The following is a 102458-nucleotide window of genomic DNA, read 5'->3' on the forward strand; positions in this document are numbered from 1 at the left end:
CAAATTTCAAGTAAAATCATTGTCATTTAGACCATTTATTTGCAGAAAATGACAACTGCTCACAATAACAAAAAAGATGCCATGTTTTTAGAGCTCGAATAATGCAAAGAAAACAAATTTATATTAATTTTTAAACAACACGATACTAATGTTTTAACTTCAGAAGAGTTAACAAATCAATATTTGGTGGAATAACCCCGATTTCCAATCACACCTTTCATGCGTCTTGGCATGTTCTCTACCACATTGCTGTTGGGGGACTTTACGCCACTCCGGACGCAAAAATCAAGCAGCTTTGCTTGGTTTCATGGCTTGTGAGCTTCCATCTTCCTCTTGATCACATTCCAGAGGTTTTCAATGGAGTTCAGGTCTGGAGTTTGGGCTGGCTATGTCAGAGTCTTGATCAGGTAGTCCTCCATCCACACACCTTGATTGGCCTGGCTGTGTGGCATGGATCAGTGTCCTGCAGGAAAAAAAACAATCCTTGAGTTGGGGAACAGAGCAGAAGTGAGCAAGTTTTCTTCCAGGATAACCTTTTACATGGTTTGAGTCACGCGTCCTTTACAAAGACATATCTGCCTGATTCTGATCTTCACTGATCAGTCCAGTTTTCTGGGTTTGCCCAACACCTGATCCTCTAATGGTTAGACAGAGACATGGAGAGGCATACAACCCACAGTGTCTCACTCTCATTCTGCGAAATTTGGTGGAGGATTGTGTTGATGATCTTGGGGTTCTTCAGTAAAGAATCAGGCAGATCCATTTTGTGAGCCACGTACAAGGTTATCCTGGAAGAAAAATAGCTTCCTTCTGCTCTGACAATGTTCCCCAACTAGGTTTGTTTTTGCAAAATAGTTTCACTGGCAATTATGACAAACACTGGATTTCTCAACAGTCAACAACTGGATAACAAGTAGCATTTATTAACCTGTAGAGGGCCCTATTCTACAATTTGTTTCAAAAAGAAACTTTGCTTTGCCAAGTATGAGGAAAAGAGATTTTTGCAACTCTCCTATTAAAATTAGATTAATCAAAACAAGCATATATATCATTCTTAGGATCTGAATATTTAAATTTGGACCAATAAAGTGCTTAACGCTAATGTTATAAGTAATGAAGTGTTTGTCTCATCTTGACATATCCCCCCATTGTTTGGATAAATGTCAAGAATGTGTCACCACCACATCACTTCTGCCAAACAGATGAAAGACAGAAGAAAAAGGACACTAATTACCAACCAGGGTGGATTTACGGTGCATGATAACTAGAAATGTGTGTGTACAGCATGCTGGCATAAATTCATAAATAAGTATATAAATTATGTATTCCTTTAAGCCCCAAGCACCAGCTGCTTGGACACAAGCAAGCCAAACACCACTATCCTCTTTTGCTCTCAGGCACAAAGTTCACAGTTAACTTTATAGACCACAATTAACACTCAGCATGTTGTTTCAGGCAAGAATCAGTAGCTGTCTGTGCTATAATCCCACAATTCTGCAAATCCTTGTCTGTTTTGTTCTGTAATATCAATGACATCTTCACACATGGTCATTTGTATTAATTTAACAAGTTGTAGCCTGGCTCAAAATGCTCTCTTATACAGCAAGACTGTGGCCGGTCTTGCTGTAAACTGGTCTAAAACAGGTCTAAAACTGCGTTAAGCTTGAGTCTTTGTTTTGGTTACAGATAATAATCACAAAAGAGAGGAGGAACGAATAAAAGAGACAGAGAGGGGGGTCAGATCCTACTTGATATTTCTCTCCCCTCAAGACCACCAAGAGAAAACAAGAGGAAGTAATAAAGTCTGGAGCCTCTGCTTACAAAACACTCGCATGACATGTGGACTCTTAATATAATGTTACTTCAATTTAAAACCTGTTAAAAGCTTTTCTGCTTGTCAAAAGAATTGCATTGCTGTAGTATACATCACATGCTTGTTTTGTCTACAGCTCCCATCATTTATTCTCATTAGCAGATGCTCTTGGTATCTGCCTGGTGGTTTGGTGAGACTTGTTCGTCCGAGAGCAGACGAGTGCCAGACATATGGATTTGATCAACAGGCCCCGTGCTAATGTTTTCTTTGGGCTTGTTGACAGGCCGATAGACAAGCGTCTCTCTCTCTCCCTCTCCCTCTCCCTCACACACACACACTTATTCCCTCACAAAGGCATTGGCTGACGGACAGTCTAGAGTGCTCCAATGACACACAACCAAACCCAAGCACTCCAGGACAAGCAGAGGGAAAAAAGAAAGAGAGAAGGGGAGAACAAGTAAGGAACAAGAAAGAGAACGGGACGAGAAGAAAAAGAGAGAGACACTCACGCCTCTGACTGCCCATTTTTTCCTCCACCGCTGTTCTCTCCCTCTTCCCTCTCACTCCTTTTCTTAGTCTCACACCAGCACACACACACACCCTCTCTCGTGCTCTCCGAACGTTTTTTCACTGTCTCGCTCTTCACAAATGATTTTGAGAGAGAGGGGAGACACATTTGGAGGTTGTCTGAAATTCAAGAGCTCCACAGATGCTTGAGACCCACGGAGAATTAGGAGAGTTACTCAACTTGGAAAAGATAGAGAAAACAAAAGAAGAGAAACAACAGGAGGACTGCAACAAACTTGCACCACTTAACCACTACTGGGCACTGGTGTTTGTGGCATTATCATGGTGACACTAAAACTTACATGGACTTTAAGATTCACCTTACTGCTCCTGTTGTGCTTAGGCTGTAGCAGTTGGCCAAGCCAGGCTCAGCAGCCGTCCCTACAGGCTTTACGTCAGGTGGCCAATACCCGGCAAAATCTCTCTGAGAGTGCAGAGAGCAAAGTAGAACGTCTCGGACAGGTTTTCCGAAGGAACGTGCGCCTTCTTCGGGAGCGGGGAGGTTGTCTGGATCTGGTCTTCCTCGTGGACGAGTCGTCCAGCGTGGGAGCTTCCAACTTTGGGAGCGAGCTGCGATTTGTGCGGAAGCTGCTGTCAGATTTTCCGGTGGCACCTGAGGCAACACGTGTAGCGCTGGTGACATTTAGCTCTAAGAGCCATGTGGTTACAAGAGTGGACTATGTTTCTGCACCTAAAGCCCACCAGCACAAATGCTCGCTCTTCAGCAAAGAGATCCCCTCCATCACCTACAGAGGAGGTGGCACATACACCAGGGGGGCTTTCCAGCGTGCAGCGGTAAGAGCAGCTGTGTTATCACATTGTATGCGTCTATGAATGTGAGAAACTATTTAAGTACTAAATGAAACGCAATATATAAAAGAGGAAATAATTAAAGTAATTAAGTGTGTGTGTGTGTGTGTGTGTGTGTGTGTGTGTGTGTGTGGGGGGGGGGGGGGTAGCTGAAAGAATCATTAACAGTCAATGTACCATCTAGATTTGAGTTGAATGTTCAGGCTTTGATTTATGCTATATTCTATATACTTCCATTGCACTTTAATATTCTTCAACAAGTGGATGGATGATTATAGATAGCTATTGAATCTAAATCACTGAAGCACATTCAGCAGAAAAAGAACTGCAAAGTCTAAATGATGGATGAATGACACAAAAGTCTTCATTCCTGATAATGTACCACCAGATGTCATCTCTAAATTAACACCACATGGTTTCCTGTGCACTCTAATCTGGGAAAGATAACCACAGTGAGATACATCTATCTATGCAGGACTGTCTAGAACAGTAGGTCACACATTTTCATTCAGTTAAAAAAAACAAAAACAAAAAAACAATGAAAATGCCATGTAGGTTGATTTGTCCCCTGTAAACTTTCCCTAAAGACTTTGGGATATAGAGAAAGACAGGTTTAATGGTTTCAAGTTGGAACTATTTGAGAACTTCAGGATCCAACTGAAAGGAAAAGATAGTAGCAGTGGTGACTCATATCAAACAAATGATTTTTTTATTTTAACTCTCACTTAACTGCAATGCTGTAAATTGAAGCAAAATGATTTATTGCCTCAACTTGCAGCCTACTCCGGCTTCTACTCCCTTTTTCCGTTACAAATGATTATGACGTCCGTGTTTTCAGACATTTTTCTTGTCCTGAATGACATTTGTGGTTTGAAAAATTGTTTCGGTAACCCAGATCTGCAAATGTATTAAGTTGTTATGGAAGCACAGCAGGAAAGTCCTTTTGTTCATATGCAATTAATTTGCATTGCAGTCAAACTGGAATATTTCATGGGTTTTGGCTCCATCCGTTCAGTCTAAATGGCGTGGAGGTCTGGAAGCTTTTACCAGACACATTTTCAATCTTTCAGAGGTGAGGTTGAAGGCCTTATCCACAGTTCTACTGCCCAGCGGAAGTGCACGGAAAGGCCATCTCTCTCTGATCAGTTTTGCCTTTAAGCTATAGAACATCCTCAATTGCCAAGCCTCTAATTCATTTACTCTAGTTGATTTGGAGAATGAAAATTTCGGTTTGCTCTTAATGCATTTTATATGGTTGATGATGGATAAAGGCTGCATTATGTAGTCTAACAAACCCAACATGCTAATAAACAGCAAGGTGGGTAACCATTTAGCCTGATAAATTAAAATTTTAAGTTGAGGAAGCAAACAGGATGAAACTTAAAAAAAATGCAATTATTAACATTTAACAATGTTTACCTGAACTATAAAATTTGCCCAAACGCACTTTGAATATTGGTTTGAAAAAACATTTAGAGAGAGAGAGAGAGAGAGAGAGAGAGAGAGAGAGCGCAATAGAGATAGAACTAGCTATCTATCTAACTAACTAAATAGAGCCAACAATTCCACAACACAACATGGCAATCTCTCTGTCCTTATATAATTTATAAGAGATCCTTATAAGAGACAGCCTGTACTCCACGAACCCTGATAAAACCGCCAGGAATGCCTTTAAACCAGCCTGAGAGCCACAGATTGGTCTGCAGACAACCAGATAAGGGCCATTTGGTCTTTAACTGTCTGAAGAGGCAACATGTTTTACAATGGATCAGTCCTAGTTAGGGGCTGAACGGCAACTCTGAATTGTGTTGAAGGAACAGATTGCTTGTAATAGCTTTGCATTCTTTACAGTACCTTAAAGGGGATATATGTCGAATTTTGAAACCCTTGTTATTAGCATTACTGGTGGTGTTAAGTGAAGTAGAGCAAGGAACTTGATCGTGCTCACGCTCGTGCACATGAAACATACTGAATGTAATTCAATGCCCTGATTTACTCACAGCAAAGTTTTTTTTATTTTTTTTGCTTAGAAGTAAAAAGAAGTTGGAAATACCTTTGCAGCAATATACTGTTAAAGAACATCTAGATGCCGTCCACGCTGCTTAGAGTGAAGTTTAGATGAATATGTTAATATGTGCTGCGCACGTTCCTCTCGATAACAAAATAAACACACAACAAAAATATATAAAGTATAGCTGAGACTAAAGACTATATAGATCTGGCTATGTTGGACTATAGTTTGAATTGATCACTTTTCTTTGCATGTTTGGGGTTCATAATAACATTCCCGGTAATGTTAATGTTTAGAGAGAGAGTACCCCCCATATGTCTTCCATAGGTCTTTATTTTATGTTTATTGTTCATTTGGATAGGTCATATGTATTCTAAATTCATGATGGGGCTAATGCAAGAAACGTCTTTAAAGGGGTCATATAATGCCATTTTTGTACAAGTTAATATGAATCTTTAGGGTCTAAATGAAAACTTTGTAATATACTTTTATTAAAAATTATCATTAGTATTGTAAGAAAACACTAATTTTACATGGTCAAAAACAGCTCTGTTTTCAGCACGCCGTTTCAGTGCATATGCCTTTAAATGATAATGAGCTTTGCTCACTCCGCCCCTCTGTTCTTTGGGGAGTTTTGACACCACGCATGTGTTGCCTTGACAACAGTTGAGGGTATATTTTGCAACAAGAATGGCAGCGGGAGTCTCTGAGGACACATCTGTTCTACCCAAGGGGTAATCCATCAGCCGGAAACTGAAGCCTCGCGGGAGCCTCCATTGTAGCCAGGGTGCGAACTACGGGGGAGCTAGGGGGAGCTTAATAAGACATGGGCTCCCCTGAAAACGTGATTCGTGAAATTTTGGGGGGTCTCAAAAAATATTGACAATGTTTTATTTTGACATGCAATTTCAGTTTTGTGTAATGTGATCATCGTGGAGTATTATGTCTAAAATAGCAAAAATATCATTCATTCATTCATGCATGCATGACAGCGATTTAAACCTAATTCACTTCAATAAAGATAACTATACATGGTATTCTTGTCATGAGCATCAAGGTGTGGTGGCGCTGCGGTGCAAATTACAATCATGTTTAGTACGTTAACTCAAATATTCGTAGAATAAATATAAACGTTGGAGGCCATTTATCTGCGCGCAAAGTCCTTGAAATCTATTCTATGTTAAGGTAAGGCATGCTATTCCCAATTATATGTTGTGGCTGGGTTGTTATAGGTCTGCGTGACTCTCCATGTCTTAGGCCTAATTGAATGGATGAATTATGGTATTCTTCTGTAGCATGATGAGTAATTTAACCCTCAAGTCAAAGACAGCCTATGTAGCTTAAAGGCAGGAACACACCAAGCCGACGCCAATGAACTAGCGCTGACTGTGTTGTCGCCTCGTGTCGGGGTAAAAAGCTGTACTTGAACACAATGAGAGAACTACTGCCGGCTGTTAGCTAGAATGCTCGTTCTGCGCCTGCGTGTGAATGAGACAACTGTCTATTTCTGCAGATATATTCATCTATATTCGACATTCAAAAAGAGAAACCGACGCTGCAAGCTGCAGATAAGGTTACACAAACCATAAACAAACCAGTGCGTGCTTACCGTTTTGAATATCAATCCTGTTAAACACTTTCTTTATTCCACTCCACTCATGTTAATATTTAAATATTTGCCAACGAACACTCATGTAAGATGACGTAACATAACAGCAGCCTTCTATCTGTACCGTTTTGACTTCTTTGCTCTCTGTTTTGCTATTATTCTCGTGCACTGACTCGTTCACTAAGCTGATTAGCCAATCAGAGTTCTCTCTCTCACCGACGGCCCGACGCCGATTCAACATGTAGAATCGGCTGTTACAAAGCCGACGAGGAACAATTTCAGCCGACGGTGCGGAACACACTGAGAAAACTTAGTCGGCCGACGAACAAAAACTGCCTGACGGCCGACCATCGGCTTGGTGTGTTCCTGCCTTTAGACTATTTGTGGATAGCTGTTTGCTGTTTGACTAATCAATTTGTATCGGTAAAGTATAACAGGGTGAATCCTGTATATAGTGCTTGCATAGTGCATACACTTGTAGCTGTTATGTATCTTTGGAAGTCCTTGAAATGAATGGGTTTCAAAGCGCAGCGCCGCACATTCCGCGCCCTGTCTGAAAGGCGCTTCAATCCTCGGCACGCGCAAGTGCACGATCAACACTTATTTCTAAAGAAACACGACAATGTATAAAAGGCTCCATTACTTTGTATCTTACGTTATGGCCCTGTAGAAGCCGTTTTTGTAAAAATAGGCCAACGATTGCATCATAACCACGCGACTTTCTTTCGCACAATAGAGACATTACCGTATAGACAGGACGAGAAGCTCGCAGGCAATCTTTTACTGTCTATGAGGCAATCGGGGGGACATCCAGGCATAAAGTCAAGGGAGAAGCCCATAGATAGAGAGTCCATAAAAGCAACGGGACAAAATATTTCAACAACGTTTTTGAGGAACTAGGTGATTCATATTTGTCTTGGCACAGCTTCTAGAAGATTTACAACTGTCAGACTGTCGTCAAGCTCAGTTTGAGCCTGCGCAGTCGCTCAGCCATCAGGCAGGAAGTGCAATAATCGGGCTTCAGTCTTCTCCGTTGAAATCAATGGGGTTGCTGTATCAATTTCTTTAACTGTCTACGGTTCTACCATACCAATTTCAACCGGAGTCAGACCCGGAACAAGATGACGGCCCGAAAAAGTTTGACAATTAAGGCTCGGACAGGACGTTTCTGAATGGTTGGTTAACGTAATGTCACTTTGATCTATTTTTGTAACTTATGTACTGGGAGGGTAACTTAGAGTAGTGAGATACAGACGCTATGTGTTTACTGATGTATAGGTTAGTTCGTTGACAGACTGATGTTGAAATACTTTTTTTTTGGTAAATGTAGGTTTGTCAGTGATGCGTAACGTTATCTCAGTGTAAGGTACAACTGTCAGTGCTGAAATAATAACCATAACGCGTTGTTCATTATAAACGCGGGATTATGAATTATATTGAGAACGTCGTAACGTTACAGAGAAAACATTCCGTAATATACCCTGAGTGTAAACATTAGCCGCATTCATCGTGAAGCGTGCAAGCGATTTGCAAAGATTCATATTTAAAGGTTAATAAAACGTTACACTCACTCCTTCTGGAGGTGCAGCAGGAACACGAATAGTTGATACCGATTTTGTTTTCAGGACCAGCTTCTTAGCAAAACCAGATTTACTCTGACGCTCGTTTATAAAGCAGTCTGGTGAGAAATGATTAGCGCAAACATAAAAGCATTTACGTAGATCGTTGGGAATATTCCCTTCAAAAATAAAACTCAGCCACTGCGTCTTCAGCGGTTCGAATTTAGGAACATTAAAATGACTGCTGTGTTTATTATTACACCCAAGAACCGAACAACACAAGACGCCATTCTGCTCCAGTGTATCAACAATGGCGGACTATGATGACAGCTCGCTCAGGGCGGGTCTGTGTGGAACCATAGACAGTAAAAGAAATGGACACAGCGACCCCATTGATTTCAACGGAGAAAACTGAAGCCCGATTATAGCACTCACTTCCTGATGCCTGAGCGACTGCGTAGGCTCAAACTGAGCTTGACGACAGCCGAGAATGTCTAATAAGGGGAGGACTATCACTCTCAGTAAATTTCCGGCTTCTGAACTGGTTGCAGTTCCACTCTGGTTCCATATGAAGGCGCTCACAGGACGAGTGCAGAATGAATGGAGGTCTATGGAGCTATACCCCTCAAAATGCTCTTTTCTCAGGATATAATTTTTGTCTAGTAATTTGAATGTTGTATTCGAAAGGAGATGCAAAGAAATTACTCATTGCTGGGTGTTAGATTTTTTAGAGTCACTTCTTTGCTTTAAAAAGTCTTTTAAAATGTAAATGACGTCATACACATCGTGCGGCCAGAGATACTGCTTTACGGCAATCCTTCAGTCACTTTGGTGCTTTCGCAATCTGCCCTGTCTTTTCTCTTGAGGCATCGACAACACAGCTGACACAGGTAAATACACATGCTAGAAGAGTTTTTGTTTTGTTGTTTTAAAAGACCACGCTGAAAATACACACACATTCTGGTCCCGCTTCGGATGCCACGATGCAATCAAGCGGTATCTCTGGACGCTGGACGTAATCAGTCCTTCACTGACCAATCAGCGTTCATTAACAGAATGCTAGCGTGTAATTGGCAACAACAACTCAACCTGTAAGAAATCGAAAGGAGACAAGTACTCGTTCATTCAACTTTCGACCTATAACCCATGTTGAACTTGCAAAACCTACAATTATATCTGAGATTTCTCAACGGCAATTGGGTCAAAGAGACAAATTTAGCCGTCTAGCTCCATAGACTCCCATTCATTTTGCACTCAGGGAAATCGCCCCCCAGTAGAACTCTGGTGGAACTACAACCAAAGTTCGATACAATAGGACTTAACAGGGAGTGAACTGGCTCTCCGTAGACGGCTCTGACTACAGTCTGACAGTTGTAAATCTTCTAGTAGCTGTGCCAAGACAAAACTGAATCACCTAATTCCTCACACATGTTGTTGAAATATTTTGTCCTGTTACTTTTATGGACTCTCTATCTATGCGCTTCTCCCTTGACTTTATGCCTCTGTGTCGCTACGATTGCCTCATAGACCGTATAAGATTGCCTGTGAGCTTCTCCTCCTGTCTATACGGTAATTTCTCTAAAATGCGACACAGAGTCGCGTGGTTATGACGCAATCGTTAGCCTAATTTTACAAAAACGGCTTCTACGGGGCCATAACGTAAGATACAAAGTAACGGATCCTTTTATACATTGTCGTGTTTCTTTAGAAATAAATAATGGACAAATTAAGTCTTTGGACGCCTCAGATGTAAAGTTATTCGCTGTCAAAGCGACGGCAAAATGAGTGGGATTCAATGCAATGCTAACAGCAGGTGAAGTTCTGCTACAATGGCGGCCCCCGTGAAGTTTCAGTTTCCGGCTGATGGATTACCCCCTTGGTTGAAACGCTGCTGTCAATAATCAATCGTGGGAGGGGCGTCAGTTTTATTGATGTCACAAAATCGAACGGCTCAATTTGAGGCAGGGGAAAACATATAAGGAGATTAAAACAAAAACACTGGATGGATTTTTATCATTATATGATGGTTGTGTACAGGCACTGCCAATACACATTTCAGGAGAATCAACTTGTAAAAGTGCATGTACCATTATATGACCCCTTTAAATCAATGTTGGTGCAAATGCATAAGACCCTGCTTAATTTATAGTGAGTAATGCTCAAACAGGCCTGTTGGTTTAGCAATCCTCTCTCTCTCTCTCTCTCTCTCTCTTTGGTAGTCCATCGTATCCGATGATGACATTCCACCTCATTTGCGGTGTACTCTTTCATGACTGTAAAGTCCCATCCTTGATCCACAAATTTTATTACATATTGGGCATGTAAAGTCTGAGTTTGTAGGGGCAGGCATGGTTTTATGTCTCCGTAGTCTTTTTTGTTGTTTCCTTATATTTCTCTCAGATTCCAGCTGCACTATTCCTGTGTAGTAAAGCTGCTTCCAGGTTGTTCGGTTTGCTGCTAATTCTTCCAGGCACGATAGATTAATTTGACACTTTCCTAGTGATGTTTTTAGTTGGTCTTTGTACCGCTTTTTCTGACCCCCTGCAGAACGGCGGCCCTGATGGAGCTGACCATAAAAGATTTGTCGTGGTAGACGACCTTGAGGGAGCCTAATAACATGCCCAAGCCAGTGTAGTTGATGTTCAGTGACTGTTGCCTCCATACTCTTGCAGTTTGTTCTAGCAAGCACTTCAGAATGTGGTACATGGTCATAGCATGTGATCCCCAAGATTCGCTGTAAGCACCTGTTATTGGAAATGCTCCAGCAACCTTAGGTGATGGCTGTGTGTATGACCCAGGCTCCACAGCTGTAAAGAAGAGTGATGATGCAGACAGCTTTATAGATGGTAACTTTAGTGCACAATCGAAGATGCTTATTTTTAAAAAGGCCTTGCGTCGAAGTTTGCCAAAGGCTGCAGAGGGCTTGCCTTATCCGATTTTTTAAATTTCATAATCGAGATTGCAGTCCTCTGATACAATGCTGCCTAGATACTTAAAGGATGACACTATTGTAAGTGGTTGTTGTTCTATGGCAAAAACAGGCATAGTAGGTGGAGGGCTGAGCCTCCATTGGCATATCACTTCTGTTTGTGGCATTAACTGACAAGCCCAATCTGCTATAGGTCTTCACAGCAGCAGCAAGGATAATTCACAGGTCTTCTGGGGTATGTGCCACGAGCACGCAGTCGTCAGCATACTGCAACTCAATGACCTGCATTGCTGAGATCTTTTTTGGTGGGCTGGAACCTTGGAATATTAAAGAGGTTTCCATCCAACCTGAAGTCAATAGTGATCATTACTGCTTTCAAGCTTATCACACAGAAGCTTTGTGACACATAGGAGGTAGATGTTAAAAAGTACAGATGCCAGCACACATCCTCGTCTCAGCCCAGTGCGTACTCTAAAAGGCTCTGACTCCTGACCACCTGTGGTCACACGAGCTACCATCCCTTCATGGACCTGTGACAGGATGTTACAAAACTTTTTTGGACTGCCAAATTTTGTTAAGATGTCCCAGAGCAGCTCTCGATTCACATTGTGGAATGCTATGGATGCTATGGAGAGATCGACAAATGCCATGAAGAGGTCCTGATGTCCACTGCATTTTTCTTGAAGCTGTCTCACTGTGAAAATCATGTCCACAGTACTCCGATTCTTTCTGAAAACCACACTGTGACTCTGGCAACAAATTTTCGGTTAGGTTTTCCATCAGCCTACATAGCATAATTTTTGCTAGGACCTTACCTGCGACAGCTATATAAAAAATTATTATTTCTAGCATGTACAGCGCTTAGAGCAGGGGTTATCAAACTATTTCGTCACGCCCCCCCCCCCCCCCCCCCTTAAATCTTTTTTTACCACACACACACCCAAAATTTTATAAATAAAAACGGAAAGATTTTTTTATCTTTTACATTTTTTTAATGATTTAATAATACAGTATAATAATAATAATATTACAGTGATGCTTTGGATGAGCAATATATAAAAGCGCAAATATATGACTGCTTTTGACAGCGGCTCACATCACGAGCTCAGCTTCTATTTCGTCTTTTCACCAGAACACGCACAGCAGCGGAGTGGCGAGTTCACAATAGCAGCTTGAGTTTCAGTCCGCTGAAGAGGTGCTTTTCTACAGCGAGCAACTAGAACCAAATACATATTGTGCACAAGTTTTATTAACTAAGTCACAAACACATAACTAACATACAAACAATTACACATACATCGGTAGATGGTTAAAGTGACAGAATAAGACTGGAAGCAGGAAATGGAACTATGGAAAATATCCATTTAACTAGGAAAAGAACCATCAGCTTATCATTTTCAGAGCACCTCATTAAATTGATACTTGCATGGCCTGTGCAGTGGACCCAATTCTTGAAGTTGTTGAAAATTGAAGTTGTTGATGGTTCCGTGAGTGTCAAATTTTGAAGTTGCAATTGTTTTCTTCTCCGTTGGATGAAGAAGATATGATGAACTTGCATGGGTAGTTCAACTCTGTTCTCATGGCTGGAGTGCAGATTGTGGCCTGTCCGGCCCACACGCAGAGCAAATGGTGGGAGTTGTGAAGGACTTCTTCTGCATTGAATGAAGATGTTGTGCCAAACTCCTGAGGTTGTCCTTGATTCTGTTGTGGTTGATAGAGTCCTCTCTCTCCTGAATGAGTACATGGCTGGTTGTGAGTTAAGGCCTGCTGCCCTGGGGTCTGGGGCCTGGTGCGGCCCCGCAGGACAGCAACCGAATGTAGGAGAGAAAGCCAAGAGCGGGAAGGCCTTGTGTATTGGCCATTTAAAGCCTGAGAAAGGTCCCACCTTTCAGGGTTTGCTCAACCAATTCGAAAGGGGGAATTTCTAAGCGGAGTTTATGAGTTTTTGTTTTAAGCATGGTCATTTGGATGTGCAGCTGGATTGGTTGCTGATGAAGAAACTATGAAAGATTCTTGTAATACTAATATGTTGCGTAGCTATCGACATATCATGTACACAACCATTTTGAACTTCAAAGTACCAATTTATAGAGCCCAAACATGGTATGGGTGAGGTTACATTGACCATTGGTTCTACCATAAAATACACAGTATAAAAAAAAGAAAAAAAAGAATTAAAAGACACTGCACAAGACAGTAAATCATTCACACAATTTTCTGGGGTGCATGTTCATTTATAGATCAGTTCTTCTATAATTAATGTAGCAAAGTCTGTTTTAAAGTCAGTTTCTGTCTTCTGTCTTGAAGACGTGACCACATTTTTATAAAACCAACAGCAATAAAAACAACTTATCTGATTGTAGTCATGGTAACCAAAGACCCTTCTTGCCCTTGTCGGGGGGGTGGGACCACATATCCCAGAGTGAGTTTTAAATATTATTTGTAAACTATAACAAATGATTGTGTCTGATTTGTATCAGTAGTTACATATATTTGGTTTTCTGCTGAAAAAATGTGTAGGTAATAGTGAGGTCATGCTCTGCGCAGAGTGTTAGCAGCCACAGACCATTTGGATTCACCTGCCCAACACCGCGTCCACCCATTACTCCACTCCATTAATCGTTATTTCTTCCCACCCTAGCATTAAAATCACCCAAAAGGAATATCTGATGGTAATGTGGGCGCGTTTGCACTTAGCAGAGTAGCATATTGTGCCTTTGCTAGGGGGATACGGAGGGTCATCAAGCTCACACTTACTTCAATAGGTGTGTCAGTGAGACTGGGTAAGAGACTGTTCTTGATTGCCATTCCCACACCGTGGTAATGCTTGCTACCAGGGGGATAGCCTCTCCAGAAGAAAGTGTATCCTCCTCTCTCTTCTTTCAGCGAGCCTTCACCAAGGAGTCTTGTCTCACTAAGGGCAGCGATATCCACATTATAGCGCTTCAGAAGGACCTCGTGAGGACTTTGCCGCATTCGTAGAGTGGGTTCTGGTGAACAAAGAGTAGGCCTTCACCATCGGCCATGCGAAGGATGACACCAGCCCCACTCTATACTCAGAAATCAGTCTGCCTTCACTCGACCGGATGGAAAGGAGCCTCTGCCCACAACAGACAGAGTCTACCGCAGACAACGAGCCAGAGGGCCCATCTGTGCCGTACCCTGCCCCAGAGCCTAAGCCCAAAGACATTTCTGAGGTGAGCGAACCGACAACAATGCCCACCCCCGAAGGAGTTCTGGTGGAATTCAAGGGCATGGAATGGAGTCCCGTCCAGACTCTGCTGCCACTGGCCTCTGTTGTCTTTGCTCTAGGCTTGGTAGAAATTTTTCCCATGAATCTCCCTTCCCTGCTCGTTCCCCCCTGCCCTGTTTCTCCTATTTCCCCCGTTGGTCCCGCCCATCTCATAGTTTCCTATGTCTCTGCTGGTTCCACCCAGCTTGACTTCTACAGAGATACCACCGCTGGTTTCTGTCAGTCCCTCAGCTCATCCCTGCAGTGTTGCGGATCCGCCTCAGTTCTTTCAGTCCCCAGATCCACCTAGGTATGAGGATTCCCTGTCTCCTACGCTAGTCAAAGAGTCCCGGACTCCACCTTGGTCCTTTGACCCATCGGCTTCACCTTACCTCCATGCTCCCTCATCTCCACTGTGGCACTTCATCCTACCAGTTCCGCCGGACTCCCTCGTCTCCCGTTACCGCCTTGGTCAGGCCTTGGTCCCCCTGTTCCACTACGGGATTCCTGGCTACTGTTTACACCTCTACCCTTCATCCCTTCAGCTCCACCGGGTTCTGCCTTCCCTCCAGCTACACCATTGTCCTCTGTCGCAACGGCACCACAGCGGTATTCTGGATCCCTGCCTCCACCTTGGTCCCATGAGCAGTCAGATCCACCTTTGGCTTTCTAAACCTGCGGTGTCACCCTGGCTCAGTGTCTCCTCGACTCCATCTGGGTATTTACCGTGGCCAGTATTATCGCAGGAGAAGGGACATACCTGGTCCTTCCTCCCAGATCTCCACCATGGCTCCTACCTCCTGTGACTCCGCCATAGAATATCTCGCTGGCTGTGGTCTGGATCCCGGCCTGGCTACTCCTGCTCCTGGCTCCGCACATATTCCAGTCCCCCATGGACTGTTTTGCCTGCCCCTGACTGTTTTTGTCCCTCTTCTGTTCCTCGTCCTTTTCAGGAACCTCCGCCCTACCTCTTCAGTTGGACTTCCTGTTATTTGAATTAAAAACGGTTTCCTTTTGATTTGTGCGCTTTATTATATATTAAATATCATTACATTATATTATATACAGCCACCTGTGACGGTCCTTCACATAAAAATCAGTTGAATACAGGCTTATATAGACAACCTAGGAAGTCGGGGGAGGTCTTGTTTTAAATTGCGCTACAAGCTGTTTACATATTGTCAATTAAAAAAGTGATGAATACAGGAAAGTCTTCAAATACAGCCCCTTTAAGTCATAAATTCTATATGTTGTATATGTATATTGGTTTTTGACAGTAATTATATCAGACACATGATAAACAGAAATATTTAAGCAGAAAGAATTTTCCTTAAAAAAGGGATGGACCTACAAAGAGAGACAGCATGAGAAAAGAGAGAAAGAGTCTTGGACACATGTGTGATGGTAAAATGTAATGAATGCAACATGATGGCATGAGAAAACCTTCATCTGTTATCAATCCCTCAGTTGTCCAGCATTTTGGAGTGCTGCAGGGAAGCAGGAACACTTATAGCTGGGTAAAATCACATCTTGTGTTATTGTTTCTTTGTCCACAGTAGGCAAAAATAACCAAAAAATGTAATATAACCAACTAATAAATAGTTGTATAAATATATATAATAAATATAACCATTTATATGGATGGACCTTCTCTGGTTCTTGAGTTGTTCTCATCCAGGGGTCCAGGGCCCACAAATAACTTATGAGTGGGCCTTAAGATGACTTCAAATTATTTAACATAAGATAAAACAAGCATTAAAATAAGCTAAAAAAAATCTAAATATTATTTATTAATTTATACATATTTGGAATGACTGACTGGATATGCCATATAATTAGTCATTTGTTCGTTTAGTTTAATTTGTATGGACTTTTAGTTTGCTTTTCATTATTTCCTGTTGTCTTTGTTCCCACCCCAACAGTTACCATGGCATTTCATTTGATCATCACACCTTTTAGTCTTTTAGTTCATTATTATTGCATACTGAAGTTCCTGTGTTTCCTTGGTTCATTGTCGGCTTTTGTTTGTGTGTTGAACACACTGTTACGTTGTATTGGATATTCTTTTATTAAATACATTTGGATTGGAAACTGTGACCCATCTTCGTCTTTGGACTCTTTAAACTTTGACAATATATGAGGTAAAAAAAAGTGTCATTTCTGAACATGGAAATGTTTAAAGTATGCCAAGTTCTAAAATATTTATTCGGGCAGAAAATGTAAAAAATATTTTAAAAAATCTTTACCCTTAACATTTATCCAGTATATCACGAACAACTGGAAAAGTCATGGGACCTAATATTTTTGTGAACAATGGTGGGCCTTGGAGTCAAAAAGGTCAAGAACTACTGCTATAGAGAGCTGATAATGTCCCTGCTCATTTGGTAACCAAACACTCTGTAGCTACTGGTACATTAAGACAGAACATAAATTATTTCACAGTAATACAACTTTTGTGATTATAATTGTCTTGTCTGCAGTTTTCACCTTGCGGCAAACTTTTAGTCTGCCCTTAGATTCTTCCCGCTATTAACCACAACTTTCAACTCTAGAAGTGCCCTATTCCACACCCTGAGATCTACACACGCAAACACACTTTGGAACATTTATATACTGCGAAATGCTTCAACACAGTGATTAGTGGTAACTGGACGCTGGAGGAAGTCAAATATAGAGCAGTGGGGGTGTTCTCAGTCTGACTGCACCACCAGGAACACCAGCACAGTCTACAGCACTGCCAAGAAATGAATGAAATTATTGAGAGAAAAAGAAAAGAAAATAATAGACTAAAGACAGATTTGCTGTTTATTAGAGTTGCCTCAATGTCCCCATGAGGTAATTTCTGTCACAATGCAAGAGGTCACATTTCTGCTCTGCATGTAAAGATAAAAGCAGCTGCTTTTTTTCCACCAGCTGCATACATGCACCACCAAGTGAGCGTAACATATGTGGAGGCCCACTTCATCAACCAGAATCACCTGCAACTCCCAGATGTTATTTTTGTTTTAGAAGACCACTGTGGCTTTGGGAGTCATAAATGGCAACAGGTGATGTCTGACAATGTTTCAAATTGAGAATGTGGATCCAGGAATTTTGCTTTCATAACATACAACATAGGTTCATAGGGTAGGGCCAGTGGTACATTTGTTGGCACAGGCATAGTTTTATTTTGATTACTTTGGAAACTACTCCTGAAAATATTTAATGGAAAAATGTGTGTGATTACGAAAGCAAAACAAAGGCACTGATATTCTAAAGACTATAAAGTTCTAGTCACATTGTTATTCTGAAACACCCTAAAGCCCCTTTCACACGGAGATTCCGGAAAATACACGGATAAAGTGACCCGGGATTTGACCCGGGTTCGTTTGATTTTGGTTCATTCACGCTGCCAGTGATTTTTCGGAATCAGAGAGTGCGTTCACACACAACCCGTAAAAATCCCGTAAAGACAGGTGACATCGATATGACATGTAATGTCTCAGCAGCGTCTATAGTTTGCTTATGAGCTGTGATTTCTCTCTCGAGAAACCATGCTTGTGCATTTTCTTCTCTGATTCGATCATAAACTTGCGCATTACGTACCGTTTCACTAGCCTGCTTTCATTTCACTTCAGCGTCATCATTACGACACGGCATTGATTACGGCTTTTGTTCACACAGCGCGTGTTCGGGACTGATCCCGGCAATGTTACTAGGTCCCCAACCCGGGATCAATCCCGGCATCAATCCCAGGTCGTGTTTGCGTTCACACAGAAGGTGTTCTGGCAATTTCCCGGGATCAACGTGCTGTGTGAAAGGGGCTTAAGGCTGCATCCAAAAGCTTAAGCAGCTGACTTGTTGGCTTGCTGCCTTATCAGGCAATGACTTTGCAGGCATCGTTTGCGCATGAAGGTACGTCACAAAAATGATTTTGGACATACTTTGAGGCAGCATAACAGTTAAATGATCCACAACAAAACAGAGAGCTTTGATGATAGTGCTTATTTAATTACTATAATAGTAATTTCTTATTAGAAATTTCATCAAAAGTGGAAAAAGTTGGTCACAAATGTACATTAAACGCAAAATGTAAAACACAAGATGTTTTTTTTTGCTCAGCTGTCCCGGAATGGAACGCAACAGGATTGTGGGATAGCAAACACAGCGAATGATACTATGCTATATACTATATACTATAAGAGTATATACTATACTATACTCTTAAAAAAATCGATCAGATGAATTTATCTCAGGAGACAGGATGTGACATGATCATTAGATTCTGAGTTTCAGGATGTGCCTTGTTGCCTTCCTACCTCCATATGCTGCCTGCGGAGGCAGCATTTTTCAGCTTTCAGACGAAGCCTGAAATTGTAAAGGCAATATTACGCTTAAAGAATGCAAAGTTTCAGAAACACTTACCAAAAAGAACTGTAAAATTCCAGAGGCAGAACTTCTTAAAGGCACCTGTGGCCGGTTGCATAAAGTTAGTCATCTTTGTTTTTTCTTTACTACGGTTCATAACTTTTTTCAGTTAGTTACATTAAAATGTAGATTGGCCTAATTTGATATAAAAAGGTACGATTGACTGACTGCCCCTTGACTAACCACTAGTGGGTCATACTAGATCTTAAGACACTGTCTTAACATAATGGCTATGTTTATGCAACTGACCCCTGATCCATGTCTGTGACCAGTGACCACACTATGATATAAGGGACAATAATTGGCAACTCTGTACAGGGTTTCCAGGAGTCTCACTTAAAATACCTTACAGCTAAGGCCACAGTTATGCCCTTTAGAGTTCAAAGCAAAAAATAAAAAGATTAAAAAAAATGGGGTTTTACCCAAAACACTCTAGGTAGCACTTAGTGTGTATTGTGTGTCTGCGATTGTGAACATTCACGTATGTGATTGTGTACATGTGTGTTGAGGGGGAGGGGAAGGACATACCGCAGAGGAAAAGCCATGGAAGTGTTGAAATGGATAACAGTTCAGCCTGTCAACAGCAGCACACGGTCTGTGCTCTGAAAATAGATTCCTCCCTCTACCCACTGTGCAATTACTGCCTCACTCACATTAATGACCTATGTGCTTCCTAGTGTGGAAAACATCTTACCTAGGTTCTGGTGTGAATTTCACAATGCCTTCATTCATAATGCTTTTGAAGATGAGAACCAATGCGAATGGTTTTAGGATGCATTACAATGTGTTGTATTTGGCATTGGTTGTTGCTAAAATTATGTAAAATTAGTTTGGCTCAGAACTGTGAGTTTATGATTTGATTAATACTCTCATGTCTTTGTTTGACACTTTCTTTCTTTTTGATTTCAATAGCTAACATTCTTTTTTTTTTAAATCAAAGATTCAGCAACAACAAAAATTATGGTAGAATCCTCTTTGTAGCTTCAGGTCTTCCCCATGTGCAGTAATGATCGTGAAGGGAAGGCCATTTTTATGAAGAAAAACATTTCACAATTATGCACAGTGGAGTTACATAATATCAAAATATGCACTGTTGTTATGTTGTGCACTGTTGTTATTCACAGGCAACCATGTAGTTATGGGTGTTCTAAATTATAATTTTAGCATTTTCTTCAACCAACCTACTCCATGTAGGCAAGGCATTGGCAGCGTTTATTTGATGTGTGGATGGGTTCCACTACTGGATTACTTTCATCAAAAACCATGAAGAACATGCAGTACAAATTTTATGCGCATTTTATTTTAGATAAAATGTATAATTTAAATATTTTGTTTTCTGAAAAAGATTCTTATATCCTATTTATGTCAATGTACAGCATCTATTCAAAACTACATCAGTTCCACATCTTCTATAACTCAATCCACATATAAAAAGGAACCAGACTGTCAGTGATCAGTGATATCACTACTCCTCAACCAGGTGTTTTTAATCAGATCCAGCTGGGGTGGATTGAAGAACGCGGACACTATTCAGCTCTGGGCCTTCAAGGCTCTAAACAAACTAAACCAAAAATTTTGGGGAAGCCCAGAACAGATAAAGGGTCACTGTAATAGACAGAACAGATTAGAGTTTAACTGTCAGAGAACTCTCCTGCTCAGCGTCAGGGCAGAGAATGTCTGCAGCTCAAACCACAGCTCTAGTTTAGCGGAGAAAGGGAGGCAGGAATGATGGACAGTAGGTGAGGTAAACAGAAGACGGGGTTCAAAAGAATTTGAGGCAAGATGTAGTCTACACATGCACTTACATTTATACATTTGGTGGATGTTTTTGTTTAAAGCAACTTAAAATGTCTAACATTTTTTAATGATTATGTACATTCTCTGGGAATCAAGCGCATGACCTTGCTGTTCTTGCTCAACAAGTGCATTTTTACATCTTAAATAAATGTGGTGCATAACTTGGCATCTAGGATAAACACAAGGCAAAAACAAACAAACAAACAAACAAAAAAAAAAACTAATATCAACTGACAATGTCTGCTGTACTCCAAAATAAAGCCAAGGCTTGCTTATTGGCTATCTTGTTAATTTAGCTGTTATTTCACCCCCTTGTGTCAGTCTCAAAAATAAAATAAAAATAATCACACTGTGGCCTGAAGCAGATTACTCAAGTAAATAAGGCTAGATTAAATTGTTTTTCTTTAAACCACATTATTTAGACCACTCCAAAGTAAAAAAATCTACTAATATCCTGCATCTCCTGTCACCAATTTTTGTTTTAGAATTATTTTGTCCAAATTGTTTTTATTTCAGTTTTTCTCCATAGACATCTATTTGGTGGCTTGTGGATATTTTGTCATTTATTTCTTTGTCATCTGGCAGACTAAGAGTCTGGTTATATTGATGAGGCTTGTTTGGTTTCACAAGCATTTACTCCCATTATTCAAATTCGCTTTCTATTACAGGGAATGTCACAATACATTTCATAAAAAGCACTTCAAGATATTTTTTAGTCTCTGTTTAGGCACAAAGATCCAAAAGAACAGAAATCTAATTTAACAGACTAACTCCAGACTCTTTTTGCTCTTGACTAAGTTTTTTTCTTGCATGGACCAGAAAGACCAAATATGCCATTGCATTATATGAAATACTGTCAAGGCCATCTTTCTTTTAAAAAATGTTTTCCTCTCTGTCTCAATGTCTTCAGCTTAATAAATTGTGTTCTGACAGGAACCAACTAACCATACAACACAAACCCTGTGTCCCAGTGTTTTATCCAAACCAATTATGCCCCCTTCATTCAAACTCCATCCATCCACGCACACTTACACATTTTCTTCAATTCACTTCAGACAGAGAGAACTGTAATAAGGACCTAGGGACTTCCAGCAGTCAGTAGATGTATCGGCCAACCCCATCCATTAGTCTAACACTCTCTGTTCCTGTCCTTCTAAATGAGGTGTAGCTGGCCGAGTGTGTCTGACATGTTGAGGAAATGAAATCAATTGTAATCCCTCAAGGAGAACTAAAGGACAACATACTACTGCACAGTGGGAGGCATATAAATTTCAGGCATGCAACGAGAGTCTCCCATGTGCAAAATCAAACTGTGGTTTATATCTAGAGTTTCAACAGCTCAGATTTGTAGAGCAAAATGTTTACCCTTAAATGTTTTTTACAGGATTTATTGCAGACTTGTGGAAAAATATCTAGTAATTGTACAGTGAGCGGTTTCTTCTGCTCAGGACTATGGCTTGAAATGGTTGGGTCAATCTAGTAGGTTTGTTTTTACATTGTAGGTTCACGTGGTTGGTATTCTTTGCCACTGGAACCATAACATGTCAAAACAGCTCAGACCTCCAACCAAGCAATTGAATGCACTCAGATCACATGTTTACTCTATTCTGGAATGCTTCAAATGGAGATATATATCCTCAACGACCCTATTAAAAATAAAATATTTCTATTTCCATTTTCTGCAATATTACACTGATTTCAGCAACGTGCAATAACACTCACAGCTAAGTGAAACATCCCAGCATTTAGTTATGAACATGGTGGTGTTTTTAGAGATTACAGACCTAAGATCAGCTTTATAACATGGTAGGGTGTCTGCAAGGTTTTGAAATAGAATACCCTGTGTGATGATCATGGTCCACTAAGCATGCCCATTAACCCAATACAGGAACTGGACGGAGGATTATGTCTACATTTGCAGTTGTAAAAGACTCACTGATCAAAGAAAGTGAGATCCTGTGCAGACATGTCGACCCCAACATGGAAATTAATGACCAAGTGTACTATATACTATATTATATAAATTATATTTATATATATATAATGACCAAAAACAATAATATTGTGAAATTTTATTCCAATCTATTTCAATTTTAAAATTTATAATGTAGCTTATTCCTGCGATGGCAAAGCTAAATTTTCAGCAGCCATTACTTCAGTCTTCAGTGTCACATGGTAATCCTTTAGAAATTATCCTAATATGCTGATTTGGTGCTAAAGTAACATTTCTTCAGGATTCTTTGATGAATAGAATGTGTTAAAGAACAGTACTTATTTGAAATATACATTATTTGTAACAACTTAAAAGTCTTTACAGTCCCTTTTGATCATTTACTGTACGCATCCTTGCTGAATAAAGTATTAATTTCTTTCAAAACATATATATCAAAAGTAAAAAGTCTCACAGAAAGTCTCTGGACTTTCTCTTATCACTGACAGCAGAGACACATAGACTGCAGGGGCTCCTCTTCTAAAACACATGTTTGTTCTTAGATCACGCCAAGTAAGACTGCCAACATTATACAGTGTGGCATTTTTAAAGATACCCATATGACAAAGCATGATTAATGTTACTTATTAATCATACTTGCATAAACACACACACATATTCAGATATGCATACACACACACAGCTGAGGCTTGATCTTTGACTTTACAGCATACGGTCTGGTCTACACTGCAGCATTTTCTACCCGAGGACCGTTTGTCTAAGAAAAGCTGTCTGACTCACATGTTAAGTGACCAACCACAGTCAGTTTTATTTTCACATGCTATTTAAGGCAAGAAATAGAATATACTACATATTAGACCGGTATGAAAAAAAGGCCGTAATCGCTGCAAACAATTGTAGAGAACAACAAAAATAGCTGAATATGATTTTGCCTGTTCAAAGTGCTTGTTGTCTCAACCTGGTACCCTATAAACACAACTTTGTGTCCAGATGGTCTGATAAAAAACAAAACAAAAAAAAAACCTGTGTTCTTACTCCCAGAAGTTGTGTAAAGTCAACCTTAACATCAAAGCTTAACAGACTGAGCAAATACTTTCCAGCAACATGCGTGGGACAGTCAGCAACAGACTGTGTAATGTCTGAGGCTAAGACTACTTTACAGGTGACCCTCAGTTCTTAAGTGTCTTAGGATACAATTCGGCCTAAACTCAAATGACATTTGTAAACTATTAAAAAAAATTGAGCAGGGAAAATTTGTCACTAGGAGTGAAACAAACAGCTGTTTATATACTCAAAATGCTGTGATTACCTAAAGTACTTGTAAACATTGTTTTGTCACAAACTATTTTTTAACTGAGCTAATCAGATTAGCCACTAATTAAAGCGGTTAACAAATACTGCTTTGATGGGGGACAAGATGTGTCGGTGTTTGTATATAAAAATCAAGTGAGTTTATAAAGTAGGAGTGACAAAAGTAGTGTGTAATTCTGTGGGTGCAAACACAGTATATGTGGTTGCTAATAAGTTTGTCAAATTACACATCTCAGTGCGTCAGTAGCTGTTTTCTTTCTCCTATTTCTGTGATCTCCGACAGTTCTGTCTATCCTCCTCTAATGATGTTCAGACATGTTTGTAACCCCTTATGCCTTCAGCTTCTTTGAGCTGCCACCCCATAAACGGCCACAATCACACCCTGTTTTAGACCATGGACCTACACCCTTGGGGCCTGACCACAGTGACATCACTGTGGTGACAATCACAACATCTGTATATTTGTGTCTGGGTCTGTGTGTGTTAGAGAGAGAGAAAGACAGTGAAAAGCACTGATGCATAGGGGATTCCAGATTTGAGGTGTGTGCTCATATCCTTTCCCTATGTGTGTGTGATTGGATGCAGGTCAGGCTCCAGGCTTTGTAATTGTTGCTGTCTGAAATGCTTGAACTGCAGCCAATTAGACAATAAAGAGCAAAGCTGCTCCGTTTTCAAGCAGTCCTTGAATTGGCCTTGTCTATTGATTTTCACAAGCCCCTCTTCGCTCTCTGTCTGAAGGAACATGACAGTAAATTGTGCTCCACTTAGAGCACCCTTAGACAAAATGAAGATATTTTCTCTCTTGTTGTTCATGACAAATTTCGACTTGACAGAGATGCCGCTCTATGTACTTTATTAGACAGGTGAAAAAATGAACATAGAACTAATCAATGTTATTTTAGCTCAACATGATGAAATGTTAGAATATGATCAGCATGTTATTCTAATGTTGATCTAGCTTACTGCTAGTCTCATACAGCCAACAAACTGACACACAGAATAACATTATAACTTTCAACACACTCAAACATGCAGTTTAGTATGATAGTGTATACCAAGCGAAACAGCACTGCGTTACCTCACAATTTTAATTGGTTACATAAACTGACCAGTTTGAGTAGTAATTCTGCACTTGCGGGTAGTTCGGTAGAATGAAATGTCCTCATTCCTTTATATCCGCGGGACTCGCATGTGGCGCTGATATCGGTCTCTCATTCGCAATCGTGACCTGCTTCATACCACAGTCATGATAAAAAAATGAATGTATATATATTCACTCATCCATAAACATTATAGCCCATAAACATTATTAGATCCACCGGCATGACGAAAAGTTCCATTCCGCTTATTCACTGCGTCATAAATCTACGTCTTTGTTATTGTAAGAGGTTAGCGAAAATGACATATTGTAGCTTTAAGGAAAAGTTTAACAAGAAAAAAAAGAGTAACACATTATGATGCCTGCAATCATATCAGTCACATAAAAAGTCAGAATGACAAATGAAATGTATCAGAAAAGTATGCACCTTATGTAGCTATTATGTTCTTTTGAGGCAATACAACTCGCAGCTTTGTGAGGAACGCACTGCTAAAAATCTTTATATCCACACAAATTCTCTTTGGGCCGTTCATGGCGAGTATGCCATTCAACTCACTGAGAATATCGGTCTGTTCTTCACACAAGTCATATTCCTTCAATATTTTGACCATTTGTTACTCAATCATGAAATTAAAGTGTTGTTTGAATAAATGAAATGTCAATGTCATCTATAATTTATCAAAATAAAATGAAAATTATAAATCATATTAGCATGGAATAATTTGTTTTAATGCGTGTTTTAATATAATTGGGAATATGCTACACTGGGAACCACTTTGAGACATTTCAAAATGAATTTAGACTCAACTCAGTCAATTAATATTTCACTTTCTGTCTTTTAACTTACAGCAAATACTGAGGCAATCACGGAAGAACGCCACGAAGGTGATCTTCCTCATCACTGACGGTTACTCAAACGGCGGAGACCCGCGGCCTGTGGCGACAGCGTTGAGGGAGAGAGGCGTGGAGATTTTCACGCTGGGCATTTGGCAGGGAAACATCCGCGAGCTGCACGACATGGCCTCGCACCCCAAAGATCAGCACTGCTACTTAGTGCACAACTTTGCTGAATTTGAAGCGCTGGCTCGACGCGCACTTCATGAAGGTGAGTAACGTTAGAGTAACGTATTCAAATGGACCCTTTTCACAGACTGTGACGATGCGTTTTAACGTTCATCACGATATAACGTTACTGTGAGGGTTCTAGCAGATGTGGGAGTGACGGTAAAATTGACGTATTTCTCACTTCTGACTGCGTTATCAGTCTCTCTATTTTTTCCCGCTTTTTAAAAGTTGTGAAAACACTTAAGGAGTTTTTCTTTTGCTATTTGAGCTGAAAATGCACCATTAACCTTGGGTAAAGGTTGTCTTGTTTCACAATAAACCTTTTTCACATTTCCGTGTTTCTCAGAAGCGGAAGTAGTCATAGTTGGGTAAACATATCGGTGAATGAGATAATTGCATTATATTTCTTTGTGTTTCCATTTGTTCAAATATTTACACTAAACCGATTGTATCGGTTTCTGTGACTGTATTAGGGCTGTCACTTTTGTGGAAAAAATCTGTTCGGTTTTTGAGACATAAGTGTTCATTGAATCGATTGTAAAATCGATTTTCCATGTCTAAAGACGTTTCCATTTTAAACGCCAAATATGGGCAAATCAACAGACAACTAAAAGGCATTAGGACGAACGTAAAGACGGCGCTTGAGACACGCACAAGTCCACAATATTCCTGATGATTTATTGGCGTAAAGTTTCATCCACAATGACAAACAGGAGTGCAACATTCTCGAAAAACAATAAGCAGAGTGGACTTCCATAACATCAGTGAAAAACATTCTTCAACAGTCTTCAACATGGCTGTGTTTACGATTAGAAATGTCAAACAAATGCTGCCTACGTAGGCGATTGTAGACCGAATCTGTATATGTATGCATGAGACTGTCTGAATACCGGCAGAATTCACACTTTTGTAGTAAAAAGAGAAACATTATGCAGAAGTATAATTTGCTGTTATTTGTGTTTGTCAGAGCCTGCAGTTGCTGTGTGATGCACGTTCGCTGTGGGCGTATCGTGACGAGCTGGACGCGCTCCGAGAAAAGACCGTTAAAATCGATTCCCTATTTTCGTTTTCAAAACTTCATTTGGTTGGTCCGATCCATTGTGCAATCGATTTTCGAACGTAAAGTGACAGCCCTACTGTGTATTAATATTTAATGAGGTAAACATTTTATTTTATTAACGGTTTTGTTGCTACACAACATTTTATCACCTCTGGTAAGTAACATTACTGTACTTACTTTGGTAAAACTATCAAAAGTGGAGCTGAAACCCTGCCAAAATTAAAAAAGTAATGTTAAATCATTAAGCAGGGCTTTGTTAACCAACGGGTAAGTGTGCGAAGGCTATAAAGTAGCTTACTCTATAGTGCTATTTTATATAAAATCTTTATATACATATAATCTTTAATAATATTTACCATAGTTTTCATTAAATACCATAGTCATCATGGCATGACAAATTAGTATGGCGTCATAATCAGAACTTTATTTGGATGTCAGTGGTGACTAATACCAATCTATTGTAGTAGCTGCGATATTTAAATAGAAACTATGGTTACCGTGGCAAATTTTTGTAACTTTGTAAAGTCAAATTGAAGGCCAATTCATTTAATTTTTCCTGAGCCTGACAAATATGAGCCCTTGTTAATCCCAGTGTAAAAGAAAACTGGTGCAAAAATAATTCAGTGTTATTTCCTTTGGCTGTCTGGCTATAGTAGATTCTTCTTATCACAGAGCTCTGAGCTCAGTCAGCCACATGAACTCAAAAGACCCCTTTCTTCACAATGATATCACCACCTACACTGAACCCAGAGGAATATAAAACAAAGAGCCCTCTGGATCGCAAAAGATCACTCGTTAGTTTTGGGCAAAGGAAGGCCCGACTAAGCCGTGGCATCGTTTGTTCTCACCTCCTGTTGAGATATCATGTCTGTCGTATCCTTTGTCCAAGATTGTGCAGACTCCTCCAGCTGCGTAGCCTGTCTATGTATGCCAACATCTGGAGCAGTGCATTTGTTTGTATTTAGGGAGACAAAATGCTCCTGCCAAAGTGAAGGTTTTTATAGTTAGTAATGCAGAAGATGCTGAGACACAAGCTCACTTTTTTCAGAGCAGCTTGGACTTCAGTTAGACTTGTAGGACTGGATAAATTGTGTGGCCAAAATGATTTTTTTGAGCTAATAAATTATTATTTTTTGTATGGGGGTAGAATTGTTCCATTATTCCAAATAAATAGATTATGATCCACAAATAAATGTAAAGAGATTCACAAAAATATATCAAATTCACAAATAAATAGATTAAGATCCACAAATAAATGTAAAGAGTTTCACAAAAAAATATAAAACTCACAAATAAATAAAATTAGCTTTGCGAATAAAAATATATTTACAAATGTGTTTTATGCCACAAACACAACTTGGCCTGGCATTTATTTGTGAATCGGTTCCTGTGCATTTGTAAATCCCCTCACGCATTTGTGAATCGGTTCCTGTGCATTTGTAAATCCCCTCACGCATTTGTGAATCGGTTCCTGTGCATTTGTAAATCCCCTCACGCATTTGTGAATCGGTTCCTATGCATTTGTAAATCCCCTCACGCATTTGTGAATCGGTTCCTGTGCATTTGTAAATCCCCTCACGCATTTGTGAATCGGTTCCTGTGCATTTGTAAATCCCCTCAGGCATTTGTGGATTTTGAAACACTTCTAGCGTCGACGTGCAGACAAATCCACAAATAAGTGGACTCCACCCACCCTTTACCTAAGCCAATCAGATCACGGCCACATTGTGCTGACCAATCGTAGCACGTTCTCGCTACAACCAATCACGTTAGGCTTTACACTACCGGGGGGCGATATTTTTTTTCACAGGATGGTAGGGGAAGACTCATGAATATTCATTAGGGAACTCATGCCTGATTGGTCTTAACCCCAGTGACTGGTAGGTTTAGGGGCGGGGTTAGGGGTAGGTCATCAGACCCCCAGTGACGGGTAGGTTTAGGGGCGGGGTTAGGGGGTAGGTCATCAGACCAATCAGACATGAGTTCCCTAATGAATATTCATGAGTCTTCCCCTACCATCCTGTGAAAAAAAATATCGCTACCGGGGGAGAACTGGATCTGATTAATTTTGCAGATATTTGCACCCCTGAAAGCAGCTGTAATGGGAGCTTCATTCAAATTAGCTGTTTGTGTGGTTCAACACCCCGTTTCCAAAAGATTGTTGGAGTTTAAGGCTTCTTTATATTTATTATTCTTTATTATTAACTCAGGATTACACACAAATGATCATCACAGATCCCGAGCATCATAACTCCCTCTCTACCGGAGTCAAGCGGCGCGTCAAAAGCAAAGCCGATTATATTCCCTGCCGTAGCAGTTTCAAATCATGTAAAACTAACATGTTTGCAATGTTAACACATTTTGCCCATGACGTCTGTTTTTTCTTTATTGACTATGCTGGCTACATGAAAATTCATAATTTGCGATAGTATCTACTGGACGCGGCGCAGGGCGATACGATGATTCACTGATTGTAAACGGATGCACGTTATTCTTCTGAAGCGGCTACTACACGCAACTACACGGAGGACACATCATTTGCACATTTGCTCCTTTGTCCAATGTAGAAAGCCTCACACGGGGTAGACACGATGTAATAAATTACAAAACAGATGATTTTGTCTTTTAAAGCACTATTGTTGTGACAAATATCTAGCTATAGGACATAAATATTATGTAGAATACAAAATATCAGTCCAAATGACAATCATTGAAGATGTAACAGGCTACTGGGGTTTTGAGTGGATAATGCAATGCTGAAAAAATACATATTTGCATTTATATTGGATGCTTTAAATAACTTTTACAATACAATATTATTAAGTCTGATTCATATGAAATATTATTTGTGTGATCAAGCGTTTTAAATTAAATTTAAAATTTGATAAATTCAAATCGCTTGTCTGCTGGCCATTTCACTTTTAAATGCATGTTATAGCCTATATTTAATCATTAGATCCACGGACCTGCTATTTAAAACTTGACTGAAGAAGTGGGAAAAGCTGTTGTGACAGTAATTTCCCCAATATTACACAAACTCGCGTATGTATCACGCGGTTGGATCCAGTTATTCATTAGTCAGCAACGTATTGATGCTTTTCTTTTTTATCATGAACCATAACGCGTTGTTCCCATAACGCAAGCGCTGTTTCTCTGGCATTTTCAAAATCTCATAAAAATGTGTCTTGGCTTGATACACAGTCATGGTCTAACTCTAACGAAATCCAAATTTTAAACACATTTTACTGAAGCAATATTAGCAATATTAACAAATGCGTGAGGGGATTTACAAATGCACAAAAAACGGTTCACAAATAAATGCCAGGCAGAGTTGTGTTTGTGGTATAAACAACATTTGTAAATATATTTTTTATTTGCAAATCTCATTCTATTTATTTGTGAGTTTTGTAATTCTTTGTGAAACTCTTTACATTTATTTACTTAATCCATTTATTTGTGAATTTGATATATTTTTATGAATCTCTTTGCATTTATTTTTGGATCATAATCTATTTATTTGGAATAATGCAATAATTCTACCCCCATATTTTTGCATCAGAAAAGAGGCAAAAGTCTGATATTCAAAGCTATTTTCTCTTCCAGATCTACCAACTGGAAGTTATATTCAGGAAGATCCAGCCCAGTGTTCATCATTGTGTGAAGAGAAAAATAACTGTTGTGACATAATGGCCAGCTGTAAATGCGGTACACACACAGGACAGTACGACTGTGTGTGTGAGAGGGGATACTACGGAAAAGGACTTCAACATGAGTGCACAGGTAAGGGTTGTGAGTGTAACCTGTGTGCAAAGTTTGGGTGTTCCATTTCAGTTTAAAAGCTTTGAAGAAATGGAATGAGTTCCTAGAGACAAGTCCAGTTATTACTCAGTAAATTTACTTAGGGATGTATAAGGCTGAAATGTGAATTGAATGCCAGTTCTTCTCCTGAAATGAAGTAAAAGAAACACTTCCACCAAATATCCATAGTGACAGAGAAAACAGTATACAAATAGATGAGACAAAGAAGCGTGATGCCAAAGTGGTGCTTTAGCTCCCTTTTTGCTTTCATAACAAAACCATAAACATGATTTAAAACATTCACAATCACCTCTTTGTGCACTGCAGTATACCACATAATATGCTATGTCAACATTTTTTATCACTTTAGCTAACTTCATCTTAATCTGTCATCCCTACTTTTTGCCCACCTCATAAAAATCCTTGAAGAAAAAGCAATGCTTCATTTAAATTAAGATCTATTTTTGTTTACGCTCATGAAGTGCGGCCCTATTAAAGTTATCTTTCATGCTGTGGTAAAAATGAGCTCAGATTGAGACAGTTCTAAAATAATCAAACTGACTAATTAAACTGAGGAATGAGGTGGCAGGAAAGTGTTAGATGTACAAACACGGGATGAACTGCAGATTTTATGTGATGGAGGGCTAACCTTTCAACAGATGTTTTTATTGCTCGTTTGCTTTCCCACTTTGTCACTATGTAGCGGTATTTCTTTCTCTATCTCAGCAGAGACACTCAATCCCCATGAGATGTCATGTGTAAATGCATTGAAGTCTATAATAAATCTTATTTTTAAGTCTTTTAAACAGACATAACTCAGGAAATGAATCTGGTCTGTTGAGAAATATTTTTGGAATAGTGCGAACTTTGACTAAAAGTGTTCTTACTGTAATTGTTTAGATTTATCAAAGATATTAGCTTAATCAACCCATCTCACCACAAACTAGTTTTGCAATGCTGTAAATGATTAAAAAAAAGAAATTATTGTCTGCCTGATTGCACGGAATAATGCTGCCAACTCTTTAATCTGCGTTGCTGAGTATTGGGGCCGGATTCATGAAACATTCTTAAGAATAAAATTCTGTGTAACTGCTTTTTTCTTATAATTTTCTTAAATTAGAAAAAAATTAAGAATACTCGTATTTCCAAAAATTCTTAACAAATGTTCTTATTTTTTTTCTTTGATCCTTTTTTAAAATTCAACTTCTTGAAATAGATTTTCTGAAAAGATGAAACAGATGGAATGGAAATGAATGCAACGGACCGCTCCATCTCAAGACTTTTTAAAGAGATAGTCTCCAACAACACGCGTTCACGAGAGCACCACGTGTTGGTTGCGTGTTGTGCTGACGCGAGAGCAGACGTTGATGTGTGAATGCACATAAGTCCTTATTCTGCTAATATGTGCACTGGACTTTCTTCCATTTATAGTAATATGAGTGCACCGTCTTTGTATATCTAAAGTCTTTGGTACTGACCAAAGCAGATCTGAAGATCAGCTATACTTCTCCTTTGTCCTTTTTACTTTGGAAGTGATAACAATAGCCATAAACTCAATTGTGAATTGCGTTCACATGTTGACAGGGCAATAACATTTCTCACAATTAACTTCTGGCTTGGCTGTTGATTAGCAGCAGAATGCTTTAATTAATGACTGAATACAAACTCATAGCAGGCCAGAAGAGGTTGGCTTTCTCTATGGAACAACAATATGAACAATATGAAGGGCAGTTTTTTTTTTGTTGGATCTGGTTGCTGTTTTAATAATGAATGCAATTTATCATACCACTAAAAGCAGAAAGACAAAAAACTGACCCTGGAAAGGTCTTGTTTTTGAGTCACAGATATCAGCGGTATTTTCCCGGACGGTTTGTTTTGCTTCTGTGCAGAGAAAAGTTATTGCCTGGATCAAATTTGTTCCCACAGGTCAAGTTTTTAATCTTTAGTTGATGCGTAGGGATTTTAAGAAGAAAGATGCTCTGAGTATCATTAGAATTTACTGGAAAGCCTGCATTGTCTTGATAAACAGAGCTTCATAACAAGACTAAAGGCCATTTTATCTTAACTGACCTCTGACTGAGATGAATGACACAATTTGTAGAGATGTGTTGGGTTTTGTTTGACTCTAGCATTCCAGTAGTGCTATAATGACCTGACATTTTATCCAGTGTCACATTAAGAGTTAACCTAGCCCGTGTAATTCATCACCAGACACCATAATGCATCTCAGCTGGTGTGTGACAAGGACCGGTTGTCAGATGTCAAAGGTCAAGGCTAGTTGAAGAAGAGACACTTTTTTTATTTCCTTAAATCGGGGCTCGTAAATATTTACCTTCAGCAGAACACCCCAGATTCCACATGCAAGCCCCTAGATAAACATAAATCTATCCCAGAGGGAAAAAAAACTTCCAGAAAAGAGGAAAGTAGAAGGAATCTGGGAAATGTTGGCTAGGTACTGTGTAAGGAAATTTTGCAATCGTGTTTTTTGTGTTTGACCTCCTCCTGCTCCCTGTCTATTTCCTCCTCCTTTTTACCCCCATGCACCCTCTGACCAATAACACCCCCATATGGTCTCTAGAGTCAATAAATATGTACTCTCGCTAGATTTAGTTTCTGTAAAGCTGAACGTGTTGTTTTTTCTGTTCATATGTATACATATAATCGTGCATGCTTTTGTGCACACGTGACAGCCACAGTCTTGCTCGTAATAACATGCATTTGGTTTTAAATCAAGAGACGCGTCGGTAGTTATGATATATTACATGGGAACATTGGAGGGCCGCAGTGAGAGTGAAAACATTCATCAGACAAGGGGACAGGCAGACTTCCAGTAAACAACTCTACAGTCTAATACCTCTCCAAGTCTGAAATCGAATACGTCTCCAACTCTTGATTCTAGTATTTTCCAAGCACGAATCACGATCCTTCCAGCTCAACAGTCCTACACATCTCCAGTTGAAGACATCTTCGTATTTAGTCATAGGCTGAACATGGGCTCATGGGGGCTACTATATAGTTTTAAAAATATATGATATTTTCAACTTGAAAGTAATTATACATATAATGTTGGTATTTTAATACATTTTTAATTGTTATATTTGTAAATAAATTAATAAGCCCAATCAAACTTAACATCTCCCCAATCTTATTTGCGTAAGAAGTTGTCACATCATGATGAATCTGCATCTGCCTGTTTTAAAGCAGAGTAATTTATCAATCCTTTATTTATTTATTTATTTATCATATTTTTTTACATGGTTATTTGTGTAAATGAATATGTATATTTAACGTTATCTTTTGTCAACGTTAAGATTATGCCAATTAAAAATTACTGCAGAACTTTATAACTTTATTAACATTATGCCAAACAATATAACAAATATTTACTTTCATGAGCCGTCACGTATTTACGAGCTTTCAGCGAGAAACTCTTGAGTGAGAACAATCAAGGTTTAAGCTTATAGAATTCCGTACATCGTTTGCCCACGATGACTTCTGGGATTTCTAACGGTTTGATTCTCTCATGTCTGCACTCGATGCATTCTCGACATAAAGAAGAAGAACTGAATAGCACAGTTTCATCCCTTTGTTGTAAATGTTGTGGCCATTGAACTAGTCTGCATTGTGCAATGATGTTGTACTAATACTGTTTGCTTCTTCTTCTTCTTCTTCTTCTTCTTCTTCTTCTTCTTCTTCTTCTTCTTCTTCTTCTTCTTCTTCTTCTTCTTCTTCTTCTTCTTCTTCTTCTTCTTCTTCTTCTTCTTCTTCTTCTTCTTCTTCTTCTTCTTCTTCTTCTTCCAATCTTCCACTTTGTATCTCCTCATCATTCCTCTTTCTTCATTTGTATCTCTGATCTCTTCCATACCACACACCAGACACAAGGAGAACATCTCATCTCACGAATTGATCAGTGCTTTCCCAGGCCTCATAATATTCTTATTTCTCATTTTTCATGCCTCATCACTCTCTCACTATCCAAACCTCCATGGCACATGGCTATGTCTCTTCTTTTGTTTGATATCTTCTCCTCGCACCCCTCTGTCCATTTGTTATCATTTTTTCCTTCTTCCTTTCACAATAAAAATTTGTGCCTGTTTCCTACCTGCCTCGATATCTTAGAGCCAGCAATGAAGTCAGAAGAGATGCTGTAATGCATGTTTGGCTTCAGGGACCTTTTATTTCTGCTGCATTGCAGAGCCAACCTGGGCTTCAGCAAACAATCTGGGAAAAGGTTTTAGTGTGGTTTTATCATTCCAAGTACTCTGTGTTCTATGAAGTGTGATACTAATGACTTTGTCTTAAACCCCAACCACTTTTCTGCTCTTGAGTGTTTGTTCCTCAGGTTTATAGAGTATGATATTTTACTTATACTTGTCAGCCCTTTTCATTTCTTTCATAGTTTGATTTTGCCTAACTGTTTTGAATGAAGTCATCCTTCTTAATCCTAGCTGGACTGGACTGTTTCATCAGCGTAGTTGAGTAAGAAAAGAGCTCGATTTAGGCCACTGATCTCGTGCTAGACTTGGACTGTTGAGATCATGGCATCATCTGATGTATATTAGTAAATGCAAACTGCAACTAAATTTTTTAATTTTCTGAAGAATATGTGATGACGCTTGCCATGTAAAACTCCCTTGCCATGATGCTAGGGTGTTGTGTGTGGTTGCAAGGGTATTGCAAGTTGGTTGTAAGGGAGGCTTAGGTGTTCGATAGGTCAAAAGACCCAAGCCATGTCACTCATATTCAGATCAAATGTGGCTTTTTTCCCACATTCAAGACAATGTATGGTTTCGCCTGTTTTGTCATTAAACAAAGCTAATAACTCCTAACTTAGAAAAGTAAAAGCATACAGTACCTTAAAGGGGTGGTATAATGCCCTTTTCACAAGATATAAAATAAATCTCTGACGTCCCCAGAGTGTGTATGTGAAGTTTTAGCTCAAAATACCCCACAGATATTTTTTATATAGCATGATAAAATTGTCACTTTTTGAGGGTGAGCAAAAACGCACCTTTTTTGTGTCTGTCCCTTTAAATGCAAATGAGCTGCTGCTCCTGGCATAGAGGACCAAGCTACTACAGCTTGCACTCACACAGACATGCACTGAACATTTCAGTGCATAAATTTCAGAAGCTTTAATGTTCAAACCAGAGTCAGAAAGATGGAGAGACTCAAGAAGAAGTGACAACATGCGGACAACATTTCCGAATGGTTTATGTAGCTGATGTGGAGTTAACTATCTTGTAGTCATTGATTAGCATATTCTGTCATGATAATCTTCCGATCGTTTTCCGGAGGCAGGGTTGATGTGAATTTTAGGGTTGGTGATGTCACTAACCCGGGAGTAATGTCATGTAGTCCCTACCAGCCGTTTGTTGTAGTCCTTAAAAAGAAATTATTTAAAATAAGATAGCTCCCTTTGCTTTGAACTTTGAGCGTCGTAACTTTGCAGATGTTGTTTATGCTCAAACAACAACATTATACACTAACTAAAGTTAGAAAAGTGAAATCATAATCAACCACCCCTTAAACAAATTGAAATATGTCACATCCATAGCACAGATTGTTTGGGACAGGTTATGTGCCTAAGTTTAATACTTCCAGGTTAGAGGTTTATTCTAATCAAATCTTAGTACTAAATGAGAAATAATGATGCTAATGTAATGCTAGAATGATGCTAGATACTAGTGTGCCTGTCATTCATACAATGTTATCATTTGGTATATATTTAGGGCCCGAGCACCGATGGTGAGAGGACCCTATTGTTTTTGCTCCATTTATTATTATTCCGCTTCTTCTTCTCCAAAGTGAATCGCTTTTTAGAGGGCCTAAACATGCTTGAAAACTCATGAAACTCTGCACACGCTTCAGAAGTGGTGAAAATTTACGTGTGATACGGGTTTCAGAATTGTGTAGGGTAAAATGGCTTAATTGCAACCCCCCCCCCCCCCCCCCCCCTAAATTATTGCCCCGGCTGTAGGTTTCTCGTACAGGTATTAAATTCGGTACATACATGTAATGACCCAATACCTACAAAAAAGTCTATTGGAGCGTAGCCCTAAACACAACAGGAAGTCAGCTATTTTGAACTTTTGGGGCATTTTTTGCCATTTCCAGACATTGTACTTTAACGAACTCCTCCTACAGTTTTCCACTAGTATTTTGATCTGATCCTCTTCAAATTTGGTGAGTGTAATCTTAAGGCCTTTGCAACGTTAAATTGCGAAGATCTTGAGTTTTCGTCGAAGGGTGTGCCCTTGGCGGCCTGACAAATGTACACCCAATTTCAGCCTTTTGGTGATTTATGCATGATCTGATAAGTTCAATATTAATGTCGCTTGCAGTTCCGATGTTGCTAGGCAACCACAGACAGCCTGCAGTAACTCAGCCATACAATGTACGATCTCCCCCAAACTTCACCACACATGTTTGATAAGAGTCCTGTACTGAACACATGACCATGCTCATATTCGGTTGTAGCAATAGCGCCAACTGCTGGTAGCAGGAAGTGTGGCAAATACAAATTACTTTAGCAAATACAAATTACTTTAATATATTCACCCTATATTTACATACTGCCCACCGTGTTTTGTTTTCCTTAAGGCGCCGGATGGCGGTGTTTGCTAAAAGTCCCGCCCTGAATTCATTTACATGACAATATTCAGTTATAGTAATAGCGCCATCTCCTAGAAACAGGAAGTAGGAAGTGATGTGTTCAGCTCTGTGATTCAATCGCAGCAACATATTAAATAAGGTCATGAAGTACCAAAGACTTGAATACACTTTATAGATTTTATAGTATATTTTAAAATTTTCACCACTTATGAAACGTGTGCAAAGTTTCATGAGTTTTCGAGGATGTTTAGACCTCTAAAAAGCGCCCTAAACATGCTCGGAAACTCATGAAACTTTGCACACGCTTCAGAAGTGGTGAAAATTTACGTGTGATATGGGTTTCAGTTTTGCGTGGGGCAAAATGGCTTAATTGCCCCACCTAAATTATTGCCCCGGCTCTACATTTCACGTACAGATATGAATATCGGTACAAACATGTAATGACCCAATACCTACAAAAAAGTCTCTTGGAGCGTAGCCCTAAAAACAACAGGAAGACAGCTATTTTGAACTTCCTCTCAGATTTTGTGCAGTTTTTGCCATTTCCAGACATTGTCCTTTAACAAACTCCTCCTACAGTTTTGATCTGATCCTCTTCAAATTTGGTGAGTGTAATCTTAAGGCCTTTGCGACGTTAAATTGCGAAGATCTTGAGTTTTCGTCGAAGGATGTGCCCTCGGCGGCCTGACAAATGTAGATGTGCAAACCCAATTTCAGCCTCTGGGTGAAATTTGCATCATCAGAGAAGTTCTCTGTCAATTTTGCTTATAGTTCCGATGTTGCTAGGCAACCACAAACAGCCTGCAGTAACTCAGCCATAGAATGTCCAATCTGCCCTAAACTTCACATGTTCACAATAGCGCCACCTGATGGTAGCAGAAAGTGTGGCAAATACAAATTACTTTAACATAGTCTTCATATATTTTCGTGCAGCCCACCATGCTCTATTATCCTAAACCCGCCGGGTGGCTGTGACACGGGTGCGAGGGCCCTTTTCATCGCTGCTTGCAGCTTTAATTAGATGTTATTTTGCTAAGTGTGTGTTTGTGCTGGTACCTTGACTGATTAAATTTATTATATAATATATAATTTATTTTTTAAAGGAAATCATACTTCAAATATCAAACTTAAACTGCCAGTAGGTGTCGGAAAGTCTGTCTTAATGAGTGAGGTTTTGAGTCATTCATTCCCCCGAATTGTTTAAATGGCTGATTCATTCTGGAACAAAACAAGTGAACAAATTTTTAAATTTTATTTTATAAACGTGCCTTAGAAAAAAACATTACTTGTGTGCATCTTGAGACAAAACAATGGCACTGATATGTTTTAAGATATGTCATTGCAAGTTGTTTACAGTTAAAACAGCTCAAACATGCATTTTAGTCCAGGACTAGCTTAAGCCTTATCTGTGAAACCGGGGGATTGTGTCTTAAAACAACAATTACGATATTATCTTAGAAAATATAGCACACCCCTATATTATAAGCCTGAAATACAACAACTGTGTTCATAAAATTGACAGCTTTAAATGCTTTACAAAAATTCACAATTACAAAAAATGCATGATTAGTCTTCTAAAGTACTCCTGAAAAAATCATTTGAACCCAGTTACTTTGGAATTCCTTTTTTCGGATAAAGGAGGATGGTTGCTCAACTCCTGGATGTCTTGGCCAAAAAGAGCAGATGCCTCTGGATCTCAAAGGACAAAGGTTCAGAGTCAATTGGGTTCACCTTAGTTTTCCAAACTAGATCAGATTAAAGTGAAGATTTTAATTAGTTCCTGAAAGACAGGCATTTGAAGGTTTCTAAATGAGGTCTCTTGGTTATTGAGACATTGCGTTGTTATGCTGACCTCACGTCCGTTTTTCACTTTCAGTGGAAATGAGTAATGGTTAGATATTTGAAGTGACTGCCGGTCTGAGGTCAGTGGCTCCTATCTGGAGCAGCTTAATGCCTCAGTGACAAATTAAGAATTCCTCAGCCTGCCACTGTGTGGTAAACTGTGTTGATTAATACCTTTGGAAAAAAGAAGGCAAGTTTATAGGTTGTAGAAACTGTGTGATCTTGTAAAGTAACTTTTACTTTGGGTCATAAATAGAAACTTGGGCATACGGGAGGCATGTGCATGACCATCAATTTGCTTGTTAGGAGCTGTGTGTGTGTGTGTTGACTGTAAACTGGCTGCAATTAGGGCCAACAGCAGGTGGGGGTGACAAATGGGATTTTGTGAAAGGAGTCAGTAGCTGAACCTAACGAACCTTGCAAGTGTTCTTCCCCCATATTTTTATTTTTTTTCCTTACTTCTTATTTCCCCCTTTACCATTGCCAATTACAGAGTAGCTCACTTTGTCAGTGTATCCAGTTATAAAAAGAGATTTACAGTATGGCCAAACAGTCCTATTTAATTCCGCTCTGATTCCATTCTTGAGAATGACCTGCATGTGTCACACCGGACCGGGATGCTGTAATGGTTATTCTGCCCTCTATTTCGACTTCACTGCCATTAAAAATCCCATTGTAAATGTTTTATTATACCTGCTCTGGTTTTAAAGGCTTGCTATGAAAGTACAACCCTATTTTCTCTCCTTTTTATTTCTTTATTTTTCTGTCAGTTTCACCTCTTCACCTCACCCAACGTCATGCCATTATTTCCTGCCTTTCTCCATAGGAGTGGCCTTTTAATTTTTCAATTGTGCCTTCTTCTTGGTTTGTAAGTGTGAGTTTGTGCGCATGTGTAAGCTAGACAAAAAGAGTACAAAAGAGATGAGTAGTGAGTGTGTGTTGCATCCTTTCCCCCTTCATCTCTGTCCATCAAAGTATGTGCTTTTAGGAGGCCCCTGTTTCAAGACCATGCAATAACTCACTGCAGATAAGGGTCTTTGCAACTGAACCTCATACCATTTGCCACAAGTTGACCTACATCAGAGAGACGTTTTTCGGGAAGAAATTGACTGAAATGGGATTTAGAATGATATGAGATTGAGTAAATGATTGCGGAAGTTTCATTATTTGGTGAACTAATTTGTTAAAAGAACACAAAGATTACTGCTTTCCAGAATCCAGATCTGAGCACAGATGGAGACAGGAAATCTTTTGTCACGACACAAAGCATAACAATTGCATTTGAGGTTGACCTCATGTTCAAACCCTGAACAAAGGCGAAAGGATGGGATCCATATAAACATGCAGAGTGACATTTTTGTGGCTGAAAAACAGGAGAATGGGGTGAACCGATGGTAGCATGAATGGTGATGTCATTTAGAACACTTACTTACAATAGTTTATAAGGTGCATCTGTTGCATCCTGTGGTTTGCAGATGAGGATTATTGTTTATTACCATAATCTTATACATTTGCATTGCATCTACAACCTGTTTTCTGATATGTAGACCTGCTTTTAGAATACTGTGAATTTATATTTTTAAGTAATTTTTTTACAAGCCCAACAAACCATGATGATATTGTTTATTCTCTGTGCCACTAGACAGGATTGAAGTTGTTCAGAATAATTCTAGTGGGGCCTGTAATGTGGTTGAACTCTAAAATTACCCTGTGTCCTCATTTTCTTTGATTCCCAAACATCTTCGTCCATGTTTTGGACATGTAGAATCATGATAAATGTCAGCCATATGAGCTATATCCATTTGGCTGTAGCTTTGTTGTGCAAAATGCTATGTTTTATGCTACATAAAGCATTGCCATTGTCAGGAATTACATGTTATTTCAGTTGGTTTTGACTTTTACAACATCACCAGAAACTCAAAATAAACCAAACTTACATGGCCACTCAACCATCTGACATGCTAAAGACATGCTAGCAATGTAAACCTCCTCCTTCCCCTTCCTAGTTCACTCTCAATTCTTATTCACATCCTTTCTATGGACTGTAAGTTCTTGTCCATCTGTTGGGTTGACATCCTCTTTCTTTCTTTAATTTTGGGTTTCTAGAAGGATGAGAGTTTTGAACGGATTGCCTTAGAGTTATGAGACATGCAGAGACATGGAAACAGCAGTCCAAATTACCACCAATACAGGACTTAGCTGCTGTACATGTGAAGTTCTTATTTTAAACCTGTAAAAACTATAGAAAATATAGCTAAAGGTTCCAGTTTGCAATAAGTTTCTAATCATTATCAAAGACTAGCTTATCCTGACATAACCTGATATACAACAGAGCTACACATTCACTATTATACACATGCTAATATTAGCTGTTGACTTTGGACTATTTTAAAAGGGACTTGTCATGGCCATTAGAGAATATTATAACATTTACACATATCATTTACATTACATTTATGAATTTAGCTTTTATCCAGAGTGACTTAGAAAAGCTCAACACAAGCAATTTGTCACATAGCCAACAATATTCAATGTGTACAAATGCCAGGTTTATTAGAAAATTAGATTAGGAAACAAGCTAGAGCAGAGGTGAATTTTGTTTGTGCTGTGTGTGTGTGCGTGCCAAGTGCCTTGGTTTAAAGTTGTAGTGGTAAAGTTTATGCGGAAAAGGTGTGTCTTCAGTTGCTTCATATCACAGAAATGACAGGCGAAAGTTTCATGAGGTAATTGTATAGGTGCATGTGCTTTAAACACTACAACTGTGCTAACGGTTCAGACAGTAGCTTAATCTTTTATGAAAAGAGTTGCTTTTACTATAGGCCTTTATCACAGTCCATGTTTCACCACATCTGGCTCAAATTAGGAGTGTAATAGAATTTCCGCCTGCATTATTGTCAATGGACGGACACCAGTTTTGAGAAGAAAATTAAACAAATTTATTTGAATTTAACAATAAACATCAATACTTAAAACTGTTTATTTAGACTGAGAGACGCGATTGTCAGCGCTGCCAGTGTTCTGCCAGTCATAAGATTAACGAGCGGCACGTAGGTTAAGTTATTGCCAGAGGAATAATCAGACTGATTTAATTGTATGCATTATATTACAACCCATTATTGTCTACAGCATAATTAATGTTATCCAATAATTGCACTCAAAAACGGAGGATATGACTCGTTTACGATGATCAATCCAGTTATTTTGTAATAATGGAAATATTCCTTTATTTAAACAACTTCAATTTGATCTAATTATTGATGATTGCATCGTAAAGTAAGTGCAAAGTGCGTAAAGTAAAATGCACCACATACAGGATGGCCTGCGCGCTCCCATTTAAATCACAAAATGTACATATAACTTATCAAATAACTGAGGTTGGTGTCTTTAAAAGTATTTGTTATGAATTTTACATAAATAAATCACAACAACAGTCCCATGCTCTGGGTACAGCCATTGATACAGGCTGCAGCGGAAGTGTGATGTCAGACTGGATTTCGGTTTGGTTTGATTGGTGTAATTTAACAGACAATGGATAAACTTTTGTCACTTTAGTGTATTTAATTTGACAAAATACAGCATACTTGCTATTTGTAATATAAGCATAATGTCTATGAACACTTTCATTAAACCAGGTCAGTGTAAAATGTCTGGAAGAATGTATTCTCAAGCAATTCGACTTTCCGATGAAGATGTTTCACCACCCATCTCAATTACTTCATCAGCTGTTGGATTCTGGGGAATTCCAGCCATCAGACAGCTCTTAAAAGCAATTTGGATGAGTGACAAAATATCTTCAATAGACGCATTAAAACATCAGGGCATGTGTGTAAAGGTGGCGAAATTTAATAACCAGTTGCTTAACATTTTTCCCAGCACTTTTTTGAGAAAGGAGCTTTCTGATTTCTCCTTCTATCTAACTTATTCCATCCATTCATCTGTATGTCTGTTTCTCTCACTTGAGCACAGATGCACTTTTTTTATTGGTTTTGGTTGTATTCCTGTCTTGCATTCTTTTTCACCATCTGTCTGTTTACTTCTCTCTTCCTGTCTCAGTTTCACTGTCTATCTCTCAGTTCTTCTTACATAAATTCCACCATCTGCTTGTCTGTTTGTGTCTTTGTGTTTGCAAGCTTTTCTTCCTCTCTGTCTTTTTGCCCTGTATCCAACTGCCTGTTCTTTGGGCCCAGTGTTTCAGAACGGATGGCCACCCATCAGCACCAGTTTATAGAACCTGTCTTCCCTCATCAAAACTCAGAATAGCACAGCATTGCGACTTTTTCAAAAGCAGCTGGGTGTTATTTGCATGAAAAATGATATATTGGAAATGATGCCAAGGATACTGGGAGGAAACCTTATTTACTCTTGCATACTGCATGTTATGTGACCAGTGAAACAAAACGGTAGTTGTCTGACTAGCCTGTCGAGTGATTGACGGCAGTCCGTTACTAATATCAACAACACCTGCAAAGGGAAATTTGTTAAGTTAGATGTGGGTTTTGTTGCTTAATTGACCAGATAGCCTGCCAAGATGTCTTCTGACAGTAGGTACCATTGGAGGGAAGGAGAGATGGACTGAGAGAGGAGAAAGAATGTGACTGATTTTTAAATGATGAAAAAAGTGACCCATTACTTAAATTTAATCTCCAACTGGGGTCCAAACAAACAACTTTGACTAAGTTGAGATGTCTGGCTGACTGAACAGAGCAGCTATTGATAAAGAGTGTCTGGGTTGTTCCTCCGTCCACAAGTGAAATGTCTTTGATATTTTACATGTGATTATGTGGGGAGGTTTTTAGGTATTTCAGCCAAAATTGTTCCAGTGAAAAACACTTCATTTACTTTTCTAAATAGTCTGAGAAATACTCTTGGAATTTAATGAATCCTGTCTTAACCTCTAAAACATACTGTATGTGTAATTTACGGAATGGAAAGTTGGTGCTGGGGAGTCTTTCATTTCAGTTATCTGACACCACATCTTATCACAAGGGTTTGTGTCTAGTGTTTGACGAATCCATTGGGATGATTTAATTTGCTTTTGGCATGTATACCAAAAAAGGTCTATATAATGTGCCATAAATGAATTTTCAGAGGAATCACAGTTGCGGGAACAGTTTCTTGCATCATTTAACATTTCAAACATTTTAAGTTACATTTTTAACATTGTCTTTTTGATCAGGGACTTGGTTCTATCCATTGGTTATTGATTTGATTGAACTGAATTGGTAACAATAAGATCAATAGCATGCATTTAGAAAATGTGAATTTAGAAAGATGAATTTCCATTTCATACCGACTTTAAGTCATTTCTATCAAGCTCACTCTTTCTTTGACCATTTTTATTTCACCTTTTTTCTTTCTCAGCTTGTCCATCTGGCACGTATAAACCTGGATCAGTTTCTGGAGGTGCAAGTACCTGCCTGTCCTGCCCAGACCCTCATCACACATCCAGACCTGGGAGTACAGATGTATCAGACTGTGTGTGTATGGAAGGCTACAGACCACACAACAATACATGCCAAGGTGCTTTTTTAACCATACATCTGCTAACATTTGTTTAAAGATATGTCTGTATGCGTGCCCTTTCAAACACAGAATATAATCATATAACTCTCCTACTCTCTTGTTCTCTATTCTCCCTACTGCAGTGGTGGTCTGTCCAGTTCTCTCTCCTCCAGAGAATGGCTTCTTCATCCAGAATGTGTGTAATAATCAGTTTAACTCTGCATGTGGGGTGCGCTGTCTCACGGGCTTTGACCTACAGGGAGATGGAATCAGACTCTGCCAGCCAGACGGGAGCTGGTCAGGAGTTCAGCCAAGCTGCAGAGGTGAGAGATTTTCTCCAGGGTGGGCACACCTGGGACAGATTGCATGAAACCTAGTAAGTGCTTTGATTTAAAGGAATCCCTGAGGGGGAAAAAATCCTTGAGGGAAGGAGTTACTTTAAGAGCGTTGCAACAAACGTTGTAACCATCACCCTTACCTAAGTGTTTATACAAAGTATTTTGCGATAGTTTCTGGCATAACACGGCAGTGGAGAAGCGGTTGGCGTTGCTATAGTTGTGAAATCTGCCACAATAAACAGAACATAACGGACCACTTACTTTTAGACAAGTTAAACATTTACTAAACTATACAGCAGTACTTCAATATTTGAGTTATGGGGATTATTAAAGGGGGTCTGATGGATGAAACCGAGTGTCCTAAAATTTGAGCACATTGTTTCTATGAGTGTACACACATTGACGGCGTCCAGCTACGACACAGGAGGATGCTCAGAATCCTGCCGCACAGCTCACATTGTTTTCCAATAAATTACAGTATATTTTTCCAACTCGTTGTCATTGTACTCAATCTTCGACGCTACTTTGCCTGTATGGTGATTAGATTCACTGATTTGAGCCTCTTGAACTTAAGCATGAAAGTACAGAATGATGCATCTGGTGTTCGTGGTCCTAGCCACGACGCAGCTCATCACCTAGTCCTGTGTGCTAACGAGCTTTACACAAAATACAAACTGGACCAAGGACAAAAAAAAAGCTCTTCTTTTAGAAGAAGAGGGGAAACACCCAACCCAACCCTGCTGCTGTAATCAGTCACTCTTGCACATGAAAGACGAAAGCCTCGCAGTGGAAGTGATGAAAAATATGAAAATGTTGTTGTTCTTTCAATTTTGTTTCTGACAATACACACTATTTACATTTACATTTATTCATTTAGCAGACGCTTTTATCCAATGCGACTTACAAATGAGAACAATAGAAGCAGTTAAACTAACAGTAGGACAACAATACGCAAGTGCTATAACCCCTCTCAGTTTAACTTTAGTGCTTTTTTTTTTTTTTTTATAGAATAGAAGAGAAGAGAAAGTGTTAGTACTACTGAATCAAGTGCTGCCGAAAAAGATACGTCTTCAGCAGTTTCTTGAAAGTGGCTACTGACTCAGAAGCTCTGGTTGAGTTAGGCAGATCATTCCACCAACAGGGAACAGTCATGGTAAAGGTCCTAGAAAGAGATTTTGTGCCTCTTTGAGATGGTACCACAAGACGACATTCGCTAGCAGAGCGCAAGTTTCTGATAAGTTTCTGTTTCTGCAAGTTTCTGTTATTTCATGTCATACTTTCAACAGGCTTATTTTGATCAATAAAAATGCACATCAATACTTCCTCCTCAATTAACAAGAAATCATCCATCGTGTCTGAGTTCAGCAGGTGACTTGAGGGACCTGTTTTGGTCCCTTAAAGTTTAGGGCTAAATGGCTACTAAGGACTTTGTTGCAACAGATAAACAAGTAATTAAGGGAAAAAACTTAATGACAGCCTTGAGGTTCCTTAAGTGGACCCATAGGTTTTCTCTAGCAACCCATGTTTCACTAAAGCCGGGTGCACACTAAAATTTTTAACAGTCCTTAACACTGTTGTTTATCAGACTATACAAACATGATCCCCGTTATAAGCCATGTTACACTGTGGGACCTCAGTTGTCATTAATGTCAGACTTGTTAAAAACGGACGCATGCAAGAAGACTCGTCCGCCGCTTTACATCATCAATCCGTGACACGTGGTCATTAATCGGCCGTGTGTGAACATATCAAACTAGAGATCAAAGACTTTAGATTTTTGCCCATAGGATCCGAGGAATCTTTTAGGATTCACAAAATAGCCTCAGATGGCCAAATTGTGGCCAAAATCGTACAGTGTGAACCCGGTTTAAGGGTATCCATAAGCTTATAACTTAGGGTTTTCTTAATGTAATGACTTTCATGCAACCGGGCCCTGGATTTTATGACATCACCAGTCCTGTAAAATGAAAACTGATTTATTAATTGTTTTTCTTTTCTCTTCCTTTTCTTTCACTCATTCTTTTGTTCACTCACACTCTCTCCACTCTTTAGTGTTATTTTTCCCTCTAATTCCATCTAAGCGGAAAACATATTGGTTTTATTGTCAGTTTATGTGTTACACAATTGATAGCTCAAAGGGCTTTGAGTCACCCCATATGTTTCATCACCCCCAGAAACAGTAATATACTGCAGCCCGTAAGTATGTATGTGTGTGTGCAGTGGGGCTCATAAAGCTATTTCTCTGCATGTCTGCCTGCAGAGCTCTGAGTTCATGTGTGTTTAGATAGCTGGAAAGTAAACTCAAATGCTTTGCCAACTATGTGAGTGCTTACACACTTCAACACACACACAAATGAATACAATATGAATATGCACCTACACACACACACACACACACACAGACCAAATCACATGCTCAGACAGATGTATGTATGCAAGTTGACCTGTCAAGAGTTCCCTCTATTGTGACCTCAGCCCTGAAATAACATTTGGGATGTTCTTTGTTTGGAAATAAATTACAGGTCTCAAAGTTCTAACCACAGACTTAGCTACCAGCTACCCTCTTCTTTTTCTTTCTTTTTTTCCTGTTTTCTCTTAAAATCTCTCTTCTTCTCTAGCCTGTCCATCTTTTCCATTTTTGTTTCTCCCTGGCTGTTCATTTTGTATGGTTTGTATGGCTGTATGGTTCCATGGGATAATTTAAAGTTTGTTCAATATGGCGAAGTTTTAATAACATAGGACCAGACTTTCTGTGCGATGCTCTAACCCCTGTGTGTGCTATTTTCCCATAGTTCGCTCTTGCCCAGATCTCTCTCCTCCACATCACGGGGTACTGAACTGCAGTGAGCGGACTGCCCCCTACAGGCTGGAGTGTTCGGTGCGCTGTGAACAGGGCTACAGGCTGCTGGGCAGAGCCAGACTTACTTGCCTGGCCAACTCACAGTGGAGTGGACCACAGCCCCGGTGTGCTGGTAAGATAGTAGATCTATGTGTGTAAAGACTTTTATATTGTTGCAAATTTGTACTTCATAAAAAGTAGTGTTCTTTTGGACTGTCTATTCATCAAAGAATCTTGGAGAAAAGAACTATCAAATTTTCCACAAAAATAATGAAAAAACTGTTATAAACATTGATAGCAATAAGAAATGTTTCTTGAGCACTAAATTAGCATATCAGAATGATTTCTGAAGGAACACGTGACACTGAAGACTGGATTAATGACTGTTGAAAATTCTGGTTTTCCATCAAAGTGTAAATTACGCTTTAAAATATATCAAAATGTAAAACAGTTATTTTAAATTGTATTAATATTTCTCAGTATTACTGTTTTTACTGTATTTTGATCAAATAAATGCAGCCTTAATGAGCATAAGATACTTCTTACAAAAAAAAATTATTACTGACCACAAGCTTTTGAATGATAGTGTAAATTACATGCATTCATATATCAATTGTACATCAATTGAAGCTGCTGTGCAAACGCTAAAATTGCACAGTGTTCGACCCCCTACGGATGGCATAGGCATCAGTCCTACAAGAAGGCTCAAGTTTTGTTTTTATAACTATGTCTTTGATCTCCACAAGACAGTCAATCAGTCTGATGTAACTGAATACATAATTGTGCCTTTTTGTGGGTGTTTCTTTGTCTCTCTCTCTGTCTCACTGCTTTATCAGACATAAACATACGCACAGCTAAGCTATGGCAGCATCTTTGCTAGTTTTTACCCACAAACCTACCTCCTGCTTGGTATCTCATATAAAAGCAAATGAAATTTGTAAGCATGGCCAGCCAAAATAATCTTTTATATATTTTATTTTAACTGTATCTATTTTGATCTGTCCCACATTCTACTGACTGTCATTCAGCATCACTTTGGACTGATACTCCAGCCTTTTGCCCGTTTGAGTCGTATGACATGTTTTCCTGTCTTCACTGTAATTCTTTTACTCTGTTTCTCTCTGTGCTTATCAATCTCTCTTGCTTTGGCAGTACAGGGTGATCCTGATGTCAGATTGAAAATCATTTGTTTGTGCGAGTATGCGTGTGTTGAGGGTTTTTTCAGAAATGTCAAGCAGTGTGGTCAACAACCGCTCTTACATTTCCCTTTCTGGAGATATTTTTGCATGCTCTCTCTCATTCTCTTGCTCTCTCATTCTTTTGATTTATCTTTGTGGAAAATGTTTGTTCTTTTTTTTTTACTTTGTCCCTCTTCTTTCTCTCTTTCTAAGAGGTGCGCTGTCCTCCGATTGTTACTTTGAAGCATATTCATCTGTCGCCACCTACTTGTGGGGAGAATGAGGTCAAGACCGGAACATCGTGTCAGTTATCCTGTCCCCGTAGTTATCGTCTCCTTGGTGACTCTGAAGTCAAATGTCTACCTTCTGGAATCTGGAGTGACAATCTACATAAAGCAACTTGTATAGGTGATTTGTTTTCTGTTTGTGCTTATAAGGATGTGCAAGGATGTGTATTGCATGACCCTGTCCATAAACATGTGTCTGAAAAAACCCTATTTGATCCTAAATTAGTGCTGTAATTTGATGTTTTGCATTGGGACCGATGTGCTGCCAGTGAAACAGGTGCATTCAATTTGTTACTGCAAAATCTTTAAGATGATGAACAACAAAATAAGTGGACAATCATCAAAGAGAGTACACCAGTGTGTAAAACTAAAGGATTCCAAGATCATAAAACTCAAAAATTGCCCCTCCAAGCTGGAACTGAACAAAGCATCAATTAGTTTTGGCTTTCACCCCTGAACCTCTATGATTTACTGATGAGAGGAGAGATTATGTTTGTGTTTTTTTGTGAGCTTGTGGCTTATCCGTGTCTATAGAGATTAGGACAGAAAGGAAAAGACAGGGTGTTTTCGTCTGATCTAGGTTCTTTCTAGGGCTGACAAAAGATGAAATATTTGTTTAGCTTGGAGGGACAGCAGAGGCTGTGTGATTAATAAGCTCTACTCCAACCTGGATGTGATAATAATTGACAATTCAGTCAATAGCTCTCAACAGAGCAACACCCAACAACTGGTCTTTGCTCATAGACTCTACATGAATAGAGTCTAATTTGGAACGATGTTATGGTGAGGAAATTGTGACAGAACTTTAATTTTTTGTTCTTTTTTGGCCCAGTTACTGTAACAAAAAAATATTTGTTTTGCTTGGAGTGACAAAACACGGATATTGTGATTAGTAAGTTCTACTCTGAGCTGCATGTGATAATGAAACACCTCTATATAAGTCATATCACTTCAACACCAACAGCTTGACACGAATCTAGAGTCACGTTATCATCAAATGGATAGTTCACTCCAAAAATATATCTAAACACCCCTAAAGATCTTTCATTTTACTTAAAGGGGGAATTCACTGCTGGCAAGATGGGCTTTTAATAAAACTTGGCTGTCTATGCAATGGAAAAGTGAAAAAAATGTAAACCTGTGGTACATGACTAGAGAAAAAGGGCAGCCGCCCCTCTGTCGATCCGATTGTCTCTGGACGGGAATAAAAAAATGTGAAAATTTGATCAGTGGTCGGTTTCATAAAATGCTTAGATTAGTATTAAAAGTTAGTCATCTAATTTTTTCTTTAAAACTGGTCCTAACTTTTTAAAGTCAGTTACATATGAAGGTAGATCAGTCTAATTTGAATTGGAAAAGTACAACTCATGCCACTTGGTTAACTGCTAGTTAGTCAAACTTCTTAAGACACAGTCTTAACATAGTGGCTAAGTTTATGCAACTGGCCCCTGTATTTTTAACAAAAGCCTTGCACTGATAAAAATGATTTTGTGCTGAAGTAAGTACTACAGAAAAAAACAATTTAATTTACATGAAAAAGTTAGTTCTGGCAAGAATAAAAAACTAAGTGAATTCTATATTAGTACTCAATTCAAATGTGTAGAAATGAAAGCGTAAATATCAATGTTTAAAATTAAGTAAATTACTCAACTTTTCTGATACTAGTGTTCCCATCATGCACTGGGCCTTGAATAAATAAGGTTGATTTTTCACTGTTTTCCAGCTGTATTTACACTTTTTCATCATTGCTTTTGTTGTTATGATTAGTAACTTGCCATTTTGTGACATTTAGAGTTTCCACTCAAAATTACACATTCAAACACAAAAACGATCCATCAAATGTTACTGTCATTGTGTATTTTCTACCAAGTACTGAGGTCTCTGTATGCGTTTACGGGACGTGTGACACCTTATATGTAGAATATATTGTATTAATTACTTAGATGTTTCTAAGGAAAGTATATACTTTAAAAGTATGGTTTAATGCAACGTTACATTTTTGAGTGAAATCAAATGTATTGCGAAGGAAACTGCAACTAAATAGATATTACTCAACCGTTTACTTTAGCCAAGTTAAAATTACTTATTTCCTTTGTTGCTTTCATTAACTTAGTTAAGTAGAGTTTACTTAATTCCATATGTGAAATTTACTTAAAAATATGCGTGCAAAAACTTGCCAAAGAAAAATTAAGTAAATTTTACTTATTGTTTTTTTCAGTGTGGAGCTGTCAAAAGTCTGCTGGATGATCCAAAGTAACACGTTTTGTGTTATCCGACAGACTTTGGCTAACAAATAAACAAGGATATCTAGGTGCAGATAACATGAAGAAAGAGTACATTTTGTTCATTTACATATAACATCAAATTCAGCAAACATATTGTTGCAAAAAAAAAAATTGTTTAAATGGATAGTTCATTTAAAAATAAAAACTGACAATTTATTCACTCATTTCCAAACCTGTATGACCGACTTGCTTCTGCTGAACACAAAACAAGATATTTAAGTAGACAAATGTTGGTAACCAAGACCATTTGGTTACTATTGACTTTCATTCTATGGACGGACATACAGAGACATTTCTCAAAATATCTTCTTTTATGTTCCACAGAAGAAAATAAGTCACATAGGTTTGGAACAACATGAGAGTGAGTAAATGACAACAGACAGTGTGAACTATCCCTTTAAGATATCTAGAGGCCGTCAAGCTCAAAAAGGGATGAAATCTTTTTACATTACAGATGTTTTACATAGAGCATAAGATTAAATATGAGATGGCTGGAGGTAATGAGTGACATCAATGTCATGTTTACATCAGTAATTGAATCAGTAATTGGTAATGGGGTTGACGTTATGGAGACTTTTGAGCCTGAACTGATTTTCTCCTCTTTTGTAGATATAGAGCCTCCATGGATTCAGTGCCCTGGTGATGTCATCACAGAGACAGATGAACATCAGAGGTCAGCTAACGTCAGTTTGAGCGCACCCATGCTGAGAGACAATTCTGGAGATGAGGTGAGTTTTGCATCAGCTTTATTTTCCCCCTTTCAAATTAAAAACACAGGTTTGTGCGTGTCGTTTTAAAATGAGGTTATGCCTTTCTTCCTCAGGTTGTGGTGCAGGTGACCCCCGTTCTAAACCCCATGCAGCCTTTCCCTATAGGAACTGAGTTCATAACATACACAGCAACTGACCGCACAGGAAACAAGGCTAACTGCTCTTTCACTGTTACTGTAGTTGGTGAGGTTGGATTCCTTGAACAACTAATATTTATTGACATGGTCATATTTAAATGTAGCATTGTTTTGCAAAAACAAAACTACAACATAATTAATATATTATTTACTATTATGACTATTATTCAATATTTATATAAATATTTTGTTTTGTACAGTTCCTGTCTTCTACAAAAAAATTATACATAGTAGAATTTACAAAATAGAAGCAAAAAAAAACAAGACCTTTATTTTTGCTACATTAAAAAATAAATAGTCTTTGTTTCAAAAATCTTTGTTTCCTTAGATACGGAACCACCTTTGATTGACAGGTGTCGATCTCCACCCACTGTTAAGGCCTCTGGGAGGAAAACTACGGTATACTGGGAAGAACCTCAGTTTTCAGACAACTCAGGTACATATAAATTAATTTAAAAGAGAGTGGAGATAAGGCGAAATTAAATATTTACATTTAACATGATCTTTTACTGTTTTGACAAATAAGACAGCAAAAAGGGGAAGAATGTCAACTGGGCCACACTTATCTTGTTTACAGTTTATTTTTGTGTTTGGGTCCAGGAAAGAAATGTAGGCCTCTTTGGAAAGACCTTGAATCGGACCGTTTGTGCGTGAGAAAAATCAATCTTCAGGGATTGACGTTTGGTAAAATCATCACAGAGGATTCTTTTCAGAACACCTGTGGAGGTTGAACAGGGTTGAATTAACTTTTACAGTAGCTACAGAGAATGGAAATGGTTTGATTTATGAACATTTTATGAACTCTGGGAAGGAAATGTTTTCCTGCAAAAAGTATTTATTGAATTGGCTACACAAGCAGTGATAAGGATTGGAATCAGTCTTTTGGTCTCAGATAGGTGAAATGGCTTTAGTTTTATACTCTTACTGCAAATCCAGTGGACTAAAAAAAGAAATGAGGTGTATGATTTGGTGATTATGGTGTATGGAGATTATTGGGATAAAAGAAGATAAGAAAACATAAGAGAAATAATTCATACACACAAAGGCATTTGTAACAAAATGCACAAGCACTCCAAATTCTGCAAGATAATTCATTTTGTTCTTAACCACTTCAGACGTGAAGGCACACACACACTTTTCCAGAGAGAAGTTCCAGTCCTATTCCAAACTGTCTGACAAATGTCTGGGTCTGGCGGGTTTTGGAGGGAGTTTTGTCTGCACTAAATATAAACCAGCGTCAGGGTGTGGGCATGGAAAAACATAACATGCTGACGTTGGGGCAGCGTGGTGTGACGTCGACAAGCAGCCTCAGTGTGGTCACAAAAGCTTATTTTTGTAAATAAATGTATGAAGGTTTCATTATAGTTATGGGTACTGATATGTGCATGCAAATAAGTGTGAGTGTATGTTTGTGTCTTTAAGTGTTTGAAGTATATGATCCTTGAAAGACTCTATTGTCTGACCGCAGTGTAGCACCCTTAGTTCTATGTCATTAAACATTCTAGCAATTACTTTTCTCTGGCACCAAGGCCTGTTATTCCAAGGCCTCACGAGGAGCTGTACAGTAGCGTATCACCCTTTGTAGGACTTTGTGGTTGACCAGAGCGAGTCCTTGTGGAGCTCCACATTGCTCGCTGTGGTAAATGTCTGTGAAAGTACCTGTTACATCATTGGCTATTGCCAGATTGCACAACTAAAGCAATGTCTGCGATATTGCAAACAGATGCAGACATACAGTATATAGACTACATTGCCAAAAGTATGTGGACACCCACTTCTAATTAACAGGTTTAGCTGTTCTAATTCCAGTGAAGATAAATCTTAATGTTAAACATTACTGTGACTTTCTAGAAAATTGTGTGCTTCCAAAGTGTTTGCAATGGTTTGGTAAAGGCATTTTTCTGCTCCAGCATGATGATGCCCCAGGGCACAAAGCAAAGTCCACAGAGAAACTGATTACTGAGTCTGGTGTTTAATAACTTGTCTGGCCTGCACAACGCCCAGACCTGACCTCCACTGAACACCTTTGGGATGATTTGGACACCCTTGTGTCTGAATGGGAACAAACCCTGCTTCCATGTTCCAGCATCTAGTGGAAAGCCTTCCCAGAAGTCTGTAAGATGTTATAGCTGCAAAGAGAGATACAGATGGTTTTGATATTAAATATACAAGGGCATGTTGATGTCCACTTCCTTTTATATTAAAGGATATGTATTGTACACTACCATTCCAAACGTCTTGGGGTCAGTAAGATTTTTTTAACATTTTTTGAAAGAAGTCTCTTATGCTGCATTTATTTGATCAAAAAGTACAGTGGTATTATGGAATATTATTACTATTTAAAATAACTTTTTTTCTATTTTAATATGTTTTAAAATGCAATTTATTCCTGTGATGGCAAAGCTGATTTTCAGCATCATTACTTAAGGTCTTCAGTGTCACATGACCCTTCAATAATTATTCTAATATGCTGATTTCGTGGTTAAAAAACATTTATTATTATCAATGTTGCTTAATATTTTTGTGGAAACCATGATACATGTTTTTCAGATATATCATTCTATTCTTTGATTATTAGAAAGTTCAAAAGAACGGCATTTATTTGACATATTTTTTGTATTTACTGTCACTTTTGATCAATTCAGCATCCTTGCTAAATAAAAGTATTCATTTCTTTAAAAAAAATAATATCTCACTGACTCCAACTTTTGAACTGTAGTGTATATAATAATGTGCTGCCTCCTTGTCATTAAATTATTATTTTGTTTATTTTTCTTTCTCAGGAGCCTATCTGAATATCTCCTCTACTCACTCATCCGGTGATGTATTTCCTGTGGGAGAAACTTCAGTTTACTACATAGCCACTGACCCTTCCAGCAACAATCGAACTTGTGAGCTCATCATTAGTGTACAAGGTATGTACAGTAGGGATTTTACATAAACGTTCTCATTGTTGACTAAGAAGTTCATTCCTCAAAGCATGCTACAGTCTATTATTCTAGTTTGTTTTCAATGCCAAGAGTTTTTCTTAAAAAAGAAAGTGTACTCTGCTATAATCTGTCTTTGGATCTGTCTAGCCAGTTAAGCTAAATGCTGTGAATTTTTCCACATTACACTGTTCTTTATTTAAATAAACTAGTTAATTCACTGGCACTGAAGGACGTTTCTAACCTCAGGTTCAACCTGTGAGAAGCCATTCGTGCCAGTGAATGCAGATTTCTCATGTGCCAAGACGGAGGAAGGGATGAACTGCACTCTGATATGCAGACAGGGTTACAGTCTTGCCCAGGATGCTGTGCGCAGCTACTTTTGCGCCAATAATGGAATCTGGGAGCCGCCCCGCTCACCAGACAGACCTGATTGCTCCCGTGAGGATTGCTTCACTGTTACTCAACATTTGTCTTTCATTTTTGCTCTACTGTTCATAATTTCCTCTTTCCACACACATTATCATACACTTACTATCTTACACAGTGCACAAACAAATCTCTTGATTTCTATGCTTTTTTTTGTTTATTGTAAGCATTTTGCTCTATGTATCTCCTGTGTACAGTGAACAGAATTGCAAACAATGGGTTTAAGCCCTTTGAGATGCTGTTTAAAGCATCCCGCTGTGATGATATTGACTTGCTAAAGTCCTTCACGGGAGAGTTTTCAACTGTTCTTCAAGATATGGTGAGATCTGACGCATAGACATGCACATATACTTTAGCCACATAACATTTTATCTTGTTTACCCTCATTGTTTTTTTTTATAACAATAATCATAATCCCACAGGTCCCTACCATCTGCGGTGGAGATGAGGTCTCCTGCAAACTGAAAATGGATTTACCTGGACAGTGCTTAGAGTATAACTACGACTATCCAAATGGATTTGCTATTGGTAAATAATGGCATGCTAATGTCAAATGATTTGATTCTTTTCGCCAGGCAATGTTTTTATTGTTAACTAAAACTATTCAAAATTTGAATAATATTATATTATTAATTATTTATATATGATATAAAATATAATATTAGATGAAAAACTTTAAACTTAAAAACTTAAATGAAAATTAGAATTGTAGATTTGGAAACTACATAAAATAAGTTTAAGTTGAAGAGTACTAAATAAATGTCTAAAACAAAAGCTAAATAAAAAATGTACACAAAAAAAGCTAAGAAAATTGAATAAAGCATATAACAAAATGACTACAATTAAAACTGGAATGAAAATGTAAAAATAAAAAACCTAAATCAAAATATTTATAAACACTAATAATAGTATATACATAATACTAAAATAAAACTGTCACCAAGTCGAATGAAGCAAGTTTTGATTAATTGTTAAAGTGCTTCTTTATCCTCAAAAAGCACCTCAACGGGCAATTTCTACTACCTGATGATAAATTAATCCACTGGGGTGCCAAAGAATTGAGCCTGCAAGCCTTGAAAGCTGAAATGGTCACAGTATTGTTTTGGTAATTTCTCAAAAGCTGTTCATCTAAAGTGAGTTTATGATTATAACTACAAAATTTTTCTGCTCGATCAAACTAAATTTCTTTTCATATTTGGGGATTGTCTGTAATGGTCACATGTTGGCAAGAAATTATTTTAATATCTCTGATCCATGGAGCTATGTATGAGTGTTTACATGCACAATCGTATTCTGATTATGCACTGATTAGCAAAAAATATGTAGAATGGTTTAGTGAAACTCGTTTTTTTGGATGATTTTGATGAAGCTCAGATGAATTAAACTGTTATCAGCATTTTGTTCCACATAATGTATAAACACTCATAGATTTTCATTTTTGCTTTTTTTTTTAATTTTTTAATTTAAACTAAATTTTTCATTTCATTTTTTCATTTAAACTCTTTCTTCCATTTTTTGATTATCTTGTTATAGATTAAATAAAAAATATTTTTTTCTTCTCCTCAGGTCCTGGAGGATGGGGCAGTAATTGGGGCTCTCAGAATGGTCAGGACTATGCATATTTTGACACTGGTTTTGCTCCAGAGCACCACTTACAGCAAGATGGCTCATCACAGCATGGCTATCACATGAGGACCAAACGGCATCGGAAAACCACTGGCCCTACCAGAGAGCAGAAGATACAAATCCATTTCAACATCACAGGTAGAGAAATACCAACTTTTGGGCTAGTTAGGCCCTGTGTTGTTATTGCAGCCGTTGATAATTAGGCTGCGTTTACACTGGCACAAAAAAATCTGAATTTTTTTACTCGCATCTGACACAGATCAGAATTTGTTGCACACGTGTAAACACATAAATCCACACGAGATCTGTTTTTTTTTCTCATGAGTTCTGAGCCACTTCCAAATGTGGTTTTAAATCAGATACATATCCAATATCTGAACATCTGACCTATGTCTAAACACGACACTGGGCGCCACGTTTGCCCACAAAGATAATGTCGCACTAAAACTCACAGCGGTTTTTTGAGGTGGAAACTTTACACAGTTGTTATCGAAATTATTCGAACCCCATTGCAAATCAGGTTTATTGGCAAAATGTACAGACTTTCAGCTGTTTGAAATGAACAAATCAAACAAAAGTAATTGAAATTAACTTAACAGAGAAAATAATTTAAGTGGTTTCCTCAAATTCAACTGAAAATGCAACTTTTAATGACTTCTGCAGTCTCAAAATTATGCAACCCCTTCATGGCAACCATCTTTAGTACTTAGTACAACACCCTTTTGCTGTTTTGACCTGCCATAGAGATTTTCTATGGCGTTCAAGTCAGGTGACTGTGTCGGCCACTGTAGAATCTTCCAGGACTCATTTTGCAACCAAGCCTTGATGGAATTTGAGGTATACTTAAGGATCTGCAGGTTTCCAGTGCCAGAGGATGCAAAGCATCCCCAGAGCATCACAGAGCCACCGCCGTGCTTAACTGTAGGCAGAGTGTTGTTTTCAGCACATGCTTCATCGTTCTTTAATTATTGTAAAAGTACTAGTACTTCAAAGATAAAGTAAAATTACCAGTCTAAAAATCTACTCAAGTAAAAGTAAAAAGTAGCTAATTTAAAATTTAGTTACTTATTAAGTCACTGAGTTACTTTTTTAACAGCGGGGGTGAGGTTGGGGAGTCTCCTGTGAAGGGCTGTGACGGTATGAGATTTTCACAGTATGGTAACGTCTCAGAAAATATCACGGTTTACTGTATTAATGTTTTTTTAATTAAATAAATAAACGGTATTATTAAATTATGGTTATTACTATTATCATCAGTTAAAATGAAAACAGGTTTTAATTTGGTTGAACAAATGCTTTTATTATAACAAACTTGAAACCATTTGTTTGTTTTGTTTTTAATATTTAAATAAAACATATCTAATCAATTATATTCAATAATTGATAATGAATTAGATTAACAACTTATTTTTAACATTAATAATTTATTAAAATGTTTAATAATAATAATAGAGTCCTATGAAATGTATTTTATTCAGAAAATTAATGTTTATTTATATGATTTAATAAAAATATATCAAAAACAGTGGTTATCAAATGAAAATTTAAACTTTTATCCTTTTATCTTTGATTTCAGATTTACTAAATTAAACCATGGAAAAAAAAATCCTTAAATAATGTTTAAATAAATTGTATTATTATTTTGAGAAATACTATAGTAGGCCTACAATAGTAATATATTTTTGTAATAATTTCTCCTAGTTAAACCGAACTTTTATTTTGACGAGTTGTAGTGAATACTTGTTTCAGACTGTATTTGACAATGGTTTTTCCTCAAATAAAATAATGAAAATGCTCATTAGGCGTTCCCTCAGAGCAGCTCTGGAAATGTTCATGTAATCATGTCCTCCTATTGTTTGTGAGAAGCTGAAAACAGCATAAGCGCCACGGGTACTTAAGTATGTAGTAGACGAAGCGGCGCAGCTCATTCATACAGAGACACGCATAAACAAGCAGATTATATATTTACATAGCAGTCTTTTTTGTGCTTTTAATATTCACAGACCATGTTGGATTTATTGCACAGATCTACTTTCGTTTTAATCATCCATACATCAGTTTGCGTGTTTTACGTGACATCTGCGTTATGTAATTTCCATTTAATGACTGGATTCCGGGATTCCTTCTGCATACCGGAAATCATTCGGCCTTAAAGTAGCTTAAGATTTATTTCAAATTGCAGACCCCTCACTCATGACTGTACACTTTACTCCACAGTGAATTTGCCTTCTCTGTCAAATCGCCGGCTTACTCACCTTTATATCTTTATATATAAGGGCATTATAGGCAGGCTTCCATGTTACATATCTGAATTTCTTTCTTTTACACAGAGTACCTATGGTTTACGGTCCCAGAAAACTATTTCATTGAATGTACCTCAAGCCTGGACAGAGTTGTTCAAAAAGGCTTTCATTTTTTTTTGCACCTTCTGCTTGGAATGACCTACAGAAAACACTTAAACTACAGTGTCTAATTTCCTTAAATAATTTTAAAGGTTATGTTAAAACTATGGAACATGAGTCCATCCACACATGCAAATGTTTTAATTAATGGCACTTTTATTTAAATTGAAATGTACTTGAGTTGTCTTTGCCTCTTTTGTGTTTGTTCTGTGATTGTGTGATCTAATTTGTTCTGCTATCTTGGCCAGGTCTCTCTTGAAAAAGAGATTCTATATCTCAATCAGACAAACCTGGTTAAATAAAGGTTAAATAAAAAAATGTAAAAAATTGGTGACCCCGTACAGCGCGTGTTGAAAACAAAAACGCCCATTGCCATAACAACATCAGCTCTGCGTGTCCTGAGGCTTCCTACACCGTAAACTAAACACAGTAACGCACAATGATGTCGATTTTACCATATCAATCAGAGTGCGAGTCCGATGATGAAACATTGGAAGAACTATTCATTCAACCCGAACCTTCATCACAAGGACGACTCGAGCAGGACGTTTCTCAGTGATAAACTACTCAGTTTGAGGTACATTATGAGATGTTGCAACTGTAATTCTTCACCATCAGCATCAACAAGTGCAAGTCCATCAACAAACCGATTATTTTACTTATACTTATTTCTTTACAGAGTATTTTTCAAATTTTTTGTGGTGAACATGTGGAAACTGTAACAATTACAGTGCATACATTAGCCGAGCTCTAGCGTGAATGACTGATATAACATAAACGTTGGTAAAACAAACCTTGCTCCATGCTTAATCTTTCCTCAAAGTAGTTAGAACGACAGACAATCTGCATTAATAGAGACAGTTTTAGGTAATAGTGGTCCACAACTGATTAGCAGAAGTATTTCAGTAAGACTGTAATAATGTGAATTAACCAGTTATCAGGAGACATACACAATATAATACTCAAAACTAAGAATTTTGAACACCATCTTTCAATAGCAAGCGGTTTGCGAATCCTGCATTGAACTCCGAGATTTGAAAAGCAGTCGTCAGTAAAATGAAGGGAACACAGCAAAAGTTTAGGATTATACTGCTGTTGTATCATGGTAAAGATGAATTTTAACCACTGATTCTTCTCATGCTCGTCCTTGGGCAGTGAAAAAAATGGCTTTACTTTCACATTGTAGAGCACAGCGTTTTCTCGACATGATGCTGTCCAGTATCCACAAGAATCAGCTGAAGCAGTGGTCTTCACTATTTTTTTCATGAGAGCCGCACTGATAGGACAAAGTCAGTAGGAGAGCCATTTTTACAGGAAAGTATAAAAAGTTGCATCCAGTCATAAAAACCATGTCTGTTTATTAATATGTCACCCCTGAACATTCAACATGCAATGCAATAAAAAAATTTTTTTTAATGATTTACCAGTCAAATTTGTAACTGAGACAAGATGATTTCCCTTAATGACAAAAAAGCAGGATTTCCAGAATAGATTCATCCCAGAATGACATTAAGTTATTTTTTTCTACATTAGCCCCTCATGTATCTCATCATGCAAGAGCACATGCGGCGTTAAGAGCTGGAAATACCGCCATAACTGGCAACTCCGCAGGGACTGGATATGTTCACATGCACAACTTTTGTTTCAATCGGTCTGAATTCATTGTGATTGATTAATCTGAATGTATTGTAGTTTACATGAATGCTTAACATCGTGATATGAGGCATGATCGGGGTGATGTGCACGTTTATAAGTCAAAAGATTCAAATTGGGAATAGGTTTTTTGACATTCGCACACTGCACAAACATACAAAGTTTCCCGCTGTTGTCGCGTAATAACCATTTTCCTACATTGGTTCTTTATTTGTTTTAAACAGCAGACTTAATATCAAATTCTGGTCATAATTTGGAGACTGTGATGAACCGTTATGCCGTTCTGTTTGTATTGATCACGCAGTAAAAATGCCCAAAATCAGTCGTCTGTGGATGAGAATCTGAAACAAGGACTGGTGAGCCGTTGTCCTGCTTCACTTCACAAATACTGAGTGAAAGGAGAATTATAGAACGACGTGACACTCGTTTATACGACACTTTATTCATCAGAAGAACAGCGCGTTCAGCGCGACGGACGGCGTCCTTTCAGTTTCGGTTTTCAATCGATCAAGTGAACATGTTCTCTCGATAAACCACCCCTTTCAATCCGATCAAAATTATTTGAAAATAGAGCTGACACTTTGAGGTTATGTTATAGTCCTACTTCTTTTTAAATGTTTTTATAAAATATCTGTAGTGATTGCTTGATCATATCACTGTATTATTTACCGCCATGCGAGCCACAAATGAAAGCTTGGCGAGCCACATAATGAGTAACACTGAGCTGAAGTGTTTGAGGGGGTTCAAGTTTTCCCTGGTGTCTGTGCACGCAAGTGGGCAGGCAATATGCTTTTGTTTCGTCTTGATGTCATAACTAAACGGCTTATGATTCTTTTGAAAAACTATTAATTTCATTGACTCAGAGTCAACTAACTTTTGAAAGACAATAACTTTATATACAGTGAACTTTCAGATTTAAAACTTTGCTGGATGTTTTCATTCACTTAGAGCTATGTTACACATACACACTACATGAAAGGTAATTTTCAAAAATTCATAATAGGGGCACTTTAAGTTATAAAAGGGACATACCTTTATCTGCACGGAGGGATGATATTCTATGTTTACTCCTTTTGCAGCCACTTCACGTCCACATTTTTCTGCAAATTGAATATCTATCATTGAGGACAACCACGCGTTTTTTCTACATCCAAAGTATTCCCATACTGGCCATGGTTCATAAGAATTCAACAGCGTTTCACTTTCAGCTGGGTCTGCATCCCCTTTTTTGCACGGTTGATCTCCCGCCCTTCAATCAATGCAGTAGTTTCCGGAGCGTGATTTCTTCCCCCTTGTATTTTTTTCAGTTTTCAGTTTTGTTTCATCACTCCACAGAACAGAATTGCAAAACTTCTGTGGCTTATTTACATGATTTTGAGCACTTTTCTTGTTTATTTTCGGACCATTCTTTTGACTTAGTCATATTTCTAACATGCAGTCAAACGTGACACTCAACAAACCTAGCAAGTTCAGATTTTTAATCTGTTCTAGCTCAAGCGCACCTGGTGCAACTAATGAAGCCCTTAGTTGAAGATTAGTTGCATCAGATGTTTGCAGATTTTTGCTGTTGTGAGGGATTTTATTCAGGGGGTTGAATAATTTTGAGACTGCAGAAGTAATTAAAAACTGCATTTTCATTTGAAACCACTTGAAACATTTGTTGTTTTGGGCTATTTCATTTACTTGTTTGTGTTCATTGCAAACAGCTGAAAGTCTGTACATTTTGCCAATAAACCTGATTTTTAATGGGAGTGGTATAATTTCGATTACAACTGTAAATAGGTAAGTAATTGTGCACACATAGAAACATCCAGGAGCATAGAAACTGGTTTTCAACCTCTGCCCATTGAATTTTACATGGAACACAACTTCGCTTCTGAAAGCTACATTGTTTCTCAGCAACAGTGATAACTTTGCTTTTTTGTAAGTAAACACGCATGCTTCACTATTAGAGACACTATACAGACGCATGCAAGTAATAACACTATCTCTTTCTCTCTCTCTCTCTCTCTCTCTCTCTCTCTCTCTCTCTCTCTCTCTCTCTCTCTCTCTCTCTCATTAATTCATTTGAATTCATTCAAATAGATGTAATCTTACTCACTTCAGAATTCTACATCTAACAAGCCATAGATAAAATAACAACTGAAAATTACCATTATTTTCCGGTCTATATCCGTTCAGTCAGATTTTGCGCTGCTATCAGCCATGACAGCTTTTAACTTTTCCATGTTGGCAAATAATCATGGTTCCACCCGATGTGAATTATATAAATAATTTTAGTACGACCATTCAAAACCCAAGGGGCAAAACCATATGGTCAAAAGATCAGATCTTTGCATTAGGACTTAGGAGTGTAAACGGAGCCTTAGTTTTACACCTAAATCCAGTTGCAACTTCTCCCAACACCATTCCTTTTTCCCAGCAAGCATCCCACTGCCCTTGTTGAGGAACGACTCTGCGGAAATGGTCAATCAAAAACGTTTACTGAGGGCACTTGAGCAACTGACCAATCGGCTTAAGCGGACACTGAGCAAGCAACCATTCTCTACCTTCCATGTGTCGTCAGAGATGATCGTAGCGGACCCCAAATCATTGGAAAGTAAAAAGGCTACACTGTACTGCCGGCCAGGGTCTGTTCTCAAAGGCAGGGTGTGTGGTGAGTTTGAAAATGAAATACACATTCAACAGGCCACATCTGATATAGATTCAGTAGTGAAAAATATGACAAGCATTTAAAGCGTTTTTGGGTTTGGGTGAAGATCTGTGAACGTCTGGAAAACATTTGTGGCAAACTGTTGCATTTTTTCTAAATTTGCCACAAATTAACTGCAGTTCTAACCAAAACATTTTTTTGATCTCCCTGTTTGTTTTGACCCATAGTGCAATGCCCAGTAGGGACGTATTTCTCCCTGGAGTATGCTGAGTGTGAGAGCTGCTGGAGAGGGTCATATCAGGATGAGGAGGGGCAGATGGAGTGTAAGTCATGCTCAGATGGCTTCTCCACTCCTTACCTCCATTCACGCAGCTTGGCAGAGTGCAAAGGTAATCAGTCAGCAGTCTATATCATACAGTCTCATCACTATTGCATTCCAACAAAAGGCTACTTATAAACGGGATCTCTAAGTGTGTCTCCATTTTTGTATTTGTGCATACCTGCATGTGTGTGCATGTTTCCAGCGCAGTGCCAGCCTGGCAGCTCGTCATTTACTGGGTTGGAGACGTGTGAGTCCTGTCCTTTAGGGGAATTCCAGCCAGGTTTCGGCTCTCAGGTCTGTCTGTCCTGCCCTCCTACCACGACCACTGTCAATAGAGGGGCTCTGGATGTCAATGAGTGTGGTGGTGAGATGTAACAATTGAATAAATAGCTATGAATTACTTTCATATACAAGACTAAAAAAATACTTATTTAGGGGAATAGTTCCATTTGCCTTCTGAATACATGGTTTCTCTTTCTCTCTGTCTTCCCAGTACCATGTTCCGCGGGTCATTTCTCTCGTACGGGTCTGGTTCCATGTTACCCATGTCCCAGAGATTATTACCAGCCTGAGGAGGGTCGTTCCTATTGCCTCTCCTGCCCCTTTTACGGTACTACCACGATAACAGGAGCCAAAGCCATCCAACAGTGCTCCAGTATGTATCTTTTCCTTAGTTCTTTTCCTTATTTCCCTACTCTAATGTTTGTGGTCGGTGATTGACGTGTGTGGTCACTAAGTCTGCATTTATTTGATCAAAGCAGTGCTTGAAGTGGGTACTGTAGCGTACCCTCACTTTTTCTTGCGTACCGGCACTTCTCACATGTTGCCGGTACTTTGACCACCCCGCCCCTGAAACACGATTTAAACCGAGGTGGAACAAAAAGATTAGTATAAGTAGACTTGTTTGTTTAGAGGAATTTTTTTTTTATCATAAAAAATGAGACGCTTCACCTTTAATGTGTTATAAGGTGTTGGTTGTGTAAGACAATGGTGTGCAGAGGGTTTCTTCCTTCATCCAGTGGAATATATGGCTCATTTTCAGGCTTTGGGTAGGTGTGTGAACGATTTGCAATGAGAATCCAATGCACATAATGGAATCTGATTCTCTGTACACGCAGGGAAAAAGTGCATCAATGTGGAAAAGATGAGGATGATGAATGCCTTTGGAAAATGTTTTCCAGTTTTGACAGCAGAAATTCTCCTCTTTCACATCTTTTTTTTTTATGTCTTCGTTGTGCTTATTCTGTCTGTTTCATTTTCTCATTTCTGTCTCCTTGTACTTTTTCCCTCTTTTCTCTTGGTCTGACTAAGGCTTTGGCTCTAGTTTCCTGCCTAAAGAGGAAAGTGCAACTACAGTGCCAGAAGTGGTCCTGAGAAAGGATTATCAAGCCAGTAGCCAGGTGAGTGGTCTTCTCACTTTCACCGGTTGGTACCTGAATCTGGAAATCTTCGGAACTTTGAAATTTGTTCCTGCTGTGTTTGGATCACATATAGTAAGCCTAAAATATATTTGGACACTTAATTCACACCAATAAATGTATGAATGCCATTGATACAAATTCAAAATAACAAGTGTTTTATTTTAAAGAAAGATAGCACAGACAAAACATCAAACAAAATCACTGACTAATTTTTGAGAGGAACTGCCATCATACAGCCATTAAATAGTTAATACTGTGTTAAAATAGTTAGTGCTGAAGAAAGTTTTGCATCATCTGTTTGAAGATGCAAGTTAGTTTGTATTTTATTTTTTAATGCAGTGACATTCAGATATGTATTCAGTGGATAGTGTTTATACATTTTTGTTGATGTCACAGCACCCTCTGGGGGCTGGAGTAAAATATATGGAAGTAAAATAATGTCAAATGTTTTTGAAATAAAAAGCCTGTTGAATTGCACTACTTGAAAAAAAATAGGCATTGCATTAACCATGCTTGCATTTTAATGCATTGTATTTTTAGGGCTTGCATTTTTATGGGCTGAAATTCAACATGGTTGAATATTTAAGCTGTGAATATTTCAATTAAAAACATTTCAAACACATTTTCATTATTAAAAATTCAATAATCCATATTGACCCTTCATATTTCACTTCCAAAATATTCTAACTGTTTGAAAATACAACCTAAAATATTCAACAGGCAATTTTCGGTCCATTTTATTTCGCTTTGCAAATTCGCTTCTACAAAGTCAGTGGTTCAAATTCGACCGTAAATTCAACATTGACGTCCAGGAATTGCAGGAAAAGTAGAAGATTGCAGAGCATACTCTCCATCTGCTGTTAGTCGACCTCGCCAGCAGGGGGTGTAAGCGCTTGTTGTTTACGGAGACCAGCAAAATTAGAGCAAGTCATTCATTCATAAAACTCATTTACAGCAATGTAAGTTTATATGTGATTATTATGATGGCTGTTTTTGTTAAATTCGGTGCCTTCACGGTTACTTTTCCTGTGTAGCCTACATGCATATTTCTCTACCGTGAACGAGATCATAATGTTATTCCCCGATGCGGATAATATACAGATCCAATGTTACATTTTTGAGGTTGACATATATTTCTCTTGGTTGTTTAGTTGCCTTAACTTTACATTGTGGCGATGTGCTGCATGCAGGCTATTAGGGTTTCCCTCAATACTTCAGGATTCCCCTGCTGGACCTCTACAACGCTTAACGTAGCTTAATGGGCTAGTGATGTAAAAGTCCAAACTCACAGGCAAGCAGAAGGACTCGGAACAACGCGCACAGCTGAGCGCACATCTTTATACCAGTCTATCCCAGTGATAGACTGGTATAAAGATGGCTTGATGTTGGACATTCGCACATTTAGGGACCGTCTCTGAAGTTTATACGACTTTGGTATACACGTTTCTAACTTCAATAGCATTTGAATAGAACGACTTACAGTCATAAAATCAACTGTAAAGTGTTCATGTAGTGTCAGGCATAATGCGTACCTTTGGATTTTTGGATATTTATTCAAATAAATTTAAGTTTGCTATTGAAGTTAGAAACGTACATGCCAATGTTGTATGCAACTTTAGAGACGGTCCCTAAATGTGCGAATGTCCAATGTCAAGCAAATTTTACATTTAGTCATTTAGCAGACGCTTTTATCCAAAGCGATTTACAGTTAAACTAACAATAGGAGGACAACAATATGCAAGTGCTATGATCCCAGTTTAAGCTAATGCAATACACGTAGGCATTTTAGGACTTTAGGACTTTATATATATATATATATATATAGAGAGAGAGAGAGAGAGAGAGAGAGAGAGAGAGAGAGAAAGAGAGAGAGAGAGAGAGAGAGAGAGAGAGAGAGAGAGAGGGGGGGGGGGAGGAGGAATAGAATAAAATAGAATAGAAAGTGTTAGTATTAATTGATCAAGTGTTGATTTTATGCCAGTATATCACAAAACGCTCAGCATGAAACTTTGCGCGTAAAGTTTACAATCTGAGTCCATCTTCTTGCCTGTAGCCTATAAAGTAGCCTACAGCCTACATCCCCAATAAGGTGCAAGATTGGTCTTTCATATCACTGTATGTGTTAAGCGTTTTGTCCCAACGGAAAAAGAATCATTGAGTATGAGGTATTGAGGGAAACCGATTATAATCCTGTTCATGGTAGAGAAAGCTGATGACATGTAGAATACACAGGGAAAGTAACAATGAAGTTATTGAATGAAACATAAACACAGCTTTTGTGTGTTTATCATCTTTTCCGCATATACTGTCACAGATAATCATTTCCATTTTATGAATGAATGTCTTCGTCAACAACAAGCGCTTGCACCCCCTGCTGATGAGATCGACTAACAGCAGATGGAGAGTATGCAGTTCCTGGACATCAATGTTGAATTTACTGTCGAATTTAAACCACTGCATTTGTGGAAGCGAATTTGCAAAGCGAAATAAAATGGACCGAAAATTGCCTGTTGAATATTTTAGGTTGTAATTTTAAACAGTTTGAATATTTTGGAAATGAAATATGAAGGGTGAATATGGATTTTTGAATTTTTAATAATGAAAATGTGTTTGAAATGTTTTTAATTGAAATATTCACAGCTTAAATATTCAACCATGTTGAATTTCAGCACATTAAAAATGCAAGCCCTAAAAATACAATGCATTAAAATGCAAGCATGGTTAATGCAATGCCTATTTTTTGTCAAGTAGTGCAATTCAACAGGCTTTTTATTTCAAAAACATTTGACATTATTTTACTTCCATAAAAATAGCTGAAAATTTAGTTCTACTCTCTCCAGCAGATGTTCCATGAATGTCTCCTGAATCCGTGTCAAAACCAAGGCACTTGTGAGGAAGTCGGGGTCGGATATGTATGCACCTGTCTTCCGGGATTCACAGGTTTGGCATGTTCTATAACCATAACTCACAAGTAAAAAACAGATGTTAAGTTCAGTTGGCTTAAGGAAAACAACTTTTATTGTTTCCTAAAATACTGTTTTCTCAAATTATCTGTTGTGCTATCTACAGCAGTGTGTGTATTTAAGACAACTCAGCTGAGACTACAATCTTTTTTTTAAATAATTCAGCTGGTCTGGTATTACGCTATATAATTTTGATAGATTTACCTCAGCCTTTCTGGTGGATTTAATCACTGCCAATCACTGCCTACTTTTTTCATATTTTCCTCATTCATTGCCTTATAGGAGCCAAGTGTGAAAGCGACATTGATGAATGTGATTCTGCTCCTTGTCAAAATGACGGCTTGTGCAGAGATGGCATGGGAGATTTCCAATGTCAGTGTCAGCCTGGGTTTGTAGGTATGAGAAAGTCCACTCACATAATCTGACAGCTCAGCTTCACACTGGGGAATGCCAATAGAACTGCAAAAAACAAGTTCTACAAGTGAAATGTTTGAGGCAATTAAAACCCAAACCCAAAATTCCTCTCTGTTAAAGGTCCTGAAAGTTTCCTTTAGTCTCACTATTGTGATGGATTTAGCTGTCTCTGGATCTTTTTAGTCTGGCAGTGAAACTACACAAGCTCTCATTCTCAGAACCTTACTGCACTTTTCCATTCAGGCCATTGTCTCTCCTCTTAAAGACGTGGCCATGATTAAGCCTGTGGCTGCCCTAGATATGGAGAATTTGACTTGAAGTATTTTTGTTCTTTTCCAAATCTATGTATGTGTCTCGGGTGTTTGTCCAAGGTGGCAAAAGAGACACATCTTTACAAAAAAATAAAATGGGAGGGAAAAGTACAAGGATGAATCAAAACAAATATTATGAAATATGAGCTCAAACATAGTGTGTAAGAAAAGTAACACAATGCAACATTAGCCAAGTTTCCATCCATCTCATCTAGAAAGTGGGGGGAGGGGGATTTTTTGCTGTCTCAAGCCTGTTTGCGTCCAATTGGCCTTTTACAGATAAAATAGTGTGCGTAATGATGTCATCCTTAAAAAAAAATGTGTCATACAAGTTTTGGTGTATCACAAACAAAATCTGCCCTTGTGCCACTTCAATATACAGGTCCTTCTCAAAAAATTTGCATATTGTGATAAAGTTCATTATTTTCCATAATGAAATGATAAAAATTAAACTTTCATATATTTTAGATTCATTGCACACCAACTGAAATATTTCAGGTCTTTTATTGTTTTAATACTGATGATTTTGGCATACAGCTCATGAAAACCCAAAATTCCTATCTCAAAAATTAGCATATTTCATCCGACCAATAAAAGAAGTGTTTTTAATACAAAAAAAGTCAACCTTCAAATAATTATGTTCAGTTATGCACTCAATACTTGGTCTGGAATCCTTTTGCAGAAATGACTGCTTTAGTGCGGCGTGGCATGGAGGCAATTAGCCTGTGGCACTGCTGAGGTGTTATGGAGGCCCAGGATGTTTCGATAGCGGCCTTAAGCTCATCCAGAGTGTTGGGTCTTGCGTCTCTCAACTTTCTCTTCACAATATCCCACAGATTCTCTATGGGGTTCAGGTCAGGAGAGTTGGCAGGCCAATTGAGCACAGTAATACCATGGTCAGAAAACCATTTACCAGTGGTTTTGGCACTGTGAGCAGGTGCCAGGTCGTGCTGAAAAATGAAATCTTCATCTCCATAAAGCTTTTCAGCAGATGGAAGCATGAAGTGCTCCAAAATCTCCTGATAGCTAGCTGCATTGACCCTGCCCTTGATAAAACACAGTGGACCAACACCAGCAGCTGACATGGCACCCCAGACCATCACTGACTGTGGATACTTTACACTGGACTTCAGGCATTTCGGCATGTCGGCATTTGCGGTTTTGAGTAATGAAACAGGCTGGGAGTTTTTAAAAGCCTCAGGAATCTTTTGCAGGTGTTTAGAGTTAATTAGTTGATTCAGATGATTAGGTTAATAGCTCGTTTAGAGACCCTTTTCATGATATGCTAATTTTTTGAGATAGGAATTTTGGGTTTTCATGAGCTGTATGCCAAAATCATCAGTATTAAAACAATAAAAGACCTGAAATATTTCAGTTGCTGTGCAATGAATCTAAAATATATGAAAGTTTAATTTATTTCATTACATTATGGAAAATAATGAACTTTATCATAATATGCTAATCTTTTGAGAAGGACCTGTATAATTTTGTGTATCGCAAATTATCTACCTTTTGTGTCCTACATGTTCTCAAAAAATGGAGAGAGTACCATGTAATGGAACCATTAAAAATACTGATACAGTGAAAAAGGATTTGAAGTATCAACATTGAATTTATGCACTGAATTCGAATAAACAGAGATTATGTCTGTACTTTGTCACACTTTTATTGTTAATTAGCATTTCTATTAGCCATATCTGTAAACGTTTTGATGCATTAAAAATTCTTGGATGGAAACTTGTAGCTAGTCAAGGCTAGTGACAACAGCTGATAAAGGCATCTCTTTTGTCTCCTTGAGCTCATTGAGTTCTCAAAGTGGCCCAGCATGCCATGCATGTGAGGGTGTAACACCAGAATAAAGGTGAAAAGTGAGAGGAGGACCTGCCACATTAACACAAGATCTGTGATCATGCATGGCAGCATGAATTATAATAGAAATAATAACGTATTGGTTGCTTGTTAATGGTCCCAAGTATCAGGTAAAATGATGTTCCACATGTCTTTGTGTGTGTTTTGTCTCTGGAAGGCTTGCTGTGTGAGGCTGAGGTGAACGAATGCAGCTCTTCTCCATGTCAGAATGAAGGAGTCTGTGTGGATGAAGTGAATTATTTCATATGTAGCTGTCCAGATGGATTCACAGGTCAGCACTTCACCTCTGCCACACCCCTTCACTTGAATATAATTTCAAATATAGTATAATACATTGAGTTGAATGCTCTTAAATTGTAGCACAGTGATCAATGGCTTTTTTGTCATTTACATCTAGGTCCACGTTGTGAGTTGGAAATAAATGAGTGTGCTTCCAGCCCGTGCCAAAACGGAGGTGTTTGTAAAGATTTGGAGGGTGGGTATTTCTGCACATGTCCTCATGGCTTCACTGGCGACAATTGTGAGGTTGACATTGATGAGTGCTACAGCGCACCCTGTCTGAATGGAGGAACATGTGTGGATGCTGTCAATGATTTCAGGTTAGTGAGGAAACCTTTGTGAGAACTGTTCATGCATGTTTTTAATGCAATCAACAAGAGACATATGAAAGATAACTGACTTTGTCTCGCATTTGCGATCAGGTGTGAATGTGTGAATGGATACAGAGGCAGACTGTGCCAGGTGGACGTAGACGACTGTGAACCGAATTTGTGTTTGAATGGTGCAACCTGCATGGACGGAGTGGCTACTTTCACCTGCCGATGCCCTCCTGGGTTCAACGGAACCAGGTGTGAGACAGGTATTGAGGGAAAGAGATGAAAAAGTCATGGAAATCATCATCATCGTTTTACAAAGGCTTGTTAGAGACAGAATAGTGTCACTTGAATTTAGATGCGTTCCCAGAAAAGTTTGGAAAATTCCCAGCAGCACTTAAAATGATCCAATAGACTGTTCATTTTCACATCCTTTTGTACAGAATACATTTTTCATTTATGTTTTCAGATAAAGTTTGATGTACTGTGACAACAAACCATAACTCTCAGAACCAGACTTCCTCCCCAGTCTAAAAAGACTATTTATTAGAATTAAGCTACAGAAACATTTGCTTTGAACTTCTGCATCTATCTGACATCCAACAAATGAATACATTCATCTATAATTTATAATTATATATGTTTGTGTACATTTGTTATATAATAAATGGGTTATGTTAATCCTAATTAACATAAGTTGACCTCAGACACTAAAAAGATATATACTTTAAAAATGAATGTATAATACTGTATATCATCTGTTGTTGTTGTTGTTGTTTTTGTCTAAACAGAACTGCCCTATTCCTTTGATCTGGAGTTTGAAGTTTCTGGTATCCATGGTTATGTGATGATGGATGGTCAGATGCCATCTCTTACACAGATCACATGTACATTCTGGATGAGGTCATCGGACACTGTTAATTATGGAACTCCCATCTCCTACGCTGTAGAGGGAAGTGACAATGCGTTCCTCCTCATCGACTATAATGGGTGAGAGCTGTGTTTTCATTTGCGTACCTCAATTGAATATGCGTATATGCTATGACCTGTTTAACATGTTTAAATTATGTAAGTTGGTCTTACCAACTCCCAAAGAAATATAAAAGCCAAACAAGAGTTTGGTTTTACTCTTGTTTTATCCTCACTCTTTTTCTTGCATTCTCATGTCTGTCTTCCATTGTATTTCTTACTATCTTACTTTCAGGTGGGTGTTGTATGTTAATGGAAAGGAGCGGATCACTGACTGCCCAGCAGTAAATGATGGCCTCTGGCACCACATTGGTGTATCATGGCGCAGCAAGGATGGTGATTGGAGACTCTATATTGATGGGATCCCTTCAGATGGAGGGAAAGGACTATCAGTCGGCACTACCATACCAGGTTGACCTTAATACCCGATGAACATTTTAAACACATAGCCAGTTTATTAAGACACCTTTATTGCTTTATGGTGCTTCAAAGAGAGTGTGCTTCAAGAAGATGAAATGTTTGCTCTATACATCAAACAGGGGGGGGCGCTCTGGTACTTGGACAGGATCAGGACCAGAGGGGGGATGGCTTCAACCCAGTGGAGTCCTTTGTGGGCACTGTTAGCCAACTTAATATATGGAACTATGTTTTAACACCACAGCAGGTAACACTTTATACACATTCCTTACTCTTACTCTTCATGTTAACAGTGTACTGAGTTCAACGAGACTGAAAAAAAAGTGTTTTTCTGAACTGCTCTGAGATCAAAAACTAAGCATATTTCCACTATTCTCAGATCACGTCTCTGGCCAGCAGCTGTCCACGTGATCTGCTGAAAGGGAACGTGTTTGCCTGGCCTGACTTCTTAGGAGGGGTCACGGGCCGAGTAAAGACAAGCAGCAAGAGCATTTTCTGCGCTGGTAAGAATGAAGTACAACTTTTTCTATTATTTGTACACTGGGGAACAAAACTGTTTCTCTGCAGGTCTTTGTTGGGATTTTTTCATACTACTACACAATAACAACTGTACTCACATTTTATCTGATTTTATCAAATGTATCCTGATGTGTAACTACCAAACACATATTAAACTAAATATGAGCCATTGGAACATTTGTTATCCACTGTTTTGGTCTTTTTTAGACTGCCCCCTGGTGGAATCTTCTGTTTCTCAGCTGCGCTCATCCAGTAAAGCTGTGAATCCAGGCTCTAAGGTGCAGTTCTCTTGCAGTCCCGGGTTCTATCTGGTGGGGGAGCCAGTGCAGCAGTGCTTAAACAGAGGCCAGTGGAGCCATGCAGAGCCAATATGTGAACGTGAGTGATGTGAAAATGCACAGATAAACAACAAGACCAGTGTTGGGGAGTAACGGAATACATGTACCAGCGTTACGTATTCAGAATACAAATTATGAGTAACTGTATTCCGTTACAGTTACAATTTAAATAGTTGGTATTTAGAATACAGTTACATTTTTGAAATCAATGGATTACATGACAATACTTCTCTGTTTCACGAGTTTATTCACTCTCTAAATAAATTAAAGCAACTCCATGCATTTCCCAGAAGCCCCAATATGAAAACGAAAAAATGCACGGTTTGCATGATCAGTGAAGTCACAATGGAGTCGGAAGAGGAGCATCAGGAGCTAGAGGTAGATGGAGCCGTAACAACAGATCCAGGGCAAGAATACGTTTCTATCTTGGAAATTCAAACAGCATTTCACATTAAAGAAATAGAAGGGAGGATCTTCCTGGGTCTTCCCTTCCAGATCCAATGCTACCACATCTTCAAATTACTATTAGTATTATTTGAAGTTAACATTATAAAATACGTAGACCTACACCACAAAACTAGTTGAAGATAAATTCTTTAAAATTGGCCAATTCCGTTATAAACGTGACATTTACAGTCAAAACTTGAAATAAAAATTCTGAGAAAATGCATTTAATACCAATATATTGAAACGTCTGTTTATATCCATACTCCCTTAATAAAGGAGTCCAGACATTAGAAAAATATTTGTCTACACATGGGTTTTATATTTAATATGAGGGAAATAAACATACGTGACACAAAACAATATTTAACTTTTAGGTGGCAAAATATTTTTTAGTAATTCTGTGAATTACACTGCGCAAACCAAAGTAATACTACTACCCACCGGATGAAGAAGGGTTGGCTCTCAGTCTCCACAGAACATAAAATATTAATTTTATATTATTTTATTTTTCGTGTTCGCATTTATGAGGAAAAACAATGTTACGGACGTGACAGTTCTCCGTTAAGGACCTGAGCACTCTGAAAGTGGCACTAAAAGATGCTTTAAAACTTTCACAGAGACATCAAACAGAAAGCACAAAAAATGTCTTTAAATTGAATTTCGTTTTGTATTAATTGTATCTTAATTTTAATCAATGTTTCGTCAACCAATTGCCTGGATTTAATAAATAAGAAGTAAATATAGCAGACGATAGATAATCACGAAACGGAGGCGCCGGCGCGTGAACTGGAGCTCGTCTCATAAATGAACCGAAACTCAGCGTATAAGGTAGCCTACTTGCCTCACAGACATGTCTACTTTTAAACAGAACAATTCAAAACGAAAGAAAACAGACTACTGACTGCTCTCTGCTTATGTAATCCCGTATGAAATGTGCATTTCTCTGTGGCACTACTGAAGCTACTGAATATCGCGAGTCAGCATCGTCAACTTCATCTTAGCTGACACTGACAAAGAAAACACTTGTTATTAAGAAACAATTAAAATATCTCCTTGCTATATTTGACATATTCATAATCATTACTTTTGCCGGTTCTTTGTGACAGCTTTTAGATACTTTATTGGCAGCGCCGCCCTTACATGTTACATGAACGCGTCACCACCCCACCCCCACCCCACCAGAATAGGCCTGTTTTGTAAGCCGGATTTGATGGCCGCATTCTTACACTTATAAAAGGCAATTCAATGTGGAAGTAATCCAAGTATTCAGAATACGTTACTCAGATTGAGTAACGTAACGGAATACATTACAAATCACATTTTTGGGGATGTATTCTGTATTCTGTAACGAAATACGTTTTGAAAGTATCCTTCCCAACACTGCAAAAGACACAAAAGCATACACGGACTGTTTAAACTGTGACACATTCAAAACTACAATCACAGCCTTGTTTACAACAATATACTTACACTGTACTGAGATACAATCGTACAACTTATGTTTAAAATTTTTAAATGCAAATAAACACATGCCATAACACAAATAGATGCGTTTGTATGCATACTCACATGTACTGCATATAAACACAATGTAGTATTAACTTTTCTCCTTACCCAGTACCATAACTGTCACTAATCTGCACCAGGGCCTTTCTCTATATATGCAGGTGTGGAATGTGGTCCTCCCCCTGATCTGGAGCATGGCCAGTATCACGGAGAGGATTTCTATGCTGGGAGCTCAGTGCTTTATCAATGTAAACCAGGGTTCTATCTACTCGGAGAGCGTAAGATGCTGTGTACCAATAATGGAAAATGGATTGGCAACCCACCTGCCTGTGTGGGTAAGAAATACACAGCAAATATTTGGAAAAGCGGATAGGTAGTGAATAGACAATAGGTCTTTATCAGAGTTATCAAGCACTACTATGCACAGGTGCACATGGAGCCTGAAATATCATTTTACATACATACAGTCTTTCATTTATCATTTACACTTTGCATTCCTTTGTTCTAATGTTGGTTTGTGCTCATATTACAGATGTGGACGAATGTTCTCTGGGCTCTGAATGTGATGAACATGCTAGTTGCCTGAACACTTATGGCTCTCATATATGCACCTGCATACCTCCTTATAGTGGAGATGGAAGAAACTGCACAGGTAACACAATCTCATTATAAGTTGGATAATTTATATGGCCAAATAAGTTTCCACTGGTAGCATTCTCTTGATGAGTGCACTGCCAGTCCACGCATTTGCATCATTATTATTACATTTGTGCATTTTGGACCTGTCTGCCACTCCGTCACAAATCGGACAACATATTGTTCACAACAAATTTATAAAATCACTAATGTATTTTTCTTAACAAATACGTTTATAAACTGAAGACAATTATTTTTCTTTTTCTTTATTTTCACAAGAGCCTGTAAAATGTAAAGATCCAGGTATTCCGGAATTTGGGCACCGTGAGGGCAGTAATTTCATCATGGGCAGCGAGGTGGTCTTTTCCTGTAAGGAAGGCTATGAGTTGATTGGCTCATCCCGTCTTTCCTGCACAGAGGAAGGAATATGGAAGGAAGATGTCCCATACTGCAAAGGTAGGCCTAGCTTTCAGATTTGTACACTGGTGCAACTGTTTGCCTACATACAATACCGTTCAAAAGTTTGGGTTCAATATGATTTTTTTCAAAGAAATGAATCATTTTATTCTGCAAAGTAGCATATAAATGAAAAAAAAAGTATCACGGTTTACATAAAAATAAATGTTTCTTGAGCACCAAATCATCAGCATATAATATTTTGGAGGATCATGTGACACTGAAGCCAGGAGTAAGGACTGCTAAAAATTCTGCTCTGCCATCACAGGAATGAATTAAATTTAAACATATATTATTAAAATAGTTATTTTAATTTGTAATAATATTTCACAAAATTACTCTCTTTTTTTAAATCAACTAAATGCAGCCTTGGTGAGCAAAAGCTTCTTTTTCAAAAGCAAAACAAAAATCTTTAATAAATTTAAATTTTAAGCAAATAAGAAAACAAAGCACACAACACAATGATTTGAACATCATTAATGTTTTATTCTTCACTAGAATTAGAAGAGGCAAGCTAATGCAAATATTCCATTAATGTACTAATGTAATAGTAGTTAGATAATAGTAACTAATTAGTGCTTGTATTGGGATCCAAATGGTTGGAGCTTCCAATTTATATGTAATGTTTGTGTAATTGTACCACATACAATGCAGATACATTGTTTCTTAATCTTATTGCTGGGTTTGTGGTTGGGAAACTGACCTGATTCTGACATTCTGTGTGTGTATATATAGGTACCTTATCTGATAAGCAATTGTTCAGCTTTGTTCAGTCCATGTTACTGGAACCATTCAGTATTTTTGCATTGTCAGCACACTGAACGTTATTCTGAACCTCAGTCAGCAGCTTTTATGAGGCTTTTATGCCTGGTAAACTCAGATTACAGTATGTCAATCAAAGTTGCATGCATTTTGCTTTGGTGGATTCCCGATACTCACCAGATGCATTGATTCTTTTTCTTGACATAATGGAATGTAATGCAATGATGAAGACAATTTCTGTCTGAAGTCTGAAGTGCATTTAAAACACTGACATAATCTGCTTCTCATGACCTCCTCCCATAGCCCTTTCCTGTGCTCATCCCACTCTCCCAGAATATGGAATCCTAAAAGGGGCAAACTTCACATACGGAAGCAAGGTGACTTTCAGGTATCACTGTCAGTGTTAGATGTAGAGTCAGTTTCTAGAGGTATTGTATAGCCACTTTTAAGAGACCTGTTTAAATATGAAAAATCTGTTTTTATTTAATAACATAATGGGAAAGGATGATATTTTTGTGTGTAGCTAATCTTTGTATTTTTTTGCTCTGCTGCAGTTGTGAGAAGGGCTATGTCCCCCAGGAGCCAATAGAAAGCCAGTGTCAATCGGATTTGAAGTGGAGCAGAGAGGCCCATGTTTGTAAGCCTGTAACCTGTGGTGAGCCCCCAGTGGTGGATTATGCTGAGTGTACCCTCAATGGGCAAGTCTTCCTCTCCACGCTAACCTGCACCTGCGTAGAGGGATACAGGTAAAGTCTGATACATTTTGTAGCAAAATTGTACATTTTGTATACAATTGTAGCATGGACCATACAGGAAAGCATTTTAATTGGTATGGTTGGTTTATAGACAATCTAGATAGAGAATGAATAGAGAATACAGTCAGAGAATGTGTTGACTCACCAGTTTTTTTTGTGTAAAGATTACTGGGTGCCATGGAGCTGAAGTGTGAGTCATCAGGAGAGTGGGCATTTCCTCCCCCCCTCTGTGCCAGAGTGGACTGTGGCAAACCTCCTCCTTTGAGGGACGCTGTGATTAAGGGCGACAACTTTACGCTGGGTAGCAGAATCATCTATATTTGCAAAGAGGGGTAACTTAATTTGTGTATATTTGAACCGATAATATTTGTCTTAGGGGTTGAACGACATTTTTGCGATGAAAGTCAACTTGACGTCTATTCGCAGATGACGTCATTAATGAACAAATAAGCCTGAACCTCGAGCTGAGACTCAAACGCGGGTTGCCATGTGCACAGCTATGGCATATTACACAGCGCTGCCCACAAGGCTTATTTTTTATCAGTTATTTTGTCTTTGGGGCCATTATATTTCTCACAGATTTTTGCTCATTCTAAATGAGATACAGATAAAGTAGCACAGTAAATATTACTTTTATATGAATACATTAGGTGATAGAGCCATTGCATTTGAGTTAATTCTACCTGCCAGCTTCTCTAAAAAGAAGCAAATCACAGTGTTGACTATACATTTTGGCGCTACTGAATGTTTATGTGTGTGCGCGATCTGCACGAGGTGACGTCAAGCTTAAAGAGACATGGCAGAGCATTAAAGTCGACTAGTTTGTGCAACCCCTAATTTGTCTGAGTTCAGCAAAAACTGATGTTTAATGCCCTATAAAATATTTTTTTCAATCACTGTACGAATTATTTGATGATAATGATTTGTAAATTTTGTGTTATTGTAGTTACACCCTGCTTGGCATAGAAACTCAAGAATGCCTCCCAAGTGGCAACTGGACTAGTAATTCTGCCCAGTGTGTGCCTCTGTCTTGTGGGCCACCACCCCAAGTTGACCATGCCCTACCTGACACTGGACACCAGCTTTTTGGGGACACTGCTATCTATTTCTGCGATGATGGCTACTCTGCTGGTAACAATACAAAACTTTACTGCAATGCCCAAGGTGTTTGGGCACCCCCAGAAGGCTTTAGCATTCCTCACTGCATTGCCAACTTCTGTCAGCGTCCCCCAGATTTACCTCATGCCATTCTGGACTCCATAAACAAACTGAAGTATGCTAGCAACACAGAGGTCAACTATAAGTGTGAGGAGGGCTTTGTTCTCAACACAACAGGAACCCTGAAGTGCATGATAGGGGGAGAGTGGACACCCTCACCTTTGGACATTGGCTGTATGCCTGTCAGATGCTCAAAGCCAGACAGTATTGAGAAGGGCTATGTAAGTGGGAGCAATTACAGTTTTGGAGCGGTAATTGCTTACAGCTGTGACAAAGGGTATTTCATTCGAGGAGAGAAAAGGAGAATTTGTAAAGCCAACGGTGAGTGGGGAGGTGTCTTGCCCACATGTCAGCCTATTTCCTGTCCCAGCCCTACTCGCTTGGCAAATGGTTTTATCCAGGTAAATTCAATACTGTCTTCCTGGGATGCATGATATATTTATTCAAACACAATAGAGAATTCTAATGTCAATGTAATCCTTAATTATTTCACATACATTATTAAACATATTTGATTTTTTTCTCTATGTAGGGCCAATTAAGAAAGAACTATGTATACAGCAGTAGAGTGACCTATGCTTGCAATGATGGTTATCGCCTAACTGGAAAACCTGAACGTGTATGCATGGCCAATAAGCAGTGGTCGAACAACAACCCTCCTGCTGTTTGTGTCCTCCTTACCTGCCCTACTCCACCTGATATAAAAAATGGGCATTATCATGGCTCCACCTTTGAAGTCGGCAGCAAGGTGGAATTTTTCTGCAACGAGGGATATGAACTCATTGGAGATTCTGTATGGACTTGTTTAAAGTTAGAAAATTGGGATAAGAGCGTAACCCCACTTTGTTCCCCAGTACAGTGCCCCGAACCACCTTTAGAGGAGAATCACCTTGTACTGCGTGGATTGGATTCTGACTCAGGCACTGTGGAGCTTTCTTGTGAGGAAGGTTATGTTCTCCATGGAGCACGAACTCTTCGTTGTACCCCATCCCAAGAGTGGAATGACTCTTTCCCTGTCTGCAAACAAGTGTTTTGTGGACCTCCCCCTGAGGTTGCCTTTGGTGACCCATCTGACACATTGTCCTACTTTGCTAGTGTGGTGACATACTCTTGCATGGATGGCTTTACACTCCGGAAGGAAGCTTCTGTCCGTTGCCTGGCAGATGGGAACTGGAGTAAACCTTATCCTGAGTGCATCCCTATTGAATGCCCACAGCCTGAGGACATACCAAACGGAATTGTGGATGTTCAAGGACTAATGTATCTTAGTACTGCCATCTATAGCTGTAAGGCAGGGTATGACTTAGTAGGTAACAGCACTGTGCTTTGTAGTCAAAGTGGACTGTGGATAGGAGGTGTACCTGTATGTCACCCTGTTAAGTGTGCTGCACCCAAGGAGATTCCCAATGGCTCAGTTAGATACTCCAGGCTTCAGTTTAGCCAATCAGTTACATATTCCTGCCAAAGGGGGTACCGCTTACAAGGCCCAGAAACCCTCACCTGTCTGGAGAATGGACAGTGGCACCAGGAGGCTCCTATCTGTGTGCAGATTTACTGTTCTCCTCCAAAACCAATTGACAATGGCTTTGTAGAAGGACGGGACCGCAAGTTTGGGGTTACTATCTTCTATAGCTGCTTCCCAGGTTTTCTGCTAGTGGGTAATAATCATCTCACTTGTGAAGAACATGGCTGGTCAAGCTCTGAGCCAAAATGTACTCCTGCTGACTGCGGCCTGCCTCCACATATTGATTTTGGTGACTACTCGAAGGTCAAAGAAGACGACGATGACACGCTTACAAGCCAACATTTACCAGTAGACAACAGCTTTTTACATGGTTCCCTAGTTCAATATCACTGTCATGCTGGCTATGAAATCAATGGTGGTGTCGTGTTGATGTGCCAAGAAGATGGCACGTGGAATGGAACCGCACCTGTGTGTGCTCCGGCACAATGTGAGACTCCACCCAGCCCTGAATATGGATCAGTTATGGTATCAAATAGCCCACATGGCAGCCTCGCAGAGTACAGTTGCGAGGAGGGTTACGAGCTCAGTGGACAGACAATTCGACAGTGTATCTCTGGGCAGCAGTGGAGTGATGATGCTCCTCGCTGTTTGCCCATCTCATGTGGTAATCCTGGAGGCATTGCGAATGGTGAGGTGATTGGAAAATCCTTTCACATCAAGATGCTTATTCATTATGAATGCCATAAAGGGTTTGTTCTCGAGGGTGTCAAAACTAGAACTTGTCAAGTTGATGGGAAATGGGACAACAAAGCTCCAACGTGTAGAGCAGTCTACTGTGGGCGCCCTGTTGTATCAAAGGACGTTTTAGTAAGAGGAGACGACTATACGTTTGGTAAGAGGTTGTTGTTCAGCTGCAATCTTGGCTTCATCCTACAGGGGGCGCCGACAAGTGTTTGTTCGGCCAATGGCAGTTGGAGTGAGGCTCCTCCAAAGTGCCTTCCAGCCAACTGTGGTCAACCACCGGTAATTGAAAATGGCAGAGTAACAGGCACGGATTATGGCTACGACGGTATGGTTAGGTATGCGTGTGACATTGGCTACGTCTTGACGGGAAATCCTACGCTAATATGCAGAGCTGATGGACTATGGGATGACCCTCCTCCTCGGTGCGACATAGTCACATGCGACCCACCTGAGGACATTAGCCATGGTTACCTGAATGGATCAAGCTTTAATTTTGATGATGTTGTGGAGTATATTTGCTTTCCAGGCTATGAGGTTTTTGGCAGTCCGGTTTTACGATGTGCTGCCGAGGGTGTCTGGCTGGGGCAAGTTCCTGAATGCAGACCATGTGTCTGCAGTACCCCGATTCTGAAGTACGGCACCGTTCTCGGCAAAGACCACACCTGTGGTGCAAGCATCTGGTTCCGATGTGATGATGGCTATAAAATGATTGGCCCCTCAGAGGCCATATGTGACAAGGGCGGAGTATGGAGTCCAGGAGTACCCATCTGCACCCGAGGGAGATGTTCCAGCCCTCCCCCAGCGGTGCCTAATGCTGTCGTACAAGGCAGTGCTACATACTCTATTGATACAGTCACCTACCGCTGTAGGCCAGGATATAATTTGAAAGGTTTTCCCCATCTTTCCTGTGGAAGGTTGGGTAGATGGGGAGAGCCTAATCTGAACTGTGAACCAATTTCTTGTGGAGTTCCTCCTCTCATACCAAATGCAGAGACTGCAGGAGTGGTGTTAACCTATGGCAGCAAAGCTCAGTACAGGTGCTTTGACATAACATAAACATCCTATAAAAACTAAAATGTACAAATAAAAATGCTGAGATGCATTCAACTGAATGTTTCAACTTGACACAGGTGTAAAGAAGGCTTTGAGTTAGCAACAAAGACAGACTCAATTACCTGTGAAAGTGATGGCACCTGGTCCAAACACAGCGTCAGATGTCGACTTTCACCCTGCAGGCTGCCTGCTAACCTCACCAATGTAGTTGTCACAGGCAAGCAGCTCACACCTTTAGGGGGCAGAGTCATAATCTCCTGTAGACCAGGGTACTATCTTGAGGGACCTGGATCATCTGAGTGTACAGTAAGTGATATGTTAAGATCATCATTCTGTGTAGACACTCCTTGCATCATTTGCTGATAAATTTGTCATTTTCTATTTATTTCTCAATGTTATTTTCCTTTTATTTCATTCAGATCTCTGGCAAATGGTCTCCATCTTTCTCTTCCCAGTCTTGTGTGCCTGTTATTTGTGAGAAGCCTCTCGCCATTCTTAATGGTTTGGTTGAGGGCAAAAACTACAATTATGGAGATATTATTAGCCATACTTGTCTACCAGGATTTGAAATACAGGTACGTATTTATTTATCAGTCCATTTCTGAACTGCTTGACATATGCAGGAGCCTATCCCATTGTCTCAGGCTGTAGGCAGGGAAACACCTTGGAAAAGGGATTAATCCTTATATTATCTAATGCCATATTTCCCCCCAAACCATTGCCCCAATAAATGTGTTTATAATAGTGGTGAATAATAGTTAATAAGCCAATAGCATGTATATATTTATATTCTTATTTTCACATCATCCAGGGTGATTCTGTTCAGATATGTCAAGGTGATAAAACCTGGAGTGGAATTAAGCCAGTGTGTGCTGGTAAGACTTTTTCAAACTGAAAAAAAAATTGTAATCAGATTTATTTCTTGGTTTTCTGGTTATCTTTATTAATGAACAAGATTTGGTACGTTCTTACCAATTTATGCTTAAGAAAAAAGTTAATTAATAACAAGTTGTTAACAGTTATATTGTTATTGTTATTATTACACATACATTCTATTTGAACTCTAAACTCCTCTTTTGTGTAGCTGTATCATGTGGTCCTCCACCAGTGGTTCCCCATGCAGTTACTTTGTCCAGTGGTCAGACATACCAAAGTATTGTGAGTTACATGTGTCATTCAGGGATGAGTTTGGTTGGTTCACAGAACCTCATTTGCCAAGCCAACAGAACATGGAGCTTACCTACACCAGCGTGTGAAGGTAAGAATAGATAAACAGTCACTCTTTAGCTTTAAGAAACAGTACAAGTTCAACGTCTTTCTGTGTTTCTCTATCTAACTTTTTTCCATTCTTTCTTCTTCTTTTTTTCACAAATGTACATACATAAACTCACAGTTTCAGGAGGCTGTGAGAAAATAACAGATTTGTTGAATGGAAAAGTGCACGAGCACAACCTGTCAAACGGGCGTGCTCTTGAGTTCCACTGTGACAAAGGCTACACACTGCAGGGAGAGTTTCAAGTCACATGTGTGGGAAACGGCTCCTGGAGTTCACCCTTCCCAGTCTGTATACGTATGTAAAGCACTATAAATACTCTGACAATATTTAACATTTTGAAAAACTACTCACAACCCCATTTATCCAGGTGTTGTGAGTAGTCTTTTCTGCTCAAATAACTTCCATTGTAAGAAATTAGTTGGCACTGCACCATTGCGCTATCAATAAGTGCAATTTATTTTCAGTGAATTTAAACATTATTTCAAAAACAGACATTTCTGTCTGTGTACAAACTTTGCAAGACTTTGTACAACAGACATTTTTGAGAAAGTAATTTCACAACCAAGCCAGTATAAGACTTCTGTTAGACCTTCTTCAATGAGAGAATTGCAAAACACCTTATTTTCCACTAAGAAACATACTAACTGAATTTACATTTCTACAAAGTTAAGATGTTACTTAATGCTTTTTTTGTTTATCCAGCAAGGCTTTACAGTAATATATGACTCAAATCTTATTTCCCCCCACCCCCCCACCAAACACGCACACACAGCCAAACCATGCCCCCCTCCTCCTGGCTGGACTGGAGGCAATGTCAACATTGCTCAGACAGCTTTCCTGGTAGGCCAGTCAATACCAGTCAGTTGTCCTAAAGGTCAGCGGTTCAAAGGTTACCAGAGAAAAGGTAACGGCACTTTAACTTGCAGGAGTGATCAGACCTGGACCCCCATCACTGCAGTATGCGAGAGTGAGTACAAGCATTTGTTATTTCCATCTTTACTGTATTTATTAGTTGCTTTGAATGACAAAAAATAGCTTTAAAATATGAATTTATTTTATTGTTTTTGCACCAAATGTTAGGGAATTTATCCCCAATTCAATCTCAATTATTCTGCACAGGCAGAATATCTAAAATACTTTTCCAAGATATTTAGGCTATATTAAAACATATTTCAGGTTCTCTTTGGTGCACCTCACTATCCCATGATAAATCTGAACATGTACAGCACTAAAATTTCTAAATCACATACTCTACACACAATTTGCATATTAACAAAATCGAGGACAAATAGACTTTCGGATTTGACGAGCTGGAGATTTGTTTTATTGTGATGGGTTAAGAAACTATGAACTTTGTCCCTAAGCACTTCCACATCATGTAATCGTGCTGACTCAAGCACAGCTGCTGATTACAACAGCTTGAGGAGTAAGATTTGACCAATAATCAATAACTCCTCATTCAGTTCCTCATTCAGGCTGCAGCATCACAATTCATTTGTAATGAAAGAAAGAAAGTAAGAATTGTGGAAAGTTGTATTAGAGACATACTGTATATGGGTGCAAATGCTAATGGTGTCGAAGACAAATGATCTGTTCCAAACCCTAGTGAGCTGCTAAAGAGACAGCATTTTAAGGCATTTCAGGCACGCTCCTGATGCAAAAGCAGGTTTCCTAATTATTCCTGAGATTCTTGCTTACTATAAGTCTCAGAATACATTATATTCAGTTCAGTAAAAAATAAATACATCCAAGATGGCAGATGAGGCGAGAGAAAAGTTTATTTAAGAATAAATTGAATTAATCAACACTTTTCAGTATTGAGTGGAATATATGTAGTTAAAAAAAGATTTGTTTACCCAATATTTGTGTGGCTGTGTATTTTTATGATTATTACTAGAATGTTTTGCTATTAGCATACCAACATGCTTATTACTAGAATGTTTTGCTATTAGCATACCAACATGCTAACACCAAACTCTATTAAAATTAATTTCAATAGCTCATTGGTTTTGGAACATGGCTTATGTGTCACATTAATTGTACACTCTGCTTTTCTCATTGCATGGAAACTCTATCGTACTGTCTGTGTGTTGTTGGAAACTTTCTCCTCTATTTTCCTCCGTCCTCGTTGCTTCTGCATGCTATCATACAAAATAATACTAGCCTTTTCTCTCATAGTTAGTTAATGTTCCTTGCTTTGTTGTTTTGTATTATTTGTGATATTTTGATCCTTGGGCAATTTGCATGCTAGCTCTGTAATATGACATGCGTATGTATATGGTGCATTGTGTGCACATTTATAGTTGGTTATTGCCTGAATCTGAACATTATGTGTGTATATTTATTTTTCTCTCTGTGAGACACACCTGTTGAACTTCAACTACTACTTTTACTATTATCAGATGTGAGAGGACACTATGATGTCATCTCTCAAATGTGCATTTCTCGTGCACCATCTCCTGTTTTGTGGATTTGTTTGTATGTTCCCAACACTAATTAGGCTTCCTGATACATGCAAGACATGTCAAATATTCTCAAATACAACTACCTAAAAAGATTGAAATTAGAGAGCTCAAGAAAATGCCATTTCTTAACGATAATTTAAAGACCCAGAAAGCTCTCTTTAGTTCTTCAATGGACTGCTCAGCCTTGCTGAGAATCTTCCTTTCTAACCTACTGGTCCGGTCCATTTTAATCACACACAGGGGTGTCCTGCGGCCCACCACTGTACGTGGCAAATGGGATAGTCCGTGGGGCAGTGTTCCAGTTTGGAGATGTGGTGGTGTACTCATGTTACGCAGGCTACACCATGGAGGGTTCTAGCAGGAGTGTGTGCTTGGAGAATGGCACTTGGACCCCACCTCCTACCTGCAAAGGTAGCACAAGGACTTGCCCCTTAAATCCCACTTGGAGTTCTGCCTTCAGCTTCTTTCTGTATCTTTGCAAAATCCTGCTATTCCCTTTGACTGGTCTTGCACATTTACACATATAAACACGAGCACTGGGCACTTTGGACATCTTTACAGCTAATGAATATTAAGTAACACTGCTAGTCAATGGCTTGAGATTTACTAGCACTATTTGTGCTTTTTTGGTGTCAAGAGTCTCACTAAACTTATTCAAAAGAAGCTCCAAAGTTCCATTCCCTTTCTGTACATTATTGCAAATAGATGATATTTAACTTGTTGATCTATACTACCATTGAAAAGTTTGGGGGCGGTAAGATTGTAAATTTTTTTAAAGATCATGCTCATGCTCAAGGCTGCATTTATTTGGTCAAAATACAGTAAAAACAGGTCATTAATGAATAGTTAAATATTGACCCCAAAACTTTTTAACGTTTCTTTTAAACGCCTTCCGGACCGGTACTGTAATACCGGTACAGTATTACTTCAAGCTTTTAATAAAATATTATTTTAAAATAAATTTAATTGTCATTAAGTTATAGTACATGACATATATATAATAAAAATGTTCTCAATAGGTGCTGTGCAAATATATACAAGTATAGCTAACTGTTACTTTGTGTCATAGATGTCACTTTATTTTAGCATAGCGAGAATGGTATATTGATAAATGAAGGGCCAGAATTTATTTTATAATAGCCATTGAACAACAGCGTTGTCTCACAGAGATTACTGAGATTGGCTTTGGTATGGATGTCATTCTTTTAAATAAGGCATGAATGATTCAGTATATAAAGCTTTAATTTTTGGCATGTTGTTTTAACCTTGTACTTCTGAGCCTCTCTTTTGGTCTTGGAGTCAAATGGTTTGGGTGCTTGCAGAAATTAACTCTGATCAGTGTAATTTCACACTGGTCTAAACATCTAACATCTAGTTCTTTGAACACTGCATGTCTTTTCGTAGTGTTTTGGAATTCTGTAGGAAAGTGGCACTGTGTACAGTCCCTGCTTTTTTAAAGATTGTGTCAGTTTCATCACTGTACCAATCATGTTGTGTTTGTGCAGCTGTGTGTTGGCTCCAGTGCCAGAATGGAGGTGTGTGCCAAAGACCAAACACTTGCTCCTGTCCAGAGGGATGGATGGGCCGATTTTGTGAGGAGCGTAAGTACACACACAGACATCCACAATAACAACAACTGCATACACAAACAGAGATGATTATTTCTACACGACAGTCCGTTCATTTTGGCAACAGTTCGTGGAACAGTTACATCGTGCATTACAACAGCTTCTTAAAAAGCCTTGCTCGTTAACAGTCATCCCACAAAACCAAGCTGGATTTCTCTGTGGCTTCACTACTTCCTTATCGGAAAACCAGAACTGTTGGGTGTGGTGTGAATGTCTGTACATGCATGAATATATGAGAAGTAGAAAGTGAAATAGGTTGGTTTTAAACAGTTAACTGAACTAATTCTGATCAACCCAAATGTCACACAATTTAATGATGCATGTGCCTTTTTTTGCAGCGATCTGCATCCTACCATGTCTCAATGGAGGGCGCTGTGTCGCTCCATACCAGTGTGAATGTCCTGCAGGATGGACGGGCACACGCTGCCACAGTGGTAAGAGTGTGTGTTTGTATGCGATGACTCATGATGGTCATCGAGAAAACTAGTCAATTTATTACATAAATAATGATAAGTAGCAAAACTATTTGACTAGTCAGTGCAATCTCTAACGTTGTGGATCTTGTATGAGTAATAGATTTACATTTAATCGTTTAGCAGACACTTTCATCCAAAGTGACTTACAAATAATAGAAGCAGTCAAATAATAATATAACAAAATCTACAAAACAGAGGAAGTAGAAATATCATCTGCTTTTTTTCAGTCCTAAAAAGTTGAGACAAATGAAACAATTATTGTTAACCTCACAGTATTTAATTACAGCCAATGAATGGAGTCTAGAGACCATCTGCCATAGACCTCAAACTATCTGTGATCTTGCCTGTTAGCATAAGTCTTGAGGCCAAATCACACTGCACAGACAACAAACAAGTTGGCCGTTGAATTTAGAATTTTATGAAAAATAACACGCATATGTTCACACTGCCCCAACTGACACAGACAAACGCTGATGTTCAGTCAGGTGAAAGCAAACCCGACCAACACCTGTGACACTAATCCGATAAAACCCAACAAACGTGTTTGTCTGTGCGGTGTGAATTGGCATTTAGTTCAACTGTAAAAGTGGCTTTTATAGGGAAATATCTCTTGCTTTTAACTAAAGACATTATGATAAACCGATTAAATGTAAGAGTTTAAATGTAGGGTGGAGTGGAGTGATTACACTGATTATAGACAGAAGGACCTCATGGTGGGATGGGGCCGTGGCTCATTCTCCTGGGGTCATCCCGTGTCATGCTCATGTTGTTGCCAGGCAACACCAGTGACAACAGTCCCCTAATAGTGATATCCAGTAGATCCCAGGAGCTCAAGCAGTAAAACAAAACACAATTATTGAAAACGCTAAGGGGCAGTTGACATGACATGACAAGCAGTGACACTGCTGATATGCTATACTTCATCTTAAATAATTTTAAACAGCGATTATTATACTTCTAGTTTAATGAACTCCTATTAATTGAGAGACTTCATTGAATTTATGTCATTATTACACATTAATGTCAAAGATGTTAATTTAAATGAAATAATCATGTTAATTCATGCTTATTTATAACATGAATGTAAATTAAGTTTAATTTATTATTTTATATATTTAAACAGATTTTATTTGTCACCATTTAAGTCAGTATCTTTGTTTGTATAGTGAACTTTGAACTGTCTAATTGCTGAAACTGCTTCTTTTCTTTTATCATATTGATGTGTATTGATGCGTTTGCTTTCATTAATTATGGAGATGTTCATGGTATTGACTTTCAAAGGGCAAGGACCCAATACCACATACATTATATTTGAACATTTACCAATGAAACTTCATTAGATTTATTGAGAACACCACGAGAACTGTAATTGTGTTTTTTTAAAAGCCAAGATAAACAAACCTACTTGCTGAGCTGTTGATATCCATTGAAATAATGAAAACTTGGTTTTGCAGACTCAAGCACAATATGCACAGTGTGTTCCCTGCAGAGCTTGCTGGTTCTCATTCTGCAGTTGTTGCTGGTCTGTCTGTTTGGGTTTTATCTGTGTTGATTTACATGATGTGGGTTTATATCTCTGTCAGAACAAAGGTCTCTAGGGCGAATGGGAATTCTGGAAAATCTGTATTTCTCTTAAATTACACGGAATGTCCCCTTTGAAGAATGATCCTGGTTGCTCTCCAAAACAGATGGTGTGAATGCATGCCAATTAATAAAAGAAAGAATTTAGTTCCTGTACTTATCCTAAAGACAATGTTAAAGTGCTACATGTTTTGGCACACCATGATAAACATAGAAGAAAAGTTATACAAGTTCTATAAAGCCTCATAATACATTTTTGAACTGCACTACTTTGATGTTGTAGCAACACAGTTATAAAGTATAAATATATATACTGGATTAGTGGTGAATTATTGGTTAATGGGAGTATTTTGTGTGTATTCTTAGCGGTGTGTTCCAAGCCCTGTTTGAATGGAGGAAGGTGTATCCGACCCAACAGGTGTCATTGCAGTCAAGGATGGGGAGGATATGACTGCTCTAGGTAGGCCAAATATAAATAATATATGTGACATAAGCACATTGCATAGAGATTTTGATATTTGATGACCTACAGTATATAAACCCCCACATTGTAATGTAATGTAATGTATTTCCACTAACTGTACAAGGAACACTGAAACACTCATCTGGGAAGATCCCGTTGATTGTGAAAGAAAGTAAAGAAACGAGTAGGGAAATACAGATAAGAACCATCTTGTGTGTCAGTATGTGAATGTATGCCTCGGACACGCCTAGTTTCATGATAGCATATCTCTAACAATAAACGTACATTTCCCAAGGCACTGCAGTTGGTTTCAATCCATTCAGTGAGTTGGCAGAGGGACCATTTCTTTTTTGATTTATTCTTTTAAGTAATCTGCTCCTTTCCGATTTTTATTTCACTGATTCAGTGCTAATGTCAAGATTTTATTGAGCAAATACAGCCTCTGACTAGAGGACTATTGATCTGACGGTTTTACTATAAGTGTTTCCAGCCAATCGACTTGATACCCGCATCCCTCAGTCGTCATAGCTGGTTAGACTGATTCCCAATTTGATGTATGTGACATTTGGCTGATCGAAGTAAAAAAGTGAGCTTAAAAGACATTTTCAAGGTCCATCTGTTTGATATTTAAAAGCCACAAATGCCTCAAACAAATATTATTTACCCATGCTTAAGGAAGGTATCATAAATGTTTTAATTATTGATTTAGAGATTATGTTTATAATATTTAGGTCAAAAAGGGTTTTAATGTTCTTCAGCTGATCTTTGATTATTAATTATTGTCTTTCAGAAAAAGAAAATCTGGATACTTTCATTTTTAATGTGCCACGCTACAAGAGTCTGAATGTGTTGGAACAAGATGGCTTTATGTCAGAAAAGTGTACACAAATCATTATCTCTTTCCCTCCAAGAGTCCTACGTGGTTTTGTAAATTAAAGCTGTATTTTTTCATGTAGAAAATGAAACAGTATTAAATATATGCTGCTGCTATATACATGAACTTGTATGATGTGTAAAAATGTTGATGTGATTGTCCAATGTACATGTATATAAACTATTCTTTTCATGTTTTTATTAAAACAGAAAACACAACTATATGAAAACCAACTGTAATTCTCATTACCACAGTTAATGATGAAGAATTCTCAATTAAACTTTCAGTTTGTTTTACTTGCCTGTCTCGTATGACTAAATAAACATTTAACGTGGATAATTTGACAATCCCAGCACAACACAAGAACTTTTCATTCATTTTTTGAGTTTTAATTTCATACAAAGCCAACATAAAATACATTAGAGGCAGCCATTGTAGAAGGCCAAACTATTTAACAAAAAAGTCTTTGAGGAAAATATTACCATAGTTTTGGTATAAAAAATAAAATAAAACACAATATAAATATTGCTCTCATAGAATTAGAGGATGAGAATGATGTTGTTGTACTTGATATAAACTTCTGAAATCAAGATCAGAAAACCTATTGTGTATGTAGCTTCAAATACACTTATTGTGTGTATTTAGTTATAAACGGTTGGTTTGTGTTTTTGTTTATGCGTGTTCATTTTTCTTCATTTATTCTTATTGATCTTCTCTTCCAGCTTAGATTGGTTTGATCCAGAAAACTCATCAATCTGCAAAACAATTGTTGAATCCCAGTTAGAGGGAACAAACAAAGGGGTTAAAATTAGCTTATAAAAACAGTTCCCCAAAAGAGAACTGGAAGAAAACCTCAAGGAATGATGTTTTACCTTCTGTCCATTCTTATAGAAATGGAATGTTGGCATACATTTAATGTCACAGTAAGAGGCCACATCCTAGAACAGAGAAAAAGGGAGCGAAGGTCAGGTCTGAATAGGTTTATTCAGTCTGCCGTTTGATGATAACCATCTTTAATAGTGTCTTTTCATTTTGCTTTGCTAGTCTGGGCAGATCTTTAGGGCTGAAATTATGTCCATGACACGATGTCCATCGAAATTTAAAATCCTTTAAATGCTTTGTTTCATATTCAAATCATCTTATTTGATATTTTCCGCCAATGGTAAATTCAGTCACAAAAAGGTCCACTGGATTGTGGGATGTGTGGATTGTTATCAGGATCTTCAAACACTCTGCTTGCATTTGCCATCCATACCTTGCGATTTAAATGTCAGTCAGAAAGCTTGACATTTTAACAAATCGCAAACATGTATAAAGGATTCAGCTTTATACACACACACACACACACACACATCCTGGAATCTGCTTTACAACACAGCATTGTAATAATAGCTAGTGTTTGTAACCATACCAACATAGGCCAACATCAGAATTGTCCCATTCTGGCAGTGTCTCAATCTACCTCTGATAAAAACTGAATGACAGCCAATATCCTTTCTCAGCACTATCGTGTGAATCAAATAACACACTATCAGCAAGTCGATCAAGTGTCTATCAGTGTGTGCTTGGATCTTCTAATGTGTGTGGGCCCTTTCATAAGGTTTGGCTGTATGGGAGTATCCAAATACACTATACTACACCAGAAATCCGTGTCAACTCGAGGGGGATGGTGAGGCAAGTATTCAAATGAAAGTAACACAGTAAAACCCAGATGGTGAATCTATGATGTAAAAGGGTGTATTGCTCATTTGCCTCAATAGTCTGTAGGCTTTTGAGTGTATTCATCAGAGAAAAAAGACAGCAGGTGACTAACCTGTGCATCATCCACATCCACCTTTAGAAACACCACATTTTCGTTCTCTCCTTTTTCAGACAGCGCCTGTGGAGAAAAAAAGGCGGTAGTAAAAAGCAAACCACAAAGCTCTCAATCAAAGCACTTCCTTTGAGCTTTAAAATTTAGTTCCTTCTGTTTTATCTGTGACATTTGCATATGCTTTCTTTTATTTCCTAAACCAGGTACAAATTAATGTGGATTGAATGAAAGTAAAAGTGAACAGCTGGTTAATGTTGTTGTGTTGTTTAACCATGCGGATGAGGTTCGTTTTCTTGTGGTTGGTTCTCAAGTACACCAGAATATCAAAATAAGCTATGTATTGTCTTTAAAGAATGAATCGGCACTTTTAAGGCTCTTTTTTTCTTTTATCCGTCTCTTCTTCCTTTATCAGGACTACCTCTCATTTGCATTCTGTGAATGATTCACACTTTAATTCTTAAGGAAGCTTCCCCAGCGGTTGCCTCGACAACACAGCACAACAACAGAGCCACTCCTAATGTTTCGTAGGCCTCTATAGAATTAGAATCATGACAGCTCCAGATGTCACTCTGAATCTCGGATGCGGTGTATGAATGCTCACTTTAAAGAATGGAGCGATGTTCTGGCAGGGCCCACACCATGTGGCTGTGAAGTCCACCACCACCAACTTGTTCCCGGCATTTTTCAGAGCGTTGTCGAAAGCAGGCTGCAAAAAAGAGAGGAAGGAAAAGTTAATTTAATTTCTAAACTAACATGACATTATTTTCTGCTGAAGTTCAATAAAATGGAAGATGAGTCATAATGCTGTGGCTTAAGCAGGATGATTAAGATTTTTACAAAAGAACCATAATTATGGCCTATGAGCCATGAGGTAGGCTAACGGGAAGTATAGCCTACTCAGAAAGCGGTGACATTGCTTTCGGTTTCTATATGAGATGCTGGGAAAAACAGCTCAAATCCTTTTCAATGAAATTACACTTAAGCAAAACAAGCAATTACCACTTTATGGTCAATTAATATTTAATCAAACCATTTATTACATGTATGCGAATTGTATTACATCAATTCAAATTTCTTAACGACTTTGTAAGCTGCTTCATAGAGCAATTTAAAGTAAAATCATGTTTGAAGTGCATCGTTCTATTGAGTTGGATTTTCAATGAACCAGTTGACAAAAGGTCTGGATGATTCATTCACGAATCTGACTGAATTGTTTTGAGTTCTCATCCCAGTTCTCGAGTGAGTCCACTCACTGGCTCACTACTGGATGAACCGAGATGGCATGTCTTATTCTCAACGAGTTAAGAACCGATAACAGAAATTAAACAATCGTGAGAGTTGCGAAACCGAGCTGGTTCAACCTTAAACTATGCTCATACACTATTTAATAAAATGCTACTTTACATTTTATCATTCAGTATATGTTTTTTAACAGTGACTTAGAAAAGAGAACATAAACAATTCTTCAAAGAGCCAAAAATATACAATACCAGGTTTATTTGACAACTAGATTAGGAGGCATGCTAGAGAATATAGGAGAAATGCAGAGATAAAATCTGTGGTAATTTTTTGTTTAGTGTAAATATTCTTACATTAATTGTATTTAAATTAGGTTAAGCATTGCTGAAATAAACTAAATAAATAACAGTAAACATCCTTATTAATATAGCCTGTCGAGGAAAAAAACTAACGTTTTAGAGCATTGCTGCTAAGTCCATCTGGGAAGTTCGTGTTTACGATGTCAGGCGTGTTCAATTCACTTTCGTCGGAGCAAGATGGCGTTGCACATTCTCTATTAACTACATGCAATGTACAGCAATGATTAACTCCTCTATAAAATGAGGAACAAAATAGGTGTGTTGGCTTTTTTATGTTTTTTTTTATTAATTTAGGAAGAAAATTAATTATTTTAATTAAATTAATACCATGAATATGTTGTAAATAAAAAGGTCTGATAATTATAACTGATAAATAGGCTACCTATTGTGGTCTTTTCTTACTGAAACGCCCCCAACATCTCCAGTTTCCCACTGGTAGGCCTATTTACGACTTGTGGCATTCTTGTGCGTTCAACTCGTAAATACGTATGAAAAATACTACACCATACCGTAATTACTCGACGATGAAAAGAACCGCTCTTTGAATTTTTTCAAATGTTTACATTTTTGAAATTAACTCTGCGAAAGAACCTATTGCTTAAATGAGTCAGATATCATGGTGGGTTCCTAGTGTTTAGCACTTTCTCACTGACAAACACGTAGCCTACTAAGTTTTAACTGAAAACAAATGCACTTTTCATTTCCTTACATTCCACTATTGCACTCTGCTTTGTAGTTCTGTGGAAAACAAAACATGTTATTGTGTTAACATCTGTTCCGCAAGCACCGTTTCGTAAACACAAAACAAAACAAAAATGGGCTTGTCTGTTTTTTAGCTAAATACTTAAAATAAAGCTTAAAAGAAGTTATTAATAACTTATTCGAATAGCTATATTTTTCCCCCATAGAAATCAGATGTCAAACATTAGGGTACATTGGGCTATAAAGAATTACAGCCAAAGTTAAGGAAACAGCTCAAACACTGGTATTATGTTCCTACCTTATCCTCAATTGTGACAATCATTTTAATGTCTGTCTTCTAATGGACTACTGTATGTTCTGAAAGATCCTGCTTCACTGACAGAGTGGCAGCACACATCATTATCGCCGTATATAAACACTGTCGCGTAACCCCACCTTCAAAGAAGACAACGATCCAATCATGGAATTCTGAGCTCCTACTATATCCCCGCCTACCGCTGCACCCTACAAATATATATAATAACAATAGATATATGTGTAGGGTTTGCGCAGTTTGTGACATAAATATTTACATCACCTCTATAACGAGTAAATCTATGTATTTATCTTGAAAGAGAATCACTGATCCCGGTTTTGTTATGAGCAAGTCAGAATGACTTGACAGATTCCGGGATTAGGCTACTATACGTCACCGAGAGTAGTGGTGGACTGCTAAACTGTACAAAAACTATTGTAATTCTTTTCCTGACATGTAATTCTTATAATAAATCAATATGTTTAATTTATATTATTCCCCCGTTGTTATTTTCTTTTTTCTTTTTAATTTTTTTGGTGTTGTTTTTTGTATACTGGTATCTGTTATTATTTGTGTATTGTGTTAAGCATTAATAAAAATAAAAATAAATAAATAAAAAAAACTGTACAAAAACTAAACATCCAATACCTTTGACAACAGGTTTATACCATCACAGAAGAAATCATCATGAAAACAGTTGGACAGAAGACTGTTCTTAAAAATAACGCTATTTAATCTTACTTCATGAGCAAATAGGTTAGGTAATATGACACCAGATCATGAGATTAGTCATGGGAGTATTAGTATTGTTCTTTGGAATTTGTTTGTCACACTTCCTATGTTTCATTTGACAGAATCACTGTGACTACATGTGTAGGCGTACCCTCAAATCTTCTGCTTCTCTATAGCCTGTTAATATGCTGAACCTTAAGACAACATGTGCTTTATCTTGAAAGCACACATATGTGAGTAACACTATTTAATTTACAACCAGGCCTTAATAAAATATTCCTTGAATTTCATGTCCTGTTGATTTTTAACGTCCTCTAGTGGCTGTAACAGGCAATCAACTTTTTATTAATTTTTACTCAAAGTACTTTTACTTTTCTTTGGAAAAATGTAGCATTTAATTAAAGTCTATTATTTTGTGGTAGAACCATCAGTCCAATGCAAGACACTTTTGGATGTATTTAATAATGAGCAAACATGTTGTACTGTGGTTTTGTGTGCTAATACACCTAAAATCATTAAAAGTCAACATGCAGTTTCGGGATGAGCCTCAACAAATGGAACATGTAAATGTATTGTCAAACTTTTTGGTTACACAGTTTAGTTATAACTAACTGAACTGTAACCGAAATATCTGTATGTTGGAGCTGTGGCCTAAAGCAGTTGACATGTTTTGAATCTGGCTTGCAACATTTCCCCCAGAAATAATGGAAATTATTATTCATTATAAAACATTAACTGTTATTTGTAAACATTGCAGCTGGGCAGTTAATATAACTTCTTGTAAAATAATTTCTACTACAAAAATCACTTAGTGGACAAGATTAATTAGGAAACTCAGAAGTGAAGACCAAGAGGCTCGGTTGTATCTTTAACAGGATTCTTTATTGAGAACATGAGCTGTTGGTAGCTGCAGTCATCAAGTCTAAGGCAGTGTACATTGTAGTTTATAGATTTTAGGTGGCAGTGCTTAGAAATGGAGGCAAAGTTTTTAGACACAGACTACACTAGGTGTTAGAAATGTGTTTACATGTTTTCAAGATATAGGCCTACAAATGTGTCACGGTATTTCATGTGTATATTAATAGGCTATGTGTTCATTTGAAAAAGACAACAGATGCATCATGCATGTCTAAGCATGCTTCAGACTTTAACAATAGCCTTCCCAAGTCCATCGCCCTTCAGCATCTTCATGAAGGCAGTCGGCATGTTTTCAAAGCCAACAGTGACCACTTCTTTTGTATTCAGCTTGCCCTGCAATGAAACAGTTGAAACAATTCACTTTCTCATTCACAGGCTGGTACTAACTGTTATGTGCTGCGTATTATTGGCAATTATTCAATGAACTTCAGGTCATGAGCTATAAGAAGTGTAATGATCAAATATTCTATTTTGTTGTTTTAAAGTAGAAAAAAGGTCAATTTCTAAAAAGAGGTCCTTTACCTCTTTCTTCCATTCAAGCATTCTTTTCACAGATTCTTCATCTTTGTGTCTCCAACTTCTCACCATAAAGCCTTCTATTTTCAGTTGCCTTGTAATTATTTCATGGTGAGGATAAGGACCTATGAGAAAGAAATTCAATATTCTAATGTTGCACTGCATACTGCATAGCTTGCATTTTTCATATTCTCTTCTGTCCTCTAGTGTGTAACTACTTAATACATTTTCTCTAGTTTGTTTTATTCTAATATTAAAATGTGAGTTAAGAGCCGGGGCTGGGGAGGGGGAGGGGGGGGGGGTGTGATTAACAGGATGTTATATAACATAACAGGATGAAGATGTTGGTTAAAAATCTTTTCTTTTCATTTAGTACCGCCCTTCGGAAGGGAAGACAAATTAAGTACAATTTACCTTGATCTTCAAATTCAAAAAGTTTTAACCTCCTGGCTCTATCTGCTTCGTGTTTCCTTCGTGTTCAATGTTTGAACTTTTTTAATAGTTGTGTTTGAGTCACTCAATTGTCCTCCGTGTGAAAAGATTGATTTCAAAATCATACACTATAAGAAAAATAAGTTGCTGCCTTAAATTTTTAAGTACAATCAACTTAGATGTTTAGTCATTTCAACTAAAATGACATTAAACAGGCTTTAAAATTAGTTGAATCTTGTATAACAAGTAAAAAAAAGTTACTTATTTTCATGAGTAAACGCAATGTAAAAACATATGTTGTCATAACTTATTGATCCTATAATTTAGTCCCTGCTGGAAAGGGTTAAAATATGCAAAAGATGCTATAAAGACTGAAGAATAAGCAGGACCAGAAGGATTTTCTGAGGAACATTTGGCATTTAACTGCTCAGGACAAACAAGGGACTCAAGAACAAACATCACAAAAAAAGAATAGAAAAAAGTAAAAAAATCAGGGGTATGTAAACTTTGGAACGGGGTCATTTTTATAAATTCGGCTATTTTTTTGTCTTGTTGACTACATGACTACATATACTGTGTGTGTGTTGTGTGTGTGTGTGTGTGTGTGTGTGTGTGTGTGTGTGTGTGTGTGTGTGTGTGTGTGTGTGTGTGTGTGTGTGTGTGTGTGTGTGTGTGTGTGTGTGTGTGTGTGTGTAAAACATAAAGCATTAAACCCATTTCTTAGGCTACCTATTGAACTTTTTAAAACTTAATATGGAATGTGTGTGCCGAAAATGTGTGTAACAACTTGAATCATTCTGTTCATACGTTACCTCCATCGCCATGTCACTTAAATAAGAATGAGACTTACACATCTGAGGTGCTGTGTCATTGTACGTGGCTATTGCACCGCAGACAGCGATACGACCACCTGGCTTCATGTTTTTCAGTGCTGCAGTAAAGAAGGGCCCTCCCACCTGGAGAACATTACACACACAAACAGATCTCCTTCATTTAAAATGTGACCAATTATGTTATTTATCTGAGAGCTTATAAAATCTTTAAAATATTTGTTTATAAGTAGATTGAATGCTAGAGGTAAAAATACACATGTTAATGTTAATTACATTCTCAAAATAGCAGTCATATCCTTCAGGTGAAGCTTTCTCCAGTGCTTCCTCCAGTGATGGGACAGTCTTGTAGTTGAAGGCCTGGTCAAAGCCCAGTTCCTTCAGGTATGCCACCTTGTCATCACCTCCTGCTGATCCCACAACCTTGCAGCCTTTAATCTTGCAGATTTGACCCACCATTGCACCCACAGCACCTGCAGCTGCACTCACCAGAACCGTCTCACCTGGCTGTATCTTACACACCTCTTCCAGGCCGTACAGAGCAGTTAAACTAGAGGGAAAAGGGGGCGGGATTTAGACAAATAACTGATATTTTCGTTAAAAGAACAAAAGAATTGCCTAATGATTGTGAAGGAAGTGTTGGTTTTGTGTTTGTGTGCTTATTGCTAATGAAAATCAAAGAATTAAAAAAGAGAGCATGATCATGAAGCTTTATTTTCTTGCAGTCTATCTGTGTCACTGTGTTCATTTAAGTCGTGATTAAATTACCCAGGCATCCCTAAGGAACCGAGGGCTAGGGACATTGGAATGTCACTGGGCCATTCGGATACTATCCGGGTCAAGATGGGCCCGGCTGGACCATTCGCTTTGGTTACAGTGTGTGTCCTCCACCCACAATCAGCAACCACGTAACATCCCTCTGGAAATGCTTGGTCCTTGCTCTTCAGTACCCTGACAACCAAACAATGAGTTAAGATAGTCTATTTATTCAATGATTTGACCTGTTTCCTCACTTGAATGCTTACTAGAATACTTGAACTTACTAATGCAGTATAGCCTAAGATGCTAAAGGAAGTCTACAGTCTTCTATGTAAACTGTAAGTTTCTTTGTTGCTCAAGATGTTTTTCCACTCGTCTTGGAAGTGTCTTTAGTGGTTGATGCAACTGAAACCACATTGACGAGTGCACTGAACAGCTTGAGGAACAGATCCAGATGCTAGACATTCTGAACAATATTACGATATATTATTGAACATTTTACGATTAGATTTTTGTTTACCTTTTCACCAATGAACATGCTTTATTTTCAGTAAACATTCTGTATAACTGGACTGCATCTATGGTATATCACTAACAAAAAGTGTAAATAAAAAGTAACAAGATTTGTACACATAGAGAACAAAAGATTTGTTGTTTTCCTTACTTTGCCAGCTGAGTTCCATACTGTACATCCCCTTCTTTTAGCCACATTTTACTCAGAGATCTACAGAAACACATCACATAAGTAGTAAAGCTAATTAAATAAAGAGATGTTAGCCTATATGTTCTAATAAGAAAGACTTTAGAGCACCTTTACCTCATATACGGATCAACACTGAAATAAATCGCCTCCACAAGCACATCTGAAGCAAAAGGATTATGATAAATCAGTGAGGCACCGAACAGGTAGCAAAAAGACAAATATATGAACTATCTATACCTCCATCTTGAAGCTCTGGCAGAACTTCTTCTCTCAGTTCAAAGTTACTTTCCTTAGGAAAGCCCTCAAAGTGTTTTTTGAGGATCCATGTCTTGGCTTTAACCATGATTGTTTGTCAAAAGCTGCACAGGGCACAGTCTTCAAACTGGAAGTTGTTCTAAGGGAGAACTAACAGCGCCTTCTTTTATTGCACAATGAACACTCTTACATAACAAAACGTCTTTATTGACATTAATAAATTGGCATGACATTGCAAATTCTTGTAACCTCTACTGATATTACCGTCTCACCTGAGCACACCAATATCGTTTACCATAAACTTTCAATATTTTAAAAAAATGTTGTCCTTAAAATTGTAAACAATAATTCAGGAGAAAAGGTATCACCTCAGGTACCCCAGCACTGCAAATTTTCGATGTAATCAGGTGTGTTAGATAAAGGAAAGATGACCTCAAATGTGCAAGTCATAAAACGTTTAGTG

At 38.3% G+C, this 102458-nt stretch overlaps 3 protein-coding genes across 4 annotated transcripts; 1 reads left to right on the plus strand and 2 right to left on the minus strand.

Moving 5' to 3' along the window:
• The first annotated feature begins 2530 nt into the window (after positions 1-2530).
• Positions 2531-92738, plus strand: svep1 (sushi, von Willebrand factor type A, EGF and pentraxin domain containing 1). Of its 2 annotated transcripts, none has more exons than XM_077228124.1 (49): positions 2531-3175; positions 25945-26200; positions 30824-31000; positions 44837-44995; positions 45121-45300; positions 48108-48287; positions 49546-49740; positions 52514-52632; positions 52728-52857; positions 53140-53247; positions 55595-55726; positions 55988-56179; positions 56365-56486; positions 56590-56695; positions 57734-57931; positions 64271-64504; positions 64729-64890; positions 65026-65187; positions 65317-65478; positions 66135-66223; positions 69085-69184; positions 69490-69603; positions 71959-72072; positions 72199-72400; positions 72503-72660; positions 73186-73384; positions 73599-73774; positions 73903-74027; positions 74160-74283; positions 74507-74677; positions 76752-76925; positions 77123-77242; positions 77506-77682; positions 78748-78832; positions 78999-79190; positions 79364-79531; positions 80146-80818; positions 80950-83663; positions 83757-83985; positions 84099-84254; positions 84491-84554; positions 84764-84937; positions 85079-85249; positions 85728-85922; positions 87661-87831; positions 88926-89021; positions 89387-89482; positions 91472-91565; positions 92359-92738. In XM_077228124.1, exons 1-49 carry the CDS (start codon positions 2663-2665, stop codon positions 92387-92389), a joined length of 10839 nt encoding a protein of 3612 aa, XP_077084239.1. In that variant the 5' UTR covers positions 2531-2662; the 3' UTR covers positions 92390-92738. The 2 variants fall into 2 exon arrangements, with proteins under 2 accessions (XP_077084239.1, XP_077084238.1); XM_077228123.1 differs by having other exon boundaries at positions 69088-69184; positions 85073-85249.
• txnb (thioredoxin b) lies at positions 92607-97159 on the minus strand. The gene is made up of 5 exons (XM_077228141.1): positions 96854-97159; positions 94857-94961; positions 94256-94321; positions 93315-93380; positions 92607-93197 (listed from the first exon to the last, which is right to left on the minus strand). The coding sequence occupies exons 1-5, from the start codon at positions 96875-96877 to the stop codon at positions 93135-93137; spliced, it is 324 nt and encodes a 107-aa protein (XP_077084256.1). The 5' UTR covers positions 96878-97159; the 3' UTR covers positions 92607-93134.
• Positions 97160-98445: 1286 nt separating this feature from the next.
• On the minus strand, positions 98446-102174 carry ptgr1.2 (prostaglandin reductase 1, tandem duplicate 2). The gene is made up of 8 exons (XM_077228142.1): positions 101978-102174; positions 101855-101900; positions 101702-101761; positions 101047-101229; positions 100555-100828; positions 100299-100404; positions 99023-99141; positions 98446-98833 (listed from the first exon to the last, which is right to left on the minus strand). Exons 1-8 carry the CDS (start codon positions 102081-102083, stop codon positions 98723-98725), a joined length of 1005 nt encoding a protein of 334 aa, XP_077084257.1. The 5' UTR covers positions 102084-102174; the 3' UTR covers positions 98446-98722.
• Positions 102175-102458: the final 284 nt, after the last annotated feature.

This window comes from Siphateles boraxobius, unplaced genomic scaffold, assembly GCF_051911475.1.
Source record: "Siphateles boraxobius isolate OS27281-9 unplaced genomic scaffold, OSU_SipBor_1 130, whole genome shotgun sequence".
In the NCBI taxonomy this organism is placed as follows: domain Eukaryota; kingdom Metazoa; phylum Chordata; class Actinopteri; order Cypriniformes; family Leuciscidae; genus Siphateles; species Siphateles boraxobius.

What these genes read in the sequence shown, in the direction of transcription:
- svep1 (XM_077228123.1), top strand. Translation starts at nt 2,663, where the DNA reads ATGGTGACACTAAAACTTACATGGACTTTAAGATTCACCTTACTGCTC. An exon ending in ACATAAAGCAACTTGTATAG is followed by an intron (nt 49,741 to 52,513) that starts GTGATTTGTTTT and finishes CCTCTTTTGTAG; the next exon opens with ATATAGAGCCTCCATGGATT. An exon ending in CCCACCTCCTACCTGCAAAG is followed by an intron (nt 87,832 to 88,925) that starts GTAGCACAAGGA and finishes GTGTTTGTGCAG; the next exon opens with CTGTGTGTTGGCTCCAGTGC.
- txnb (XM_077228141.1), bottom strand. Translation starts at nt 96,877, where the DNA reads ATGATTGTCACAATTGAGGATAAG. An exon ending in TTGTCACAATTGAGGATAAG is followed by an intron (nt 94,962 to 96,853) that starts GTAGGAACATAA and finishes TCTTTTTTGCAG; the next exon opens with CCTGCTTTCGACAACGCTCT. An exon ending in TCTATAAGAATGGACAGAAG is followed by an intron (nt 93,198 to 93,314) that starts GTAAAACATCAT and finishes ATTGTTTTGCAG; the next exon opens with ATTGATGAGTTTTCTGGATC.
- ptgr1.2 (XM_077228142.1), bottom strand. Translation starts at nt 102,083, where the DNA reads ATGGTTAAAGCCAAGACATGGATCCTCAAAAAACACTTTGAGGGCTTT. An exon ending in GCCAGAGCTTCAAGATGGAG is followed by an intron (nt 101,901 to 101,977) that starts GTATAGATAGTT and finishes CTTTTGCTTCAG; the next exon opens with ATGTGCTTGTGGAGGCGATT. An exon ending in TGACACAGCACCTCAGATGT is followed by an intron (nt 99,142 to 100,298) that starts GTAAGTCTCATT and finishes TCTTTCTCATAG; the next exon opens with GTCCTTATCCTCACCATGAA.